The sequence below is a fragment of the Mya arenaria genome, chromosome 7 (genome assembly GCF_026914265.1).
Source record: "Mya arenaria isolate MELC-2E11 chromosome 7, ASM2691426v1".
Classification (NCBI taxonomy): domain Eukaryota; kingdom Metazoa; phylum Mollusca; class Bivalvia; order Myida; family Myidae; genus Mya; species Mya arenaria.
In genome coordinates this window covers 3264109-3408287 of record NC_069128.1, presented here as the reverse complement: position 1 = coordinate 3408287, position 144179 = coordinate 3264109, and the positions used below count along the sequence as shown (strand labels likewise).

Here is a 144179-nt window from a genome sequence, read left to right as displayed (position 1 = left end):
AGGTGCCCGAATGAAAAATTCCGCCTCTAGCAACAAACCACCAGACCAGAAATCACGAGGGCACGGGCGTGGACGAGGTCATGGGGAGGGAAGAGGTATGTATCCCAAACAACAACACCAACAACAGTACTTTCCCCAACAGCTGCAAAACGAACAACAACAACAACAACAACAACAACAGCAACAAAAACAATAATAATAATATAATCCCCAATTACAGCAAAATCAACAACAGCAACAGTTTAATCCCCAACAGCAACAACAGTACAATCAACAGAATCAGCAACAAACTTACGGTCCAATGAACTACAGCGCTTACCCACTCTATTAGCCGCACCCGCGTTTGGCCAATCGGCGGTTACACAGAGTGAAGGCCAGCCTGATGTTTACCGGAAACCGTCTACGTTTTCTGCTACTGAGCCGATTTCTAACAAATCTACATTACATGAACGCATGGTAGGTCGTTCAGACATGAGTGAAATAGTTTTTCATGGACACAACACATTAACATAAGTGGATTCAGGTGACGCTTTGTTTTTTGTCATTTTATGATGCTATGCCTGATAAACCACCACTACTTGATGGGAATAATTTAAATTGGAATGTGAATATTGCGGATGGTTCTTCCATGCAGGTCCTCGGGTACATTGCAACTTGTATTACTGTTCCATTTTTATCTGATTTTAGCATTGATGTACCTGTATAACCTGTACCTGATGACAACTTGAGGCTTGTGGTGATAGGCACCAACTTCATACGGCAGTGCAAGTCATTTGTAAATTCGGAGAGCAGAAATGCTGCCCCTGATGCTTGAAGGTTAGCGTTCGACTCCTTGGTGTGTGAGCCGTATAAAGTGCGTTCTAAAAACAAGCGCGCCATTGAAGTTGGCCCTTATGAAAGTTTTTCTGTGAATGGCATAATTAGGGAAGTTCCATCTAATGCTTTTTCATTTGTTACTGATAATTAAGATCCTGATAGACAGTATATCGTAAGACCAGATGTTGTAAATGTACATGAAGTAGGCACTTCGGTTAAAGTATCGGTCAGGGTTTCACTATTTCTGCTAATCCTTTGTACATTAAGCCAACTTCAAGCTCAATAGACTGGTTTGGGTATTTGTGTTGATAAGGATAGTCTTACGTTGAATCAATAGGTCTTATGATTTAAAAGGAGAATTAATCTCCAGAACAACTCTTACGAGTTAGACAAGTTCTAGGCAATTGGAGGAATATATTCAGTATTGTTTTCACCGACATTGGTAAAGCAACCTCTGTTTAACGTGGAATTATTATTACGGACAGTACGCCTTTTAAATATCGCAAGATACCTCCTTCAATGTATTTGGAAGTTAAAAAAAACACTTTAAAGATTTAATATATTGAAGCATGTGATGTCATAAGGCCTTCTGACAGCCCCGTCTCCTCAAATGTTGTGTTAGTAAGGAAGAAAGATGGCAGTCTCCAATGTGAAGGAGTTACGGTCCTTTCGAGGCTTTCAGGCTATTACCGTCGCTTTGTGCCTGGCTTCTCTAAGATAGTCAAGCCTCTTAACAAATTGCTGGAGGGCCACTGCACGGGAAAAAGTCAGGCAAGTCTAGAAAGAGGGCGAAGTCTACTGCATCATGGGATTGGGGACAGGACCAGCAGTCTGCATTTGACTCGGTTAAGAGGCACCATACCGAGCCCCCCATATAAGGTATTACTGAGTATTCACTGTCATTTATAGTTAACACAGACGCCGCAGGTTCAGACATAGGTGCAGTTTTATTGCAGAAGCAGAACGGTGTTGAGCGAATTATCGCCCACGCCAGTCGAGGACTTCGAGCGAGTGAGCAGATGTATACTGCTCATAAACTTGAATTTCTCGCACGGAAATGGGCAATCATCGACAAATTCCATGACTATCTTTATGGTAATTATTTTTTGGTGTTTAATGACAATAACCCGTTGACATATGTACTTACCAGTTCCACGACACAGAATATATATATATATATATATATATATATATATATATATATATATATATATATATATACATATATATATATATATATATATATATATATATATGCAAAACGTTTGAGTTTGATTCACAGTTAATTTCTACAAGCAAAATAAGTTCGAATATTACACACATTCCGAATAAATAAGAAGCCCTGGGAATAAAACACTGAAAAACGTCTTTGTGTAACATTAAAGTAAGACTAAGAAATAAGATTCAAACACTAATTATATCAAAGACAATTATTAAAGCTTAGATGACTTAAATTCAAGAAGAGTTCTTCCAAAAATCTATGTAAGTCAAAGTATCATAGAAACTGTCTTGAGTTTCAGTGACAAAATTAAAAAGTGTTGTTTTCATAGCAAACAACTGCTTTTTTTAAAAATTTAGCATCTCAACATTAAATTTAGTTAAGATACTTCAATTTCATTGTCACATGTGAGTTTTCATATAAATGTTGATTTTCTGTAGCGGGTTCTCAATGCAATGTCTTTATTCTGCCAAAGAAATTAAAATTTGATTGTTTTTAAAGATTGGACAAAAATCTCTTTACATGTACTACATTAAACAGCAAAGTTCGAGGTATGATAAGACATAGTTTGTTCTGACAATCCATAACCTACATGTGCTAATTGATTAAAAATAATTTCCACGTTAATGTCAAATATGGCAGACACAAAAAACATCTTTAACACTGATTTTCATCCGTTTTGGACAGTGTTAAAATGTTTTGTTTTTTTTGCAAAATGACTCAAATACATCCTCTATTATCATATAAACAATGTACAATGTAACAAATTTGTGAGCAATCATGGTCTGAAACTGCTTACATGATTTTCATCGACATTTTCAAAGCAATTATAGGAAATATAGAGAATAATAACTTGTAAAAACATAATTCAATAACACCATATACATGGGATTCCTGCTAGACAACATAAGTGAACGAACATTGACCTGTAGTGCCGTCAAATATACAAGATGTGCCAAAGTCGGCCATCTTAAAGCTTAAAACGTTGAGGTTGACAACAACAACTTTCATCATTGAGTTCTCACTAAGAACCAGCTACCGTTGTTTGTTTTCAAAAAAGCAATAATTGTAAAGATCAGATCAATAAACATTTGAGCTACTAAGCTTTCAATAGACATTTTAGCTATAATAGGTGTGAACGTTATCCATTTACATATTTAAACAAGTGCATAATTGCTTGAAAAGAAGTATGTTTCTGTATTAAGAACAAAACGGCATTGTCAGGAAAAGACATTGTTATCAAATAAACACACATAGTCATAAAAAAGGGGGCAAATGCAAAGGCAATAATTCCTTTGCAATACCTTAATTAAACACAATCAAAGATAATTTTAAGATAAATTGAGTCAATCCTAGATAATTTTAATATAAATTGAGTCAATCCTAGATTATTTTAATATAAATTGAGTCAATCCTTGATTATTTGTAAGAATAAAATTATAATGAACAAGTGCACGAAATAGTCAATTTTATTGATAGAATATGATCGTACATTTTACAAACAATCAGAATAAAACAAAGCAAAAACAATCAAAAACCGCTCTCGGACGCCGCTTAACTATATTCTTCTGGGTCCTGTTTCATTCAAGATTTTTGACATAAGGTGAAATTACCTTAGGCTTAGTGTCATAATTGTGTTATTCTAATTGTGAATTGGACATTAGCCTGTATTGAAAATGAGCACAAAGAAAAATGTATTACCATTTGTTGCGTTTATGTTTGTGAATTTTGAAGATTTTTTTAACTTACGATCAAGATCCTGAAATGGACCAATATATGAAATAATAGATATACATCGATACAAACAATTTAAATGTTGGTATTTTCAATATATTTGATTAATTGATTCATTGATAGTTTGTTTATAATGTTTTTTTGTAGAATAATGGATAAAATTGGAATCAATATTGCATATTGGATATTCATAACCGTTTACATGTAAGAACTTGATCATTTGCGGTGATGATACTTTTGTTTGAAATGGTAGCACTATTTTCTAGATGACAGTAAAGTATGCATCCAGACTTTTTAGCGCTTCCGCATCTGATATTTGAAACCAAGAGTCTGGTATTTCTGATATTTTGTATTCGTGATGTTTTTTCAAGTCCTCAGCGAATTTTCCAACAAACCATAACCAGAATTTACAACAACCATGAGGGTCGGATGATGGCATTATATCCCAATTTTTAAAAAACTCTTTGTAATTTCTATATGGATGGTATACGTTGCATTCTGTCATTGTTTTTTTACAGCCACATTTATTTGAAACAAGAGAACAACGATATCGTCTTGTCATTGTATTGACAAGGAAATTGCATGTATTCAGAACTATTTCATTGGATTTAATCCATCTTGAACCTTTCCCACCTAACGGACGATGTTGTAAGCACTGGTGTTTTCCTCCATGGTCCTTTGATTTCATACATGGCTCATGACAAAAAGGACACACCTCTGGACATCCCCAACATTTGTCGAATAAGCTTTCATACAAAACTGTGAACGTACCTTGTTTGTCCTTAATGCTCCTAAAATTGTTTTCAATACGCTGAAAAGTTTCATAAAGTAGACCTTTGTCCACTAGGAAAGAAAGAAAGCAGTTGAAGTCTCCTAATTTATCGATTTCCAAAAATGTTCTAAAATGAATTTTGCTGCACGTAAATAAAGTCAGATGTTTAGCAAAATTGCAAAACCAAGTTGAAACGTCGACTGATGAATCTACATGTTTTGGAATTGCTCTCTCAGTCCCTCTTCGATAATTCTCCACTTCATGTTGTAAAAGCTCAATGTATTTACCATTTGAATGCAGAACTTTATAACACTCCTGTTTATACCAGGAACAACAGAAATCTCGAGGTAGTTTAATGTACTGAAGAAAATCTGAAAAACGTTTTGCTTTTAAAAGAGAATAGGACACTGCTTTGATTAAATTGAATTTGATATTTGGTAGCTCTTGCAAAAGTAATTGTGAAGCCCGGATAGTAAGATTATCCTTGATAATGTCCGTTACTGCATTTTCGATGCCAAGACAGAATTGTCTGGCAGCCTTTTCCTCTAATCTCCTTTGTGTAATTTCGCTTTCGAACAAATCGTACATTTCCATTTGAAAACGTTTAAGTGATGCAGAAAACCCGTAGTCCTTGTCATATGTTTCATTGTGGGAATCTATCATGCAACTAGCATATTGTAACGTCTGCACAACAAGTCCTGTTACAAATGACGTTTTCAACGTTACTCCCTGCTTTTTCATTTTTGTATTGACATCCGTACATTTTGAAACAATGTCTTCAAAAACCCTTTGTAAATCGTTTTCATAAAGAGGTCCCTTTGTTTGGTTCAAATTCTCTAAAATCCGTTCAACATTTTTGGAATATTCTTGCAATTCATGCGTGATAATCATTTCTGTTTGACTGCCAAATAGAGTAGTAAGTGACAGATTATAGTCGTCCTTTGATATTTTGCGCACAAAAAATTGTGTAGAGCTATGAATTGCAGTCTTTCTATCAAAAACACTTAAAGCTTTCGACAAATTTGCATCATAGCTATATTTCTTCATAGTTAAGTTTCGAAAGTGATTACACACATTCAACGGGGGGAAAATTTCATCTCTTTTTTTGCGAACGTCATTTTCGTAGGTATTCCAATGTTTATAAAATTCTTTATCATATTCATTTCGGTTCTTTCCTTGCATAGTCTGTGCTATTCGCATAGATGTACTTTTCAATTCATCGCGATATTTCTTACCAATCGAAGCTGTTTCTGTCGTTAACTGTATATCAAAAAAATATCTGTCAACATCTTGATGGATTGACTCTTTCATTTCTTTATAACAAAATTCAACTTTCTTTACGTATTGTGATTCCCACTGTTTAACAATATGTGGATACTTGCATGTATGCAATAGCTTGGAAACGAATGCTTTAGCCTCGGAACAATATAAATCTGTCAATAATTCCAGCGATTCCTTTAATTCGGCCTTTGTTTCCAACATTTTCACATTAGTGTCGTTTTCACCTTTTCGTTTTCTAGAGTTAAACTCGTCTTGCAATTTTATTTGCGATTTCAATATTGTTTCGTTTATTTCTGTCTCTGTGCTACAATACAACTGCATTTCGAGACTGTTTCTAAACGAAAAAACAAAGTTTTCTGTTATAACACCATCCCAAATGTCCGTTGCAAATGTAGCAATATCACGAAATGATTCATACTTGTCATTTTCTAAAAGAAGCGATATATCTGATTTGATATCTGCAACACCTTTACTGTATTTGGAATTAAATACACGTATTTTTGAATCACCATTCCAAATGTTCGGCAACGCTTTGAAAGGTCTGCGTTCATCAAATTGCATAATATCATTAAAAGATGAAATATTTCCCAAACCTTCCGACCGGGCAGCTTCAATTGCAACGCTATCCATTAATTTTCTAAATTCTATATAACCTTTCTGCATCTGTTCTTCAGACTGTTCTTCAACGTTGTTGTGTACAAAGAAGCATTTATGACCTAAGACAATACTTGAATTGGCTGTCTTTAGTCTGAGAGATGCATGGACTACAATTTGTATGATATCTGTTAATTCAGTGGCATTTTCTCCGTTAACTGTCATGATAGAAATGTTTCCAAGTCCTGAAACAAATGTTGCTAATTGATTATCACGATCGTATGTATTCATCACAGTCTTTAATTCAGGCGCACGAAACCCTTCAGAATCAAATACCATTATATACTTAGACGGAAGTACGTCAAAACCATCGGAGACAGAAACAAGTCTTGCTTGTACCCCTTTGGTGCATCTCCCTCCGCGTACTTTGAATTGCTGTCCAAACATGGTGTTTAAAAGGGTTGACTTTCCTGTGCTTTGTAGTCCTAAAACTGACACAATCGTTATTGAGTCTTTGTTGGGTATTGCTGTATCCAAAGCTTTGAATAATTCATTTGTCCAATATTTTGGCATAAAAAAATATTCTGTTACGATATCAATTGCCTCTGTGCGTAACATCAAGTTAGTAAAAGACCGGATGATGTCTTGTGTTTCCGGAATACAATACTTCTCACACCTTCTGTTCAGATATAATATTGAATCATATATGTGACTGACCTCTCTTAGCAGGTGATCCACAGTTAAGCTCGAAGCGCTTATGTCGCCTTCTAGATCAACAAATTCTTTATTCAATTGTTCCTTCTCTTTGGTGTCTGGCCCGTTTTTGAGACGCATAATTCTCTTATAAACTTCATTTTGTCCCCTTATCATTTCGGGTAAGAATTGAGACATTTCTATGTCTATTAGTATTTTCAACCATTGTATAAATATGTGCTGTAGTAAAGGCTGCTTGTTCGTGTAAACAAGATACTTCGCGAACATAATCGTTGTTTTTGTCATTGAATTCAGTTGTTCATACCGAGTACTAATCATTTCTTTAAGTGTTTCTTCTGAGTCATTTTGGTATTCACGTACAGCTCGGAGATCTTTATAGTTCTTATACAATTTGTTTGAATGTATATGTGAGACGGGTGTTAACGCAGTTAGGCAATTCCTAAATCGGTCTTCATTTTTTGCGGAATGTGATTTTCCCCCTGTATTTTGTATATCAGTCAACATTGATTTGAAAATATCTTGCGCCATCATTCTTCCTTGTTCAAGTTGTAAGCAATATTCTTCACAATCAGGGTAGCTAACATCTTTACAAACACTGCATAGTCTTTTTTCAATTGATGTCGATTTTTTAAAATCTTGCAACAAACTCAAAATGCCTGTGTTTATGTTTTTAATCAATGTTGGTACATCTATTGCCGATTGTTTTTTATGAGTCGAAATAACCATGTTTAATTTTTCGTCTAAGCTTCTTAAAATAGTTCTTACGTCCTTTCTATTATTGAATTTCAGGTTATCATATAACAATAGTATACTGCATGGAAAAGACGTTATTAATTTTAAAAGTGTTTCAGATTTTAAATAAAAATATTCAATATCTACAATAGCAACACAGACATCCGTTAGTTTCAGTATTAAGTCTTTAAGGGGATATTCTCTATCTGATTTTAAATATATTGTTTCAAAATCTCCGCGCACATTCAAAAATGTTTTTGCAGCGCTGTCAGAGCCTTCCGATGGAGACCAACTTATTTCAACAGTCTCTTCGTGAAGATGGCGCTTTAAAAAGCCACTCCTACAGTCTTTGTTGAAGAATGTATGAAACGCGTTGCTTCGTTCATGTAAACATCTGTTCAAAAGCAATGATTTAGAAAAATCAGGTCGTCCAAACCGCACAAATGTGATTACGTTCGTTTTCATGTTCATCACGTGTGTATTTGATGCATGTGTGTCATCGTTATACACTGAAAGCAATTGCAATGGCCAACGCGTGATTTGAAGTGACCCTTTTAAATAGTGTTTATAAACAAACGGTATTGCTAATTTACATAAATGCATCTTTTGAAACAAAAGAGGTCTAAGAATAATGTCCGTACAGTTAAAAACGGCCATGAAAATATCTATGACACTTATTTCTGCTATTTCGTCATCTTCTCTGTCATCTATTTCGTCCAAAAACGAGTTTCTTTCCGCTGCTACTTGGAGTGCGTTTGGTATTTCTTCCCCTTCATTCCAGTTAACAAACATTAGCTTTTGTAAGATAATCCAAGGGGATTCTTTTAAACTGTCTGTTGCACTATTAGAATTATAAATAGTAATCGCTTCCTCAATTGATATTTTTTGGTCCAGCCGATTAGTTAGATGCAAAAGTTCAAATATTTGTCGAGCAGGTTCTTTTCCTGAAATGTCTTTAAAAAAACAAACTTCAATGGCTTAATTCATTGTTTAATTGTAAATGCATTGACATAGTTCAATCGTTATATAGGACAGTTTCTACATTATACTTATAATCATATTCTGGCAATCATCCATTCCTCCCACACCTGAACGTGCTCATCTTCGTTTTGGCAGGACACCATTCAGGTACTAAGTTTTAAGATTTTTTTTATAAAAATCATTTTTGGTAAAATCTTTACGCACACGTTTTGTTGACGGATTTTGAAGTTTGTACGCAGTAAAGCATGACTGATGGAAACTGACCGAGAATATTGTCTAGAAATTTCGGATAATAATGTTGCATTTAAATAGTTTTGTACTCACTTTTATCAGGTTTGTCCCTCCCAGTCGGTTTTACTGATGTCTTATTCTGTCGTGTTTCGTTGTCTGTGAATAATTCATAGTTAAACCACCCCGGTGGTAAACCGCTTTCTAGCATTGATTCTAAACACAGCTGTAGGTCAAATGCAAGCTTTGGATCCTGGGACACAACGTATATGCATTCAAGAGTTCCTGTCCCAACACGTTTAAGCTCTAACAATGCAGATGTAAATTCAACCATTGCCAGGTGCGCTGGGCAGTTTCCTGAAGTGTCGATAGCAGAGTATTAATAATTATTCACATCAGACAGGCATAACCTGTAAGGCTATCATGGATTGGTAAAGAGAGGAAAGTGACACGGAAATGACTGTACTTGTTTTCCTTACATATACGACAAAAAGTTCAGATAATATTGGCTGGGGTGGGAATTTTGAACTGACACGCTAGTACTTGACAAACTATTCGCCATTATGTTACATTATCAGTGTGTGTTGGATTCTTCTTAACATTTCAGGGTTTTCTGGACGAATTATGATATATTCTTCATTAAAGGGACTGTACACCAGAATGTCACCAGAAAAGTTTTTTTCTGTAACGATTCTCAAGACAATTATTAAATAAAATGTTTTACTCGTTGATATCATAATTGTAATAAACAATACCAAAAAAAAAAATCGAACCGGTGTCGCCAAAATTGCATTTCAGCGTTGTAGCCACTGAGCTACAAAGGCTTAACGTAAACGGGTGATATAATTTAGCTATACACCTAACTCGGTAATATCACGTGATAACATCGACTAGCCAATCACTCATAAGGAATGAATTCTACTAGGTAGACATACCCAGCAATCTTTTTTCGCTATATCATCATACGGAGTACAGTCCCTTTAAGAAGTGTTACTAAAAAGTAATTTATTAAAAAAGAAAAAAAAGCTTTCGGCCTGGTTGCATAGGAACAAAATAATGAAGCTATGTTGATTTACCTCTTGTGTCATGTTTTCATTTCATTCATTCATTCAACATTGGTATAGTTATTTGCAGCCTGTTTCTATTATGAACCTTTTAAATAATACCAATTAGCTGATATTTTAAGTTCCACAGAAAATTAAAGAGCCTTAAGTATGTGTAACTTATTGCAACAAAAATTCGTCGAAAGTTTTAATCTCACCATATTGTCACACCTTTGTCAACTTTATTTACTTGTAAATCATAAAAAGTACTTAGGCAGTCAATTGGTAATAGAACATAGTAAGCAACCAAACGTTCTATGTTATGTAAACATTTGTAATTTTTAATAAATCTTAATTCTCATTGCCCCTCTAAAAAGTGGAAACATCAAACAAAGTCGTATGTCTGTTAAATGCCGATAGTTTATATATTCTTTTCAATGCCTTGTGCATTGCCTAAAATGCAGAATTCTATCTGAAAGTTATACTTAGCGAAAAGCGATCAAATAGAAATATACTTTAAATATTTGATACTGAAAAAAATATTTCATACCATATGAGAAAGGACAAAACGTCACAGACTTTGTGCTGTGTTTTTTGCAATTGACCATGGTGAATATGCTCTGTCGAAGCTGGCAACTGAACTCTTCAACGTTTTCCTGTTTGAAAGAAAAAAAGTAAATGTCTAGACACAGACTGGAAATAGAACATAAATAATAACCTTGTTAAATAAATATAGAATCGTATAGAGACAACCATCTGTCAAAGCATCTTATTTCGTTCTGAACTATGACGCATATCATTCAATAATTTGATAATCTTATAAATGAGCTGTTGTTTTGCCTACCTGTTTATTCAAGTCTAGTAATTATTTAATACATTGATCGACAGAGTCTCAACATCTTGAAAATTTGAGAATACGTGTACCTTTGTTTCGCACTTTTCTTTAACCCACTGTGGACTTTTAAAAGTCCAAACGTGTCGGTCATAGGTATGCGGTTTTGTAAAACCTTCTTCACAGATAGCGTCCGCATCGATGATATACATGTCTTCAAAGTGAATCTGCACACTTACTTTGTCATTCAACCTTAGTGTATGGAAAAGGTTTACATGGTTCGTTCCTGATCTCAATGTCATTATTTCTGAAAAAAATGCAAGCAGTAAGGGTGCAAAAGTCGTTTGAAGGACGAAAACATAAAAAAAATGTTATAAATAGGGAAATGTACAAGATGAATATATGAATATATATTTTGTGTCAAAATAGTTAACACCAACATATCAACAATGCGTTGTGGTTTTGTGGTGATTGCAGCTATTTTAAGAAATATATTTTGCATTTTTGCAACCAGCAAATGAAATGAATCGACTTTTTTCAATATTTCTTTAGTCAGACCTAGTCCATAATTTACCTGTCTGGACAGTTATCGTACATGTGGTAAGAAATATTTTTGCAAACGAATTTTAAGGCAGAAACATTTACAAGTACAAGAAAACACATAATACACGTAAGTTAGTCACTACTCAGATGTAAACGCTTAATCCGTTTTCAATTCGTTTCTTTTTCCTCATTTCTTAATCCATTATATTTACTTTCCAAACACAAAACGCCCAAAACCTACTTGATAGATAAATGCCAATTTCACCTCCACATATTTGCTTGGACTGATTGTGTAGAATTAAAGAAATGCACGTTCCTGGTGAAATTTACATGTCATTTTCTTTGTGAATAAATTATTGTTGCCATATTGAAATCACCTGTTCATCACTTACAAATAGGCTGAAATATGATACAACCACATTCTGATATATGTATGCTACTGAAATCAATGTATAGATGAATTCGCATCGGTTTTTAGCCTAGAGACAATAAATAAGCATAATCCTTTGATGTGACTCTTAAACTATCATGAGGAAAAATATAAAGAAATATACTCTATTCCCTTACCAACTAGGTACATGTCAAGTCAAATAAGACTTAATTGGAATGAAGCATTGGTCTGACACAGTTTGGGAAAAAGGTGAGTTAACACCTTCACATGATTAGAACATTTATTAATTGTATGTATATTTCTTTTTGCAAGTGTTGAAGTGTTCTAAAATTGAAACTCAATGAATGTGCTCTATCTAAATTCACTTTATGATAAGGCATTTGTTTATTAATATTTTATTTGCTTTTTTACCTTGTCACTAACTAAAATATCATCTTCGCAGCATTATTACTTCGTAACAACGTGTTCACAAGTTTCACTACCTTCAACACTTTTCGTACTTTGCCCTCCGTCTTACATGTCATAATTAAATGAAATAAAGTGAAAATATTGATTACTAAGAATAGGCAGAGTGGGGCCTGTAACAAGAGTAAGTAGACCTTTATTCTCGCGAATGTTGAAATAAGCATAGACCTAAATGATTGCTAAAATGTAGGTTGTACTCTTAAAAAAATGCTTTTGATAAAAGACTTTATAACTGCCATTACATATCAGGGTCGACATTGTTGCTGTGATTACACTATTTGGTATATTTTTTTATGTTACAAATTTAAAGGTTATGACTTGTAATGAATGTATGATAATACAACTTATTTTACAATATTTTGAAAAAGTGACATTTTGGCATGATTTTCTATGAATTAACATCTTACCGTTTACTTTTTCTCTTAGCAATTCCCAATCGATTTTCGAACCTCCATCCAAGTTTTGCAATTTTCTAATCAGAGCTAACAAAGTCCTATTGTATGAAGACATCTCATTCCACTTCATAAGTATCATGGTATTATGATTTCCTTTTATTGGTGTGGATCTCTTTATATCAGTTGTCGCGTCATATTCTACACACAAAGCTGACGCCAGTTTTGTCCAGTGCACATTGATAGCTTTGGCAATGTGTTTTAGGTTTTCATCAGTAAGTGTGATATTCGGCCATGGCTCTGAAATATGCAGTAGGTTAATTCACCAGTAAAGTTATTTAATTGTTGTATAAAAAAACGTATATCGTTAGTGGTTGAAATGTTACTGAATAACACATAGACTTACATGCAACTGTCGTCTACCCAAAAGCACTGACACCTAACACTGTATATCTTAAACTAAAGCTGCCATGTTCAGTGGCGAATACCCAACACCCAACACGCTACCAAGACTTATGAACGGTAAACTATTTCTTTGAAAAGGGTTGTCAAATATATGCATTGAAGTGTAACAAATGAAGGTACGGTTGTTGCTTTTTTGTTGTTTTTTGTAGTTGTTGTTTTTTGGTGTGTGTGTTGTTTTTTTTTGTTTTTTTTGTTTTTTTTTGTTTGTTTTTTTTTTTTTTTTTTTTGCAGGGGGGTGGGTATACAATCATACTTTTTAATCAGTATCCTTTATAATTAGTCAAGTTTCGTAACAATGTTGTTTAGGGCGGGTTTTGACTGAGCTATGGAAATATTTACCCTTTGGGCCTGGGTTTGATTCGATTCCCGCCATAAGAAGCAGCAAACCTATGAATCTGACAGCGCCTTTCATTGATTCGAAGTGGAGAGCAAGAATGGTCGCACAAACCGCGCCTATCACGTGCAAGTGGGACACAGTATTCTCGTACACGTCCGATTTAGCAAATACATCGTTTCCGGTTTCTTCTGCAAGAAGTGATTAGAGATTATGTAAATTATACTTTTTAATATAACAAAACATCGATTGTACAATGTACGTTGGTTCGCTCTAGATTAGGGGTTAAACACTGTGAAAAAGAAGGTGCAAATAAGCTATTTGCAAAATGAAAAATAATAAGTTATAAAATATACATGTATGATAACTCATATAAAAGATGTGTTTTCGAATAATATGTTAAAAGTGTGTAAAACAATTACCTGTAATTACACTTTCAACGTTTGTACGAAGTTCCTGGATGTCTACGAATGCCACTATGATCAGAACAAGCAAATATACTAGCAGTGCTGTCAGGTGAAACATATGGCGAAGGTTTATCTGTACTACGCTAGTCACCACGTCTACACCAAACGCAGCTTTGTTAGTTCCTATCCGAGCTCGGTAAGTCTGTATGTCGACACCCATCTTTCTTCCCAAATGAAATACTAAAGTGACACTCTTATTCAAAATCAATACATATACATGTAAAACAATCCTAAATTTTGAGTGATACACCCTCAACTACCTACTCAATAATGCATTTTTGGAAAATATGAACTACTATGAACATTATTAAAGCCGTGTATTTAATAGCTAAAAACGCATTTTTTTTAAATGATTGGTTGATGCTAAGAAGATTCACTGCGATTTACTCTGGTCTCATACGGGAGCAATAACGTTTTTTTCTGCATATTTCTTTTAAATTAAACTCAGTTCCCTTCATAAACAGCATTGTTTTCGACATGTGTTCATCCTTCTTTGGTATATTAAAACAATCGTATTAAATGTGTTAAATCTTATTTGAGATTCATAGTGAATCTTTAAACAGTTATTGTATAATATTTGGCAGCCAAACGTATACACTTGAGATTATTTGTACAAATGTAATCTTTGGCTAGCATAAGCATATACATTATTTGGTTAACTGTAATGTTCTGATAAATGGTGGTCAATCAATAAACATTATAACCAGATAAATAACAGTATCATGTATCATGATATCGGTTAACATGCCGGTCTATGATTATCACTTAAGTTTGAAAACAAGCACCCAAAAATGTAAATCTTGATTTCCTTGTAAAACAAATATCGGTAAAGCATCGAGGATGAAAATTGGCAATTTCTTTTGCTACCAGGTCCTTTAAGTGCAATATTACCCAGCGCCGTTATATATTTAATGTTATGAAGAAACAAATATAAAAATCATTTTGCTACTGTACGATCATCATAAAACATTTAAGTATGATGTACGCGCTCAAATACACTAATTTCCGATTTTCGTTTCCCGTCTTTTGTGTTGATATTAACTTTTAAAATAAGTCGTGTGATTTGTTTTCACTCTTATGTAAAATGCTGAGGTTGTATATAAGACTCAATTGGTACTGATACAATTCTTAGTTGAATTTAAATGCTTATATGCTGAAAAGCATTTTGATATAGGAACTTATGTTCTTAATAATTAAATATAACCTATAGGCTACGCGTCCAAGTGGCGGAAACAGACAAGTTCCCTACAATAAGCACTATTTTCATTGTTATATCTTCTTCTTCTATCCGCGCGTTTAGCTGTTTTAGAGTATTCAATTTCTATGAGAATGTTCTAATAGTTTCAACGATTTTATCTATTTGGGAGATTAAATGAATTTGACAAATGTTGATTTGTTCCCATGTCTTGTCAGCACTATAACTAGACAACTATTTGACCTGCATTGGTAGATTGCCCTTTACCAGTAAAATAACTCCCTTTTTATCGCACACACACACACACACACACGCGCGCGCCCACGCACACACACACATGCCGAGACCGCGGTCATGTTCATGATATAATTTGTTATAATCTTTAATCTAGTGCAACCGGATGGGATTTAAATTAAGTTACAATTGTATATTACTCACTTTTACATAAACAACACCAATAAATATACAGAAATTTGGAATTCCAATCCTGATGTCATTTCATTTTTAATTAGTATCATTTGGACGTAGGTACAAACCAATACATTGAAAACAACATAGACAAATGCGGTAGTCAATTACAAAAAGGCAAGGCACCACAAGGTAATTGCATATAGATAATTAACATTTAGACGAATGCACATGCAAACAAATATATGAAATGACATAAAGCAGCGTGCATTAACTGGCGGATAATCCCTTTCATATAAAAAAGCTATTTGTGTCAAACGCACAAGTTTTACCTTATATTGTTATGACTACTGGGCTTGTTTCTGTAATTTTCATCGGATTATTGGATGACGAGTTAAGTCAGTCTCTCATTGCCATTGCGGTGCCAATGAATCGGTTATGGTGCCAATAAATCGATAATGGAGCCAATGAATCTGCTGTTGTGCCAATGAATCGGTGATGGTGCCAATAAATCGGTTATGGTGCCAATGGCCAATGAATCGGTTATGGTGCCAATGAATCTGTTGCGGTGCCAATGAATCGGTTATGGTGCCAGTTAGTCGGTTATGGTGCCAATTAATTGATAATGGAACCGATGAATATGTTGCGGTGCCAATGAATCGGTTATGGTGCCAATGAATCGGTTATGGTGCCAATGAATCGATAATGGATCAAATGAATCTGTTGCGGTGCCAATGAATCGGTTATTGTACCAATGAATCGGTTATGGTTCCAATGAATCGGTTATGGTCCCAATGAATCTGTTATGGTGCCAATATATCGATAATGGATCAAATGAATCTGTTGCGGTGCCAATGAATCGGTTATGGTGCCAATTATGGTTCCAATGAATCGGTTATGGTGCCAATGAATCTGTTGCGGTGCAAATGAATCGGTTATGGTGCCAATGAATCGGTTATGGTGCCAATGAATCGATGATGGAGCCAATGAATCTGTTGCGGTGCCAATGAATCGGTTACGGTGCCAATGAATCGGTTATGGTTCCAATGAATCGTTTATGGTGCCAATGAATCTGTTGCGGTGCAAATGAATCGGTTATGGTGCCAATGAATCGGTTATGGTGCCAATGAATCGGTTATGGTGCCAATGAATCGATGATGTAGCCAATGAATCTGTTGTGGTGCCAATGAATCGTTTTGGTGCTTATTCAATGTTATTTTATTTTATTTTTAAACTAAGTAATTTAATGTAACAAACAAATATCTTAATTACTATCGTTGTCAATGTATAAATTTTAAGGCGAATTTTGAGGCTCATTTAGTGCTCAATATATAAATAGTTTAATACAAGTGGTCGTTCTAATTCTGTATTTGGAGGTATTTCATAGCACACATTGTGCACATTTCAAGTACGATACAACATGTGTTCCCTCATTATAAAAGTTTGATGCATTATTTGCTTGTTGTTAGAGATATTTGGTGTTGTTTTAAGACATTTTGGGTTGTTTTTAGAGTTTACTGGTTGTTTGATTATTTGACCCGTGTGTCATAAACATGCACTGCATATAATTGTCATAAGTGGTAATGGTGACCGCAATTTCTATTCACAACTAGATAACAGCTGGTGAAGAAACAGAAAACAAGCTGCTCCGAGAGCGATAGCCTTGCTCTTTTCGAATTCAGTCCTGGCTCTGTGGCCTGGCCGGTGTAAGGCATATATACACGGAAAACAGATGTCCTGTGCGTTTAACAAGCAATGAAAAATCCAATCAAAGTACTGCCCTCTTATTTCAAACGTTCTTCAGTATCACGTGGTCGGGGATTAAGCTCAGGACCGACCAATCCAAACGGCTGTTTCTGTTGTTGTTTTGTTTGTTGTGGTTGTTCTTTTTTGGGGGGGCGGGGGGGGGGGGGGTGCGGCGGCGATCGGGCTGATGTTAGAGGTAACCTTTCGTCAATAAAAGCTTCAATATCTGAGGGGATTGCGAAAACCTGGCACGATCATACTTTTCATGAAAATCTAGATGTCAAACTTGTCAGCATTAGTAAGTTACCCTAGAAGACCAGATCTTAGTTTTAGTTCAGAACTACACTTCATATAGGCAATCATTTGTAAAACTACATTCTTTGATATTTTAATATTATTTATAAACCTATAAAAAAATAAACACAAAACACAACTCTCGCACCTTTTTGACTGCACCTCCTATAAGATACCATATTCAGCGTAAACGTCCATTTTCAACTCATTGGCACTACAACGGAAGACGCGTCTAAGAATGTTTAAGCATAAAACAGTATGTGGCTCCAATGATTGCCCAGTGTGATTTGCACACGGTTGCAGTTGATTTGCGCTCGTCTCGATAACCTATCATTGAATGTCCTAGAGTATAATCAATTATCAAGCCTCGTGGTTGTGTGTAAACAAAGTATGTACAATTGACACTGATGAAGGAGTATTATACATTCTCTTCCATGTGTACATGAAGACACGTCTGATAATTTTTGCACAAACTAATTTTTACCCGATACAAAGTTCTGACATGATAAGTTCATAACTTGCCATTTGGTTTGGTAGTTCGTCCTTTGGTTGAGGGATATTGGCGGAAGAGCAGGATATATTATATATATATAGTTGAAATTTAAGGCACGGATTACCGTTTTAGGTATTAAGCGAAAAAAACATTACGCCCTGCCCTGTCAAGGAGCAAAATTCTACACTTATGACGCAGGGTACAATATTTTAAATTATTATTTTCCGAGTGCAATTCTCTACACTCATGATGCAGTGCGCAATATTCTACATTAATGCGTGAGAGTGCAAAATTCTAAACTCATGATGCAGTGCGCAATATTCTACATTAATGCGTGAGAGTGCAAAATTCTAAACCAATGATGCAGTGCGCAATATTCTACATTAATGCGTGAGAATGTGTGAGAGCGTAAAATTCTACACTCATGATGCAGTGCGCAATATTCTACATTAATGTGTGAGAGTGCAAAATTCTACACGCATGAGCCAGTGCGCAATATTCTACATTAAGTTGTGAGAGTGTAAAATTCTACACTCATGATGCAGTGCGCAATATTCTACATTAATGTGTGAGCGTGCAAAATTCTACACTCATGATGCAGTGCGCAATATTCTACAATAATGTGTGAGAGCGTGAAATTCTACACTCATGATGCAGTGCGCAATATTCTACATTAATGTGTGAGAGCGTAACTTTCTATGCTAATGTTGCGGGGCGTAAGAATTTACATTAAATTGTTAGGTTTCATAATTCTTTATAATTTGTCAGAGTGCAAATCTATAATAATAATGCAGGGCGTATTATTTTTTACATTAATACATCAGGGTGCAAACTTTTTATGGACATTAATGTTTTAGATTGGAAATATCTGCATGAATGATAAAAGTGCAACATCCTACATGAATGCTTCAGAGCTCAAAATTCCACATTTATGTTTAGGTATGCAACATTATACAGTAATGTTCAATGGTGCAGAGGTCTACATTTAAATTTAAGATGCAAAAATGTTTAAGGGTTGAGAATTCTACATTTGAGGGAGCATTACAACAACGTTTCCCGCCAGATTGAAAAAAACAAAACAAGCTGCAACAGGTACCTACACATTTAACACAAATGCACTACTTCCCTGATACCTTACTGATTTGACAACACTTGCAGGCAAACTCAAACAAGTGAACATGGCTTTAGATAATGGATACTTGTCTGATTTTAAAAGATGAAATTTCGTTTTGGCAAAGCAATGGAATTATTTTCGGCCTGTTCAACTATACCTTGACCATAACTCAAAAACATTTCGAAAATATGAAACCAGATGTAATATATAAGATTTACCCCCCCCCCCCCCCCCCCTCAAACCGATCAGACTATCCGATGTAAATGAGCTATAGAAAAGGGATGGCTTATCAGTTAGGGTCAGTACCTGTGAAGAATTTATAGCTCAAGAATGTTAACAAACATAGCTCATATCTGAGTGAGTAGCTAGTTTGTTGGAATGCTTTCAGATGTTGTAAGATAACTGATATATAGGGGCTCAATTAACAGATTATAAAACAACTCTGACCTAGAAATGTTCCAAAATGTGTAGTCTTTAGCCCTTATCAACTGACCCATGCAAATAGGGAAATGGGTGGTATTTTTTATGTAAAATTGTATTTTTATATTAAATGTTGTTCTTATTGCTTTAAAACGTAACAGTCATGCCTACAACCTATGTTCTTGAACATTTCCAAAGAATGGTCAATTTATATTGACACAAGTTTTCATAATTGTTCTAAAATCTAACATGTGTATAAGCGCCCTACCCTATTAAATTTCAATACGAAAGTTTATTCCTGGCGTCAAAATTATGGCTCTATTCTATTATTTTGGATAACATCGTATTGAAAATGAATGAAAATAAGCAGTTTGATCTGTCAATTGTATTAAACCAGGAGCCAAAAATAACCATTAACATATTATTCAATCACAATAATTGGGATTCTGTTAAAATTGACAAATAAATAGATGCGAATGAACAACAGGATGTGTTACATAATAATTTAGACTATATAATGCATTCCCTTCGGCATCAGTAGGAACATTGTGGAAAATTATATTACAAATATAAGCTTGAAATTATTAAACACATGTTAAAAAGCACATTGGGTTTGATTTTGCAATTACATTTATAATACAATGAAGCAACAGCATTTCGCTCTATATATTCTTAAATATGTTTCTAAAATATATTGATGAACCATTTTAAAATAGATTTTTTTTTAAATATTTCGGTCTCCCCGTACAACAATGTATGCAACTATATACCAGCGTGTTTTAACGTTTACGACTTATACCCGAGAACCTACCGATAACTTATGCCAACGTTCACCAACATGTTACGTAAAACTAAAAAAGATCGGCATAAATTACTTCCAAACCTGAACATAAGAAACAGTTGTAGTATATTCATAATCACCATTTTGGTGACAGGACGCACACATACGTGCTCCTTTCAGACCGACGGATCAGACTAGTGAACCAAAAATCTCAACAACGTCGTTTATAGGTCTATGTTATAAGTGTTATTTTGAAATATTATCAACATGCTATAACATCCAGTTATTATGTTAATATTAAGATCATCATATAAGCACTGGTGACTACGATTGTGTTATTTTTATTTCTATATATCAACGAGAAACAAAGTAAGTATAAGTTTATCAATTCTTAGAAAGTGGCGTGTGTGACACTTGTAATATTCATTCGTCTGACTTTGTTAAAACAGCATTATCATCAGTTTATAAATAAAAAAGTAGAGCAACGGGTCGTCTAACCCACCCTTTTACACACTTCTTGGATGAGTATTGCTTAAATAGCTTAAACCGTGTGTCTTTTGTCCGGTATGTATTACATGAACGCAGTGAAACGTTAGTCTCGTGCTCGGATTGTAATCACGCATAGTTTGCTTTGCGAAAGTGTCACGGACTTGCATTCTTATTCTACAACTTGGGCCTATTTGGATTGTAGATGCTCTTTTCGAAATGCAACCTATGCATACCATGTTGACGATTGTATGACAAAATGCAAAATAACTTTTGATAAAGGTATGTTATCAAGAGGAACAATTTAAAAAGATAAATACAAACAGAGCCACGAAACGATTACTGTTCTATTCTTATTTATCACCATGGCGGTTTGCTTGGCGAAATTGAAATGAACTGTATTACTTGAGGTGCGAAAATTAACTCGAAACCAATTTGAATAGTCTTATAAATTTGATAATGTTTTTTTTCCAAGAGAAGTCTCATTCCTCTATAATCTAAAAAAAAGGCATAATAGTATTTGTAATGAAACCAACGAAAACGTTATCACTAATATACATTTTTCATTATACATTTTACATAATCATAGCGTTCTTTTTACACCGAGACGTAGGAGCACAGTGACTTGAGGCGTTGTGGTTGTTTAAGAGTAATTAAAATTTGCCGCAACCCACCCAAGTGTTAAACATAAAAAGCGATAGCTTTAAAATAAACTTATTGTAAACGACAGCATGAGTATCAAATGCAATTTTAGATTGGTAATAATTAAATTTGTCGTTTAAAATTGTTCATGATTTGGTATAAACAAAGTTGGTTTCAAAATAATAAACTCCTTACGCCAAATCATGAACCTGCCCCTGCACTAGGCTGCAGTTTTATTTCAAATACGAGTTCCAACATCCAGACCAATGAATGTTTAAAATAATACTTTGAAAACCCGACAAATTCTTACCTCAACACTTCTGCAATCCTATCCTGACCACTAGTTGCTGTGTTGACTTCAACAAAACATTTGGTTTCCGCCTCCTTTTTGCACACGGTTAAGGTGAGTTACGCTCGTCCCGATTACGTATCATTAAATGTCATCTAGGACAGATAATTTCAGGTTTTGTGTTAAATGTCTGTACCACTGACACTGATAAACATTTATAATTCACACTTAACATTTTAGTAAATATGATAACCGGCATTTAAAAGTTGATAATTTGTCATCATGTCGAGTGGTTTGTCCTTTAAAGGAGGGAATGGCACAATATATTCTTGTTGATATTAATGGCATGGATTTCCTTTGGCCGAATAAAGCCACTTCTTTCAGTCTGGCTTTCCACATGTAATACAAACTGGTGTTCATGTGTTGCGAATGCAACACAAATACTTTCATGTTGTTAATTCATATTTAAACTCGTATAAAAGGCAGTTTTAGTCTAGCATTTGCACATGTATTAATCTTTTCAAATTTAACGACAATCCTCCTGTCGCATTTCTAATATGTCTGTCTAATCTCTCAGTAACATCACACGAGCTGTATTTATTGGTTTGTTGATGAACTACCAGCAATGGTAGTAGATAACAGGTAGAGGGTTATGCTTCGGAGTAGGACTTTTGTCTTAGTCAATTTTGGGATTATTTATATATCTCTTCTTATGCTAATATTGTACTAGTTGAAATTCGACTTTTCTGCTAACATATGTTCCTATATCACCATGGCTGCATTATTTTGCTGGTACTTTACGAAATGGACCGTCATAAAAAAATTGAAATAAAAAAATATGCAAACATTATTTCTCACAACAACTCATACAAATATACCGATAACTTTTATCAACGTTAGCCAGCGTGTATAGGCAGGGCCAATTTCTCAGAAAAAAAGTGTCCGGCCTGCTATACAAAATCTGTGTTACTGATAATGTAGGAGGATGTCTACCATTTATGAAAAGTGCTGTTGGCAAAAAAATATCTCTTGCGAAAAGCCAATATCCAAGATGGCCGCCAAGATGGCCGCCAAATGAAAAAAAAATACAATCTTGTATAGAAAATCCATCTCATTAGAAAGTTTTTGATGTTTTTAGTAGTGTTAATTTATCTAATTTATTATAATACGTTTGATAATACTTTAAAATTGTCTTTTTTGAATTATTATCTATATTTTTGCAAAAAGGTAGTCTTTTTTACGTCGAAATGATGAATTCTGTTTTATTGAATAATAATCACCAAATTAGGCTTAAAATAAGCCATTTTCATAATACAAGCCACAATGATGTTATTTTGAAAATAGCTTGTTATTATTTATGTTTTTTTCTAATAGCAGCAATTCGTTTTGAGTGGGTGGGGTAGTTGAAACCACTGTAAATTATTTGCCAAAGTGTATGTCTACACATATGTTACAGATTTATGTATGAAGTAAATGCTAAATATAAACATGGATAATACTTATATTATACTATGCGTATAATTTACCTATTTCTTTAGCATCATGAAGGTTAAGGTTAAGGTCATTTGAAGGTCAAAATACAATAAATATCCAAATAATTTATAGTTTGTCCACATAATCTATTTTTAATTGATGAATATCACTTACTTTGATAACAGAAGTGATAGTGCCATTATCATTTTTATATGATTTCTTAAAAGCCACATTCAATAAAGATTATTCATGTAATGTTACAATTCATTTTATTCATTGTAAACTTAATAAAAATCTGTATATAGGTCAAAACTTGCATAGACAATGTCAACTGCGATAAATGCCATATTGTAAAGCTCTTTTAACCATTCAGTAAATTGCAAAATGATGAAACTGATGTCATTTGGCAATCTTCAATTTTCAAGTGACAAAAGAGCAGAAAAGAATACACTGTAACAGAAACAAATAAGTTGTATCTGCTATTCCAATGTTTGGCTCATAAGTAATCATCATACTCAATTTTGGCAGAAAATACACTTGTGTTGTTTTTTCTTTCCACGATGCTAGTGGTTAAAATTCAAATAGGTTGCATAAGTTAGTTGTACACTTTTACATTCGAAATTTCCAAATCGTTTTTACCAACGCAACTCATCAAAATACAACGTTCTGAGTATCCACGAGAGCAGACAGTATCTTCGACTGCTAGACCGACACCAAAACGGTGCATCGACAACAGCTGATCGATCGATAAATTTGCGATCGAAATAATAAAAAAGATTCGTCTACACGAAGTGCACATAAACGGTCGTCAACGAGTCTTTTGACGATTTTTACTATAGCTGACTCGAGATACATCAGAAATGTCAAAATGATAAAGAAGTATTCCTCATCGCTCACTATTGTAGCTACGTCTTGATCGTTCTAAATATAGAAACGTCGAGTGGAACATAATGGTGGCTAAGAAACTATTCCGATAGTTACATTTTCATAGATTTTCTCAGCAATCGAACAACCTTTTGACACACTGAAGACACCTACAAATTGCAAAACAATACCTTGTTCTTCGAGAGTTCAACAAAAGAAGTCACAAGGAAAATATCCATGAAAATGATGACTTACTGGTGACAAAACAATGTCGAGAACACAAGTAAAAAGTCTTTTGAGATAAGTCATTTTCAGTGTATTACTCGGAACCGTCTAAAACAAACGCCATCTAGGCTTTACAAGGTTTGTGACCTGAACAGGAAAAAAAACTATAATCAGAAATTTAAAACTGACACAACGATGCAAATGAACATGTTAACACGTTATTCATGATTAAAATCCATGATGAATAAGTCACAAGTAAGCTTTTTTAATAATATGATAACTGATTAACTGCTTACATGCATTCAGGCTTATCCGACGGGCTGATGATTTCGACGGTTCCGAGTAATACACTGAAAATGACATATCTAAAAAGATTTTTCCAGAATCCGTGTGTCAACATGAGCTTAACGATGACCTAGTTAAGGTTAAACAAAAGATTTAAACGTTAGCTTAAGGATGGCTTTGATAATCTTGGACATAAGAAAATGGTAGAACAGTTGATTTTAATAAACTTTATGTTAAAATCACTAGTGTTGTTTATATGTTTTGCCCATAAATCTGGCAATCCCTTTAAAAAATATTTACAAAAAAGAAATATACATTAACATCCGTGTGTGTACAATTTAATTTTCTGTTGAATATTAGCAGGAGGCAAAAACACTAAAGAAAGTTAAAGGATGACACCACTGATTGAATAGGGACAATCCGCACCAATATGACCTTCTAAAAGTATCTAACTTCTTTAATAATAATCAATTGTGTGGTTAGGATTGAATCAATAAGAAATCTCACATCTTGAGATGAAAGTAAAGTCAAGCACCATTTATTTACCCATACCATGATATAAGTCAAATGACGTTTTAAACATAATACATATTTTACATGGCTGCAGTAATGCAAAAAAATATAATGATAAATGTTATTGGTTAAACATGACAAAGAAAGTCATTCATTATGAACTGGGCTATCATTGCTTATAATACAAGATATTCACACTAGTATTCGAATCAATTCATACTCAAAGTAAAAAAAAAAAATTAATTTATGCAGAACATTGTTGTAGATATATGTATAGTTTACTAAGATTTAAGCATTTAGACGTTAAATATAATTGAACGTGTCAAGTAACTGTTGCATATGAACATTTTCTTTAATCGAAAATGTGTATTTGAACAATTATATGTATACATACCCATACATATCACACGCATATCACACAAAAACTGATAACAGAAATAGACAAATAGATAATAAAAGTTTGATCTACAGTAACTTTTCAGAAGTTCCAATATCTGGTAAAGTCCGAAATAATTACAAGCCCTTGAAATAAAATGCAGACACTAAATCAAAGTCCAAAATAAATTTAAGTCCAAGGAATATTATTTAAAGACTGAGTAAATACCACAGTCAGAAATAAATTCTGAACTTATTTGTATTCACAGGAATAGCTTTTTTCTAAAAATGCAAGTCCTAATAATCATAGGAACTAAGTTTCAGTGACAAGCTGTGCTTATCAGCCTAACTTGCTCAATTTATATCCTCAGCATCCCAGCCTTAAACTTCGTTATAATGTTTTCACTTGGCAAATGGAAGTTTCCACATAATTTTTCTGTAGCACCCTTAACAGGATTTTCAACAAAATCACAAAATGATTACTGTCGTCAAAAACCATTTAATTCAACTAATACCAATAGCATGTACTTTGATACACTGAATGTGTCGTTATCCGGTGTTCATTAAATAAAAAATAGATTCGAGGTCAATTTAAAAGCAAAAATGGCCTACACAAAGAAAGACCCAAAGTCTTTAACATTGAATAACTTCGATATGAGAAAATGGATTTATTTGCCAAATGACTAAATATAACATATATAAATATGCAATCTTATATCTTATAATACATATCTTATATAACAAATTTTTAATCAACCGTGGATACTTTTTGCCTATTACAAATCAACATTTTCAAAACATCATCACAATAAGTACAAAGGTTACATGAAATAAAACAAATATCGTTTAGGGAACATAAACAATAACGTGAAATGCAATACATGCCAAAGTGGGCCATCTTGTCAACTAACATAAATCTGTCGGGATAACAATATGTTGTTAAATGGCAGTAAAATAGTTAACCAAACTTTCTAGAGCTTCTTCAGCTGATATTTGAAACCAAGAATATGGTATTTTAGATGATTTGTATTCGAATTGCTGTTTCAAATCGTCAGCGTATTTTCCAACAAACCATAACTTAATTTACAACAATCATGAGGGTCCGATGGTGGCATTTTATCCCAAACATTAAAAAAATCTGTATTCCCTAAATATATGGCCTGTGCCGTATTCTGTCATTGGTGTTTTTTCAGCCACACCTATTTGCAATAACAAAACAAAGGTATCGTGTTGCCATTGAATTTCCATATAGACAAAACCATTTCGTTTGATGTTACCCATCTTATACCTCTCCCATCTGATGGACGATGTTGTAAGTACTGGTGTTTTTCTTCATGGTTCTTTATTTTCATACATGGTTCATGACAAAAAGGACAAACCTCTGTACAACCCCAACATATGTCGAAACACTTTCATACAAAAGTGAAAAGTCATTCTGTCTTGCATCAATATTTTCTAAACTATTTTCAATTGGCGTAAAAGTTTTAGAAAGTAGACTGGTTGCCCCATTGTCCATCAGAAAAGAAAAATAGTCTCGTAGTCTTCTAATCTATCGATTTCCAAAAATGACTCAAAATGAATTTCTCTGCACGTAGTTAATATCAATTGTTTAATACAATTCTGAAACCAAGTTTGAACGGCGACTGACGAATCTACATCATTATTAGCAATTGCTCTCTGAATCTCTCTTGAATATTCGCTATATCCTGTTTTAAAAGCTCCATGTATTTACCATTCCAATGCAGAACTTTAGTGCACTCCTGTTTATACCACGAACAACAGAAATCTCGAGGGTGAATTATGTATTTGATAAAATCCGAGAAACAATTTGTTTTCAAAAGAGAACAACACACTCTTTTAATTAAATTAAACTTAACATTTGGTAACATTTGCCTAAGTACTTCTTTAGTTCGGATAGTAAGATTTTCTGTGATAATATCTTTGACTGCATTTTCAATGCCATGACAAGATTGTCTTGCAGACTTTTCCTCTATTTTCCTTTGTTTTATTTCGCTGACGAATGAATCGTACAATTCATTTCGAAACCGTTTAAGGGATGCAGAAATCCCGCATTCGTCGTCGAATGTTATGTTATGGGGATCGATCACGCTGCTTGTATAATTGTAACTCTGCACAACAAGTCCTGTTACAGATGACGTTTTCAATGTTACTTCCTGTTTTTTTAAACTTTTATCGATATCATTACATTTTGAGACAATTTCTACGAAAACCAATTGTAAATCGTTCCCATATATAGGTCCTTTTGTTTGATCCAATTTATTTAACAGCAATACAACCTTTTCTGAATAATTTTGCAATTCAGGCATGATAATCGTTCTTTTAACATTGCGAAATATCACACGGCGGGGAATCCACGTGACCAAATGGTAGGTTTCAGTGCAAGATGGCGTCACCAAAACGCTCTACTCGAGCCGAAAATCAAGGCAATACATATAATTATAATAGTTTCTTTAATTTTTAACATAGCCTATCATATGCCAACCTACCTAGTTTGTATTAGCATATCCATCTTTTCCTTGAAACTTTAACCGTTCTCGAGAACACTTCGGCAATGTTTCCAAAATGTACGAAATCCGACTGGTAGGTTACAGTTCCATTTATCATTTTGGCTCGGATTTAGCGGAAAATGAGGTTATAATTAGGGAAAATCGCTTAAACACTTAAGTTTTGTTTAAACATAATAGGCACATGCATTTGGGAACGAATATTTTAATGATTTTAAAAGATATGAGAACGAAAAGAAAATGATAGGTTGCAGCTCCGATTTTTGAAGAGATAGGTTGCAGTTCCATATTTAGGTTGCCGTCTGGACTGCAGATTCTTTGACTTAGTTTTAGTGTTGAAGCCAAACATATAGGTTCTCATAAAACTCAACTGATATTTTTTCTTTACCATTGTTCTTTTTACATAGTTATAACATCATCTAAAATTAAGAAATCATTGAAAATCACATCGAGACTGCTGTTTTTATACTTTTGATTTTTCTGCTTACAAATTTATAAGGTTATCATCATTAATGATTTGTTTTCTGTGACAAATTGATGTATTACACGTTTAGAGTTGAACTGTTAAACCATTATCTGTGATAAAATCTGCACACCAGTATACTTTTATTGCATGACGTGTCAATCGATGTTTTGCAATTTTCGATATATCATATGGAATGTATTTTTATCTTTTAGACCAATGACACGAATAAGAGAGTCTTTCCCTTCATCAACCTAAACGAAATGAATGCAGGATATCTAAATAGCCAACCAAAAAAATGGCAGCGATACAACAAAACAAAAGAAGTGTTCAGTGAGCATTCGTTTGATCACAAGGTGAGGTCAAGACTGGCCTCACGCAGAAAGAAAGCGACAGCACCCACAGACAGAAATGCAATACAAAGGGAAACTTTAGGTGTACCTTGGGAAAAGGCTAGATGAAATTTGTCGAAACAGCTTCCAACAAAGATCATCGGAAAAGACTCATGTGCCATTCTCATAACAAAAAAAACCACGACAAATATATCCATTTTCACTGTAAATATCATAATAAAAAGTTCATGTTATGCTGATGCCGTTCTTTCATTTGATATTTTAGCTTTAATATATATATGTGTGTGTGTTATAATATTATATATTGAACCTAGTCAAAGTGTCATTCCAAAACAAGTACATCTGGAAACGTGTCTGCAAAACAGCTGTCTACAACCACGAAGTGAATGCATGGAAAGCGAGAATGGACACAAGCTCTGACTTTGATCTGTTTAAACAGATCCATCCGCATCTGTGCCTATCAAGTGTGTGGTCCGTCGCGAGAGCTCGTCCCGAGAGCCTCTCCCTCATGAAGCTGCTAGCATGTCTTTGCTGCCAGCGTCCCCCAGACCACGATTGATTGCCGTTTATGCCATCGACATTGCAGCCATGAGCTCGAGCACTTGATGTTCGAGTGTTGCTCAAATAACAATAGCTATTTGCGACTTTTATTCCTGGTGGCGATTAAAAGTTTGAGTGGACCGATGTATGACTTACTTAGTACGATATCGAGACAGTCCTTCATTATATACACCTTTGCAAAATCGACGAACATTTGATAAAGGTACTCGATGTACAATTATACCCGGACTTCCTTATCAACTGTGCTAAATTATACAATGATGTGTTAAACTAAGACGCATTTAGATGCGTGCACTTCACCAATGACAATGCCACTCGACAAAATGAGCTAATCCTTAAACAGCTATTTCTATTTCGCTTTCGAAGAAATATTGCTTAAATTAATAGGAAACAGTCTATTGATTTTAGCCGATGCATTATCATTGTTCTTAATCGTTTGTAAGATCAGACTTGTATGCAGCGGCTAAATTATAAATTATAAACGAGACCAACTTAATGCGTATAAAACAAACTTGTCGCAATTTATGTTACTGTGACTTTCTTTCATTACTCAGTATTAGAAAAAAATATGTTGTAAGATATTGAAGAGTACGCTTTCGATTAATGCGCCATGTTGAACAACTTCGGACAATTGAGACCACCTTTGTTTAAATGAACATATACCAAACAAGTGATTGGTATTTTTTATTTATTAAAACTTGTGTTAACCTAAAGGTAACTTCAACTAAAGAAATCTTTAACACTTGATCAGGATAAATGTTATAAGTTTCTTCCATGGCCGAGAGTGTAAGATAGGTTCATTCCGACCCGAGCGTAGGGTGTTTTGCGGAAACGAGGTTTACCCTTTCATACGCGAGCGGCTATGGTAGATGCTTTTTCTCCCACCTCAGTTAAAAATAATTAAGTAAAAATGAGTTTTTTGCTGGAACTCTTTTGTGCATAGTGAAAATAATTGTGTATGGATATGAGATAATTCGTGGTTGTCATGGATATGCGCGCAGTGATTCCGATTAAATCAATAGTAAAATCGGTCTTTAAATAGTCCTAAGGAGAGTGAACCATTATTTCTTGAATGGTGCGTGAAAACTGTTTTATGGTGACATTCAAAGCGAGAAATAATTAACTAGCATTCTAAATATTGCCACAAGACAAGGTTTCCATGATGCTACAGACGACAGTCTTCAACAAGGGAGGTAATTACAATGTGGTGACCATTAAAAAGGAGTTCCATACGGGCATTTTATCTTTGCCCGTGGGCAAGATAAGAATATCTAGCATGGTTAAATTATTGGATGTACTTATCTGAGGTGGTAGAAAAGTTGTATCCATAATACTTCACATAATAATATATCGGCAGTAAATGAATAAAAATGTTAAACATCCTGATATTATATACACGACGTGTATATAATATCAGGATGTTTAACATTTATTTATATATTAAACGTGATATTATTCAATAATCCTATATATATATATATATATCTTTAATTCATAAAAAAAAACAGTTTGTCACATTTCAATTCCTCCATGCTTGTATACAATATCAGTGATACAATCACATTACATAATTTGCAGTCCAGACGACAACCTTTATATGGAACTGCAACCTATCTCTTCAAAAATCGGAGCTGCAACCTATCATTTTCTTTTCGTCCTCATATCTTTTAAAATCATTAAAATATTCGTTGCCAAATGCATATGCCTGTTATGTTTAAACAAAACTTAAGTGTTTTTGCGATTTTCCCAAATTACATTTTCTGCTAAATCCGAGCCAAAATGATAAATGGAACTGTAACCTACCAGTCGGATTTCGTACATTTTGGAATCATTGCAGAAGTGTTCCCGAGAACGGTTAAAGTTTCAAGGAAAACATGGATATGCTATTACACACTAGGTAGGTGGGCATATGATAGGCTATGTTAAAAAATAAAGAAACTTTTATAATTATATGTATTGCCTTGATTTTCGGCTCGAGTCGAGCGTTTTGGTGACGCCATCTTGCACTGAAACCTACCATTTGGTCACGTGGATTCCCCGCCGTGATATCAATGCAGATAAATATTTAAACTTTCGACTCAGACTATAGTCTTTCTTCGATAATTTGCCATCGACAGGTAGAGAAAAATGTGATGAACTATGATTTGGTATAATTCTATCAAAGCCACTTAAAGCGTTCGACAAATTTGCATCAGCGCTGTATTTTTATAGTTAAAGATCGAAAATGCTGACGCACATTTAACGGTGGGAGAGTTTTATCTCTAACTTTACGAAATTCTGTTTCGTAGGTATTCCAAAGTTTATCAAATTCTTGATCATATTCATTTCGCTCCTTTCCTTGCAGTGTCTGTGCTTTTCGAATAGATGTTCCTTTCAAAACAGTTCGATGTTTCTTCCCAATAGAAGCTGTTTCTGCCTCTAACTCTATATGATAGAAATATCCGTCGACGTCTTGACATATTGACGTTTTCAGTTCGTCACAACGAAATTCAATTTTCTTGATGTATTTTGATTTCCACTGGATAACAATACTTTGATACTTGCATTTTTACAAAACTTTACAAATCTGTCAAATGAATGTTTTAGCCTCAGAGCAAAGGGAGTTTATAAATCAAGCTAACGATTGCTTTAATTCTGCCTTTGTCTCATGCAATGTTTTATGACTGCCTACGGCGATTTTTCGTTTTGTAGAGTTAAACAATTTGATTTCCGATATCCATAACATTCCGTTTATTTCTTTCTCTGTGCGTCTAACTGCATTTCAAGACTATTTCTAAACGAAAATACAACGTTTTCTGATATAACACCATCCCAAATGGCAAATTTGGCAATATCACGGTATGATTCATACTTGTCCTTCCTTAAAACAAGCGATATATCTGATTTGATTTCTGCCACGCTTTTACTGTACTTGGAATTAAATATACCTATTTCTGAATCTGCATGCCAAATGATTGGCAAGGTTTTGAAAGGTCTAAATTCATCAAAATGCATGATGTCATTAAACGATGAAATATTCCCCAAACCCTCCGAATGGGCTGCTTCAGTTGCAACGGTATCCATTATAGTTCTAAATCCTAGATACCCATTCCGCATTTGTTCTTCAATCTGGTCCTCAACGTTGTTATGTACAAACATGCATTTATGGCCTTAGTTGAAGAATGTATGAAACGCGTTGCTTCTATTATGGAAAAATCTGTTTAAGAGCAGTGACTTGGAAAAGGGAGGTCGCCCAAATCGAATGAATGTGATATGCGTGCCATCGTTATACTCTCGAAGCAACTGAAACGGCCAACGAGCGATTTGAAGGGACTCATTTAAGTAATGTTTATAAACGAACGGCCTTGCTATTTTACAGAGCATCTTTTGAAATAAAAGAGGTCGAAGAATTTTATCTGTATATTGAAAACAGCCATGAAAATATCTATAACACTTATCTCGGTCATTTCGTCATCCCCTTTGTCATCTGATTCGTCTCAAAACATGCTTCGTTCCGATTTAACTTGAGAGTTTGGTTTTCCTTTCCCTTCATTCCAGTTAACAAACATAAGCTTTTGAAAAAGAATCCAAGGAGACTCTTTCAAACCAGCTGGCACAGTATTCGAATCATAAAAAGTAATTGCTTTCTCTATTGAAATTTTGTGATCTAGCCGATTGGTTAGATGCAAAAGTTCAAATATATGCTGCGCCGCTTCTTTTTCTGAATGAAACATCAAGTTAAAAACTTCAAACACTTGAATCAGTGTTTATTTGTAACAATTGTATGATCATTTCAATTATCGTATGAACACGTCTATATCATATGTTCTGTTATATTCTTGAAATCATCAATTATTTGATGTTTTTCCCCAGATATGTTAAAACCTTTTCACATGTTCGATTTGTACATATTTCATGCAATTAAGGTTTAATGAGTAAACATTTTAAGACTTTTTTCGGACTATGTTACTAATAAAGTTTGTTACATTTCTATGGAAATGTTACTTTCTGATGATATGGTTGCAAACAAAATATTATTTTTGTTCAAACTCACTTTGTTCATGTTTGTACCTCCCAGTTGGTTTAACATGCCGTTGCTCGTTCTGCCGTGATTCATCGTCTGCAAACAGTTCATAGTCGAACAATTTGCCATCAAGGAAAATCTCACCTGATGCGCTCATAATGGACAAATCATTCGCATTAAAGTGTATGCTTTGCGTTCTTCAGAAAATACAAGAGCCCGAAGTAAGTGCGCAGCACGTTGAAACTATATTCTATCCTTTTAATGAGATACTTTTATGCGGACTAATGAGAATCTAGTTTTATTCAGACTTCTGTGTAACATAACGCTCCCGGTTCAATCACGCCACTTAATTGGCTAACCTTAGACATTGTTTAATAAAAATGAAATTCTAATTCATCAGCAAAAACGTTTATGCGCTAAACCAATTTAGAAGTCTGTTCAATTCTGATTGAACAAGTATTCGAAATAATGTTTGTGATGAGCATTCCTATTATTGTCTTAAGTTCGGAAATAAAAACTAAAACTAAGCGAAGATCGATTAAACAGAATGCTTATCTAAATGACGGTTTCTGACGTCTACAGTTCATACCATATGAGAAAGGACTAAGCGTCACAGACTCTGCACTTCCTTTTAGGATATTGACCTCGGAAAATATGTTCTGTCGGAGCTGGCGACTGAAATCCTCAACGTATTCCTATTTGAAATTAAACGAATAGTGTCTAGATACAAACTGGGATAAAATACATGTACTTAAAATATTAATATAGTTTTGGCGCAAACACACTATTACATACATCAGTAACTTATGTGAATGTTTACCAAAACGCTGATGAAGGTTGACATAACATCAGGCCGAAACATTTTTGAGTGCATGCCGACGTCTCTCTGATAGGTTAGGCATACGTCAGACATATTCCAGACATTTCCTATTCATACGATAAATACGTAAGAGATAGGTTACTCATATGACGAGTTACGCTATTGATAAGCTTAATCTTCCTTTATTTGTCGTGCCTGCAACGCATATTGACGTATACACATATATTTAACGTATATCTGACTACGCAGTAACAGCTAGGGTTTTATTGCGTGTTCTGCCAGCAAGGTGCCTGTGAGTAGCTCACCGACACTTCACCACCCGTTATCAGAGAAGGAGGCTTCGACAACTTCACTTCGACAATATGTTTATAGTTTTGGCTACTGAGCTTGTTCCTGTATTTTTTCACATAAGTTTCAAGACGAATAGTGCCAATACGATAAGGTGGGAAAGTGGTCGGACATCGATATTGAGTATCTGGTCAGACCATGAATGACGACGGCAGTTCGGTCTGTAGAACAGCTTCTTATTGATTCCCGAAACGAAACCCAATCATCTTTTAGGAATCCGAAATTTGCTATGATTCCTCTTCTTCTTGGTCTTGTCATCAGACTGGCAAAACGATTTGAAAAATGGGCGCGGGAGGCAGGCAAACCATGACCGGAGGAGGATATGGATAGCGTTGTTGCTGCGTGCGGCCGGTTTTGGGTACAGCTCGGAGATCATGAGCATGGGAATCAGCAGCTTTAGTCGATGATGGTGTGGATGATTGTGAAGAAGGTGGTGTATATTTGTTCATTTGGCCTATATTCGGCTCCTGTAAGACTTCTTAGCAGCTTTATTCTAAGTTTTCTTCGGTGTCATGTTGATGTTGATAGCTTAAGGACAAGTGGACGAATGCGGTGCTGGAGAGATCGGTGTCGTAAAAATCCTGTACTACGTTACGTGATCGTCGTCAATACGCGAAACGCACTGAGCATAAGTAAACTAATACATTTGGCAAACGCTAGACATACGCTGCCCATACACAAACATCAGTTATATATAACGTAATGCATGTATACTTAAAGCTTAGAAATACGATTGGTTTACGTTTCGATACGTGCACACGCCCAATTAGTTCATGTTTTATAAATCTCGACGCACCATTCATAAATCTATAATCGAATAGAAACAATTATAAATACAGATTTATATAAAAAAAATGTTGTTTTTGCGGACATATTTTTATTCATTGAGATCAAATAATGTTTTCATACATTGATCGACAAAATCACAACATCTTGAATATTTAAGGATACCTTTGTTCTGCATTTTACATCCGTCCACTTTCGGTTATTAATACTTCTAACACTTCGGTCACCAGGATACGTGTTTGTCTGGACATCTACACAAATAACGTCCGCGTCGATGCTATGCACGTCTTCAATGCGAATTTGCACACTAACGTGATCATTCAACATCAATGCTTGAAGAAGGTTGGAATGGTTCGGTCCTGATCCCAATAATAGTACTTCTAAAAGGTAAGAAAGCATTGATTTATAATTGTTGTAAAACATTTGCATGTATCTTTGAATACCTTTTGAGTGTTACATTATCAGGGTATACGTATGTGTATATTGAACAAGTTTAAAGCAGTAAGTCGGTATCAAGAATGTGAAACGTTTTTATCAATGTCACAGGTATGAGTAGTCTCGGGCAAAGTGAAAGGTTATGACATATACACTTTAACGATAAAAGCTTTGTACATGTTGGGCAGCCTACTCATATATAAGAAGAAAAAAAATAATTTTGGCAAGCGAATTATTAGGCAGCAACACGTACAAATACAAGGAAGCAAATATAACTGACTTATTAGCATTTTTCAGATAAAAAAGTCAATGATATCGATTCGTTCTCTTTTCGTCTCTTCTTTTCCATCCCAACGTAAGACCTACTTATCAGATAAACCGTGTCGAAATTCACGCATAAATGTTTGCTAAAATCGACTTTGTTGAACATTTGAATTGCACATGTTACACATTCCTGGTGAAAATGACATATTATATTTAGAAAAATATATGTTCAAATGGTTCAGTTACAATGCAATGCCATATTGAAAACATCAGGTCATGCCTTACAAACAGGGTTACATATGAAGCAATGTTTGCTAAAATCGACTTTGTTGAACATTTGAATTGCACATGTTACACATTCCTGGTGAAAATGACATGTTATATTTAGAAAAATATATGTTCAAATGGTTCAGTTACAATGCAATGCCATATTGAAAACATCAGGTCATGCCTTACAAACAGGGTTACATATGAAGCAATAAGATTTTGTCATGCCACTAGAATCGATTTTAATATGACTTGTCTGTAGTTTGGTTTGCATCATTTAATTGACATAATATTTTGATTTTGCTCCTAAATAGTTTAGATTAAGGTATTAGCAATGTAATATAACTCGGGTAACATCGTCGTATATCGCCACTCGCGAGAGATCGCGAACGTATTATGCCTGTACCGGATGTTGATATTTTTAGAAACAGAAGGTATTTTCCCGCTATTTATACTTCAATAATGGAATCTTTGATAGACCAAAAGTGATTATTTCCGGCCCAGAAATCTCATAAACTTTGCTACAGTATTTTTAAGCAGGGTGAAACTTGTTTAGTAGAACAAAAAAATTGAATTAACAATAAATCGTTATTTATACGGTTTTTTATGAATTTAAGGTAAGCAGTGTAATGTAGGAAATGTTCATGATCCTCATTCAACAGAACTTAGAATTTAGCATTAGAATCAATATGATTTTAAAAACACTTTCTTCATCGAGTTGGCTAGGAATGTAAGTTCTAGAAGATTGTAACTCAATTCAATAATAGTATTAACATAATATAATCGTCAAAATATGATTACATTGTAAGCTGCCTTGTCAGCTGGTACAAATACTGTTTTTTTCATGTACAGATTTGGTATCCATGATCAGCTTCGGAGGTATTGAAATATACTTTGGGGTGAGGGCGATTCTAATAGTGAAGTAACGTTTTTATATTTTATTTTCCAGTCACCAAATAATCATCATGTCGTTTTCTTGTGTCAATGATTGTTATCATTAGTGTCTCGAATTTAAAGAATTAGTTTTTTATTTGTTTGCTTACGTTTCAAATTGCAAGTTTATAACCTGTATAAAACAAATGCATGATGGTACACCAAGAATTTAAAATACTCGTTAAGAGCGACTCCTCATTCTAGCATGATTTTATGAATACAGATCTTACCGTTTACTTTTTCTTTGAGCAATTTTAAATTGATGTTCGAACCGTCATCTATATTCCACTTGGTAAGTACCATGGTTCTATGGTTCCTTTCTGCTCTTGTAGATCTCTTAATATAGGTTCTCGCGTCATATTCTACACACAACGCTAAAGCCAACTTGAACCAATGCTCATTGATAGCTTTTGAAATTCCCTTTAGGTTTTCATCAGTTATTCTTAAATTTGGCATTGTTCTGAAAGATGCATTCGTGAAATAGACCAGCTTAGTATACCAGTTTAACTTATTTCATAAAAAAGTTGTGGTTTACAAATCATTTGATACTACATTTTAATCGAACAATGACATATAACACTTGATGGTTTTGTTAATATGAACGAAATTACAAGTGAAATCACACTTAAAATAGAGCTTTTGTTTGTGTGATTAAGTTGAAAAAATATTTGTCTGAAAATAGAGCTGTCAGTGGAGTAACAAATATCTTAGCACACTGCCTTGATACAAGAGTTGTTAACAACATCTTTGAAACGGGCTACAACTCATTTCAACGATTGTAATCAAAGTCGAATTTTACCTTTATTTTATAGTGTTCTACTCGTGTTCCGAAACTGATTTCAATCACTCAACCTTTTCATGAGTTATTGTCCGGACATCGAATTTTGACAAACTCGTCGTTAAAAATGGGCAATCACTTTTATAAAATGAGGAGTTTGTAGCCAAAGTCGAATAAGACACTCAGGTGTCATGGTGTCATATGTGACAAAACGATTTAATTCCGCTAACCTTTTCATGAGAATTAGTACGGACTTCGAAAAATGAAAACGTGCCAAAGCTCAGTCAAAAAAATAGTAAAAGAATGTAACAAACCTTTCGTAACGTATTGGGTGTGTGAGCAGCGAGTTTGAACTGATGGCGAAACAGTTACATTGGGGCTGATATAAAACCTGCACAGACACACAGCCAAATGATTGATAATTTTAACTGTGAAAATATATTACAACAGTCGAACTTTTTGTAGTATACATATAGTGTGAGCGGGGTTTGACTGATGGCGAAACAGTGAAATTCACCCATATTTACAACCTTCACAGAAAGGCAAATGTGTGTTTATTTTTTAATTATGAAAATATTTACCCTCTTCAGGAACAGGTACCGGCTCATTTGGGCCTGGGTTAGATTCAATTCCGGCCATAAGAAGCAGCAAAACTATGAATCTGGTTAGACATTTTAATATGAAAAGCGAAAAAGGAGTAATGATATCTGTCCTGTGTTTCCGGTCAAGATTGAAAAATCCGATCCGAGGACACCTGCGTTGCCAGTAACGATTTCACGTCTTTTAAGAGTTATTTTGTGTTGTTTTTAAGGTATGTTTTTGTAAAGTTAATGTTAATGGAAATACTTATGTGAAAAACTATGGAACTCATCTTTTGAAATCTTATAATTAAGGTTACATAAAGTGTATTATAAAAGAAATATTTCGTCACAGCGCGTGACTCATCAGGCATAGCGGTGCCAGATTAATAATATCTGTCATGTGTTCCCGTTCCGGATAGAAAAATCCGACCCGAGGGCACCTGCGTTGCGTGGTAACGAGGCTTGCCTCGTTACCGGCTACGCAGTGGGCCCGAGGGTCGGATTTTTCTATCCGGAACGGATACACATGATAGATATTTTTCTAGCATACCTTAATTATTTTTTTTTGTGAAGAGCTCATTTTTGTGCATTTCACCAAAGAGCGCGTGCGATAATGTTTACTTACGTCATGACGCGCAGTATTTCTTTTTCACTGTCAACGTCAATAAGTTCCTTCGATATCAAGTCTTTGAAGGGTTATTTCGATTTGTTGTGAAGATTTATTTTTGCAAAGTTAATGTTTATGAAACTCATCTATTGAAATCTCGTAATTATGGTTACTTAAAGTATATAATAAAAGAAGTAAAAAGTATTACGTCACAGCGCGTGACTCATATGGCATGGAGGAATGCCAGATGGGATTTTCCAGCACGGCTGACGTTTATTTTATAATGTTCGGCCGCCAAATGTATACACTTAAAGATGCACTCTTACTCCCAAATAAGATTTATCACAATTGATAATTATGTTTGAATATTCCAAAAGTGATGAATAAATGTCGAAAACAGTGGTTCTTATAAAGGATATCGAGTTTAATCTGAAAGAAATGAGCATAAAACATGGTATTTCTACCTTATGAGACTATAGTAGACCACAGTAATTTTTTTAGCATTCACCAATCATTTAATGTTTTTGCGTTTTCTGCTATTAAATTCATGGTTACAATCTTGTTATCAGAAGTTAATATTTTCCATATATGCATTATTTACTAAGTAGTTTAAGGTATATCCGTCAAAATTGATGTTTGTTATAGATGGGTATGTATTGATTTTGAATAAGAGTGTCACTTTAAGATAAGTTGTTCATATGTTATATGTTGGCTTATTTACACATCTAAATGATTTGATAGGTATTTGGGTTTTTTTAGAAAAATATTTACCAAACATTTTAAGGTAATCTAGGTATAAAGTGGTTTCTAATTGTTAAAAAAACAAATCACTAGAGAGGTATTTTTGACCTTCAGTGGTAGGTTGCCATAATGTCTTATCAATAATGTGTCTGTAGAATAACATGAGAACGGTTTGACCTACGAACATTAAACCTACCAACACCATGTCCACCGTTCACTTTACTGAAACGTATTGCAACCATTATTGAACAAATTAATGACAATGCATTTTTAAAATCATCTTTATTTAATATTTTACATTTTCCTGACAAAGACATGATGCTCAACAAATATTTACCGTTCTATCTTTTACAACAAGCATATGAGTAAAATGTTGCTCTTCAGTTGCGCAGGAAGTTCGAGGATTAAAGACCAATTCTGACTTCATGATGGGGATATCGCCGTTTGACATGGATGTTGATTTACCTATTGCAAAATAATGCAACAAAAATATTTGAATATGATTCGGTCACAATACATGTAGTTCTGAAATTTAAGCGTCGTAGAGTGAATGACAAAGTTTTTCTTTTAAAGACACAAACTTTAGAAATGATTTAAGTATGTGACTTTTAGCGCGGGCAACATGTGTACTGAGTTAAATTGAAATCTGATCCGAAACTCCGGTCGTCTGTTGCAGGTCAACGCGATACGCCTGTAGGTTTAATCCATCTTGATTTAATTATTCGTCGTCATCTTACAATGAATTTTCGTAAATATTTGAATTGTCGGTGCCCTTGTGGTCCGTCCCTGGAAGCCATTTAGACGGATATGTGTTCTCTGCGCATGCGCCCCTAAATATCGCGAAATCCTGTGCAACCACATGTAAAACTACATGTTTACCAAACCATTAGCTATCAAGTTAAGTTTAAAAATCAGTTTAAAAATCAGGTGCTTGGATGATTCAAATGAAAAATGACTCCACATCAAACAGCCGAACTCCTGTTTTCAATGTTTGAGAAATTATTCGATATATTGCACGAAAGAAAATTATAAAAAAACTGAACAGGAGTCTATAGAAAGAAATGTTATCATCCACATGTAAAATCACGAGACCATTAAACTTAATAAAGAAAGCCTTTATCATGTAGGAGGGATTAAATTTATATGGCAACTATTTGATTTTCGATCAAAAACATGGTATGACTTTGATTTTTTTAATCAATATATCAAGTAAATCAACACGACTATCTAAAGTATTTGTCCCTAATACATAGCACTCCAAATGAAATAATGATACACTTATCTACTGGCAATTATCAAATTCCAGTCAGCGACTCGAACTCAATCTTAAACAAATTAAAGTGTTGCAGAATACCTAATAAGTTTATATATGCAAAGACTATCCCCTCAACTGACAAATGTATATTTATTAAACAGAAGTAGGTAGAAAAATTATGTTTAAATGAAATAGCAGATAAAGAGTGGGAATATATAAATACGTACAGATGTTCTAATGACACAAACATAGGAAATTTCAATGTAAATATTTACATCGTTGCATGTAATTTCTTTTTAAATGTAAAATGTATGAAACAAGTGTGTGTGACTTTTTTCAAACTCATTGAAACACTGGAACATCTTTTCTGATAGTGCGTAAAAATACAACCACTACGGAATAGACTAAAACAAATATCTTAAAGATAATCATATTAATTTAAACTTAACATTAAAAAATATCACCTTCGGAATAGTCAGCAATGACAAACACACAGCGATTACTAATTTCTTAACTGTGCGGATCAAACTCTACATCTTTGGTTCAAAGTATAGAAAAACAAAGCCTAAATTTACTCAGTACAGAAAATACATGATAATTGGACATAATATAGAGAAAGAAATTGCCTTGATAAATGATAAAAATGAAGCAGCATGAAAATTAATGGATTTACATCCGTTTTAATCATAATCAATCTTTATCATCACCTGCCCAAATCTTTTTGTGTTCATAAATATTGTTTCATCAAAAAGAAAAGAAAAAAATATGATTAACTATTTTCTACATTTTTCATATTTATCTTATGTTATCTTATGATCATGAAAATGGATTGTGAAATGAAAAACACCCTTTGTATAACTAAAAACTAGTTTCGAAATTTCCATCTAATCAGCCTTTATTTTATTCAAGGAAATTACTAACGTTCTTCTGCAAAACATATTTTGTATTATAAACTGGAATAAAAAACGTCATTTAAAGCATTACTGATTCTATATTATAAAAATAAACCAATAAACAATGCGTAGCATTTCATAGATAACATCTTCTACAATTAAAACCGTTTCATATGAGCGCCGTCAATAGTTTTCAATGGTAACTGCAGACAAGAGCCGCACTTTGATGTTTAGATAACATATTGTCATGAAATAAGGTTGCAATTGAAAAGCGAACAGGTATTACTGCATATAAACAACTCCTTACTTTGAATTGTCTCAATTTCCAGCAAAACATTGCATGCAACACTCAAACAAAATCTCCTAATATGCAACTTACACCTGCATATTAATATGAGACCCTGGAGGAAAATGAAATAATTTGATCGTTATCACAGTTATACTGAATGAGTCATTTGAATCACTGATTATGGCTTGCACGATCACTGTCTAGCCAATCTACATCGCTATTTTATTATTTTTGAGTAGTCCTTCAAACAAAAGCTAAACTTTTTACGATAAGAAAAACTATCCCAAATACCAAAATCCGTGCCAACATAAAACTCATAAAACGGGTGTCATGCACATGTTAGAACTTGTTTAATATTTATTCTAATCAAATAAAGAAATGCTAAAATAATGTGTTATTATTTGTATATCATTCATAGCAAAATTTAAACTCAATTCTTACAGTTTATGCAATAAAATGAAAAGAGAGAAGCATTTCACGAATCCACATTTTACCCCATATCTTTCCTCTTAATGTATGAACATATCAACTATTTTCATTAAAAATCGAACGTTCAGTGTTTTAAATTGTTAGTTTTACCAATTAATTTAATAAAAATGCATTTACTAATTTAATATACCGTCAACTTCATTTATTGACAGACATTCAGTAAAATGACACACTGATCGATGAACGTTTACTATACAATGATTTATTAAAAAGTCAACCAGTCAATTGTAACCACGCCCCCCCCCCCAAGGTCCGGGGTATACCGGGGCAAGTGAGGGAAATGAGCCGTGTTTTTACCTTCCAGGTGGCCCCACAGGGCCAAGTTAATGCGTTGGTTTTGTTTTCGAGCTGCAAATAGCGGGAAATGGGCCTTACCTAGGATGTCCCGGGGTTGCGGGGGCATTTAGCGGGGATGTTACAGGCAGTTTGTCCCCTAAGTGCGGGTATTTTACCCCGGGATTGGCTTGACCGAAAGTCAAAGTACCCGCTTTTCTCCGGACATGGGGACCGGGGTCGTGAAAACAATTGATTGGTGCATTACTGCTTTTATACTTGTGAAATAGTTTAGATTTGCTTGTTTTTTAAAGTTGGAATCCTTGACAAAATTTCAACTTGATGGAAGTTTGTAAATGAACATCGGGTTAATTTGAGAACCCAGTTAAAGTCACGTAATTCCTCACGCTGGCATTGCACGTTACGAGTAGTTAAGAACGTATTGTCTAATACTGTTTAACAAATTAAGGTATAAGAAAGGCGTTCCATTGGGAGAAAATCAGGCAGAGATTGGTTGCCGTCACGAACGGAATTTTACTGAAGACTATGACATTCTTGTAGCATAAAACATGATAAATGAGTTTAGTCAAATGTCAAACTGGTGTGTACTTCTGAAACGCTTTTTTTGGCCGGAAATTCAACTTCATATGATGAAATTACGGGTGGAACACACTATGATACACACTATACTGGATTGCTTTAAATTTAAATAAATCTTTAATTTAGTAATTTGATTGTCAATTAAGCGGAATTGGAAGTTGATGTGTGCATTGATTCATGCGAAAAAAAGTTGGACGTTCCTTTCTGTCTTTTGTCTCAAATTATATTTAGCAAAATGTTAGTTTGAACTTTATAAAATTTCAGGTATAATGGTCGATGTTCATCCTGTGTTCGTAGTCAAAACAACATTTTAGATATAATTGCATCGAACATTCATCTGACGTCAGGCCGTACAGTGTTATAACATATCTCACATCCGAATGCTTTAACATGACTGTTGTTTTCAATCGCGTTCAAGTTAAGGAAAACAAAATATCCCATGAGTACGTAAGGTAATAATCGTTTTCTTACTTGTTTGTTAACATTTAAGTACTAGCAGTTTGAGTCGCGAACGAAATACCAACAACATCAATTGAGTCTATTGCAAATCATTTTAGCAAGTGTGAGTGTGTTAATACACGTAAGTTTACATGCAGTACATACAGTATTCCGTGTACGCCCAATGGACTAATTTGTTTTTCGACCAAAAATATCACTAAAAACAACAATATACATTCAGAAAGAAAACTTTATTACATTAATTATCTTTGATAATTTATCAATGCGTATGATATTCTGTGTTAAAGTTTGTTGGTATGCCATACAAACTCGTTTCAAATGTTATACAAAACACTGAAATTTCGTTACTGAAACGCCCATTTCAGTTGGCATTCATCCTCATGAACGTTTCTTATTAAAGCTACATTATCCGACTTAACCCGAATCTTTGTTGATATTTACGAATAAAGAAATGTATAACGGGTTCAAGAATCTCTTGAAAGTTTCACAATATTGTACTACCTAATACGTTCACATGTTGGCATATTTCAAAGCTGTTTTATCTTCGTTTTTTTTAAATGTTAAGAAACGCTATAAATTTGTGCTCTTTAAAGCGGCAGATAATAGGCATTTTATTTTCTACCTGGCGACACAAATGATTGCTTTTCTTATAGAAAATTTTTAATTCACATTATTATAAATTGATTTAATAACACCGGTCACAACAACGTATATCCGCAGCTCAGCTGGTAACGGGCTGGTCTAGGGATAGGGGATCCTACTGCCGACGATAATCTTTGTATAATGTGTAAACAAAATGCAATCTCCTTTTTGAGAATTTATTCAAACACCAAAATTGTGTTAATATATATATATATATATATATATATATATATATATATATATATATATATATATATATATATATATATATATACAAACATACATATAAAGTCAAAAAGTCCGAACAACTCACAAACGCATGATATGTTGAGGTTTACAATTTTGACAAGTTTATGTTGTCAATCAGCAGTATATAACAATATTTAAACTGCACAATTGACTTACTTGCACTGTTCACTTGTTTGCTTTAATGTTGGTGTAACAGTGTTTTAAGATGTTCGCAAATCATGAAAGTCACAACGATACACTCAACAGTGTTTCTATTTAAGCGAACGGTATAATTGTGAACGATGGATCGGACCAATTATGAATACACATAAATTGCAAGGTGAGCATAAAAGAGAACGAGTCAAGATTATATGTATCTTCCATGGCCGAGAGTGTAAGATAGGTTCATTTCGACCCGAGCGTAGGGTTTACCGAGTTTCCACAAACACCCTGCGCGATGGTTGGGCAATGAACCTATCTTACACGAGCGGCTATGGTAGATGCTTTTTCTCCCAACTCAGTTAAACAAAATTAAGTAAAAGTGTATTTTTTGCTGAAATTCCATTGTGCGAAGTGAAAATAAATATGTATGGACATGCGATAATTCGTGGTTGTCATGGATATGGCGCAGTTATTTAGACTATTTTAATAGTCAAATTAGTCTTAAAATAGTTCTGAGGAAAGTTAAGCATTATTTCCTGAATTGTGCGTGAAAACGTTTTTTATGGCGACATTTGAAGCGAGAAATAATAAATTGGCATTTTAAATATTGCAACAAGACAAGGTTTATATGATGTTACAGACTAGTGTACAAGTTTACAAGTTTATTGGTACACTTAGCACATACATACATGTGATAAAAAGTTATACAACAGTATACAAATAACTACAATAACCAGACTGTGGGTTGTTACTATCAGAAGGAAGAAATAATGCGGAAAAGTGGCTACACATTTATCAAAAGGATAATACATGCTTCTATGATTATCTAACGGTTTTGTGTGTTTGGAATGCCTGGTGGGATTTAAAAATGATTTAATATAATAGCCAAAAATTAGACGACATTCTTCAATAAGGGAGGTAATTACACTGTGAAGACCATTAAAAGGAGTTCCAAACGGGTACTTGTTTTATCTTTGCCAGTCGGCAAGATAACAATTTCTAGCATGATTAAATTTTTCGATCTACTTATCTGAGGTGGGCGAAAAAACGGTCCTATTTAAGCAAATTATTATTGAGTAACGAATTAAAACAAATACGTGTTTCAATCTAAATGGCAAAATATGGGGCAGTTCCAGAAATAGATATTGACGCATCCTTTGACTTTGGAATTGGTCGGGAGTTAAATATGATATTATAATACTAAAGCGATGTATTTGCACATAATCTGCACCATATGGCATACAGAACCACTTTTTCTACTTTTTTGTTCTGAAATTTTAGAGAAAATTCATGTGCTCATTTGTTCATCATATTTGTTGTCTAAAGCGTAAACTACAATAACTTTATCAAATTGAAAACTAAACGAAAACAACAATGAAATTCATAAAAATCGATAAATACAAATTTGAAACAATAAGAAGTCTCTATCAATTATATCAAACTAAGCACACGAAGTTTTTCAGGCCTAATTGTTAAAAGTTAATCGTTATCCCCAAATCCATGCATAACTTTTCCAAAAAATCCCAGATTTTTCCTTTCGTTTTTTTTTTCTTTCTTTATCTTCCTTTAAACGCCTCAACTCTTCATCTTTTTCATCGCTTTTTAATTGTATGCTCTGCATCATATCCCGCGTATCCTTTTGCGTTCTCTCAAATCGCTGCTTTTCATCTTTGCGCCATTCTCGCATATCTTCGTCCCGTTTCCTTTCGTTCTCATCTCGTCTTCGCTGCTCTTCTTCTCGCAATTGCTCTTCTCTTCTTCTCTCTTTGTCTTCATCTTCCAGAAGTAGAATTCTTTGTTTTAAAAACAGACTTTCGTTTACGTCTGTCTCAAGCTCCGCTAACTTTTGTAACAGTTGGGTCATTTTCTCTTGGTGTTCCCGGTCTTGCTCGTCTCGTTTGTTCTCAATCTCTTTTTGCTGGGCTTCGTAAGACTCGCGCTGTTCTTCGAGCAACTGTTTATTTTGCTCTTCAATTGTGTGTACCATTCTCTGCATTTCCTGTTTGTTTTCCTCTTTTTCCCCTGATTAAAAAGGAAAAACAACAATAAACAGCAACAACAACAAAACATACTTTAACATTAGGAAATACAAATGTTGGCTAAGCTACTTTAATTTATCTTAAAAATCAAAATCATCGAAGTGTTGTATATATATGCCACCTCGGTTTCACTCGAGGGCTACAGATGCATACTAGCAATCTAAAATCCCAATTACAAAACACATTTGTAAAATCAGAACATTGGAAATAATAGATGAATATAAAAGGTCGTTCAATTTGAATACTCATGGTATGTATTTACACTGTGATTTCTGCCAACTCATGTATATACAATGCTCAAAATAACTTTACATTGTTATCAAACACAAGACACAATTGAACTTCAAGGATAAGCTGATCTATGAATTCAACCAGAATCCTGTTTACTGGCACCCGGGTCAAGTCCAAACGAAAGCTAAACTAAAGAGACAGCACTACAATACAACATCGACGAAAAATCGTTATTGGTATATGTTGGGGTAACCGTCTTGGTACGGTCAGTAAAATTTCTAATAATAAAAGTTCACATACCTAAACAAAATATAAGAAAGTCTTTTTGTAAAAGTAAAACTTGTATAACCTTTATTGACTTTATGTTTCAATCTCCATAACATTGACCAAAAGCCTTGAATTACCCTACCTAATCTTTAATGAGTAACATGAACTGCCTTTTGTCTATGATAAAGAATGTAACTACAGGGACAAGCCAAGAATGTCAACTTTTTGCCTCTTTAATGCCTGTTTTAACCGACGACGTACGTACTTTTCTTCTCTTCTTCTGTTAACGATTCATCCAACTGAATGATTTTCATCTCAGCTTCTCCCAGAGTCTGCATGAATGTACTCCAAATTATCGCCGCCTGCAATTGAATGAATGATTACAAATATTGATCTGTTATTTCAAATGTACTTTCTTTAATATTTTTTGGAATGTTTGTTAAGATTAATATAATGTATCCCTACTCCTTGAGTGACTTCCGATCTCCGTCGTTGAATAGTGTTATTGGTATTGTATAAGTTGTGTTTAAATTCGGGCAGAGAACAAGCAAGCGGAAGGTTTATGTGGGAAGGCATTGCATAACGGTGTTGTTGATAGAAAAATTGAGTAATATGTGTTTACAGCTTCTATTCTTTAGAAACTAAAGTGTATTTCGACAAAAAGGTGGTTAATTGACACAGCCCGTGTTGCATCACAAATAATTCTGGCATCTACTGAATATATAGCATATTCATGTTGAATATTTTCAAGTTCATTTTCTTGAGACATGTTGTCTAAAGATCTTTGGTCAAAGACATATTTGAACAGACCGCGTTATATTAATACGCTTCCAGGCAGATATGCTCGTGCCATGAACAGTATCTTGAAAGGGAGACAACCAAATGTTCGTGCTGTAACCGTTTTGATTTGTATGCTTTTGATCACTTTTTGATGTACTAGTCTGTTGGTCACTCAAGAGAAAAGATGCCCTTGATTGGCTGTATTAAAGCATTTACCGTTATTCTACTGGACTGTTTATTTGTTTTGAATTGTCACATTTTCATCGACAAAAATTAACAAAATCATTACAGTAGAAATGCATCGTTGGATTAACGACGAAAAAGTTCGCTGAAAAAATGACATGGTAACAGAATGAACAACTCATGAGAACAGTATTTCGAAAATGAAAAACATCATAAATACAAATTGTATCATGTATCAAATCGTCAATCATAACATTAGCTAAACTAACTAAATATACCTCTCTGTCCGCATATCCTTTATCCTTCAATTCTAAAGTGTACTGCTGTCCGACTCGTTCCAAATCATGCTTGAATTTCTTGTGGCCTCCGACAACTTCATACGATTGTGCCTGAATACCATCAATCAGAGTAATCTTTAATTGCAACGCGTCCAAACTGGCCTCACAGTATTTGATAATATGTTGCTCATTTTCAGATTTCCTCTTTACCCATAGCATTTCCATGAAAGACTGTGATAAAAAAAAATCAATAAAATTTCAAGTACCTCCAGCAGGCAAGGTATGAAGCTTAACGTTTAAGATGTAATAAATGAATACAGCAGTACATTTGATTGAAATAATAAATTAACAGCAACTGGCCTAAACATGATTTAGACACATTCAGTGATCCTGAAGGACTACAAGTTACACGAAATCAAGCCTCAGTCATAAGAATAACATTATGTCATATGCATTGATTATATGTGTAGGTATACGGCTAAATTATCATTTATCGAAAAAATTATGAATCGTTTGTGTTTATGTACATGTATATTAGTATTTCATTTTAATATATAATTAATACAAAAATAATTTAACAGAGATCAATGTGAATATTTACAAGCCTATACTAACAGTGATAGATAACCTTTATACCTGGACATCTTTTTCAACAGAATGTTTTGTGTCCAACACGGCATTGTTTTGTATGTATTGAAGTGCAACCAAATGTACCCTTTGAAAAAGGTCCTCAAGTTGCTTGTAAGGAACCGGCATTTTCTGGTCAACTAATTGCTCCTGAAACATCGCTAATGCCGACTTTTTTACTTTCGCATTTTCCAATTCTGCAACCACTTCAAATGCATTTGTTACATCTGGCACAGCGCCATGTCGCAAAGCCTCGACATACCGTTGTGTCAAAACAGCCAACACTGTTTGAAAATAAATATTAAATAAAATAAGCTTTATAACTTGTTTTCTGATACAAATGTATGTGTAAACACTTGTGATTACATCGTAACATTTTGAAACCAATTTTACATCGTTGACAAAAATGTCCCATGTAAAACAGACAAAATATTTCGATTATTATACTAGCTCTGAGTGACATGATACTCGTGCAGTCGCCTCTGAACGGTAATATATCGCTCTTGTTTTGCTTATTTTCTAACCTCCCTGCCATCAAATTTTAACATCCAATACTTAGCACACCATAATAATATGTTCTACGTCGATATAAATCAAGCACAGTTTTAACGTTCATTCGTTTATTAATCAATTAATTAATGCTCTTTTTGTCATGTATTTATGACATACGTGATGTTCGTTGTGTTTGTATATTGTATGTCAGCATTGTTATAATATGTCTTATAGGCTGTCGCAATTGCCCGAGGTAACTTGCAAGAACACTTATTGTGTATGCATATTTACTAAATATCGGTATGATTATGATAAAGTAGACAAAATTGTACCACTTCTTTCCTATTGAATGGTTAACTTTAATTAACAATACCTTTTATAACGTGTTGTAAGATAAATGTTTATTTGAAAATTGTTCAAAGTTTGAGAGTTTGTTAGTGTAAGCTTTTGTGTAAATAAATCATAACATCGAAAAAAGGAGTTTTTTCCTTCATGAATATGATCACAAAACAAGCACACCAGAAATTCGAGCAGTATTACCTTCATTCTAAAACCATGATTGTGTTTGATGTAGTAGGAATTTCATACATGGGCCCTGTTTGGTATTACATCTGATGTTCACATTAGGTTTCCCCTTTATCCTTACAGTGAATACATTAAATAAACTCGCTTTGGCGAACACCTTAAGCAGTTTATCCCCAGATTGGTAAAATTCTTTCCCGGTGACATATTTTTACCCCAAAGTGTAGTTGTTATCCCTATTTTGGTATATTAGTCTTTTTTTTCAATATAAATAATACCAGACTTGGACGTTCAAGCACATTGGTGTATATTTTGAAAAAACGATTTTAAAACTCTTAAGGAACTTCCACAGTGTAAAAGTGCGTCAGAAGGACCAAAATACAAAATGATGTTTTGTCTTGTTATGGTCCTCAAAGGGAGAGAATATAGTCGACACTTCGTCCATCCTTTCGTACAGAGAATAACTTGAGAACTCCTATTGGAATTTCAATAAATCTTAAAACAAAGACAGAGGGCATTATGCACAAATGCAGTGCGCAAGAAATTATAAATTCCCTTCACTTAAGTAGTGTATGTATAACTAAGAAAAGTGCGTGCGGGGACCTTAACTCAAAAAGTAATTCAATAAAAGGAATTGCAGCGCACAAGAGCTTAATGTTGCCTTCCGTATTAACTGAATAACCTCTCCTTTACCATGTGTTTGTATTATTATGTATTATTATTATAGGTGCTAACACACACATAATACTGGCTTCAGTTATTACTGAATTATTTGTATTCTTAATTTTCGTTCGGACCATAGCTCCAGAAGCCTTTGATGTAAGGACTCCAAGCCTCGTAGAAAGAAAGACCTTATTGAAAAAGGTACATCTTCACTTGATATTGTTATATACAGCAAATTGCACCACTGCTTTACACCACTTGTCACCCTAAAAAATCTTTTCTATCATAAGTTATTGAGAGGAATAGTTTTTGTTCTAGTTTTAGTATCAGCAACGTCGACATTGACCAAAACAATCCCAAATTATACACACCAAATTTCATACAAAATTACCTTATTTTACTGAATGAACAGGAAACATTATTCCTCTTTTTTAATAAAAATGATCTCGACAATCACCCCCAACGATCCCAAATGCAACTCCTTGTTAGGGCTCCAAATGGACATGCTTAACACCACTTGTCTGCAATATAAACATTTCAAACAGGATTAAATAGGCGGAAACAGTTTTTTTTACCCCCAGTGACCTTGACCATGACATAACCAGCCTAAATGCAATTCAAAAGTATGTCTCTACATAAGCTTGATATACACCAAGTTTTAACCCCTTATAAATAAACATCATTTGTTAATAAAGTTATTGATAAAAAACAGTTTTTCTTTTTCTTAGTAACAGTGACCTTGACCCCAAAACTATAAATGCATTCCAAAGGTAGTCTCATGTGAACTGCTTTACGCCATTTGTTTTCACTAAACACCATTCCAAGTCAGGTTATTGAGCAGTATTTTTTCCATTTAGAATTAGCTAACTTGACCCCAATGACTCCAAATACAATCATAAGGTATGTCCTCATATGAGCTTCCTTTAAACCAGATTTCAATCTCAATTGCTAACAGTGAATTTCAAAGAATACTAACTTTCTAAATGGCATGTGTTTTTTTCCATGCGCCGTTTGACCAAACTGGTAGAATTTAGTACTTTTAAAAATACAATGTCAATGCTGGTAATTAAGTCATTTATTTTCCCAAAACCATTAAGCACATACATATATATATAATTAATTACATATGTATAGCACCAATAACAAAACTATAATGTATGTAAGAACAGAAATAGATAGCTTGTAAATACTGCTTTGACAATACAAATCAAAATTTAATTATAATATACTAAAAACAAACAAAATATTATTTTGTGGATAAAAGGTTCAAATATAATAGTATTAATCAAAATTTGTCAAGAAATCTATGCCCCAATAACATTCCTTTTAAAAAAAGTTTGCAAGAAATAAACAATTAAAAATAAATTAAAAATGGGGGGGGGGCGTTTTTTAAATATGATTATTTCATTTGTAATATTTATATCTGAAGGCCCGAAATCTCACGACCAGGCAATATAGTGTTATATGATTATAATAACATTCGTTGTCAATGAAATAATACCTTTTACAAATGAACATTTATACAATCATTTATAATATAACAGTCTTTCAATCAATAACGAATGTCAAAAACATACCTAGTATTAAAAAAGTAAAATCAAGGCAAACAATTCATCCATATATCTTTATACATTATGAATGTAAAACACAGAAAATGCTTATTCAGTTCATATCACGACTGAAAAATGATACACAATAAAGAAAATAAAGTCTTGTTCTGAATTTGACATATTCATTCTTTTAAGGAACTTGCACATCTTCAATATGTTCCTTATGAATGTAAATTACTTGGGACCTTAAAACATGTTATTTTAACAGAAAACCTTCCTATGGACACATTTCAACAACAAGACCAATGATCTTTGTCATATAACTGTAAACATATATATATAACCTAGCATAAAAAATATCACAGCATTCATGAATTACCAAGAATCTAACAAAACTAGCACTACCAATCTACAATCTTCTACATCATACAACAGACTGGGTCACAAACACACATGACTTGGGACGCTGATATTCCTGTGGATCAACCGCAAAGTGTTTCTTTATAGCTCTCTTTGGTAGAAGCGGAGTGTGGCTCCGGAGTTTATCGAGCTGCCGTCGTTGTTTGTCCTGTAAACACTCGGCTAGATCGTGAAAACCAAGATGCGCAGCCCTCTCGGCGGGTGTATAGTATTTACTTTCCGTCTTTCCTTCTGCATCTTCCTTGTCATACTGCAGGTAAAAAAAAATTTCAAATTTAAGGACAATGATAGAATTACCTAAGTCTTCTCAGGAAACTCCTTGTTTGCATGCAGCTGGCCTTACAAAACCTTTCAGTGCATCAAAAGGTTTTTAGAGGATCATTTATGACAAGAGAAAACGGAAAAGCTATGTTTGGGAGCAAATAGGATCATTTTATAGATATGACTTGTTTGTTTCTTTCCTTCCCAAGTCAATGCTTCAAACTTTAGAACCAAAAATTTCTAAATTCCATATTGCAAAAATCAGCAATGTTTGAATAGAGACAGCACACTTAAACTATCCAAGTCTATATACGGTAAATAAGTACCAATTATATGAATTATTCAAATTATAAACAAAGGTGAAGCAGAAATTGTATTATTTCAATCAAAAGGGGGAGTTCAGACAAAAGGCCCAGTATCAGAAAGGCCCGGTCAAAAGAAGGCCTGGTCCAGATAGGCCCACTTTGATATAGAAAACAACACCTATATTGTGTTGGAGTGGGCTGGACTTTGATAGGATTAGCAGTGTGTGATTTTAATGAGTCGATAGTGGTAATAATTATAATGTACCATAACTGGTGATGTGTTGTCTTTGATGTTGCACTGTTAGTGACGTCACGGACCTTTAAACCATATATGTCTGTGGTTTTGTGAGTGAGAAGAAGTGTGATAAAAACATATTAATAGTAATTATTATTATTATTATTATTATTATTATTATTATTATTATACCAGATTTGTTGAGTAAAAAACACACACACATAAAATGTCTTAAAATGCTACATGCGAATAAAATAAGCATAAAAAATAAAATAAGAAATCAACAACATAAAAAACAAATCTATATATATATATATATATATATCTGTAGTTCTTATCGTAAAAGTTGGTAGGGATAAAAAACAGTCACAGTTCATATCTATACGTCGTAGGAAGTTTTGAAAAGGTGTGTTTTGAGAGCTCTTTTGAATGAATTAAGGGATGAATCTTTTCTGAGATTCTCCGGGAGAAAATTCCATAGTTTTGTGGCAGCAACTTTGAAACTCCTTTAACTTTAATTAGGTGTTAAATCTTTTATTTTTTTATTACTTAACACATAACACATAACTGTAAAAAGTATGATCAGTAGCCTGCTTCTATAGGTTTATGAAAAGGAACATGTGTCAAAGACAATTATTAAAATTGGGCCTTTCTAGACTGAGCATTTATGGAACTGGGCCTTTCTAAAAGCAGGCCTTTTTGGAAGTGGGTCTTTTGGACCCGCATTACCAAGGGGTATTGCATGTTGTAACTTATTTGTAACAACACATGTAGGACAACAATTGAAAAACTAACTAGCTGTATAAGTAAATATTGCTATTTATTCCCATGCAATTTATTGCAGGGTAAGAGCACTGCTCCTGCTGGTTCTCATTCAGATATGAGAATTAATGAATGAACTAAACAAAGAAAATTTGTTCCAGTCTGGTATTAATACCTTTTCATGCCTACACAGGTCAGCTCCAATGTTCGCTAAGAAGTAAGCAATGTCCAGTTTCCCGTAATCTGTAGCCAAAAATATCAGGTCTCGATAAGTTGGCATCAACGGAGAAAGCTGGAAACCAAGGTAAAGCATAATTCACATATCTGCAAGTTTTATAATCAAAGATAAAAAAATCTAGTGTAATAACTAACCAAAAATTATGTCTTTACAGCATTGAAATAGTGTTGAAAATGGCTGCATTATATAGCAACATTTTATGAATTCTGCGCTGTGAATTGGCACATAAGTATTTATGATATGAATAAAATCTCACATATGTTATCATTTAATATGAAATTTATTAAACTCATCTACTTAAACTGCAAACAACTAGCCAAGGCTTGTTTTAAAATCAATTAAAGAAAACTGGTTTAAAAAATTCTGTATTAATGACCACTCATGTGAGATAACATTCACATACATTTGCAGTTTGTCGTGTATTTGTCATTGTTATAATGTAATCTGTAGTAAGTACATTACTGGCAACCAATAGAGTTTATAAACTCGTAAGATTTTAAAGAAAGCTCAAAAATGTCTCACATCACAACATTTTTGGATAATGGTTGATTTTTGGCAAAATTCAGTTGGCCTGTTATTACAGTTTAATTTTTTAGTGTAAAAATGAACACTCAGCATTCTTGTACACCAGAGTGATGATGCTATTGGTACCACAGATAGATTTATCATTATCAAACCTCTGATGAATGAGAATGGAATTCTGACTTTGTGCCAAAACATCAAGTGATTCTTTCCAAAATTAGAGTGCAGAAGAGCGAAAGCCAAAGTTTGTCTGTATGTTTTTTCAGATGAACATAGGGCATAACTCTACAATGTGATTTCTGTTCGTTTGTTACAGTTTATGACAATCTGCCTGCCCCATTGGCTGCACTACAGCTAGTCCCTGCCATGACACCATAATGACTTAAATTGTGTTTAAATGGCATGAGATGAGATAGTGACAGGAATTCACAGTCAAATCCAGGTATTAGAAAAGTTGAAGAGCCAGAGTGAGGTGCAATGAAGTCCAGGAGTGATTACATTGCTCTTTGTAAATAGGCCCCTTATTTTTAACGGGCTAAATGTAAAGCATTGATACATGGGTCACAACTTTCCTGGGTTTAAACCAGTACAGAGTACACCATTTTCCCGGCACAAACCTTAAAATGCCAAATGCCAAGCGCTAGGCAAGAGAGCTACTGGTACCATATTTTAAAGTCTTTAGGTATATTACAGGCAGAGGTTGGAACGTGTGACCTTCCCAATACCTCAACCACTAAGAGAGCTACTGGTGCCTTATTTTAAAGTCTTTAGGTATATTGCAGGCAGAGGTTGGAACGTGTGACCTTCCCAATACCTCAACCACTAAGAGAGCTACTGGTACCATATTTTAAAGTCTTTAGGTATATTGCAGGCAGAGGTTGGAACGTGTGACCTTCCCAATACCTCAACCACTAAGAGAGCTACTGGTGCCTTATTTTCAAGTCTTTTAGTATAACGCAGATGGGGATTTGGACCTTCCCCACACTTCAACCACTAAGCTACTATGTTCAAGTTTTTTACAATGACATTGCCCTCCCTACCTCTTCCACTGCCGCTGACATCACCGCTATGAAAATGCATCGCTTTTTTTCTTCCAAAAACGAAAGTAAAAATCATTGATCTCCTAAGTTCAGCTTACCACTTTGTGCAGGGCAACGACTGGGAACCTGTATGTTCTCAGAAAGTCCTTAAACTCGGGCAGACCTTTTCTCTTGGCTCGAATAAGCGTCCTCAATTCTTCATACTAAAAGTGAGAATGAAGCATAATCAAACAAATTTGTCAAGGTCAAAGTGGCTAACGGGAAGTAAAGATATGCTGGGTACGTCAAAAAAACATTTATGCACTCCAATAAAGCTTATTCTAAAAGTTTAATCAAGAGAAAATTTATTAACGAGCATGCAACCAATGTCAATAATTTTAGTTTAACATTGCCTTAAGATCACATATATTAGATTACCATTAAAAGCGTTATTTGAAAATTCAAACTAGTTTTGTTCTACAAGACCATTATCTAAACATCTTGAATAATTTTGTGCCAAGTTTATCTTTGTGCAGATGTTCAAAAACTGTCGTATACTAAATGTGAAAATGTAAAAGAAAAACCAATAAATAGAAAAGTTAATTTAAAAAGAAAAACACATTTTCTAAACAAATAACATAAAAATATGATTAAATTCTCATCATTAACTTTTACCAATTTCCTTCTCAAATGTATTATATATTATATAAAATTTATACACCTTTTCAAATTCTCCTTTCGAATAAACACCTGTTCGAAGGACTGCAGTTTTACTTTCCTTGAAAAAAATCTTAAAAACATTGTAAGGTACCTTATCTACGCAGACTAGTTCCTTGGCCAGTCCATATATGGCCTGTCTTTCTCGTTCAATCACATGCTCCCCACTTTCTCTCTGTGCAAACTCTTCACCTGTCTGACCTCTCTGTTCAAATAAAGAGAATTAATGTGATTCAAAATTACATAAAACTCATACAACTGAATGAAGCATAGCATTAGCTTGATGTCATCTGTTTTGTAAAGAGTATTGACCTAAAATTCCCTAACCATGAACTTCATTTATCAGTCTTTTTATCATATAAAATTTTATCATATAAATGATGACAAATTTTTTTGCCAGCATGTGAATTCTTGTACCCATATTAAATATAGTTAAATGGTTTCATAATACAAATATTTACAACAATAATTATAAGGATGTCTTCTCATGAACTTAGTTTATTGATATTGTTGTCAATGGAAGAGAGTGGTCTAGTGGTTAAGGTGTCAGCATTTCACCCAAGAGGGCATCATGGGTTCCATTCCCACCAGTGGTACTTTCTCATGGCCTCTCAAAAAGGACAGCAGTTCTGGTTTCTACCTAGGAAATGAACTCAAGAGTGACTCATATCAGCTGGGTTCACAATCAAGCTAAAATAAATGAGTATAAACCAATGAAATATAACAATATTTTACCACATCCTTAATGCTCGTATCTGCTCCGGCCTCTATCAAGTCATCGCGGATCCTCTGACCTAGTTCTCCTGTCAAACAGCAGGCAAAGTGGTATGCCGTTCTGTTACACTGGAAAATATCAGCAAAAGATGTACGTTTTTTTTTATTATACAGTCGAAACTGGGTATGCTGAACTCTGCTATCTTGATTTTCTGGTCTTGTCAAACATTTTTTTAACGTGTTTGCTTTGTTAATACACTTTTTATCTCGAAGTATTTCCCATGGTCCAAAAGACCTCAACATAGCTAGTTTTGACTGTATTTAATGATGGCTCCCATTAGTCAACATTTACATTTGGTTGACAATGTCCAGTTTGCACAGTGGTTCTGTTACACTGGAAAATATCAGCAAAAGATGTACGTTTTTTTTTATTATACAGTCGAAACTGGGTATGCTGAACTCTGCTATCTTGATTTTCTGGTCTTGTCAAACATTTTTTTAACGTGTTTGCTTTGTTAATACACTTTTTATCTCGAAGTATTTCCCATGGTCCAAAAGACCTCAACATAGCTAGTTTTGACTGTATTTAATGATGGCTCCCATTAGTCAACATTTACATTTGGTTGACAATGTCCAGTTTGCACAGTGGTTAGTACACGCCTTCTCACCAAAGTGGTAGTGGTTTGACAACAGGTAAGCAATTTAGGGCCATTAACTTTCTCTTAGAAAAGCCTGATCTTTGTGTCAAGGTGTATAAAATACAATAATAGGTTTCTCCAAGAGTAAGACAAGGGGTGAACGCCAAAAGGTTCAAAGTGACATTAAATAAAGAAAGAAGATATAACGTTTTTGCTTTCACCCCTCGATTAGTTCTCCATTAAGGCCCTATTTTGATCAGCTATCCTCGAACCACTGTCGTTTTATACATAACTCTCTACTTAAGTACCTTCAGTACCGATATTGTATCATATACCAATTCCTCATCATTGACCTTTTAATTCAAAGTAACAAAGTTGTTTGAAAGCACTGGTAATCCAAAGACTTATTTAGCAAAATATTTAAAGTATAAAACCAAAACATTTGTATTAGACCACAAAAGTAGAATTTCTCAATTTTATTGTTTTCACAGATAAATATTTGAAGACTCATTCTTACACAGTCTTGGGCATCAATGTTGACCTCGTAAGGCAGATAAATCAACAAGTCCACCACATCTTGTCTTCCATATATCACTGCTTGGATTAGAGGGGTTCTCCTTGCCTGGAAGACCCAAAAAATATGAATGATAGGGGCTTAACTCTACAAATATTCAAGCAAGACTGATAGGCCTTGATATACATATCTGGCAACATTTGTAAATTACATACACAATTTTTCAAGTCATGGCAAAGGTTAAATTTTTGTATGCCGCAAATGAGAGCTAAAAATGGAACTAGCTTTGCTTTTGAGATGAAAAGCACTGTAATATGTATATATGTTATTATGTATATATGTTGTAAGAAAATATTTTGTACGAAGCAAATGAGACTGCATTTTTCCAATCACACATTTTTATTTTCAGAGGATATTCATTCCTCACCAGGAGGCAATGGGATGGGTTTAAATTCTGGAGCATTTTCACCCCCGTCACCCCGGGAAAATTGCATGTCAGACAATCTGTCTCTTATTTAAGGAATGAATTATTTACAGACAAATCATGCAATTCATTACTTATATTTACACCAATAGTTTATTATTTCTTTCAATAATTGTTAAAAAAATAGTTAATTTCATTAAGGAAAACCTTACAGTATTCTTTCACACCCATTCTGTAAATAGAATGATGCTTCCATAACAGGAAACAGTTTATCATATAACACCACAATAGCGCAAGAAAAAAATAATTCACTTCAAATCGCTTTGAAATGTAAATTTGAAATGCAAATGCCCAAAACACATTTAACATATCATAAATTAATACTTTCTAACATGCTGAAGTTTTTGTGGCCTGCTGGCACATTACAAACAATAACAAGATAAACACTTTTCAATTTACATGTATATTAAAATGCAATGATTCGCGATCTCAACATATCCGAAGATGTTGCGTTCATCATAAAGTATTCGCAATTGGTGAAAGGCTGTTCATTTAAGAAATGGAAGAGGTGTAAATATTGACAGACTATTGAAAGTGTATTATCTCTCTACATAACTAAACCTTTGCATACCTTATTTCTGTAGCATACAATAAGATCTGGGGAGGGGGAATAATCCAAGATTCTTTGAACTTCCTCGACAGAGCAGGTCTGGATGGCTTTATGGAGCTGTGCCACTTCATCCTGATAGAAAAGCAACAAAAACTCTGTTAAAAATTGAATGCTGTATTGCTTGGGTAGATCAGTGAATAAATTCTTTTGATCAGTGCCATTTTTTTTCAAAGCTTCAGATATAGTATAAAAATGAACACAATCAAGTCATTTGAACAGTATGACTTGGTATTAATGATGTCACACGATTCATCAACATCACATTTATATTACCTGAAACATGTTTGTTTCTCAGAGAATAAACAGAAAATAAATTACCTGAAACCTCGGCAGCCATTGGATAAACTGGAGGACATCATCTGTTTTGTTTCCAGAGGCATAAATGAATGTGTCTCGATACTGAAAAAAAACCATCACTAGAAATAATCTATGCTTTCTGAGAGGGAATCATTTAGATTATTTTTTTCTAAACTAACAGATACAAAATTATGCAAGAAAGAAGATGGTATTGGTCTTTCATCAAAAGAGGAAATATAAATCAGACAAAAAATGGCCTTTGACCCCTAAATATGACCTAGACCTAGAAGGAAGTCAGGTAGAACATCGAGGGGTGAAAGCGAAAAGGTTCTATCTTCTTCTTAATTTAATGTCACTTAGAACCTTTTTGCATTCACCCATCCACATGTACTTTGTTTGTCAGCTTTAAGTTGTAAACCATTCAGTCAAGTTATCTTGAAACCTTCTTTCAGTTGAAGATTTTTAAATGAACAAGATGACCTTTGACACATAAGTGTGACCTTGACCTTGAAGACAGGAAGCTTGACAGTTTTACTCTTTCACACAGCTTGATGTTGTGAACAATTTTTACTATTTAAGTTATTTAGAAATCCATGGATTTAGGAGTTATGACGCAGACAAGAAAATGACTACAAATGGCCATCTCGCCTTTAGCACCTAAAGTAACCCTTACATAAACAGTAAATAACTGGAACCTTTGCTCAGCACGCTGACTTAATATGGTAACACATTTTCAAAAGTGTTTTGATATCTTTCTATCGGTTGAGGGGTTATGCAGTGGACACAAAAATAGTCAGTTCACACAGGGCTGGGACACAATCTTAATGACAACATTTCCGAAATGATGTTCATTCGCATTTGGCTCACTGTATGAACATTTACAATTACCTGTCATTTCATATTCTTTTTACCTTTATAATAAAAGAAAATAATGATTGTTTTAGTGAAACACTGCAATAAAATTCACCTTGTGACTACACCAACTTTAAAATATAGCCTTTGCTCATGTAGTGAAAATATATTGCAATCTAACACTGAAACAAACAATAATCCTCTTTATCCTAGATCTGCACACGGTTAGTTCTTACATTGTGAGTAATCATGAGGCTGTCGTATCCATCTACGGCCATCTGGGTAAGAGAATCACAATCCGAGTCTCGAATTATCTTCACATAGAACTGAAATATAATAAGATATGCTGGTAATATAGGAATATAAGGAAACACAACCAGTGTGTTCAAATATTATCCCTTCTGAATATGTTTTCTCTAGGGATGCAAACGAATATTCGAATATTTGAATATTCGATAAAACGTTTGGTATTCGAATGTCAAAATCGGTATTCGAATATTTGAAAAAAAATTCAATAAAGAGAATAAAACACATTTTGCCTACAACACTGATGTTGTTTATAAAGTATGTTTGTCTTGTTTTTACAACAATTGGCCCCTAATACCAGAGGTGTGAATGTGATGACTAGACACCCGTCATGTGTCATTTAGGGACATATCGCCGGCTACTATAAAAAGTCCCCCTACCTTTACAATAACTAGCTAGGGATCTGCTTTACCACCAATGTGTTGTCTTGGCTGCAAATACTGTGCAACATAGCGCAAAATCGAGGTCATGATATGAATGCCATGTGCAACAATAATATTGTTGCATATATGTGATTTAAACTGTTTTCATGTTTCGATACAATTTTCGTGCTTTGAAATGGATTTTAGGATATATTTCCTCTATTGATGTACAATAGCTGAGTCCAATCCACTTATGTTTTTGTTTTACTATTTTACTAGAACCGAATTGGTTTGGGGTTTCCATAGTTATATTCAGTCAGTTTAGAGGTCAATCTCTGAACGAGGCTGATCATCCTACGGAAAGACCCTCTATTGGTGCAAAACACTGTTTGACTAGGAATCCATCTAATTTCACATTGTTTACAAAAGGCAGCGAAATTGAATTATTCGATTCGTTGTTTGTCTGCTTATAATGTATTGCCTATTTCTTCCTGAAAATGGAGAATTTCATTTGGGGAAAATCAGGGTCCGCTGCGCGTACTGGCCACGACAAAATAGGGTTAAAATGCCCCGCCTATTACTTTAGCGAATAATAATAGTAGTTTACTACATCTTCTAAAATACATATTTTGGTAATCGAATATTCGATCGAAAGAATTACCGAATATTCGAATATCAATTTTGCCATTCGTTTGCATCCCTAGTTTTCGCATATAATTATTTAATTCATAAGGGTTTCATTTTGTTTGGGAGTAGCAAGAAACTGCTGAAAGGCAGGGATTAAGCTGATGTTTCAAAGGGGTAGCATTAAGGTTGCCAGGTGTGTCAACAACAATTGCTAAGTTTTTTACCCAGCTTCTGGGTAATTTTTAAACCCCAACACATACAGATATGTCAGTTAAAACAAATTTAATATGTACAACAGAATATGCATCCTGCCATTCTGCAGAAATACACGATAAATGCTCAGGTGGATTTAACAGTCTAAAACAAGCTGGCAAAATTAAGTTACAGCTTTTTTTGCTCAAATTCAGAAGACTAAACAAAAAGGAGTTATAATCTTTATAATGTTAAATAAAGATTGATACAAAGAAAGGATTTACAGCACTATTTTCAGAAATCTCTTGAAATGTTTTATATTTAGGAAAGCTTCATTTAAAAAACAAATGAGTTATTATTTAATATGGAATTCTTAATGAATACATTTAAACCTTTCAAACCAATCACAAATCTCTGAATGAGATTATTTAAATTAAAAAGAACACATTCTACCTTGTCAATGAGTTCCACAACATCTCTCCTCCTGGCAAACCTGGCTATATCCCGGGGATTGCAACCAGTCTGAAGGTATAATACTCATTTAATTATGGATAACAACCAGTCTGAAGGTATAATACTCATTAAACATGGATTGCAACCAGTCTGAAGGTATAATACTCATTAATTATGGATAACAACCAGTCTGAAGGTATAATACTCATTTAATTGGATTGCAACCAGTCTGAAGGTATAATACTCATTTAATTGGATTGCAACCAGTCTGAAGGTATAATACTCATTTAATTGGATTGCAACCAGTCTGAAGGTATAATACTCATTTAATTGGATTGCAACCAGTCTGAAGGTATAATACTCATTAAAAATGGATTGCAACCAGTCTGAAGGTATAATACTCATTAAATATGGATTGCAACCAGTCTGAAGGTATAATACTCATTAAATATGGATTGCAACCAGTCTGAAGGTAAAATACTCATTTAATTGGATTGCAACCAGTCTGAAGGTATAATACTCATTTAATTGGATTGCAACCATTCTGAAGGTATAATACTCATTTAATTGGATTGCAACCATTCTGAAGGTATAATACTCATTTAATTGGATTGCAACCAGTCTGAAGGTATAATACTCATTAAAATGGATTGCAACCAGTCTGAAGGTATAATACTCATTAAATATGGATTGCAACCAGTCTGAAGAGCAAATTACACCAATTTGAAAGTGCCTACTCATTGTTACATGCCATATTTTATTTAAATAACCACATGCCACATGGCAGTGAATCAATGCATGGTTATACCATCTCAGATCAATGGCTATCTTCCATAGTTATAGGTTTTGAAGCTGAATGGTTTATGATTTCAAATAGATGCTGGATCTACTTGATCTACATTTTATTGTAAACATTTTAACCACACTGTTTGTCCTCATACACTGGATATGGTCATTTGACCAAATACACAGTGGTTACATTCAACCATTTTCTTTTTTAAAGAGAAATGTTACTTTTTTCTACTGTGGTTTAATGTTTAGTGGTGTCTGACCTCGAGGTATAATACTCCTTAGATATGGAAAGCAACCAGATGAATGTGAATATTGTGCATTGCAAGACAAAAGTGTTAAGAACATTTGCTATCAGAAACATCTGCACCTTTGATTGACATGTACTGGAAAGCTTCTAGGTTTTGTTTCCATGTTTGTCTTTATCCAGAGCATAAATAACTCCTGCAACCTTGAATCTCTAAAACAGAGTATTTCTCTTAATGTAAATGACACTTACATAGTCCCTCTTCGTTTTATTGGCCCCCTTGTTAAGCATGTACTGGAAAACTCCACATTTGTCTATATCCAGGAATTAACTAATCCCTTTGTAACCTTGCTACTTCATAATAATTTGTTTCTGCATTTCTTGTTATGTTAAGATACTTACACAGTCCCTCTCAGTTATATCCGCTCCCTTGCTGAGCATGTACTGGAAAACTTCTAGAGGCATATCACCATTCACTTTGTCAAGGGCGTACATAAATCCTGTTCTTCCACGCTATGAAAAGTAAAGAAATTGATTTACACACATCATTATACATGCACCATATCATTTTGTCATTATCAGCTGTAGCGGCATGTTTCAATATTAGCATAAAATTGTCAATAATTTAGAAAAAAATAGAATGTCACAAATCAAATACGTCATCTCCTGGGATCACCTGAAAATGTTCTAGAAATGGTCACCATGACCTTGACCCCAAAGTCAAAATGGGCCTAATGCCTATGACCTGTGCATACCAAGTTTGAAGACTACACTAAATTATTCAAAGTTATCGACCGAAACTAAAGGTGACGCCAGTGACAACAACGCTAGACAAAGTAATACCTCATGTATCAGCCATGCTTCGCTGGTGACATTAAAGGCAAAGAACTATTACTACAGAAACCAAATCAAAAGTAAGCGCATTGTTAAGGTTGTTCTGCGAAATTAAACGCTTCCAAATTGGTAAGTAAATAAACACATACTTTTTACCATTTTTCCTTAACCTTTTTATGAATAAAAAAAAGAATAAAAATCTATATAAGGATATAAAAAAAAATATTTTTTTTTTCTCGTCCCTGTAGTTTTTATTGTATAATTAAGATTTAATAAAGAAACAATGACCAAGCGCTTACATATTGGTGTTGCCAATGACACTTAGCATATGGCTAACCTTAACAATATGAAGCATTTAAAAGATGGAAATTAATCTCAACACACCTCATCTTTGAGTGTAAAGTCAGCTCCTGATTTCAGCACATGCCACATGATGTCGTGTGGGATGTCCTTGTGCAGCACTTCAAAGTACAGTGGGCCCTGTGAATGGATGTTACAGATTTTATGTAACTATAAATCAATATTGAATTTTATTTTATTAAGGGTCAAGTCTGCTGCTGATTTCAAGCCACATAATGTCATGGAGTGAAGGAGTTGAAATTACATAGGGCCCTGAAAAAAGACAGTAGAGTTTCTGATTATACAAATCAATATCAGAAAAAAATACGTAAGGATGGAGTTTGCAAATGTATATTCTTGTGTAGGATTTCGAAAAACAATTGGCAGCCTGTTTAAAGAGTCAAGATTTTTTTTAGAATTATAAAATAACTTGGAGCATCCTCTTTGCATACTGCCACCCACTCCTCACCGCAACAGGTTTTATTCAGGTGATTTTCCTTACCGCAACGCATGTGAGTTTGATAGTAGTCATCAAGGCAGACAGGTAGTTTCCTCTGGGTTCTCCGTTTACCCCCCACAACATAACATTACAACCATGCTAAACATTGTGCCAACAAGTGTGATAAATATTATATTGTAATAACTTGTTCCTCAATAGATGTCAATTAAGTAAATTTTAACTAAAACTATCAAATATAATGAAAAATCCAATACATTCATGACGATAGTTCCATTCAAATATTGATAGATACTAACCCAGAAGTAGTTATTGACTCTCACGCTAGTGTTGACATCTGCACCGCTAGCGTTGATGTCAGCTCCTGCGTCACACAACATCTTCACGAACTTGTAGTCCTTAAACTTGATAGCATATTGCAGAATGTGCTTTTTTACTGAGATCTGAAATACAATGTACAATAGTTTGCATTTTAAATATAAGGGAATCCCATTGTTATGGTTTCACAATTGCTATCATTGCTTAAATGATCAAAAACGCAATATTAAAAAAATGTCCTCATAAAAAAGCTTTCCACAATTCTAGAGTGTATATACCACGTGGTAATAAAACAACGCAAGTAAACAGAATTTTGATGTGTATATCAGACTTATTTAGCTGGACAATATCAATTTGCACAAATTTCTTTTTCTTAAAGCTCTATTATGCAACAAAAACGAATGGAGGATAACTGCACTGAAATTAGGTGTACGTAGGCACATTCTAACTAAAAACTATCCAGTATTTAAAGCGTGAGTATGCGGCAATAACTACATTTTTGCTTGCTCCTTGTTCTTGTTTGGGGCTAGCAAAAAGTTTTTATGTGGGCATTCTGTGCTTTGTTCTGTAGCATTAGTTATACATTTGGTAAGTGAAAAATACTTAAAAAATGTCAGCAATATCCGTCCTAAAATCACGTCAAATGTTAATCGTAAATCGTAAATACCTCATTTAGGAAGTTGACCCTGCATCTTGTTTTCTTCAGAGCCTGCCTCACTTTCTCGTGGTTTCCCTCAAACACCCCATATATCATGTCCTACAATATAACAAGTCAGTTTTTATCTAAACCAAACCTTTAACAGATTCATTGTTAGGGCCAAAATGGCTGAGTGGTATAGGTGTTCGATTAAAGGGGAGCGTTCTTCCGGCCTCTCAAATAGGACACCAGCCGATGAACCAGACTCGAGTGTGATTCAAATATCACCTTACATCTATGTTCACCATTTCAAGATTCATAACTATTAAAATTCTCATTTTCCTTACACAAGGTTTTATATGCAATTTTAAAAGAATGCATGACCATCAAAGCAGGTGACTTATAACTAATATTTTATTTATAATTTCAGAGTAGTTTTACAATTTATTTCAAAACTAACAGCTTCAATACTTAATTGATTTTGCAAGTATAACTTAGATTGTCATACAAATTCTGAAATTACATGACACCAAATATTCATCGCTGAAAATAAATTTTATTCATTTTTCACTTTGACGCTGAGTTAAAAGAGCAAAAAGATGTCAATTCAAGATATTTTACACTAGTGCAATATAAGAAAATACATAACTGTTGTATTACACTCGCAACAAGCAACATCATTTAATAAAACTTAGTTCTTTGGCTTAGTCAAAGTAGCCAAAAAGTTATTGATCAGTCAATACTTATGTATAATAACTATCTACCAATCAAAGCATTTAAATGTGCCAACTAACCTAAAGACCTGTAGGCAGCTTATCCAAGTTATAAACAACTGGATGCTGAATTCAAAAGCAATTTTAAAACTATGTCCAAAATTGTCTGTGTTCTTACTGTGGTAGCTCTGTGTTCATCAATAATCACCACAATGTCATGATGCTTCTGACAGGCCGCAAACTGTCGCAGGGTCTGCTTTTGCTAAGAAGAACAATGGCACATACATTAAAGGCATGTTTAGATTAAAATGTTTGTCTATGCAAATAAACTTTTTAAAAAGCATTGAATATGTTTAACATAATCTATCTTGATTTCTTGATATTTTCAACTGTAAAGGATGACTTATGACAGTACCGGTAATCAACTTTTATAATACATTTTTATATTTTCTCCTTTCATTTTTTTTGTAACATCATGGAAAAAGATTGTTAAAAATTAAATCAGAACTTAAAATAATCAGCGGTCTGTTTCATTAAATGATCTTTAAACTTCAAAAAGTCTTAAATCACGAATGACAACAAGTTCATTTTTTTCATTTTCCAAAACTTATATTATTTTTAAAACTGGCTAATGTTCAAATGACACTCAAATATACAGCGAATAATGAAAATATGGCAATGAGCTCATTTCAATTTATGACTAAGATCAACTGAGATCTTTATTTAAAAGGGGCCAAGAGTCTTATTACTTACGTATCGACAATCGACTCTTATCCAGGATCGGAGAAGCTGCTTGATCTTTGGAATGTCATGGTCTATAACTGCTTGCCAAATACCAGGCTACAAAACAAGTTTGATGGAAATAAGTCAATTACACAAGGAACTTAAGCATTAAGATGGGTTCAAATTCAGCCAAAATGCTTATCATGCAGAGTATGGAATAGGACTGATAAGCCATTCTTGAGTTAAAGCTGATTTATAATATCTAATAAGTATAGACTTATTTCAGTCAAAATTAAGAAACAGAATGGTCACAACTGAAATATCTTTAATTTAATTTTACATCAGAATGATAGTCATTGTTCACATATATGATGTATGGTATAAAGAAAATTAAAGCATTCAAATTTATGCCACAAGAGCAACATAAAATAACAGTATCACTTAAGGGTCTAAAAATAAAACCAATGCCAGCTGGCCACATAAATGTATTTTGTGAGTTTACTATGGTTAAAAACATTCAAAAATCATTTTTTCACACAATGATATTTTCTACAAGTTTTGAAGTATTTTTGCATAGGTTATCTAAATTTTAGCATTGAAACATTGAGGTTTATCAAACAAATCTTCACTTATAATTAAAACATTACTTTAAGTAAAAAAAAATTCTTTAAGCAACACAAAAGTTCAATTTTATTTTATTACTAAATAAGTTGTTAACAGCATAAATACAATTAAAAGAGCTGAAATATGTTAGATAAATAAATACAGACACCTTGTATTATCAAAGTCATTTCCGCAACAAAACTAAACGTAAATAGTTCATGCTTTCAAAGTCAAGCACACAATACAACAGAAACAGGTACTTACGCCACTAGTGAAATTAGGGCCAAATAATTTCTAATAAATCAAAACAAAAAATAATAACTAATTTGCAAGTTTTATAACATAAACAGTATTTATTGGTGGCAATGGCTTAGTGAAACGGGGAACAGGACTCTGGATCCTAAGATCCTAGGTCACCCATACCCCCCCCCCAAAGCACAAAGTATGTCCGATCAAATTTATAAAACATACCGAAAGACCAAAATTGCCATGTTATGTCTAAAATGAAACCAGAAATTTGTTTTGCCTTGAAAGCTCATGTAACTATCAGTATGTAACCAGAATTTCATTTTTCTATATAGATTAAAAACAAATAACCAGAGTTTCTTTGCCATGCTAGATAAAAATTGTAATCATAATTTATTTTTGCCATGACATAAAAGTAAAAAATGTAGCCAGAATTTCGTATTGCCCAGTAAAGTAAGTTAAAAATATAAATTTCTATGTTAATAAATTGATTAAGATCTTTACGCCAATACCTCATATTATAGGTAAAACTTATTTATTTTTTTAAGAAGTTAAACAAATCCTCTAACATCTATCACATACAATGTTCACCTGTGCACAAACTTTATTAAACTAAAAAACAAAAACTTTCTGCGTTTCATGCATGGATATTTATCATTTACATATTGATTGAAAGAAAAAAAAAACTTACCACTTATCAATAATGATTAATAAAGAATGATATTTTAGTAACATATTAATAATAATATATAATATAACGCAAATAGAAAAGATGTGTTAACCCTTTCGGCACCTTATGTAATTAAAAGAACACACATATATTGTTTAATGTCACAATACTGTGACATTGACAGTCTCCCAGGTCCCAGTTTCTCGAAACATCTTATGTACCTTATGTAATATTTAAATACACGGAAGTAAAATATTAATGATTAAGAATGGGATAAGTGAGTGAAGCAAACAAGCCCTTCTTAATCCTTAAGATATTACTTCAGGTCATCTCACTACAACCTCATTGGCTGACACATTGTAAACCCCAAAAGTTGAAATTCTTTATGATAAAGCCTAGTACTTAAGATTACCTATCCACAATTTCATTGACTGAACATCTAGGTTGTATTCTAAAACAGGATTAAGATATGCTAATTTTTTTGTTTTGGTATAATTTTTGTTAAATTTACATTCTTAAGAGTTAGTGGACTTTAAAAAGAAATTATCTTTATGACAACCAATTTTCTAAACAGTTAAACCACGATTAAGTAAAATAGGGTGTAATGAAATAAGATACTTAAGCTTGTTTCAAGAAATTTCGGCCAGGCTGTTGTTTTTGTGTGACAATGGTAGCAAAAGGGTTAAATAATTAGTTTTTTTAATAATAAGTCATTTTAAAAAATTGGGAATTTATTCTTTTTAGAATTCATGGGGTTGAGGCGATGCCCCCCAGCTGTCACATTTTTATGACATCAGCCCCGAAAGGGTTAAATACATAAATGATATACTGTAGAGTGTAGACCAATCCTAACCATACAATCTAACTAGGAACTAGTCTATTGCTACTATTTATAGTTTTACAATTTACCATAATGTGCTGGTGAATATGCAGGGGTAAAACAGTTCGAAAATTGAATAGTTACACATGTATCAGTGGCTGTAAGGCCGAAAAATATAAATGTTTAGTTTCTCAGGCAATGCCACATACATTTTTTTACTCAACACCATTTCATTACCTTAGTCTTAGAATCACCTTAGTTTTTATATTAAAAAAAAGAAAAGAAAGAATATCATGATCCTACCCATTTTCAAAAAATGTGCCTGTGAAACTAGAGACTAACTTTTCATGGCCCATAGAGATAAATTTGATTGTTTTTAGAAAAATGTGTAGGTCTTATATAAAATTGACACAAAAATTATGATATTATAACATCATATAATTATGAAATAACATCATATGATCGATAAAAATGCGGGAATACTGTAATAATGTATGATAAATTTCTTCTAACGTGTTGCTTAGGTAACCCAATACATTGCTGTCATAGAAACTGCTAAATACGCAAAATAAAGCATTATTTTTCTACCTTGTATTTTTGAAAGATCATGTGCCAGTAGCGGTTTTGTGTTCCAAGCATGTCGGCAGTCTTCCCATCCTGGAAAACAAGATACACAACTCTAGTTCAATATCATAAGCTGAAAGTTTTTTCTGTATTTATATTTTTTATGCCCAGAGGAGATGGTGGGGGGAAGGGGGAGTGTTTGAGCGGTGATCTAATGGTGGCAGGTTTGAGTCTGTTGGAAGATACAATAAACTCACACTTATTTGAAGGGACACTTAGTATCCTTTTAAGCTCATTTGTGAGCGCAGCTTTGAATAAATACTTATTAACATCATTCCATCACATCACATCCAAATACTGACTGTTTCAACATGTGACTGATACCCCTCACCTTGAAATAGTGGAGGTAAGCAAGTACCACTATTCTACAACGCCATTGGCATCCACTCTTGAAAGTCATGTTAGATTGTAGAGCATAGTGCACATAAACAATGCCATCCAGATTGCAATTTCTCAAAAGTTCTTAGGCGTGACAAGTTTATTTCATTAATCTTAATTTCTGACTTAGTCTTGTTTTTACTTAATAAAAATAAGTTTATCATGATATGCATAAGACAATTTCCTTTAAAAGCCCAAAATACCAATAATGTAAGTATTACACAAATTATACCAAAAGAAAAAAAGTGAACTCAGCTTTTAATAATTAAGATGTTTTGAAAAAAAAGGAAATATCTTTCATGCTTTTTGATGAAATATGGGGTTTTATCAGTGAAATAACAACAGTGAAAATATCAATTTGATATTTTCACTGCAAAATAAGGAGTGAAAATATCAACTCTCATAACTACTTTTAAAATCCTTTGTAGTTACTTCCCCTTGATCAAAACAGAACACTTTACTTTGAAACAGAAAATGTTGGCAAATTTAAAGAAATGTTTTATGAATTTAAATACATGTAATCATGATAAACTTGATTAAATTTAGTAAAATAAAAATTACGGTAAGTAAGAAATTTGGCTAAATGAAATAAGCTACTTAAGATTGTTAAGCTTAAGAACTTTCAAGAAAATGGGGCCTATGGATTGGTCAGAGGTATCCTTTAATGTGCAATACCCAAAGTTAAATGTCCCTCACAGAGAACAGTTTATATTCTTCAGTATTGAGGCGGGGATTAAACCTGTGACCTCAGGGTCAAACTTGTTAATCAAGCCTCTTACCACAAGATCACTGTACTAGGATTCAGCGACATTCCTCACCTTGTTTTTGATGGCTGGATCAATACCACATGTCATCAAGTCAGACACATGACAACTGCCATCACGCTGTAGGGCAGTCACATGGAGAGCTGTGTTACCATGCTGAAAACAGAATGCGATATAATGCCTTCAATATTTTGATAAATAACTGCTTAAGTAGATATCATAAGTTATTTTTTGTTTTAGAAAATAAATTTCGGAACTTTCCTTCAGGTCGCTCATCTTATTTATTACATATTGATATTTTTTTTTGTTGTTGTGATATAGAATTTCCATTATAACCTTTATACCAAATAAGGTCATTGGTGTTGTTGTTGTTAACTTTTAAAAATTTCCACGTACAGTCCTTACTTACATTTTATAGATGCTTTTAGATATATTTTAATTGTTTCATGGTTAAACTGATAAATGTATATTTTAATACGTAATTAAATGCAACAATGTAAACAAGAGCACAGTGAAGGGAACACCAACTCTTGTCTGTTTTTCTTCACTCAAACAAGAGAAAAAAAACAACAAATACATATGTATGTGTATATTTAATGCAGGGAGTCAAAGAAAGAAGCTATTAGAAATTAACATGGACTGTGCTTATGTTAACCAATCATCTTGGAAAAAATCTGAATTTTAGAAAAAAAATACAAAGAAATTGTTTTATTGTGTTCCAAACTACATAAAGAAATTAACTTAATGCATGGCTTACAAATAAAAAAAGTAAGTAGCCTAGTTTTCAGGTATCAGACAGGAGTTGTTTTTTTAAGCACCAACAAAACACTTTTAAACTAAACAACAAGAGCGCCATTCAGTGCTTGTCTGTTGTTCTTGACTCAAAAAAGAGGCATCACTCAACAATTATTGAAACCCAACGTTTGGGCCGAGTGCAACCTGTCTTTAGCAAAATGCATATGAAGTTCAGGGATATAACTTAACTTTTCCTGACCACCAGCCAGCTGGGCTCATAGCTTTTTAAATCAACAAGCCCAGCATCAAACCCACAAGACCAACATTTTGCATTTAACTTACATATATAAATATGCTTCAATAAACAATGTTTTAAGATTTTGAAATCATCCCAATCACACATCCATTTGAAATCACTCACCAGCATTTTGTTTATTACAAGTGCTGTACATGTTCTAAATATTACACATAATTTATCATATGCAAATTTGTTAAGGTTCTTCAAAATGTTTTCTGCCACACAATTTTCAAAATGCTTTTCTTTGCCTTTTTAAATAGCGAGAGCCCTTTTGTGTGCATCACTAGTTTTAAGTTTTTGTATTCTGTCAAGTTTATACAATTCGCAGCTAGTGACAAAATTATTTGCATTTAAGCAAACATGCAAAATAAACAAACCATATGATGACCAGTATTTACGAACTGGCTGTTTATATTTTCATATTCTTCAAATATTTTCTTTTCCGGCCATGCGGGCTTCGTAACGCCATCAAGGAATTATTCGGTATGGCTTGAAAATTCGGACTTGCCTGGGTGAACTTCTTTTAAATTTCCCTTGCCCAGATCAGAAAAGGTCATCATTGACAAGTGGGTGAGTGCCAAGTTATATCCCTGAAGTTTTATTTGAATATCTTGAACTGTTTTTGAGTTACGGCTGAAGTTTAAGCTTTTAAATGAAGCTGCTGCTGACAAAAACACAAAGGCTATTACAATATCTCCACTTTTTTCTTCTACAAAGTACACACAGCAATCTCTTACCCTGTTCTGTGCATTTACATCAATGTCGTGAGCAACCAGTGCATAAAATACACGAGGCTGGTACATCGTGCACACATAGTGGAGATATGTGTTCCCTTTCTGAAACAAAAATACACTATTAAACTATTTATACACTACTTATAGTTTATATCAATGCTTCATAGCTTATTTGTAACAAAACAAGGATGTTTAAGTCTATTTCCCCTTAGGAGAAGCCAGTCAAAATCTTCCAATAACTTCATGGACCATAAGCAGACCAGTCTATTTCGAAAAGCCAAAGAGTCTGAACTTAAACCTACATCCACATAGAGAACAGTCCATTGTGAAAGGGATTGAGCGTCTGAAATTAAATGAAAACCTCTGGCAACCAGCAAATAATACTACACCACTGTCAATGTCAATTAACATCCTTAATTACTGCCTAGGCTCACAATATTTAGCTATGAAAATAACTAATATAAGATAAGATAAGGCAAGATTTGTTTGAAGTTGGCAAGGCAAGATACAAAAAAATAAAAGCTTGCAGAGCTTTCTTCAACAGACTTTGATTTATTCCTTACTTAAAATAAAAAAAATAGTTGTGTTGTTATCACAAATGAAATAATTTTATTACAAGATAATAATAATACTTAATTTTCTATACCCTGTCTTTAAAGAGAATGTTTTCTCCATCCTTTACTAAGCTGTTCACTTTATCCACATCACCAGCAGAAATGGCTTGTCCAATTGGCGTCTGAAAAATAAAATTTAAGAAAACTATGAAATTTTCAGGATTTCGAGTATGGCTTTACTCTCTGGCTAGTATACACTCCCTTGACGGTAGACCAGGTTGGGAGTCTTATGAGGTTAACCACTATTTTCTGTTAATCACAAGTTCGCCAAACTCATTATATTGTTTGATTCATCCAGTTGTTTCGGTGAAAGGATTATTATATACATTGAACAATGACATCGGCATAATTATAGGATTTTATGGCAGAGTGTGAACAAATAAGGTTATTACATTTATTCAACATAATATCCTAATATTATGCCTATGTCATTGTTCTAGATTTTGACAAAATGACCTAGTTATTATAAAATGCTGATATCAGCGTTCAATGTATACCATTAAACATTCATATTCCTATTAATTTACCAACAAAAAGAATTGCTTAATGCTAAAATCAAATTCGTTGCACCATAGTTCTTGATTACCAATATTTAATTGTTTACTTGTTTATTTAAATTTAATTCAGATATTTAAAAGAAAATTTATACAATATGAAAATAAGTTATTTGTCCAAAGCATACATTATTACAATTAATACTAAATATATTATTTTATCTTATAAAAGTAAATATATATTCTTATTTCTACCATCAATTATAACTATTCCCTCTTTACAAACTGTCAAACAACCTTTTGTAATTTTACCGAAACCTCCGAGCCTTTCAGTTTATCAGTTTACCGAACTGGGGATTTACTGAAACTTCCGTAAAACCTTGTGAGACTACCCAAGCTTTTGAATTTTAATTAAAAAAAAAAGTTGAATTCATTTAACCAAAACATTTTTTTCAATTTAAAATGCTGTAAGTGTAATTTACAAATGAAAATTCCAAGGTGAACTTACAGCCGCCAAGTCCCACATCTGACCAGCCATGATCAGGCACTTTTTTCATCACTCTGAAATGGAATTATGTATGATTTTTTGTTGTTGTGGAAATCAGACAGTCAGGAAAATTCACTTGTGAGCCTTGGTGACCCATTTTACGAGCATAGCTAGTCCACCTAAATGGCCTACAAGAAGTCTGTTGACAGTTTTTTTAACTAAGGCAGACTTGTTGCAGGAATACATAAGAAATGTCAAAATGATATAATAAAAAAGTAGCCCTGATCGCTCATTATTGTAGCTACAACTTACAAGCATAGCTAAAAGAGGTGATTCTTTTTTTAATTATTAATCTGGTTAAAGTCACACATAACATAAAATATATGACAGTTCCTTACAGACGCTTCATTTCGTTTTAACGCATAAAACAAATAGTAAAAGAACGTATCCGAAAAATAACATCCGGAAAATATATCTCTTCATCGACTTCCAAATTTGACAACAGTCATTCATCAATGCTACTGTCAGCGATTACATGATCAATTTTTTTTTTATAAAACATCAGAATGGTTCGAAAAAAATAACGTTTTAGTACAACTTACAGCTCAAAACAATGAAATCATCTCCGAATTATCCCGTATCTATTGAAAACAGGTGATCTAGAAAAATATTATGTTGTGAGAATTACCAAAAAGGTTAAAAGGCACTAGACTAATTAATGCATCAAATTTGCATCATTCTACAGTTTGATAGTTGAGAACAAAAACTCTCTATACGAAAATGCTTTTTCACAATTCAAAATGTCCAGTCCGTCCATATCATTATCACTCTAAAAAGCATCAATGCTAGCGGTATAAAATGTAACCAGTGCTTACAGTAAAAAAAAGCAAAAGAAGGCTAGTTACCGCCCAATGACTTTTTATTATAATACATTTACATGTAGCACAATTCTAACATAATCATAGATTTTGATATTTACACTTGCTATTCCCAAGCGTATTGTCTATTGATGGCTGCTTAGGTTTTGGACCACAGACATGTTTCCGTTAAGACCATGTATTAATGAAAAGTCCCTGAAATGGACATAATATAACAGACCTATAGGTAAATAGGTCTGTGATATCTAAATGAGTCTGCATTTTTGCTGAATAGATGACAAAGCAAAACAATGTGATATTCAATATCTTAGGTGAAACCTACCTCTTTTTTATGAAATACAACCTTGTTTCTTTAATAATAAGCTAAGTTTAAAGCACCCAATGAAGCCAACATACTTGCAACTGACATCATCCTGACATTGATTAGGTAAATTATTTTCTTTATTTACCTTCTGATATTTACATATCAGTCAGCATGATAAAAAAGTGGTAAACTGTTCAAGACAGGGTCAAGTTTTAAAAGTTAAAACTCATTTCACAATTAATATGAAATAAGTTATTACAACATTATACTACTTACTCTCGTTGGTACGATGCTACGCAAGATATTGTTATTGTGTTGTGAGGGAAACTGGAGTACCCAGAGGAAAAAAACTTACAAGCCTTGGTGACCACAAACTAAACTCACATGTACCCAGGCCAGGAATAGAATGCGAGTCACAAAGGCCAGTGTACTAACTGGACAACCAAATTGTTCTTTTTAGCTAGTTAATCGTTTATGTGAAACATATTTACTATGATGCCAAAACTGATACTCAAATATCTACTATGATGACCACATCTGCTTGTTGTAGTTCAGGTATTAAATACACCCAATGGGAAATTAAACCCAGCTTCGGCGGCATGAAAAAGGCCATTATTTCTCAAGGGCTGGTATTCATAATCCATTCCAAGTCATGTCTTGTAAAATAGAGAGAAGTATACATGTTTTTAACATAAAAGTATGTTTTCTAATAAAGTCAATGAAACCTAAGTGTTTCAGAAATTATTAAGTTATTTAAATATATGACCAGTGAGATACTTTTATTAGAAAATAGTTTAGAAAATGACTTGATGTTTTATGAATAATGAAACACCCACCCAGACATATAATCTTATTATCTCTTTAGGGCATACGCTTATACGACAGTTAAGAATCATAACAAAAAGACAGAGTTAAGCCATTTCAATGTTTATTTATGAATAGGTCAATTTATATTACACCAATATAAAGAAAACAGCATAAAATAAATAATTCTTCCATTCAGTGATTCATAAAAACACAATACATGTACACCAACAGTTTGTAAGAAATAACCACAATCAAACATCTATCAACTAACAACAGTATGTTCAATAGATTACAATAATATCGTAATACTACAATTCTGTGTTATAAAATTTGGATTCTCAAATTAAAAGTTTTATTTTTCATATTTGCATTGCTAATAAAACAGTCTGCGTTCATTCATGATTTTTATGCTTAACATTCGAAACAAAACAACAAGTACATTTTTTAAATGAACAAATTGGTTATACATCTATATTTCAGATCTTTATAAGAGACTGTTTGTCATACGATGTGTTATTGTCTGTGAAAATGGTTCCTACAGAGGTAGAAGTAGTATGTTCATTTTGCCTAACAGTGTGCCACATGAGCAGGCAAACAATTTGTTATCTCGTCAAGATTTATACATTACTAAATGTTTTATTTCATTATCCAATCAATAATCTAAATTTGTGTTTTCTTTATAATATGAATACCTCCACAAAACTCATTTTTGCACACAAATGAGTCAACTACAGCATTTTTATGCAAAATACATTTTTTTCTCTCTGCATTTTTAAAACTATTATTAAAATGTGTCTTTGTTATCAATTATTGGAATTTTTATTGAAAGTACAAGCCAAAGTGTGTTTTGAAATCAATGAACGAAGAAGCATAACTCATCAACTATAATAGCTAGAGTTGTGGGCCTTGCGGCACATGTTTCCATTTTCTCATGCAAAATGAGAACTTTTCTCTGAAAAAGCGATAACTAATAAAATTGTAATATCTTAGAAAAAAATTCTACCATTGATGATAGCATGTACAAACTTTTATCAACAAGTTTGAAAGTATATATTTTGCAAACAACAGCCGATATACATATCTCCAAGAAGGTAAATAGTTCCACTCTGCTATATATCTTATATATATTTGAAGTAAATAGAGTTCATATTATATCTTACTATTTCACACATATAAGAATAAAGACTAGAAACATGCGACATTATTATGCAATTGTTAATTAAAATCTTTGAATACATTGCTCTTTGTAATAAACACATTTCTTTTTGTATCAAACACATGTTTAATACTTGACAAGTCATGTTTATGTGACAAGAAATATTTAATGCCTTTAAAAGAATCATACATGTATGTAGTCGAGGGCCTCATTACACTGAAAATCGGAAGACGAGAAAATATACATTTCCGCGCTTGAACATAGATAATCCAATTAGACAGTATTAATAATGTTAACCCAATGAGATGACCAAAAAGCCTTTGCTTTTTCTGTTTTATGATGTCAACGGCTTTGTGATAATGGGCCCTTTTTCATTTCAATGCAAACTGTTCAAAAATAAACATATGTACATGTACGCTTACACAGGGATGGAAAATTTACTAACAAAAACATGCATTTCAGATCTAATATCATGATATTATTACATAAAACAAGTGGTGATGAAAGTGATGAGTGATTATCAAACTGACCTACATGCAAATATGTTACAATGCAATCCGGTTAATAAGAATGCCTGAAGGATTTTTTTCATGATATTTTTGTTTAGACCTTTTTTCCGAGGTTTGTTACATTTTTTGCAAGACTAAGTATTTGTGAAGCCATAAATCGCTAAAGCATACATCATATGTTTCTTATATATCATTTGGCATTGTTTTAAATTAATAGCATAATGAACTCAAAAATGAAAAAAAATACAGTTAAAACGTGCTATGTCAAGGTCTTTAGGACCTCGGGGAAAAGTTTGCGATAACGAACATTGGCTATAACCGAAATACAAAAACCCAACACATTCGGAGAAAGTTTGACATAACCAGAAGATAAAGATAACAATGTTAGACAATGCGAGTTTCGACTGTATCCAAAAAATTGATACAATCTCCAGTATTGATTGATGTCAGGCAATACATGTACATTGTGGATAAATTTTGTTATATAAATCATTTCAATCAAAATATCATCATGTGCTTTTATCAACGAACCATAACAAAAACGTGCTCTAAGGGGATGCTCATGTATATCTTTACACGAAATGAATCAGACATAACAGAAAAATAGGGAAAAAAATGAACAAAAACAAAGATATTGCACAAAAAGCCAGTCCTAGGCAAAACTGTACCAAATAACTGAAGAAACATTGCAGTTTATTACACTAACGTTTAAATGGATCGTCGATTAGCTATAAATATTTACACACGTTTCTTTTGCATTCTTAGAACAAAATTATAAAAAAAAACAATATGAACGTGGAACACACAAACAGAAACTAGTTAATAGAGAACTTCGAAAAACAAAGTTGGAAGTTTGAAAGTGACAAGTCGGGGCAAAAAGGTTCCATCTGCCTCCTTATCAAATGTCATTTAGAACACTGTCCCTTTCACCCACTAATTATACACAAGAGTTATCTGAAGTAAGGGTACACTAGTACTTAACCAAACGTAACAGAACAAAAATATCTGAATTACAAAATAGGGGACCTACATGACAATACTTAATGACTTGGAGCCGGTTAACGATACCTAGGTCGAAATGAGACATGAACCAATAGCACACCATGCGAAAATAATAATAACAAATACTGGATATGTCATTCTAAAATTGAATGTTGTACCATATTTACATTTCAACAATGACCCTATTTTCTGACCAATTTCAATATCGGAGATCACCCAGGTTTGCAAATGACGGTGGATTGATTAATTAACTGGCAAATTACACTGGCCTTATACATGGTTTGTCTTATAATCTGTCAAATGGTTTTACATGACACAGAATAAGCAAGAAATTGAAGCAGACAAATAGTACTTTATATGCATTAGTACTACTTTTCATCAACAGTTACTATTTTTCATAGGCTGGTACTATTTTTTATCAAGAATTACTTACTTCATCGGCATGTACTATTTTTTCACAAGTTAGTACTATTTTTTCACAAGTTAGTATTATTTTCTTCATGGGCAAATACTTGACTCTGCTGTTATAACTCTTACTTCGATGAAGTTTGCCCGTTCTTTTCAATTTTAATATCTAAAAGACCTTGCGAAAAACATGGTCATTGTTGAAATGGCTATGCTATGAAATGTCAAGTGTTCATAAAATATGTTTACAAATTTACATAAAATTGTATATACATGATTGCAAACTACTCGTACAATATCTTATACAGCATTTTTGACCCAAGATACGTGGATCTAAAAACACACTGACAGAGCACTGTACAATAAATAAATACGTAAAAATCATGTAACATTACTGATGTACGAAAAATATCCTTATAAATACCTTAAGGTTTAAAATGTGAACCACATTTCAGAAACAAACGGGATGATTTGTTGGGCAGCAATGTTGCTTCTATTTATCTTCAGGACAAAATGAGGAGCAGACGGCATTCCCTCAGACTTTATATTTTCTCTGATCCTTACATTATAAAAAGTCTTATAGTTTTCAATTATAACTGAAATTTACTTAAAACGTTTAGCTTCAAAACTCGAAAAACTACTGATGGATGAGTTTGGCACAAGCTAAATAATGTCATGGTTTTCTATTTACTGGTTTTTCTTGGTAATACAGAAGTCTAACTTGTTTGCCGTATCGGATGTACAATTATATCAAATTGAGATGCCTGGTGACCACTTATTATTTAGGTACTATTTGGAAGGGTGTAATGTGTAGAGAAAATATATAAAATTGTTTAAAAATGATACTAAAACGAAGCCTTTATGGGGTTGAAAGACTGCAAAATTGGCCAGCTTCCATCCGATTTCAATGATGCCAAAAATGAATGGGATCACGAAGCTTCATTATCAACATATTGCCAAACGAATGACAAAATGGATAGCCTTATATACCACGAATTGACTTACTACCTAACTACTTACTAAAAGGAAGCTCTTTATTGGCAAATAGGTCAAAACGATTTCACTGCTAGTATTACATGTAAATCTCGCACTATAATGTTAAAATGAACAGCACTTGAATAAATGAACATTATATATTTTGTATACATGTATCTTTAAGAAAGAACATAAATGAGATTTCAAAACATGGTATAATGTGAATGGGAATTGCATGTAGAAATAAGCGGATGGATTTCGCCTCCTCGATGTAATATTTCGGTAAGGCTAGCTTAAAAATAATGTTTCTTAGTGACTTGCATAATTAAGCATTGATGTAGCTTACACTATCCCAATTCTATATTTGCTTAGCTGTGGACATAGCAATATTAATGCTTGCAATGCAGAAGATCAACATCTGAGGCCAATGAATGCTGAATGTTCACCAAACCCACACTTACATTATGAAAAATAGTGGTATTGTTTAACATTAACAAATAATTAAACAGATTCTTAACAAAGCAAGACAGATTGGGCCCTAAATCAGCTCATATATGTACTTAATGCTAAAAACTATGATGTGTACATGTACTTTATGTAAATTCAACAATGTATACATGTATTTCATAGCTAATAATGGGGTTCAAATATTAGCGCTTATTACTTATATAACACAGTAATGCAGATCTTATCACACATTGCATGCACTATTGAACCCAATTTCTGATATTTGTCTCCGTAATTCTGCAGATCTGTTAGAAATCCTATACAGGGTCAGTCTCTTATCAATTCAACCCTTACTAACAAAATCACATATTATATGTGACATATATCAGATTTGGCATTCTTAAGCCTCTGTATTTTCAGAATTCTCTTCAAATATTGAATGCCAGATATATCATATCCAGCATATCAACCAATTACTAATATTTCTGATTTGATTGTCACATATAATATGCAATATATATCATATCCAACTGAACAGCAAAATCACTTATATTTCTGAATTATCTTCACATATTATATGTGATATATTTAATATAAGATCCAATAGATAAGCCAACACTATTCTATTTTCTGGTAATCCGTTCACATATTATACGCGACATATATGGGATCCAGTTGATCCGCCAAGAATCCATCCCGCAAGTGCATCCGTTGTTTCTCACCGCGGGAATTTATCGGGATAATTCCGGGATCTACAACGACCACCACGCCAACGATGAGGTAGTGCTCCTCTAGAACACAGTTTGTAACCAAGGGAACGAGGTCTAGAGCCTCATTTTCATTCCCGTCCAGTTCCACAACAACTACTAGCAAGTTTGTCCATGTAAACACAGCACTGAAATAGGAAATAGAAACACTTGATAATTCTAAGCTAATTATAGACAAACATGTACATGTCCTTGAATTGGTATCTACAGTCAAACCCCGTTGGCTTGAACTTCCTTAGCTCAATGTCCTCGTTGGCTCGGACTGGATGTAAAGAACTGATTTCTTTATACTGAAGGTAAGCATTCTCACTTAGCTCCAATTCCTCAGTGCTTTGAGGTATTTTTGCCAGTCCCTAAGAGTTCGAGCCAAGGTTTGTAAGGAGATCTGGTTGATTTTTAAACTCAGTTTAGAAATTATCCTTGTAAAGATTGAATCCTAGTTTGGAAAATATATGACAAGATTGTTTTAAGTAAGGGAACATGGACATGAAAGCGTGATGACGCTGACGTCAACACCAGACCACCATATCTCTATACAGGCAACAAAACCAACTTACCATTCACATATCTTCCTGTGAGATCTAAGCACACTCGTCTCGATGTCTATGGGATGATATCTCATTCCCCGTAGCATTATCGTCTCATCTAGTGAACCCACGACAAAAAGGGCGTCATGCCGACCTGAATACACAAAAATACATATTATTACATGATCTATAAAAAACTGTCCATGATTAAAACAAGGGCAATTTTTGAAGTCTGAATAAAACACCATATTGACCTGTCAATTTATAGACCGGAAACAATTTATCATATGATGTAAGAATAACACTGCAAATATCAATTAAAAAACCCAAAATTGATCCGTCTATTTATAGATCGGAAAAAGTTTACCATATGATGTCACAATGTATCATGCTATTATATATCATGTAATAAAACTTCTTAGCTGTGAAATATGCAGTTCATATTGACCACACAATCAAAATAATGGTCAGTAATGGTAATTTGGTCTATATGACAGCATATTTCACACCATCATAAGTAAATAATTGTAAAATATTTAGTCTTATTCTTGGAAAACTATCAAAGCTACAATCAAAAGAAACAATAATTGTGTTTGTTAAACAGATTCAATCACAAAGTCAATTATATATATTTTTTACAACTGCATGCACAAGGAGATTATCATTAACTTCCTATACGTAAACATTGTGAAATTTCCGGTTGCTTCAGTCATTATCTAATTTTCTTAACTTACCTCCATCACTTTGTGTAAGCTCTGTTCTCCTTACAAAGCCGAGGTAGCCTGTTCTAGCGTACGAGGATTGGAGATCGCCAGTCGCCAGTCTTGCGTCGAAATGATCCGGATGGAGGGACTCATCGCCGTATATCGTGAAGTAGCCATCTGCATTGTGCGGACTGCTTACCCAGATCTGGAACAAGTAATTGGAACCATTCATTTCAAAGAGATTTATCATGCAATAAAATCTTACCTTTAAATAACGCTCAATGAATGGAGGGGTGACAAATGAAACTCTTTAAAGTGCCAAAATTGACCCTTCAATGCCAGTTTTTGTGTGATAGAAATTAACTGTTTGATGCCAAATGGTATTGCGATCATTCTATTTTTACTTTAGTGACGAGAATGTTTTGCAAACAGTATTTCTTCAATTTATAATAAATGGGGAGTCATTATATAAGGGCTTGACTAGGTAGTAGGATTATGCATTTAAAGAGATCTTCCCTTAGTTTGTATCGAATGTGATACATGTACAACAAATGACCTGAGACAAGTGGAAAAGGTCTTGTCATAGTATATGACATGAGCCAGAAATATTGTTTCATGACATAGCTTACTGCCACTGCAAACAGAATGGCTGCAACCATTGTTATAGTTCCATTTTGTTACCCATTGTTATTTAGCACTACTTCAAACATTTTAGAACATAAAGCTTATAACTGACACTTAAAATATTACTGATAAGACCCATTCATGCTTGTATTGTTGATCAATATTTTGTTACGTACCTCTCCGAGATGGGAGTCAGCACACTGTCCCCTGGTTTCTGGATTTGCTATGGCAACCTTCACTCCTGGCAGCAGCTGTAAATTCAATGACACCAAATTGACATCATGACCTTGTTTCTCATGAGATATTCCAATTTACATCACCATAATAATTTTTTTCTAACATTTTACCATAATGAAACAAAAACCTGAAAGATATGTGCTGTACTTGATGTAAGATCTGATTTATTTCACTCCTGATCACAGAAAATTATGTATAACTCATGATTGTGCCATTAAAGAAAATATTGCTTTCTGTGAGGACTGGGAGAATAAATTTATACATTGCACTGGAATTCAATAAAAACATTCTGTTTATCCACCTACCTTGCCCGACTCCATGAGACAGAGGCTATGGGGGCTGCCTTTCTCCACCAGCGTCACTCGGTCATTTCTCAAAGCTCTCAAGTCCACAAACACTGTGCTCGGCTCTGGGCATGCTGCACCCTAAGAACACATTGATACATATGTGGTCAATGATGAAAAATATTTTCCCAGTATACAACATCCTATGCTAAAAACAATACTTTTCTCAGACTTTCACACACAGCAAGAATATTGCGGAGTGAACACCATTACTTGTCTTTTGGTGTTTTTTCAGTTAACTCTAAAAATTAAAGCCAAACAAATGGACATTGCTACACATATACGCACTGTCCCTTGCTTAATGTGTACCAAGTTTCAAATGATGTATATATCTGGCTTCATGTCTAAATGTATATCTTGGAACAGTTTTTAAGTTATAGCCACATACAAAATTTGTGCATGCTGCCCCCAACATGGAGATGATGACACCAAGATGATGACTATACCTTTTTTCTTCTTCATAAAAAGTCAAATCTAGTTTAAAATGTCATTAAGTTTGAAGAACAGTTACATACACTTACCGGGAATGATATGCCAATGTTGACTCTACATCCAAAACTTGTGCTCACAGCCCGGTATGAAAGACCTAGATCGGCAAACAGTTTTGTGAACGACGTTGTCAGATGGATCCTTGGTCGCTCCTCCGCTATTACGCAACAAATACGAACACAGGAGAGGTTCAGTCCCTTCGCCTAGAAATTGCACAAGGAAATAGGTCTTTCTATGTTATTACTATACTTCAAACTATAAGAAATATAATCACATCAACAACACTGCATCAAGTATCAACCATTTTAAAAACAGATTTTGTGGGATGCCCCAACAAGTCTTGGATCCCTTCACATAAAAAAGAACACACTCAGGAAGTCTTGCTGGCTGCCTTGAACTTTCGATACTTTTGTTTCAAACTCCTTAGAAACTTTGAACTAGTTTTCATTTTGAAGCAATTAAAAATCAATGCATTACCTGTAAGGAATGAACATCATTCTTCTAATAAAGATCTACTGATCCTAACTAATGTCCATACCCAGTTTGAAGTCTCTACAACCAGTCATTTCAAAGCTATTGATCAGAAATAAAAAGTATTATGTTTCAGAGGACGTCGCCAGACAAAGTACTTCCTATGTGTCTGCCATGCTTCCGAGGTGGCACAATAAAATTAACTTAATGATCTGAATGTAAGTTTCTACTCTGGACTGATATGATTTCTCACCTTCAGAGTCCCCGTCGAGGTACCCAGTCCCCGTGTACAAAGGTCCATAACCCCATACGAGCAGAATGTGTCCCGAACTGGAACAAAAGAAGAGGAAATATGTTAATACAATATCACCCTCACAATCATGGATCAATGTTTTGTCACTTTTTCGCAAATCCTTAAATATTCAAATATTACCAATCGTGAAATCATCTATGTAAATCAGTTCTATGGAGGTATTAAAGTGATCAACTAAATTGAAATTTAATGAAGTGATAGGAGTACAAATCATTTGAAGTTGAAAAAGAGAAAAGATTAAAAAATATTTAAATACAAATTATGATTGCATGCTTATAAGGCGTGATACATAACACAAAATTAAACATTATTTTCACCTCTACAAGACTCATTTCTGCTACAAATATTAAACAATTTTGTTAAGCTTTTGTTGAGGAAAGCATTTTTTTAGAAACATTAATTTTGCTAGAAAAACATTCCCACACATTCAAATACATACTTTTGGACAGGTCAAACAATAAATTTTCTTCTATTGTAATGCAACATGCAAATGGACTTATGTACGGGAGTGGCTGTAGTAGAATATTTTTACTTAATCTACGCAACAATAATGTTCTTATACCTTTGTACATGCTGACAGCGGACAGCCAGACGGCAGGGTTCGCCTCCACCTCTGACGGTGGTACTAGTAGTGAATGGTGACCAGAGTATATGCTGTGGACAATATAGGTCATAGTTATTGTGAAGGAAGCCATTGATACAGGTAGTGTTATAAATAAATTTCAAAGTTTACGAACAAGTTATCATCATGCCTTCAATAATATTATGACAGTATGCATTGCATAGGACAACAATGGTGAATGTGAAATATACAAACATCCAGAATAACAATTGATTATATGCTTGCTAGTGGCTCATACAGATTTATCAGTGATATATATATAAGATTTTCACTGTTTTGAAATTTTGGCCAGTTTTAACACTGAAATTAAGTGCTAGTGAACAGGGTTGGGACACAAATACAGGGAGGTCATTTCTGAAACTTGACATTTAAGGAATGTAATAAAAAGAAATATTGTATATTTCAGTGTTACTTTGCGATAAATTTCACCTTGTGAAAACCAAAATTTATTATTCACTTGTGGCTATGCCACTGATGAAATATAGCTTTCTTTGTCAAATGAATTGTAATACTACAAACAAACAATTATCATCCATACATGTCTTCGAAGTCTAATGCATTTATGATTAACTAAATCACTTAAAATGACAAAACTCTCAATGGGGTTTTCCATTTTGTCTCTTAAATAATATGGGATCATAATTTTTTATACAAGCATTATTAAAACAAACCTTACAAACATCATAAAACTGCAAATGTTTAATATCGATGTAAAACATTCATTGAACCTCGTACATTCAGTGTACCCATATTATTATGAGTGAATTTCCATACCTTGCTAAACACCAGAGGGCAAATCCTAGACCGCTGTAAGGATCTAGACACAGGCAAGCTTCTCTTGAGGGGTAGAACTCACACTGCAGCTTTATACACCTGCACAATGCTGTGGCTGATGCATGGGACATCTGAAATGTATAAGGGGCTTGTAGATGGTCTTTTTGACACTTTACATTTAAATACACTAATTTTCATCATTATTTCAGTAAATAACAGAACACAATTGACCTCATTAAGCGTTCCAATAGTTTGAGGCAATGAATCTTTTCTGGGTTAAGTGCTCAATGAACAATCAACTGAGCAGTAGATTTCAAATTAATCATGAAAAAATTCCCGTAGTTTTGCACTCACACATGACCTTAACCTGACCGCAGTCAGCATTTATGTGGTCGAGACACTAGAGTCAATGTAAGATATCATCTCTGGGGTGGATGCTTTTAAACATTCACCAAGTGAACAGAAGTTTTCCATTATACATGTTCTTGTTTTGCCTAATAGACAATTTCCCTTTGGTAATTTTCCATTGATGCTTGGTAATTTTCCATTAAACTTGGTATTTTTCCATTCATAAACATGACCTTACCTTGACCCCAGCCAGCATTCCTGTGGTTGAGACACTAAAGTCGAGGTAACAAATCATCTCTGGAGTGGGCGCCTTGTAGACATTAGTCAGTTTCTTCTTTGGTAAGTCATCAGAGTCCAATATGGTGGGCCAGGCCCGGACATCTACTACTGATAATGCCTCCTGGAAGGTAAAGTTTAAGGTATTTGAATGAAGTAATGATAGGACCAAAAGAAGATTAAAAAACTTTACAAATAAAGAATTTGAAGCCTGCAGCAACATTTACGGAAATCAGTATTATTTTTTGTATGTGACCTAGCACACATGAACCTTTGTCATACATAAATATGAGCCCTTTCAAGGTTATGATATTTTCTGTGATCCCATACATCTGCTCCATATAGGAGTTGTGAGTATATTTTTGCATCAAATAGTTTGAAAAATACCCCATTTGACAATTGACTACATTTATATGAGGAACATAACAATGAGCATTTACAGCATACATTAGTGATAAATATGTTTTTTTCTTTAGTGCAATGTACATTTAATTCACACAGTTAAAAGTACTACGTTTCATAGTTATATTTTAATGAGATCTCTACAACAGAAACAAAGTTTAAGTTCCATATATAATTGTTTACCGTAATTATTATGGAAATACTGCTGCAACATTATGAATACATAACTCATCTTACCTTTGACCTGAGTAGTTTGACAATGTTGGCGCTCGTGAGTATAGCTGAGGACTTTGAGACCTCTACTATCATCTTGACGGTGGGAAGTGTTGTGGTTACGTTTTGGGGGTGGGGTGGTCGGATAGTCACTGGAACACAGCCTGTGAATATAGAAAAAATAAAGAATATAATACGAGTTTGGTAATTGGTCAATAGGTACTATACTGCCCTATAGTATTTCAACTATACAGTGTAGATGTATGTTTAGCAATTCATGTATCTTGATAAGATAACGGAAATTAATAGATTTTGTTAGACTTTAGCTTTAACAACTCAATCTGAGAGTTTTTATTGGACTTCAAAAACAATTGACCAATCAGAGGCCTGTCCTAGGTCAAGGATTATATTGAATATTGCACTAGATTTAATGATTTAAATAGATCATACCTTAGTTCAAACCCAACGTCATTTTGTTTCAAATAAAAAACAAAACAGAAAAAACACCAATCTAATCTTTAACCCTCTCAAAGAAAACATACCACAATACAGACAAATGATACAGTTATATTCTCAAAGGGTAAAGAAATGAAATATGGTTGGCCGGTTTTTCTATTCCATTCTCAGTAAGTAAAATATAATTTACATAATAGTTACACATTTATGTAAAAGGAACTCACCAGCATACAGGCAGCCATAAAATGCTGCTATCAGTTCTATTCCAGGTGGGTAAAGCAACGTCACATGGTCGCCCGGTTTCAATTTTCCCTTCTCTGCGAGCAGATTGCCGATTCTCTCTGCCCGCTTGTGGAGTTGTGAACATGACATGGATAACTGAACTTGAACCTGCAACCGTTTAGAGTTTCATTAAGAAAAACTGCCAACAATATCACTAGTGCTTCACTACATTAACAGGGCCAATATTCACTAACTTCCGGAGTCTGAGTTTCAGGCTCAGAAAACTGAATTCTTAAATGTTTTAAAATATCTAGTATAATATCATATATTTTGACAAAAATGTGTGCCTGATTTTAAAACAGATTATAAGTAACAGATAAAGCATTTCCTACCATTTAAATTTTGAAGTAAAAATGCTAATATTTGAGCGTATCCAATTATAGCATTTTTACAACAAAATTAAAATTTTGTGTTTCTGATTGTGGTTCTCAAACTGAGATTGAAGATCTTAGTGAATATGGACCCTCACATTGCCTAAAATTTGCGAGGTATTTGTTATGTTGATTGTGTTTTAATAATTCCAAATGGTTTGACATGTGAAAGTAATTCTGAATTGCAAGCATCTATAAAGCTAATTAAATGCAACTTTGAGTTAAATCAAAGTAAAAATTTAAAATGTGGATTTTGAAAAGTGCATGCTGGTGTACCTGTAAAAAAAGCACATGCTTTTAACCTACCAATTAACATTCAAGTACATATAAACATGATGAATCATGTCTTATTGAAGGTTACAATGCATTTATATTCCATATATCATGCTACTTTCTATCTAAACTAAAATTTACTTTAAACCGGAGTATTTTTAAATGGTGTTTCATGGAAGAAAATATGGTGAATTTTAAAAAGAAAGGTCAAAAGTGACATTATTTTACGACTGAATATTTATTTTAATAGGCATAAATTTAATTGGGATTATAACTTCATATTTCCTGCTAAACTTTGTATTTTCTTCCTTATATTTAAGTATATATCTATTAAACTGCCATGCACAGTATTGACAATTAATGATGATCATTATAAAAGCATTGCATATATAAATAAATAAGCAATATGTTTTATTACGACATGTACATTAAATACAACAACAACAAACCAATGGAAACTCTCAAAACAATTAATAACGCCAAACCAATCAAGTTACTTGTAACATATTAGGAGCTAGGCTGCCAACCAATGAGTGTTAGGGGTGGAATGAGGTGTTAACCAAACAAATGGCTGGTAACATTCAAGGAAATAGGAATGTACCAATGAGGAGTGAGGTAACAAAATGGTGTTAGGGAAATACCTGTGGAGGCCAGGACTTGCCAGATTGTCCATGCTGAGGAAGTGGCAAACAATTATTTACAACATAAAACACAACAATTCCGTGGGAAAATAAAGTTCACTCTTAGCAAATAAATTTCATTAAAGCCTGAAGTAATACAGAAACACATTTGGATATGTATATTAGTTTGATAATTTATTCTGGAAAAGAAACTGTCTAAGTGGTATAAATTTTACAAACTTACAATTCATTGAATATAATAAATATTCAATTAAGATATCTGGTATTAAAACTTTTGCTTTGTTTTGCTACAAATTTAAATTTGACTTATTATCATAGGGCTAATGCCAGGTAGTACCAGCATATAGTATATCTTAATGTTGCTTCGTACCTTCTTGCATTAGACTAATGATATAATAAGCCTTGTATTAAAGTTTGTTCAGTTATCAAGCATTCTCTGTTACATCATCTTCATAGCGTCATAGTCTATATTTAGCTCATAGGGCACGGCTTATCATTAAACCAGTATTCTTTGAAATTATGACATAAAGGAATATAGGCAATGTGTCTTAATTGTTCATTAAAGCTTTGTTTGGAAAAGAAATAGACTGTTCATTATCCTAATTTCAAAACAAATGTGCCAATAGTATAATAAAAAGCCTAAACATAAACGTTTATGCTTATTATTCAATAGAAAACGTAAAACAAACTGACACTATGCACAAACTGATTAACACGGCTTGGTGTTCGTGGTTTAACATGCACCAAATAAGATAACATTAGAAAGGAAAGAAAAGAAAAAAACACAGCACAGAACATTCTAACAAAGAAAATATACAAATCACATTGAAAGCTAGCAATAATTAATTATTTCTTACAAAGTAAAACAAAATAAATACTACATAAGTTGCAAAATAAAAAGGTATCACTAAATGTAATGTTAAACAGAATTACAATGTATGGTATGTATATGATACTTTTGTCATGTTGACTAAAAAAGTAAGTCACAGAGCAAACGCCAATGCTTGTCTTATGGTCTATTTTTTTAAATTGAACAAGGGGCATAACTTGACAATTACTAAAGCCAGAGTTATGGGCCTTGCTACACATGTGCATATTGTCCATGATCACATGTATACCAAGTTTCATTTAAATATCTTAAACAGTGTTTGAGTTATGGCCTAGGTTTAAGATTTGCACATTGACAGGCTATTGCAATACCTCAACTTTTTTCTTCAAAAAACAGACAAGCGAACTAAAACAGACTTTTAGCCAGGAAAAGGTCAAGTTGCAAAATTGTGTTGTGGCCTTCTATATGGCAGTTATTTCATAAATTATTCTTCATAAGATAATTCTACAATCTCAATGCAATTTAAATACAGCTAAAGATATATAGTTCTAAATACATATTAGGTAATAAACATGTACGTAAAATCGCCATAGAGACAAAAATTTACTATCAAGCTCTGTATACTTAGTTCTGTATACTTCAAAGCCTAGGATATACTGTCTACAAAAGCAAAACAAAAATGAAGGATGAAATGAAGAGAGAAGTAAACAGTTACCTTGGAATTGAGCAATGTAAACAGGATGTGATCAGGAGTATTTTGAGCTCGGAATCTGAGAATCTCCGTCAAAAACTGGTGCTGTAAGGAAAAAAAACAACACATTATTCAAAGTTAAGTAAATCTTGATTCTTTGATTTTGATTTTTTTTCTGGATATTTATCAAAATAAAAAAAGTCTCTTTTTTGTTATCAATATTCATTCACATCGAAGCATCCACAGTGTACAAGCTACCCCCAGTATAATGGGTAAATAATTACACAAGAGTTACCTTTCTTGAGCCATCTCCGTCCTCTTCTGATGTGTTGAGTTCCCTCCCCTGGGCCCAAGCCATTCTGGCTCCCTGCACAATGTTGCCCACATGTACGGCTGAGGGGGTCACATCTCGGTCAGGCCTGTATTAGAGTTTAGAATAGTCATACACCAAAACAAGAATTCCACGATTCAGATGTGTTGCATGCCTTGTGTTCAAAGGTAAAAGATCAATAGAATCTCAAGATTGTTTTAGATTGGATAAGACATGCATGCATTAACAATATTTTCCTTGTGTTCACATGGTTTCGCAAGTTGGTCAGCCATGTATTGGGAGATATTAACATGTTGACAGGGTGTAACGATCCCTCTAGAAATTTCATGCTCATTTCTTCTTACACAAATACATATAAATTATAAACTACGACAACTGGACGACTAACCTGTGTTCTCGTGGCTTTGGTAAGTTTGTAACACATGTGTGTGGACACATTAACACATTGGCTGGATGTAACGAGCCCTCTAGGAATTTTTTGCGGGTTTCGTGCAGGTGGATTCCCCCTAATGGGGTCTGTGAATAGGAAAGAACATCACATAAGAACATATCACAAATTCTTACATTTTTTAGTATGCCTTATAATATGTACATTTAACATGTGTAGCAAGTTTCATAAAAACATCTTAATAGCCAACTCTTGTAAGAAAAAAGTGGATTCGCAATTGGTCCAGTGACACTTAACAACTGTGTAACCATGAGGGGAGAGCCATGCTACACACATGCATAGAAATGTTTTTGACTTATGACCACATAGACACCTGGCCTCAAGCATTTTCAAGAACCAACATTCTTGACTGAGGTAAATTCTCAATTGATTACAACAGTCATATTTCCACAGTAATAATTATGTCAACAGTCTCACCTTGGGTAGGTAGTTGGGTGGGACTAGAGCCAGACAGAACACCCCCACTTGGTGTATACTGTCCACGGCCTGGAGAACACGTGACATCCATTGAAAACTCTCCTCCTCCGGACAGTCTGGTCGCTGTTCCGCAATTATCACGATACGCTCATCTTTGAGGACTTCTATTGAAAACACTGCTATCCTGTAATACACAGAAATAAGAAACTTAAAACACATCAAATACTTAATTGATGTATGTATCTTTTAATAGCAAAAGATATTTGTCCGTTTTAGTTAAACTCATTTATTTTACAATGATTGTGATATGAGTTCTTACAATATTATATAATTTATGACTCTCATTGCAACCATGTTATAAAGGTGTGATCTTGTTGGTTGAAAACAGAGTACCCAGAGGAAACCTGATTGAGTCTAGATTGGTGACCACAAACGGAACTCATATGGCCTGGCCTGGAATCAAACCCAGAATTCAGGCCTTTAGGTGGAAATCTTCAATGGAACCATACATATCATTTCCCTGTTTACAACACAGACAAGTCACTTTTTCACTTACCTTCCCCTGTAGATGAATTTCATAGGTTCAACAGCAAGTACTGTAGCTATGATGTCATCAGTGTTATGTCGTCTGTTAGATATCTGCATCAGCCCTTCCTTGCTTCCACAAACAAATACCAAACCACCCTGGTGAATTAAGAAACAGTATTATAATATAACCTCAAAATGAAGTGCATACATTAGGCTCTACATATAACATGTGTCCTTCATTGAATAATATATTTTACACTTTCTGGAAAAGATATGAGGTGAAGATTGTATTGTCAGAAAGTTTGACAATATGTATAATATAACCAATTTGGACAAAAGGTGTGTGCCTGATTGTAGAACAGATTGGTTGTAACAGATACAGCATTTATTACGATAAATTTGCTCCTGTAATAGCTTTTTTACTACAAAAATAAAATAATAAAATTTTGCTTTTCTAAGACTGTGTCTCAAACTCGGAGTTAACATGTAAGTGTATATATGCCCAGAATACTTGATTATGAACAGTCTGAACCGAAGTTCAGACTCAGAAAAGCATTTTATGAAGGAACAAAAAATCATCCATATTCCATTACTTTTACAATGTAATATAGAAAAATAGAAAAAAATAATAATAGAATTATAACTTAGAAAAGATCACTATCAATGCTTGGCTAGAAGGAAAGTTACAAAGAAATGGATATTTGCAATTTTGAGCTTTGAGTCTGAACTCAGACTTGAGACTGGTGATAATCTGAAATCACTCCCCCTGAACTCACCGGCCCTAAGAAACCAAGCAGCCCTGTTCTGACATAGATCTTATCCCCTGTTTGTCTCCCATCTCCGTTCAGTGGCTGAACCTGCAATACATAAAGATACAGTTGGTTTAAACATATTTTATTCATAAACATATGCCCGTCTGGGTTTTTTTACAATCAAACATGGAATATAACTCTGATATCAATAATCAAAGTCAGTTATGGGCATTATGCAATCTGGGTGTGTAAAGTTTTATTTGAAAATCATTATTTGAGTTATTGCCTAGGTTAAAGTTTTTACAATAAGGCAATGCAGCAGGCAAAGTAGGAAGTATAAGACAATAGCTTGACCGTTTTTATTTATTTATAAAAAATCTTACTGACATGCATATTAAACACTTTCCATGTTATATTCTATATTCCATCACAATTATATCCTTTTTGATACATTTCAAGTAATGTTACACTAGTCTAATCCCATCAGTGTGATGCAGATCACGTATAAAAAACAGGTATTCTATCAATCCTTATAATTTGAATGTAAAGGAGCAAAATATCCAGGCTAAACAAAGACATTTTAACACTCACATCACGCTCATGATTTTAACAACAAAGTACCAACCTGGAATGTATTAACTGTGATACCCTGGAGCCCCCAGTACTTGATGCCCGTATAGCTGGCACACACACATAACTCCCCGACCTCGTCTGTCTTACACAGGTAGGGCGATCCTTCCACCTTCACCACCACCATAGTAGCTGGAAAAGGAACATGATAATGTTTGTTGAAATGCATGTAAGTAGGTTAACAGAATTGTGACATGCATCAATTAAAAAACAACTAATAATAATTAATGACTGCAATCTATGAATGGCAATTTCATAATAACTGCTCCTCCAATGAACAGAAACAAAAGCTCATTCAATACTGGCCCCGCACTTCAGTGCAGTGTCAATATTGTAATTCAAGAACAGTCGAACCCCCTTGGCTCAAACTTGCTTGGCTCAATTTCCTTTTTGGCTCCAATTAATTGTAAGGACTGATTTCTTTATACTGAAGGTAAACAAGGTAAACAATCCCGCTTGGCTTCTAATTTCCGAGGCTGGAGGTATTTTTGCCGGGATTTAGAGCCAACAGGGTTAGACTGTATGTGTATGTTACATTCTGCTTTGGTATACCGTTACCAAAGATGGCGTTGGGGATACTGCACCAGGTATTCCCAACATCAATGTTAGCATGAACCCCCAACTCTATCAATAAGTCTCATGACATACCTCCAGGCATCACCTGACCACAGTCTTGTAGTGTTAATGATGTGAGACTGTTTTCTGTGTCAACACGCACTACGCCATGACTGAGCCCTTGCATTGACAGGATGCCACGCCCAGTCGCACTGGAACTGGTTCTACCAGGTCTGTAACAAAAGAAAGGGAGGTTTTTTTTGTTTATACACTATAACTTGGCACTTGGAATTGATATCACCCTTTTTCAGATTGAACACAATACCTTTTGTATGTATTTCTTCCTTGTTTAGTTTAAACTTTTAAGTTAAGCCTCTTTTAAAAATAGTTATAGGCTGATAAAGCCTCCTTAAAGATAGTAACCAGTATTGGTGTCCTTTCTAGGATTCCATAAGAAAAAGCCTTTGGGGAGACTGGAACCCTCAACTTCACTACCTCACCCTCAACCACTATACTACCTCAACTTCTACCACTATACCACCTCAACCACTATATTACCTCACCCTCAACCACTATACTACCTCACCCTCAACCACTATACTACCTCAACCTCTACCACTATACCACCTCAACCACTATATTACCTCAACCTCAACTTGACTACCTCATCCTTGACCACTATACTACCTCACACTTGACCTTTACACTACCTCACCCTTGACCACTACACTATCTCAATTGACTACTATACTACCTCACCCTCGACCTCTACACTACCTCACCCATGACCACTCTACTACCTAAACCTTGCCCAATTTAATACCTCATCCTCTTCATTCATTCAATTTTGTTAACGTAAAAGTTTATCTATTGGGAACTTTAATGTATAAATTAACAATTTTTTCAAAAACAGTAATTAAATGAACAGCACATGATTTCCTAGCAAAGCAGACAATAAAGCATTGAAGCACTCAGTATGTTGAAAATTTACATACATTTTTTTGCAAAGTTGTACTTATGGTAAAAAATTTATAATTGGGATTCATTATACCTAATAGATATCATACTGTGACCCAGGGTGATTAATTGAAGCTGCAGTGTAAACATCAAACAACTCCTATCTTCTCCCACCTTCAAGATTTCAAATTCCCATCAAATTACCTTCTAACGGAGACAGTAAGAGCCTCAGATGAGCTTGCACAAGGACATATGGCCTCTGGTTTAAGACCCTTGGGTTGAAACGCGTTCAGGAATGCATCACATGATGTCAATGACCCTGGATAATGTAAATGAAGAGTCATGTGAAACTGATAGGTTGCTTAATACAGAATTCAATTTGGCATGCTGTTGTGAAAATAGTAAGTTTATTGAAAGCTGATTATTATACACTGATAAATTTATAAGTAGGAATGTCTTCAAAACATACGAATATTTCAGAATGTTTTAAATATTTGGCTTGTTCAATGTCATATTAAAAGATTATCTAAGGTCTTAGCTGGATTGTGAAATCAGCTGAATATTGATATCAATCGCTTTCAAAACCAATCCTGGGTAGAACCCAGTACAAGTGGCAAGTGGCATTATTGAGGGGCTATACGAAAGTACCCCTGGTGGGGATCAAACTCACTACCTCTTCGGTGAGAGGCTGACACCTATACCACTAGAACTCTCAACATGGTCAATTATTGGTTGTCCGGTTAACACAGTGGTTAGGGCACTTGTTTCTCACCTAGGCAACGCGGATTCGATTCCCGACCTGGGCATATGTGAGTTTGGCTTGTGGTCACCAAGTCGGTTTTCTCCAGGTACTCGGTTTTCCCCAAAACACAAGACCACACTCTCACGTAACATCATGCTAACGATGTTTGAACTAACATGGTGAAAAGACATCTAACATTTACTTACAAGGGTTTGCACCATCTGCCACCAGCAGAAGTCTTAGTGAGCTAAAATTGACATCTTTGTGGTCTTTCTGTGCCAGGAGACCCCAGTGCATGTCCCTGGACTTCACAATCCCCACAGAGGCTGGAATGAGAATATTGGAGATAAGTATAAAGAGAGTGAGCCAAAATTGAAAACAATAGGTCTTTCTGTGCCAATAGACCCCAGTGCATGTCTCCCCACAGAGGCTGGGATGAGATTGTTGGAGATAAATATAAAGAGAGTGAGCCAAAATTGAAAACAATAGGTCTTTCTGTGCCAGTAGACCCCAGTGCATGTCTCCCCACAGAGGCTGGAATGAGATTGTTGGAGATAAATATAAAGAGACTGTGCTAAAATTGACATAAATAGGTCTTTCTGTGCCAGTAGACCCCAGTGCATGTCTCCCCACAGAGGCTAGAATGACAATGTTGGAGATAAATATAAAGACTGTGTCAGTGAGCCAAAGTTGACATCCTTGAGGGGTTTTTTTTTGTGCTAGAAGATCATGTCTCTGAACTAGACAATTCCAACAGAGGCTAAAAAAGAAGAAGTCGATAAAAGCTTTTTGATATGCATATTGCAAAATATGTGTTTTTCAATAGCCATTCCATGTTTAATTACAGACATCCCAACTGACTTTGACATATTCAATAACAAGGAACAACTAGACCCTACAACTAGAATTCCCTAATTTAAACATGCCACCTGCTTCAAGCACCATTTTTATTTTAATGGAATATGCCAAAACTATTGCTTAAAGTTAGAGAGCATACAATGTGAATATGGTAATATTTTGACAATTCAAGGGCCATATATTTGAATTGAATTTGCCATATATTTGAATTGAATTTGAATAATGCAATCAGACTGGTTATTGATCTAAGACTTGTTAAAATTGTCTGGTTACAGAGTATACAGGGTGAAATTTGAATGGCCATGAAGTAATCTGACTGTCCAGAGTAAGAGTCGGGAAATAAGTGAATTTTGTCAAATTCGGACAGTTACAGGGACATAACTCTGGAGTGAGTAGAAGGACCTTTATCAAACTTGGTCTAGAAATAATTCCAATAAACATTGTATTTCAGAAAAATCCTATTATTTGACTTTTTACACGCCTGAAGAAAACATACCTTTGTATTTAGTGATCATTTTCATCCAGGATGCAGGGTCGACTTTCATCAACGAGTAGGGAACAAATATCACATGCATTCCATTAAATACGCTCTGAAAATGGAGAGAGGATTTGTAAGTCTTTAACCTTCTCAGGCACAAAAAATACAAACAAAACATTTGAACATTTGAATATTTAAACCAGCAGTGCTTACTGATGATGCATTTCGCTACCTTAAAAAAATGATCTCTGTGTATTGGTAAATGTGTTGGGTTCTGAGACTTGATTCTTTTTCAACAAATAGACATAAATAGACACACACATGTTTTGACTGTACATATTAAATTGCAAATGGGATTAGTTATTCAAGATTTTGAGAAATTGAATAGTGGTAGAGTTAATCTACCCTAATCCATGATCGCCTTCTGAACAGTTTCAGTTTTAGGATAATTAAGACTGCCAGAGATGTTTTATTTCAACAAAGATGTTGCCAATGTTATTTGGCAAATTTGTTAAATTTGAACTACATGTACAAGACTGCATTAAAACTGAATATCAAAGTATTTTGGGTGTGCCACTTATATGACTGACAGCACACAATAGTTGACTTTCAAATTTGAATTGTTGAGTGTGACTATTCTTGTTACGGTGGTTTTACATGACTGTTTCATCAGTGCAGTGCACTGTGAACGTTATTTGTTCAACTGCTTGAAAAGCATGTTTTGCTAAGTTTATTTGTTAACAGCTGTATTAAACTTACACAGAGTATACCGTGCCAGAGACCCACATCACGTTTGAAATCGAGAACACACACCATCACCTCCCCTGCAATCAAAGAAAAAAAATTGTATAGAAATATTTACTACAATAACACAGACATTTCAAAAGATGTTGGGAATTTACCTTGCATATTTTTGCATAACATGTGGCCAAAATGCATGGGCCGGTAATCATAAAACATCTTAAGTCATTTCCTACCTCATGCCAATTTGTACATTTTTTTCATTTTTAATTTATAAAGTTTTTTTAACATCAAACTGTGTAGTTTTAATGGATGTCAATGAAAAAAAATGAATTTCGGAAATTTCTATTCATTGCATCATATGACAATTCAAATACTTGAATTAGGAAAATGACTTCAGTTATGTGTTAGGATTTCATAGAATAGTGACCATGGGGTTTCAAATATTAAGTAATAAACTGGCCAGAGATGATGTTATAATTGCGTGATGGCTTGAAATGAAGTATCGATAAGAGAATTGGACAGTCTGCATATAAAATAATGAGTGATTTTAAAACACAAGTACCTTCTGTATAGTTACAAGCCAAAGTAATGCTTATATAATGACCGCGAACCAATGGAATTTTCTTGTTTTTGTAACTGTACTTCCCACCCTACTGCCATCTTTACTGGTCAAGTGTTGATACATTACTAAGTTCTAACTACATTGGACAAACCTTCAGTGTAATTGCACGCCACAGTGAGGGTTCTACAGTGACTAAGGACCCCATTTCTCGTCACTGTAACTCCGACCGTACTGCCATCTTTACTGGTCGAGTGTTGATACATTACTAAGTTCTAACAACATTGGTCATACCTTCAGTGTAATTGCACGCCACAGTGAGGGTTCTACAGTGACCAAGGACCCCATTTCTCGTCACTGTAACTCCGACCGTACTGCCATCTTTACTGGTCGAGTACTGTAATGGGAGAAGATTATGGTTAAATTGAAGGTCTAGTTTTATCAGTTCTAATAATACTTTGAAGTTAATTTTTTTTTTAAACCAAATGTTGAAATGGACTGAAAGTTTTGCAAGATTTAGAAGCAATTTATTTACAATGAAGAATTGTTTCAAAGCTGAAAGTAAACTGGTTATGCTGAATTGTGAATAGAGATAAACCAAGCTTTATACTAGATAAAGCTTTTTATACAAAGACTGATGCTTTTAATCATTAACATGATTCAAGGTATGTCAAGGAGATCAATCAATTTTTAAGAAAGTTACGACCATAGTCTAGCATGCAAGAAATCTACACAATGGCCCGATTGTTCAGAACTTTATTAAAGTTAACAATGGTGTTAACGTCATCATTGTTAACTTTCAAATTACTCTGAAAGTTTCACGGATATACTTATACTATGCTGTGTTCCTAACAAAATTTGGGACAATACTCAAGATGAACTTCTTTTATTAAATATGGGAGCAAATAATATAATACTTGACGTTTAAAAGTTAACAAAGATGTTGTTAATCATGTTGTTAACTTAAACAAAGTTCTGAACAATCATTCCAATATGTACATACTACAGTGTATGTTTTAGCTAAATGAAAGATATAACTAAAATGTCCTTCTTTATTAATCATTTAATGTTTATAGATAGGGGATATAGTGCATGTTTTGCAATAAAATAGGAATATATCAGACAAATCTATGGGGTAACACTTTTCATTAGTGAGGCCGTTTTTTTCACAAATTCACATCAATAATCACATCATCATAAAAGGAAAGCAATGAAATAAAGCTATCATATTGTATCAGCAATTATTAAATGAATGTCAGAGCCTGAATTTATTTCGTACACATTCATAAAATATGGCACTCTGAACAAACAATTTAGGCAAGGCCAGAGAAAAAACCCATGTCATACTGAAAATGTAGAACTGGGCTGAAATAAAACATCTCAAATCATTTCCGAACTTATGTCATTTCCTTAGGTTAATTATCTCACTGATATGATGTCACAACTTAATACCATCTAAAATACTTCCTTTTCATTCATTTTATGTAAAACAAATATTTTACATCAAAAAAGGCTTATATTATTTTTCTTAATATGACCTTTTATATTTAAGGAAATCTACTTTTTAAGAATTGACTTAAAAAATTTGTGAATACCAGCTTAGATTCTAATCTCCCCTTATATAACACAGAATGAGGAAAAACTGCTGGAATAGTGAAATAATAGTTATGATAGTTAATAGCTCACTTTACCAAATTGTGTTAGTTGAAAATTCGCTTAGCCACAATATGTTAGTTCATATCATCATTAAAACATGCAGTGAAAATCATGCATTCAAGAGCATCATTCATCCCAACAGTATTGTCTTTAAGTTCAGACTTATTTATCATTTTAAGGATTTTGATATTGTTATTGCTCTAACAGCTAATGTAATGCAAAGGAATGCTCTTTCGCACTGGAAGGAGTGGGAGGGACAAGGGCACCTGGAGCAGACCCACTTGTCAAGTTTCTAAACCACTAACCCAAATTACATGGATCCAGGTCCTGAATTGAACCAGGGACCCCTTGAGAGGCGATTTTGCTAACAGGACAACCTAAGTCTTATATTTTTAAAATCCTTTTCTATGGAACTAACTTAACAATTTTTTAATCACTGTAAAATTATCTTCAATGAAACAGACTATATGATTTTTTAATCAATGTAAACTCATCTTTTATGAAAATGACTATATGATTGTTTAATCATTGCAAAATTGTCTTCTATGAAATTGACTGTAAGATTGTTAAATATTTGAAAAAATGATTTTTATGAAACTGGCTATATGAAAGTTTAATCAAAGTAAAATATATGTTATGAAACTGACTATATTGTTGATTATTCATTGTAAAACAAGCAACAATTCATTATTTTTTTAACTCAAACCCAAAATTAAACAAACTCAGCCCAATACAATATTCTCCATATAAAGAAGCAAGGAATGGAACTAGATTACATAATAAATCTTGTCTTGATTAAATATGCTAAAACGGTAACCATTTTTTTTTTTAAATTTACCTTACATCAATGAAATATATTTTTTGGAAAGTTAGATTTTTTGAAATTTGTAAAGTTTATCTTTAAGAATCATTACTGAATGAAGCTCTTTTTGTTTCTGACACAATGACACCAAAAATTAGTGTAATTAAGAAAGGAAAATATGTGTTACAGAAACAATTAAATAGTGTTACTAAAAGTAGACTTCTGATGCTTAATATAGATGTTTATGGTTACCGTATCGGATCGGTTCTGGATCTCCTTTACCTCGACGTACGCGGGTACGTCTTCCGAGGCCTTTGGCGGGGGCTGCCAGTCTTTCGGCAGTTTTGACATACTGTCCGTGGATAGCCAAGATAACCGAGGCCAGCCTGAAAAACAAATGTCAGTAAAACTTAAATTGATAGGGGAATGGCCAGCCAGAAAAAATCAAAGACATAATATTAAAACCAGTGAAATCTTTTAACTACCAGAGGAATGTTAAGCCTTTTACTTATACATGATTATATCTTATTAGGTCTAAGCAGTGCACCATGTGTCACATTAATATGACGTCACATTGTACATGTGTATCAAAAACTGCGTCAATTAAAGGAAACAAACCTGCTACAACTTCTTAGTGCTTACTCTGTCTACACAAATTCATTGTCATGAAAAAGCAACAATGCAACTCAACAAACTTAATTTACATTGATGATGTGATCTTGACGTATTTAAGCAACTGTAAGTCATACCTCTAAATTGCACAACTTCCCCATTAGCAGTTTTAGCGAGGCCCTTCAGGCAGGCTTCTGATGTGAGAGCGTAGTTGCAACTTAAACTACCCAGCATGAACCCCACACCCTGGCCTCCAGCATCCTGCCAAACATAGAAATTTTAATTAAATAAATTGCTGTTATGGCATCATTTTTTTGTCTAAGTAAGTGTTTGTCAAGCATTAAATCCAGAAACATCACAAATATTAAACCTTTGGGAAATTTAAACAATCAATAGGTCTACATTTTCTATAGTTTACACATTCTTACATTTCTAGACGTTGTAAATTTAACAGAAACTGGCACCACTACGTCCATAATACAGCCATAAATGAACAATATTTTGGTCATTGTTGGGAGATAGACTATCACCGTAAGTGGTAAACATCCCTAAAGTTTACCTTCCCATCTAGGTATAAGGACCACTCCAGCCATAATACAGCCATAAAATGAAGTGATAAAGGCTATCGGGTCATAATAGGGATAAACGTTCACAGTAACTGATTAATACCCCCAACAAACAAACATTCTTACTTTTCTAGATGTTTGAGCTTCAACCTAAAGGCACCACTTTGGCCATAATACAATCATAGAATCCACTGATGAACGATATTGGGCTACTGTGTCAATAAATTATCACTGTTACTGGTGAATACCCCCACAGTGTTTACCTATCCTTCTAGATGTGGGAACCTCTACTGGAACTGGCACCACTCCGGCCATAATACAGCCATAGAACCCAATGATGAACGATATTGGGCTACTGTGTCAATAAATTATCACTGTTACTGGTGAATACCCCCACAGTGTTTACCTACCCTTCTAGATGTGGGAACCTCTACTGGAACTGGCACCACTCCGGCCATAATACAGCCATAGAACCCAATGATGAACGATATTGGGCTACTGTGTCAATAAATTATCACTGTTACTGGTGAATACCCCCACAGTGTTTACCTATCCTTCTAGATGTGGGAACCTCTACTGGAACTGGCACCACTCAGGCCATAATACAGCCATAGAACCCAATGATGAATGATATTGGGCTACTGTGTCAATAAATTATCACTGTTACTGGTGAATACCCCCACAGTGTTTACCTACCCTTCTAGATGTGGGAACCTCTACTGGAACTGGCACCACTCCGGCCATAATACAGCCATAGAACCCAATGATGAACGATATTGGGCTACTGTGTCAATAAATTATCACTGTTACTGGTGAATACCCCCACAGTGTTTACCTACCCTTCTAGATGTGGGAACCTCTACTGGAACTGGCACCACTCCGGCCATAATACAGCCATAGAACCCAATGATGAACGATATTGGGCTACTGTGTCAATAAATTATCACTGTTACTGGTGAATACCCCCACAGTGTTTACCTATCCTTCTAGATGTGGGAACCTCTACTGGAACTGGCACCACTCCGGCCATAATACAGCCATAGAACCCAATGATGAATGATATTGGGCTACTGTGTCAATAAATTATCACTGTTACTGGTGAATACCCCCACAGTGTTTACCTACCCTTCTAGATGTGGGAACCTCTACTGGAACTGGCACCACTCCGGCCATAATACAGCCATAGAACCCAATGATGAACGATATTGGGTCGTTGTTGGGATAAACTAAAGCTACCTGAAAATGAAAGCAGAGAAATACTTGTAAGTTCATTAATTAATTCTGAATGTTACTGCATATATGTCTAAACAATTTAAAAGTTAAAACCTCTGTAATTTTAGTGATTTCTTTGTAAGATCAATTATTTTGGTAATTTTATCTTCACTGAACATTAAAGTGACTGTCATTGGTGAACTATTTTGGTGACTGTCATTCATAGATTTATTTAGGGACTTTACTCTTAAGACTATATTAGTGACTTAATCTTTATATTCATCGGAAATGCTTTTAACTGTGATGTTTTTAAGGTAAGGTAACACAATTAACCAATAACATTCAAACTCACCCTGTCTCCTGGTTTTATTGGCACTTCCCCTTTCTGGCCCACCTTGTTTAACAAGTTGTATGCAACCTTCTGTGTCTTACTGAGTAATTTCCCTGTAATAAAGATATTTAGGTTACACTACACTATACATCAAATTCCTGTCTTTTAGTTTCCAAAAAAAAAAGGAAATCAGCAAGAAATTCAGATTGCATGAAAGATCATACCAGAAGACACAGTATTTTTCCATCTTTAAACATAAAATGTAACATAAAAATATTAAGGTTTCATTATTGTGCATGTACATTTACGTAAAATGCGATGAACATGCTAGGGTTGCCATAGAAGCATTATTTTGGATTAAGAATTGTGATCTAAGAGTAAACAGATATGCTTTACTCACCATATGTAAGGTTGACGGAGGGTTTCCCATTCTGATCCAACACAGTGACGGCCAATGCTTTATAAGTGGATGACCCATATCTGTGTAACGCTGCCTCCAAGTTGCGAGGTAAGCCAGAGGGAACCTGTTGGAAAGAGTTATTTATACATAAGATGACGCATTTGTGGATACAGAGAATACTGGAAAAGCTTTCAGACTTTGTTTTAACACTGTGAGCATAAACCACTTATAACAAATGTTTTGTACTAATTCAAGTTATCAACATTGTAAAAAGAGCTATACGCTGTCCTGATTCATTCTCTAATGTAAGATAGCTTCATTACAAAGAGAGCTATACGCTGTCCTGATTCATTCTCTAATGTAAGGTAGCTTCATTACAAAGAGAGCTATAAGCTGTCCTGAATCATTCTCTAATGTAAGATAGCTTCATTACAAAGAGAGCTATAAGCTGTCCTGAATCATTCTCTAATGTAAGATAGCTTCATTACAAAGATAGCTATAAGCTGTCCTGAATCATTCTCTAATGTAAGATAGCTTCATTACAAAGATAGCTATAAGCTGTCCTGAATCATTCTCTAATGTAAGATAGCTTCATTACAAAGATAGCTATATGCTGTCCTGAATCATTCTCTAATGTAAGATAGCTTCATTACAAAGATAGCTATAAGCTGTCCTGAATCATTCTCTAATGTAAGATAGCTTCATTACAAAGAGAGCTATAAGCTGTCCTGAATCAATCTCTAATGTAAGATAGCTTCATTACAAAGATAGCTATAAGCTGTCCTGAATCATTCTCTAATGTAAGATAGCTTCATTACAAAGAGAGCTATATGCTGTCCTGAATCATTCTCTAATGTAAGATAGCTACATTACAAAGAGAGCTATAAGCTGTCCTGAATCATTCTCTAATGTAAGATAGCTTCATTACAAAGAGAGCTATAAGCTGTCCTGAATCATTCTTTAATGTAAGATAGCTTCATTACAAAAAGAGCTATAAGCTGTCCTGAATCATTCTCTAATGTAAGATAGCTTCATTACAAAGATAGCTATAAGCTGTCCTGAATCATTCTCTAATGTAAGATAGCTTCATTACAAAGATAGCTATAAGCTGTCCTGAATCATTCTCTAATGTAAGATAGCTTCATTACAAAGATAGCTATAAGCTGTCCTGAATCATTATTGAGTTTGTTTTTAGCAATATGTGTACCAAGTTTCATTTTAATATCTTGAGTATTTATTGTATGGTATTTGAGTAATGACAAATATGTAAGATTTTGTTGTTGTTCTTTCAGTCAAACAATAACCACAACTGAATTGTTATTGAAGCGAGAGTTATGGATCTTCCTATGCATGTTCATAATATCTTTAGCAACATGTGTACCAAGTCTCATTTGATTATCTTGATGTTTCTAAATGGTATCTAAAGTAAGGTTTTTACATGCCTACTCTAAGAAAAGGACCATAACTTTTATTTGGGAAACCAGATGAGCGAACAATATTACATGTTTATCCACAGTCAAATGAATATCCAGTTAAAAATTAGAGGTAAACATTCCTGTTTTAAGTTAGTGAAATAACTCAATAGTGTTGAATTATCGGACATAAATCACATAATCGAATCATAAGTTAAACAGACAAACATAAACATTCATCAGATCAGAAAGTGTTATTCTATACTAAATCTTGGCTTGAAATTATCATGTCCAACATTTTCGATGACAAAAGAATAAATAATATGTATATATATTTTTTTTAGTTTTTGTACTTTTATAGTACCAATTTGGATATATGAGATATTATACATGAGTATTTAATAGTTTTTTAAGTGACTATACCAAAACCTACCACAAGTTGGTCTCCAGCCACAGGGGTTAATGTACTACCCTCAGGTTTTGGGGCGTTGGGGTCTGCTGGTGGCGCTGAAATGAAGCATACAAAATATGCATTAGATAACACAACGGTTATTTATATGTGATGCCATTATCAAAAAATTGTTTCTATCCTGACCAATAAAACTATTTATTATTTTTACCCATGAAGTAGGCAAGTATGTTGATAGTTTAACATTATTCTCTTCTTCCATATTTTGATATCATTAGCCACTACCAACAAACACTTTTTTAAGGAAGGCCTTGGTAAGCAATTTCTAAGTTATTGTGCTTCAGTGTGCATGGTAATTTTCAAGAATCTCAAAAACAAAGCTAACTGCATCTTTTGTTAAACCTATATACAAATACTGTGAAATCATTAATGTTCGTGGTGCATTAATGTTCGTGGTTTTCGTGGGTTGGGTGATCCACGAATTCAAGATCCCACGAAATATTGACACTTCATTCCCTTTTTCAATTGCCATGTTTATATGTTACGGAGGCCGCAGCACACATCGTAAATATCCGTCTAACTGTATATCTTACTATCATTGTTTTGTTAATATATTATATCAGCCTTTAACAAATAATAAACCAAATCATTTTAATGTGTTTTTATAAACCGAGTGACGTAGACAGCAGAAATCACGGGCCAGTGCGTGGAATGCAGTCGATCTAGGACGATCACAATTTCGATTATATATTTTTTTCAAAAACGAAAAACCACGAATTCAAGTACCCACAAAATTGTAATTTTTCGGCAAACCACGAAATTTCATGCCAACGAATATAAATGATTTCACAGTATTCAACTTGACTTTCGAAAATCAGATGCGTTGCCTGTCGGAAGCACCCATCACTTTTCAAGAAAAGTCAACATGACCTTGACCCATGACATACCGGTACTGACCCCAAAAGATGTCATCCACTGATAATGACCAACGTGCGTACCACATTTGGAGGCTATACAACAAGTATTGATCAAAACAGATTGATAGGAAGTGAGTGTGGTGCAGACTCCGCCCGAACAAAGTAACCCCTATCCGTCTACCATGCTGTGCAGGTGACACAAAAACAATTCCCATGGTACCTACACTATGGATAGATGTACAAACTTGCAGGAATAACCTAGTAATGACAATTTGGGGTTGGGAAAAAAAGCCTTTTAAACAAGCCTGTTTTATATGCCTTTTAATAATATTGGGTCTCATTATCCTAAGTCATGTAACAATGGTCTTTTATGTTTGCTATTGAACATACATGATTGTACATGTTACGCACCATTTTGGCTACTTGAGCAAAGTTATAACTAAAAGCATTAAAAAAAAGGTCATACTAGAGATTGCTTTTTTGAAAAAGCGCATGTCTCCCCCATTGTGTGGTCGTAGGTAAGAAATAATCAATGATGGACATGAAATTTGTACTTCCTCCCTACCAAGTTTGGTGAACCTAGGTCAAACCATTCTCAAGATATTGAGTGGAAATGTTTTTTACATTGGGGGTCGCCACGACCTTGACCTTTGACCTAGTGACCCCAAAAACAATAGGGATCTTCTACACCTCATGACCAACCTCCCTACCAAGTTTGGTGAACCTAGGTCAAACCGTTCTCAAGATTTTGAGCAGAAATGTTTTTTATATTGGGGGTCGCCGCGACCTTGACCTTTGACCTAGTGACCCCAAAAACAATAGGGATCCTCTACACCTCACGACCAACCTCCCTACCAAGTTTGGTGAACCTAGGTCAAACCGTTCTCAAGATTTTGAGCAGAAATGTTTTTTATATTGGGGATCGCCGCGACCTTGACCTTTGACTTAGTGACCCCAAAAACAATAGGGATCCTCTACACCTCACGACCAACCTCCCTACCAAGTTTGGTGATCCTAGGTCATGCGGTTTTCCAGTTATCGATCGGAAACGAACAAAGCATTCTCCTGATATTGCACGGAAATATTTTTTTACATTAGAGGTCACAGCGACGTTGACCTTTGACCTTGTGACCTCCCAAAATATAGGAGTTTTCTAAACCTCATGATCAACCTCCCTACCAAGTTTGGTGAACCTAGGTCAAACCATTCTCAAGATATTGAGCGGAAATGTTTTTTACATTGGGGGTCGCCGCGACCTTGACCTTTGACCTAGTGACCCCAAAAACATTAGGGATCTTCTACACCTCATGACCAACCTCCCTACCAAGTTTGGTGAACCTAGGTCAAACCGTTCTCAAGATTTTGAGCAGAAATGTTTTTTATATTGGGGGTCTCCGCGACCTTGACCTTTGACCTAGTGACCCCAAAAACAATAGGGATCCTCTACACCTCACGACCAACCTCCCTACCAAGTTTGGTGAACCTAGGTCAAACCGTTCTCAAGATTTTGAGCAGAAATGTTTTTTATATTGGGGGTCGCCGCGACCTTGACCTTTGACCTAGTGACCCCAAAAACAATAGGGATCCTCTACACCTCACGACCAACCTCCCTACCAAGTTTGGTGATCCTAGGTCATGCGGTTTTCCAGTTATCGATCGGAAACGAAGTGTGACGTACGGACTGACGGACTGACGGACTACCGGACTGACGGACAGGGCAAAAACAATATGTCTCCCCCAGAGAGGGGGAGACATAATTATATTGCATGTAAATGTGAGCCAACAAGAAAATCTCATGTCTACATCCGGTGAGACTAAATAAGGATTTATCCCTATAAAGAGATTGGCAAGCTCAAAGCATAAAGGCAGTATTTTTTCAGAATCATGCAACACGGAAACTAAAAGCTACATTTTTGGGGTGAAATGCAAACAGCCATTTTCTGACTAATAGTACAAAGAGACTTAGGTGAAATGTACAGCCTAAAATTAAAATCGAGCAATTTTTCCAAATATAATTCTAAATTAAAATCAGAAGCTGAATATAAATAAATTTGAGCAAAATCAGCAGAAAAAATATGGTTATTTTGACATGAAAATATACCGATAAGAATATAAGGACTGTTTTAGGATACACAATGATAAAAAAAATCATCAAATTACAAATAAAATTAAAGTATAAAACTACGTAATTTCATTGAAAAAGTTGGGTATTTTTTATAAGTTTATGATCTTTTTCCACATTTTAAGGAAATTTGAACAAAGATTAAACCAAAAGGAATATTTAAGACATTTATGGCTAGGAGAAAGCCTGAATTACATGAAGAGAATATGGAATAGCAGACAAGCCGAGTCAGAAACACTATGGATGTTCAGTTTGGGGTTATAATTTTAGTCCTGAACCTACATTCATTATATTATGGAGATTTTTTCTTACCTAGCGCTTGGCCTACAATTAGTTCTATGCTAAGTTAATAAGTTATGATTTGTAACTATGCAATATGATATTATACTTGTACATTTGAATGAGTTAAGACTTTACTTACCAAATGTTACAATATATAGTACACATTCATTTTCAACAGACTATGATTAGAACTATTGCATGAGTAATTAAGATGATATTAAAGCTGCACTCTCACAGATTTACCGTTTTTACACTTTTTTTATTTTTTGTCTTGAAAAGAGCAATTTTTTGCTGACAAAAGATCAGAACGCAGATGTGCATAATTCTGTTCGAAAATCCATGTTTTATGTTTTAAACCGTTACTAACGGTTTAAGAAAAGTGCATTAAACATTATTTTATGAACTTAAATATAAAAATCTGCGATCTTAATTTTTGTCAGCAGTCTTATATCACTGGTTTACATGGATTTTCGCAAAAATTGGCTCGTTCCAAGACAAAAAATAAAAAAAATCGTCAAAACCTTCGATCTGTGAGAGTGCAGCTTTAAAGCTGCACGCTCACAGATTGACAGTTTCAACAACTTTTTTTTTGTCTTTGAAAGAACAAATCTTTGTGTTAATATCTGGAAAAAATTATCAAAGACTGGTGACAAACTATCAGATCGCAGTTTTCAATATTAATGTTTGAAAATTGAAGTTTTGTGGCCAAAAGGGTTACTAACACTTTAAGAAAATTGAGTTTTTTTCGGCATAATACATCAATTTTCAAACGTAAGTATGAAAGACTGCAATCTGATTCTTTGTCAGCAGCCTTATAGGCAATATTGCCTCCTTCTAAGACAAATCAAAAATAAAAATATGTCTATCTATGAGAGAGCAGTTTTAATGGACCTAGAATAAATTGTTTCCTTTTTTCCTCTTCGTACTCAATATAGAATCCCAATTTTTTTTCAGTATTTTTTTCTCTGCGTATTTTCTATCCCAGCATATCTCCAGGTTTTTTTTAATGAAACTACCCTTTCACTTCACAAATGTCCTGTTAAAATTTATGTGTAGTTTGTATTTTTATGGTTGTCCATACCTTCTAAAGCATCATCGTCCTCTTGGAAATATTCTGTCAGGGGCTTTCTCTTTGGCCTCTGAAATTGAACACAACAATTTACCAATATATGTATAAATCAATTTATATGTAAATCACCATGTTTTAAATATTGTTTAAACTAGCATTCCACAAATTGTCCGCCCGGATAGCTCAGTCGGTAGAGCGTTGGACTGTTAATCGGACAACCTGGGTTTGATTCCCGGGCGGACCAGGTCACTTCTGTTGTGATTGGTTATGAAATCCTTTCTACGACCATTCGCACTGTACCACTGTCCCTGGCATGTACAGAAGTTGTCAGTTCCTTGCAGAAGTGAAGGCACCTAGTACTGGTTCACTGCCCAGGATAGATGTGCGGTGGTTGAACTGTCACTCTGGGACCCTTCAATGTGCTCACGCCGGGACCCAGAGTATAAACTACTAACACCACCACACCATTCCACAAATCAGATATGTCACCTCTCAGGAGTGCCTATCATTATTTCTACTTTTTATACCTTGACCATGAACCTATTGACCCGAAAATCAATAGAGGTCATCTCCTGACCATGGCCAATGTCCATAACAAGTTTTAAGACTTTACAACAAGTCATGTAAAAGTTATTGATCAGAAATGTGAAGCAGACAACACAGACAACCCTATATAATAAATCCTAATGTGTCCTGCTGTACCATTCGGAACTCCTCTGCCATTTTTTTCTAAAACAACCTCGGATGTATGCCGGTACATCAGTTGAAGTAGTTCGTATTTTTTTGAATTTTATCATTAATTAAATTTAATGTTTTAGAGTTGTATTTATTGATCTAAGTTTAAATTGATTACCAGTGAAGTGTATTATTGCAAACATAATTAAGATTCCCACGAGTAAAGTCATAAAGTTTAACCGCTTAATAAAATTACTACACGATCTACTTGCAGCGGACTTAAACGTACCTCTTTTTCAGTATGTAAACCGTCCAAATACATCCGAGGTTGTTTTAGAAAAAAATTGCCGAGGAGTTCCGAATGCTGCTGTACTTGGCTTAATAATTTTCAGACAATGTAATCGATTATCTCTGACTTCTGAGACAAATAATCTTCGAAAATACTTGATCATCGTTTAATCCCTACCTTCAATGTGTTCATGAGCTGTTGTATTTTGGCCGCCACTTTGCCTTGGTGTCTTGGAGCTGAAAAATTGTACAATTAAATAACAAAAAATCCAAGAAATAAAATATGTCCAAAATATATAAATTGAAGAATTATATATAATTATTATCTAATATCATTATTTTAAAAATATCTAAATCATAAATTGTATGGCAGCCATTGAAATTAGACTTTTGGATGAACAAGCCCGAATGCTTATACTCATGCTTGGCATCAAATTTTGTAACAAGCCCTGCTATATAAAATTCAGAATTTGAGCAAGCCTGAAAGACATTTTACCAGTGCAGGGTTTGCAGGCTTGTGCTAATTTCGACCACTGGTATGGTGTAATTAGTGACCCAAAACAAAAAAAAATCGCCAACCCTTTCATTGCTAACACTTATTAGTCAGAGCCAATTTGCATGCTGACATTTCCTTCAACACAGACAGATGGAACGCCTCAACAGACTCTGCCAACCTGAACCTCTTATCGCCAACTTATTACCAAGCCCTTATAAACACTTACAATTCAAATCAATTTCCATGCCAATGTTTGCTGCCACAAAGACAGGGACAAAGACAGATGGAACACCTCACCCTTATAAAACAAACACCACCCATCTACACCCCAACCTAAACTCTCAAAGTAAGAGTCCAAGTCAATGCCAATAATTCTCGCTTCAATGATTATATTAAAAAGAACACTCGTCAGACTCACTTAGTCTGTAAACGTACAGGACAATGCTAACAAGTCATTCTCTGCCACACTTATCGACAGAACATTTGACAAACCAAACCTTTAATCCCAAACCCCTTTTATCCAATTTAACCAACATCCATACACAGCATTTACAGTCTGAGTCCAGATCGGAGCCAACACACCTTTTCCTACTCCTTCAATCCCTCATTCTCCCGTCCCATTAACCAACTGAACCCATTATTACCACTTACAATCAGAGTCAATGTCCATGCCAACATTCCCCGCCACACGGACTGATGGAACACCCCGCCCAACACGGTCAGCCTGTCTACTGCTCTTTGCATTGTTCGTTACATCAGGGGGCTGGGAAATGTGTTGTGCTGAAAGAGATACAAGATCAGAGTCTTGTACAAATTTATGTATCATATATTTACAATTCTGAGGCTCAAAACGCGCAAAACGGATATGATTACATATAGGAAATAGTTCAACCCCAGTATTCACTATTGATCTTATCCTTATCCTTAGACATGCCTCAGTGATTCCATTCAGCCTATTGGTCAGCTAAATATACAGGCCAATCAAAATACTTAGTTTTTAATCTTAAATTTAAGTTCAATCTAAGTTACTTAACCAAACTTAATTCACATGACAAGTCTTGTTTGGACTGGTACTCTTAAAGTATTTGTCTTGTAAAGACTATTCAGCAGTTGAATTCAGTGGGCCTTAAAAAATAAAACTGACTAGTCACTATCTTTTTATTAAGCCCACTAAACCATAGTTATGTAAGGTACAATATATAGAAGTAGGAGTTAACTTGTTCATGATGTTATCTATTTAGCTTTTGACAAGCAACTTAACCAGAAAACAAAAAAAATAAATCAGAGAAAACGTTTTCTCAGCTATTAATAGAACTTCAAACATCTATTTTTAGACAACTATTTTCACTCACAATGTCGAGCACTCTGCATAACGTCAGCAAGCGCCTGTCTTGATGTGTTCCCGGGAATCTGGTACTTCACATAGGCTGCGCTACGGGGACGTTCTCTGTCTGAGTGACGTGGGGACGCATTCACGTCAGAAAATGATGATGAGCTGCTAGCACCGCTATCTCGTGTGCGCGCACCGCGGTGGAAGTTGCGGTTTGCCTCTTCATCGTATACACTGTCATCATCAGAGGATGATTCTGCAATATCAGTTATGGAGTTAAGACCTCATATATCAATTCTGTCAAGGAATATGTTACTAAGTTTAACTGAGGTTTAAAGGGACTAGACACCAGATGATACATCTGCAAGAAAAAAAAAAATTCAAAAATATAAAATTGATACTTTTGTGTATCAATGTGCTTACGACACATGTATCTTTCGGAGTTTTTGTGTATTTTCCCATTTCGATATTTACTGGGTTTGTCGACCACGTAAAAACCAGTTATTATAAAAATAGCATCTGTATATTTATCTGTAATAATCCAGAACATTCACATGCTTAATAAACACACTATAAACTGGGAAACAATTAAGCCCTATTTTTAAACTGGTAAACTCCGATGAGACAGTGACAAAATATTATTATAATCACATAAAATTATGTTTTAACAGCCTTATACTAGCTTGTCTTGACAATTTTAGTGTTCTATAGAAGAAATACTGTATTTGCCGATTTAGGGACCATCCGGTGTCTGGTACCTTTAACTGTCAAAAGAGGAAGAGAAAAATGACAAGTGAAAAACCAATGACTGAACTTGTCTGAGATGCAGACAATCAAATTTACAATTACACTGTTGCATTATTGATTTACAAATTCTGTAACTGTAACTTTCAAAGACCCTCAGTATTGTATCATGTTCAAAACATGGGCACAACTCAACAATTATTGAAGCCAAGTACTTGGCCCTGAGTGTATTGTGAGCTGCAACATTTGAACAAAGTTTCAATTGAATATCTTGATTTTTTGAGTAATGGCCAACATTAAAGGCTTGTCACTACAACAACAACGACAACAACAAAATAAATGCTACAACATTAACTCAAAACAGAAATTCTTCAAAACACAGACTAGCCAAAAAAAGAATAAATGTATTATTGTCCTAGTAAGTAAAATATAAGGCAGCATAGAATTAACATAAAGCCAGATAACTGTGGGAATACGTACGATATGTAGGCTGAAGCCGCAGTGTGCCATTACAAGCCTTTTTTAATTAAAGCAGGTATTGCAAAAGAAAAACAAACTTCATCACGCAAACATCAAACAAGCCCCTCACCATGCCGGCTATCCCGATGTCGCTGGTTTCCCTGGTACGCGGACGTGCGCTTGGTTGAGTGTGGTATCACAGGGATTTTCTTGTTGTGTGAGGCCAGGGCTTGCATAACTGCCTCCGTGCGAATCTCTGTAAAAACCACAGCAATCGGTGTGTTTGTGATCGTGCAAGTGCCAGATTATGTTCAGACCTTTTTTCTTGGCTTGGTGAGAATGTTGTACTTGAATTGGACGTGAAATAATCAGGAGATATTTTATAAAAATCTGCATTATTTTCCAGAATGTTTGCATTGGACATGAGACATAACATCTGAACAATGGTATGCCAGGGTTTTTAATGCATTACCAACTTGATCAAGTTAAAGAATACCAGTAGATAGGTCAAAATATATGTATTTATTAGTATCAAGTACCAAATTGCACCTGAATTTTAACCTTCAAGCTCATTTTTATATCTGAAAAACGTTAAATCTATGTTTCCCTGTCCAGGTAATACGCATTTTTTAATACTTAACAAAATAGATCTTTAGATGGTCATCTACTGTTAAGCACTATCTGATGACTTTTAAAACAAATGCTGATCTTAATTTAAAATTAACTTTTATCTATGCATAAATCACAACACCAACTTTCAAAAGCTAAAGGTTGAACCTGTTAATACCACATGAACATTTGCGTCATAAAGCATAACTATTCTCAATGAAATATTAACATCATTCATTTCCAGGCAACGAAACATTTTATTGAAGACGTAGATCCAAAGCACACACACTGGCAAAACATTACGCTCATTAATCCTCATAAAACCTAACAAATTGTACCAGAATTTTTTTTTTTCGAAAGGGGCATGTGCGTCTAGACATTAAAAATCTGTTTCATTCTTTGAACTGGTTACCAGTCAACGAAAGTGAAAGCCTGAGGGCCAGTGTTTCATCTAGAATCTTAGGAGTGAACTCACACCCAGGATAGACCTCCTATAGAAGAACTGGGGGTCGTTTCAAAAATAGATTTTAATAGTAACTAAATTATAATATCAAATCTGTATAAACATCTTAAATGACACTACATTGATTTGATCTTCAGAATAAGTACTGGGGGTCATTTCAATAAAAGATTTGAGTAATACCTAAATTAAAATATCAAATCTGTATAAACATCTTAAATGACACTACATTGATTTGATCTTCAGAATAAGTACTGGGGGTCATTTCAATAAAAGATTTGAGTAATAACTAAATTAAAATATCAAATCTGTATAAACATCTTAAATGGCAATAAATCAATATTTTTTATTTCCTCAACTTTATGTTCATTTTTGATGCTGGCTAAAATTCAATTAACTGAAAATATCTAGCAAAAATATGAAATTATGACAGTATTTTATGATTAAAATCAATTAAGACCTTTATTGATACAGCCCCCTGCACCGTAGACCATCTCAACACGGTAAATAATTGCTCTCATGAAGTATTTCTTAACTCTCTGAATCCATATGTTGGCTTTGACCTTGAAAAACATAACTAGCCCAGTTTATATGAAAACATATAAGCACAAAACAGGCAGGCGTTAAGGGCTTGAGCTTTTTTTCACCCTGTTATTTTGCGAGCAAACTTTGGTATTACTTTACTTGGCCTATTTCAACCAAACCACAAAAATCTGCCTTTCTCAAAATTCTTCAAACAAAGACGAGTGTTAACCACAGACTCTTGAGCAGATGTTTACTTCAATACTGCACACTTTTATCTCTGCAAGTTTGTTTTTGTTTCAATACATGTATTTCATTATTTCTGTACATTCGTACCCATGCCAACTCCTATTTAAAGCGAACCAAAAATTAAAGAAATTAGAACTAAAGCTATAATTATTGAAGTGATACAAAGCAACAAAATGGGATAGGTTACGTACATAGCACACAACTTGAATATGGCACCCTTTACCTCTAATAATAAGTGAAAATGCTGATTATGTATAAATGATTAAATGTTCATTTAATCCGGCTGACAGCAAGAAAATCAAGTGCACTACAACACTAGTGTTATATCTGATTTCTACTCCCATACGAACACTGCAAATAACACATCTAGGACTGCAAACACTAAAAACCTTGCCCCTCCTCCAACCTTGGCCCCTTTCAACCTTGCCCCACTCAATCCTTGCCCCACTTCACCCTTGCCCCACTCCACCCTTGCCCAACTCCATCCTTGCCCCACTCCACTCTTGACCCACTCTATCCTTGCCCAACTCCATCCTTGCCCCCACTCCATCCCTGCCCCACTCCATCCTTGCCTCACTCCACCATTGCCCCACTCCATCCTTGCCCAACTCTACCCTTGACCAACTCCACCCTTGACCAACTCCACCCTTGCCCCACTCCACCCTTGCCCCACTCCATCCTTGCCTCACTCCACCCTTGCCCCACTCCATCCTTGCCTCACTCCACCCTTGCCCCACTCCATCCTTGCCCCACTCTACCCTTGCCCCACTTCAACCTTGCCCCACTCCATCCCTGCCCCACTCCATCCTTGCCTCACTCCACCCTTGCCCAACTCCATCATTGCCTCACTACATCCTTGCCCCACTCTACCCTTGCCCCGCTCCATCTTAGCCCCACTCCATCTTAGCCCCACTCTTTTCTAGCTAGTTTCAAGCCCCTACTTCGACAGCATAACACACTCCCCCTCCCCCTAAGATGCATCTAATACAACCACTAAACCCCCCCCCACCCACCCATGACGAAACAAAACATACACCCAAACCCATCCTAGCAAATTTAAAGTGGTTTCTTATATAATCCTTGGGCAGTCTCATCTGACCCCGACTCTCGGCTAAAGTGAACTTCAACCCAAACTACTGAAATACCCTACCCGAAGCCCAAACCACACACAAACATGCACCCTAACCTCACCCAGAAATGGTGTTTTCATACCCGAGTGGTATCTGTTATCTTCCCGGGTCAGTCTCCTTTGAGCCCGACGTTGGGCTGATGACTGTGGGCTGGGTTCACTGGAGACCTGGACTTCTGAAACCATAAAAAATATCTCTCATTCAGCAAGAACAATCATGGATCTTTAAGCCCTGTTCTTAAGCCAAGTCTTCTCAATCAGACCAATAGAACGGAATGAAACCTACCGTTGACACATTAGGACGGAATATGACTATGTGGTTTTATATCTTATCATATCTTAACTTAAATTTGAGCTGAGCTGAGCATATTCTGTATTTCACGGGCTTAGTGCAAGACAGTTGTAACACAAAATAGAAATAGGAGTCATTACAACCTTCTTGCGCTAAGTCCTAGAATTGTCAATATATATTAGATGCGCAGGGTCTTTTCCTGGTCATTTCCATGGTTTCTAGGTCTTGCTCATACATAGCAATTTATAACATAAACAATTGGGCTTATTTTGCTGAAATATGACCTGTTTACTTGGTCAGTGATTTTGTTGACTATTAACTTCTACCCTGGTAAACTAATGTTGCCTTCATATACCATTTATTTGCCCCTGGGGTATCTTTTAACAAGATTAATATGGCAATTGAAAAAGATAATATTTTTAATAAATGCCACTAGTTTTGTGTTGAAAGGTTGTAATAATGCATGGTATCAATATCTGTATTTGATATCATTCTTATCGCTAAGCTCACTTAGGGAAATTATGCTGCAGTAATTTCAGGAAAATAATTAAGATATCAATGTCTTTCAAAACGATAAAAATGTTATACTGTCAGAAAACATTTAAAATGCAAGTAATCATGTTGGTTTCATTCTTAAAAAACAAACAATCAGGAATGTGTCCTTAAGTATCAGCTAAAATAACAGAGCAATACATCATAAGTCAACTTCTCCAAGGTAAACACATTTGTACACAAGAACTTGCAAATTCAGGGAGGACCAGGAGAGGTCTGAGGGAGGAGCTTATGTCAAAAAGTTGTGCCCCTTTGTTACGCCCCATCTCCTCTAACATCAATTCCTGGGTCAGCCCCTGCGGACTAAATGACATGCAGAAGACAAACACCGTTTGACTTTTGATCATAAACAGGCCAATTTTAGTATGACCAGCTATATACAAGACAAATTTAGCTTTATCATTATACAGGACAAATTTATCAAAAAATTGATCATGTAAAGGACAAATTTGTTATGATCATATTCAGGACAGATACAGTATGACCCTAATGGCATGGTCATTACTAAAAGTATTGGTATGATTAATTTCAGCTTTATGTGGTCATGTCCAAGCCCAGCTAGGTTGGCAAGCATTCATAACTATGAGAATATCAAACACTTCAAAACCGCATTATAAGCTCAATCATTCATTTCTGGTTAAGTCAACCAGTGGTCAAAATTAGCACAAGCCCGCAAGCCCTTCACTGGTAAAATGTCTTGCGGGCTTGCTCAAAGTCTGAATTTTATATAGCAGGGCTTGTTCGAAAATATAATTCCATGCAATAGTATAAGAATTCGGGCTTGTTCATTCGAAAGTCTAATTTCGATGACTGTGTAACAATCATAATTCTTGTTAAAACAACTTGAATATCAACAATAGTATAATTTAGTCTAGGGTGGAAGTCAAATTTAGTTTATACACACTTTCTTTCAAGCTCTAATGTGATGAATGTTGGTTACTTTAAGCATCACAAGATGGAAACTTGTACTGGTGTCCATCATGCGAAGCCATGAGAAGGTTTGAACCAAAAACATCAAGGGTGAGAAGTGGACATCTTTTTTAAACCAGTAAGCCAAGTGCTCTCAGTCTCCCAGAAAATAAAGTTAAACTCTATTGAATGATGGAGCTTCATTTGGCCAGTTTAAAATATATATAGTATCGACATTATATGGACCTGCTCAACTCCAGATAGGTTGACAACCATCAACTTATAATGAGAATATCAAACAATTTAAAAACTCATTAACCTCAATAATACAGTAATTCATTTCTGGTGTGGTCAACAAACAGTCATACTGTGGTCATGAATTCATCATTCTTCCAGACTGAGTCAGAATGGTAAATCCACTTTAATATCACTTATCGTCTTTGTGAGGAAAGCTGAATACACATTTAAAATCAACATCTTGTTATCATTTCAATGTCCTGTAGCGAATCACTTCATCACCTGTTTACTACTTCTAAAACAAAAATGCCACAGAGCGAACTGCAACTTTCAAATGTTGCTTTTTTACAAACAAGGGGGATAACTTGAAAGTTTTTGAAGCGAGAGTTATGGACCAATACTTTACAGGTACTAATTATCTCTGACAACAGGTGTACCAAGCTCTTTAGTAACGGCACAACGATGCTCAGATGACATCAAGGCTAGGAAAATATGCTTTCTTTTTTATAGAAAAATGGCTATTGCTAAAAACCGACTATTTTATGTTACGCTAATAATACAACATGTATAATTCTACCAATATTAAAGATTAAATTAATTACTCTAATTCATCTTTTTATCAATCTTTAACCTCAATTTTTTATGTTCTGCTTAATTAACAATCACAGTCATATGAATGTGAGAAAAATTGAAGACTTCTGACCTTTGTATCTCCCATACATGTCCTGCAGAATGAAACAACATTTATAAACATCCTAGCTCATGAAAATATTCTGAATCATTCTCGATGTACATCATAAAAACAGCTCTCCAAAGTGTGCTCTGTGTGCTAATGATTTTCATGATAGAATGATTCTCCTTTGTAACGAGTACAGATGTTTAAACAATTAGTTGAAAATTGAGAATTATTCGGAAATGGTGAACATTTTGACTTCCTTAGCTCTCCGTGAAACCTCAGATTGAAAAAGACCCTATCAGACACCATTGTTCTGATCTTCCATTGTCATATTATGAAGTTTATTAGAATCAAATGACTAAGCATCACTTCATTTGCATCAAATTGTAAACAAAAGGAATATTTAGAATGTACATGTATACGTCAAGACAATTGTGGTCACAGCATGCAAGGCGACTATAAATTAATTACTTGTTTTTCATTCCCAGCCGTCCTCTCTTTTTTTCCCCCTCCCCTTAAATTTTATTGACTCAAATAAAATGTTCATTCAGGGTCTGTATCTGCGTATCAGTCCGGTACTGTTCAGAAACAGGGTTCATTCATTACAATTGTGTCTATATGTGTATAACATTCACATGTAAAAAAGGAGAATTATTAAGATAATGTTCGTAGTTCGTCTAGAAATACATGATGTATATGGTCCCTTATGTAATAAGAAAGAGATATTCAACGTAGAAGAAACAGTCATCAACAAAAATCAAAAATATTATGTTTACCCCCCCCCCCCCCCCCCCCCCCCGCCCCCATTTAAAGAAATATTTCAATGAAAATCTAGCAATTAATTCAAATTGGCCTAACAGCTATAGACTGGTATGAAGATTTCAACCACAATTCAGTCAATTTCGGCCCTTGAGACTTCTAGACAGTTGTTCAGCATGGGGGTGTTAATGCCAAAATATACCAAAACGTTCTTTATTAAAGGTCACTTAGTACCTTCTGGCATGGACACCGAATAGACCATGTTAGAAGACACAATGCAACATAAACTGTGATGCCCCATGATTCCTTTAACCTTGACCATGCAAATAACAATTGTGGTTTTTCTATTGTTTAGTATCACATTTTGCTCTTATCAAGGTTTCTTGCATTCTTTTGTGACAAAAATCTGATGTAAAGCACTTGAAACTCTTCACTGACTCTTAGACTTAATTTTATTTTTAAGTTTTTTACTTTAACAAAATTTGTCAATAAAGCAACTGATAATATAGATCAATTTACCTTCAACCATGCTGCTAATAATAATATTTGTAACAGTTAACATGGAAATCGAGAGATTTGGAAGTCACAAGATGGCGCTGGACAAACATGCACATTGACAGGGATTCAATATATTCCCTTGTTGATCAAAGTAAGTGATTATTGAGAGTGGTCCTTATCCGATTTCAAGTGTCAAATCAATTGTGAGGACACCTAGAAGCCAAGAGAACATGCTGCCTGTCATGCTGTCTGGTGCTGTCAGTCTGACCAGAACCCACAATCTTGGGTGAGAGGCTGAGACACCCACTCACTAATCACCGCTGGACCACCTCAGCTCATTTTAACCATCAAGGATGCAAAATATGCAAAAGACAAATACCAGTGACACCAAAACACCAATTTACACTTCAATTTACAATTTATCAGTCCATGTCAGCGGATTTATCTTCTCAAAAATATTCCCACATGGATAACATGCTGATAAAGTTGGCTGCCTTCCTAACCCACAAAGTGTTATGGTATCACTTCGATCAATCAACATTGTGAATCTACAGGTTATCTGTCTTTAGATTTCTAAGTAAACATGCTGAGTCATGCTGGTACTTTAAGACACATTTGAACACTAAGGGGTTGTGCCACCATTATTATCATTATAAACGTCTGTGTTTTACATTGTTAGGTATGGGAAATATATACAACCACAACAAAAACACTGTTGAAGTATTTAGTAATTATTTGCTGAACAAACACTTCACATATCAAGGCAATTGATTTTTAATGAAACAAGGAAACCATTGAATCAAGATATTTAAGCATCAATGCACTTATTCATTATTGTGGTATCCTAAGGGAGCCAAAAAAGCATCATAAATAGGTGCAAAGAGTGCTCTATGGTACTCTCATTTAGTGCTATATGGTACTCTCATAAAGTGCAATGTGGTACCCTCATATGTCACTATGTGGTACTCTCATATAGTGCTATGTGGTACCCACATATATTGCTATGTGGTACTCCCATTCACGCTAAGTGGTACTCTCATATAGTATTATGTGGTACTCTTAAAAAGCATTATGTGTAACTCTCATCAAGTGTTATGTGGAACTCCTTTATAGCGCTATGTGGTATCTCATACATCACTATGTGGAACCCTCATATAGTGCTATGTAGTACTCCCATATAGTGCTATGTGGTCCCATATAGCACTATGTGGTACTCAAATATAGTGCTAAGTGGTATTCCCATATAGTGCTTAGTGGTACTCCTATATAGTGCTAAGTGGTACTCCCATATAGAGCTAAGTGGTACTCCCATATAGAGCTAAGTGGTACTCCCATAGAGTGTTATGTGGTACTCTTATATAGCCCTATGTGGTACTCCCATATAGCGCTAAGTGGTACTCCCATATATTGCTAAGTGGTACTCCCATATTGTGCTATGTGACACTCTCATATAGTTTTATGTGGTACTCTCATAAAGTACTATGTGGTACTCAGATTGTTATGTGGTACTGTCATATTATGTTATGTGGTACTCTCATATAATGTTATGTTGTACTCATGTTGTTATGTGGTACTCTCAGATAATGTTAGTTGGTACTCTCATATGGTGCTTAGTGGTACTCTTGTATAATGTTATGTGGTACTCTCATATAGTGTTAAGTGGTACTCCCATATAGCGCTAAGTGGTACTCCCATATATTGCTAAGTGGTACTCCCATATTGTGCTATGTGACACTCTCATATAGTTTTATGTGGTACTCTCATAAAGTACTATGTTGTACTCAGATTGTTATGTGGTACTGTCATATTATGTTATGTGGTACTCTCATATAATGTTATGTTGTACTCATGTTGTTATGTGGTACTCTCAGATAATGTTAGTTGGTACTCTCATATGGTGCTTAGTGGTACTCTTGTATAATGTTATGTGGTACTCTCATATAGTGTTAAGTGGTACTCTCATATAGTGCTATGTGGTACACTCAAATAGGACTATGTGGAACTCTTATTTAGTGCTACCTGGTAATCTTGTATAGCGTTACATATATGTGGTACTTTTACAAAGAGCTGTGCCTAAGCAACTTGCCCATGTTTCTCAGTTTAAAAGGGACAAAGTCAACATATATTTCACCAGAGTGCTTGGACCTGCTTTTTGAAATGTCATGTTAATGTGTGTACTACATCTCTTGTGAAGTGAAATGTTTCCCAGTTCTGGTTGTCATTAAGGTTTTTTGCAAGGGGAAGTCAGCCTCATCATTATTGGTACTAAAGCAATGACAATAAATATACTGAAAAATTTACAAGATGTTTCACACAAGGACAAGTATTCAATTATCTGCAAATTTGATCATAATAAATACATTAAAGTTAATGGCTATCAAAAACATGCTGGGTTGCAAGATTCGTGACATACTAACTAACCACCCTATACATGTATAAACCCATTGAAGTTTCCTATAAACAATCATCATGAAACATGTCTTAAAGCCATGTGATTTGTAAACATATACCCAAATATTCTGACATGGTTTATTGTTTAAAGCATTTCCTCATTTGTTATGAGTAAGCATCTTAAGTGTGATGAAATGATAAAATGGCCGCCTTTATTGCGATTGTTTAGGGCTATTACACCGATTGTTTCAAACATTCATGTTAAGTGTCAACAGCTTCAATAGACAAGACTTAAATAGTTGACTATATCTCATCGAAAATTAAGTGTATCGTTTGAAGTAAATAGTAGTTCATATGAATTCTGGTCATTTGAAAAGCAGAAATAAACAAAGACAAGTGTTCGATTGTTATGATGTATAGTACATGTACTTGCAGGGTTGTATTTCCTGATAAATTCAGGGCTGAAGTTTAGCTGAAACATTTTTTTCCCCTTAAATAAAAATAATATTTCCAATATCTGTTTTGAAAACCCCCAAGATGTTTTTGTTTTAAAAAATGGACCCCAAAAAAAAATTTTTAAATGAAAAAATGAGTGTGCTCTTAAAGAAACAAAAAAGTACATAATATATTATAACCTCCACCGAATATTAAGCCAAATAAAGCCACACATGTGCATAATGTTGCTTGCAACACGCGTCAGTGGTCGAAATAAGCACAAGCCCACAAGCCGTGCACTCAGGTTAAATGCTTTTCAGGCTTGCTCAAATTTTGGGTTTCATTCAGCAGGGCTTGTTCAAAAATGTAATGCAAAGCAGTATATATAGTAAATGAATTCGGGCTTGTTCATCCAAAAGACTAATTTCAATGACTGATGTGTACTAAGATTATCATGTTTTTTAAACATCTTGAACACTGTTATATGGCCAACAACAACACCAAGGCTATGACAATTGTAACTTGTTTTAAGTACTATTCATTGAAATATAGACAAGCTAATAAAACTGTCCTGAGTTTATTATAGTCTGGGTTCCAAGTGACCTCATTGGTGGGAAAAAAAGAGTCCGGAATTTATACAAATTATTTCCATGTTGTGTTTAGAGAATGACATTGATTATGAAAAGTGACTTTGGTCTCTCCTGTAAAGTTGCTCTTGCAAATTTTCTAAATTCAAGATGGTGTTCAAGACGGCCCAGTTTGTGATATGAGAAATTTTAAAATAATGGGCTGTAATGATATTTTGAGAAACCAAAAACACCTTTATTAGAGAAGACTTTTTCATTGTCTAATTGTCTTCACATTTAAGTGGTATCGCACAGTATTTCAACTAATAACACTTTCTTTGAAAGTGTAAGGGCATTTACAGATATTAATATGTCGGCAAATTCGGTAACAAAACATATATAGTACAGGGTTCTCAAAAAGTTTCGGTTGGACTGTCTCAAACAGTAAAGTAACTGAACAGCTACTACTTATTCTACTTAAAATTCATTTATTTTTCCAGATCTGAACCGGCCCAATTGCCCAATGAACCGTCCATTTTGGCAGGCAGCCTGTTCTTATTAAGAACACTATATATATTTATTTTTTAAACTAGGTTATATCATAAATTTATCTGAAAAAATTAATACGATAACAGCAATTCACTGTCAGATTATCATTTTACGTAAAAGTTAAATCAGGCTTAAAATTATTCAATTTCAATTATGTATTCAAAATTGCTGCTTCTATAAATATTTACGAAAAAACTAGTAAATAGCTATCGATGATAACTTTACTTCAATGAGGAACGTATAACACACAACTTAACAAAACACAACAAATTATTCAATGTTTGACTCTATAAAAAAAATATACAAAGTCCCTTTAATAAAAAATATAAATGATGCAAAAACATAATACAATGCATTCGTTTACTTTCTCCTCTTAACGACCTTTTCGTGAGCAAAAAATGAAACATTGCCACATAATGTTAGAACACATGATGTCCTGTAGCCAAAATGGAAAACTGGCTGGTAATATAGTTGATATATTTCTAGCCTTTTCCCCTTTAGCAATAGGGTAACGCCATTAATTTTACATTTCTTGCTTATATCTGTTCTTTTTTCAGGCTTATATCAGAACTTACTGTGTTGAAATGTTCACCTATGAATTATATTTAAAGCAGCCATTTCTTCGTAAGAACATTTTTTGTATGAATCCAGAGGCTGATCCAGGATTGAACGTTAGAGGGGGCGTACCTTAGGGGAGTAAAACCTTTTGAATTGTGCCCTCCCTCAGAACAGCAATTTATTTGGTTGGCAGGGAAATTTTAACAATTTCTAGTCCGAATGGTGCATTTTGGGTGTATTTTATTACTTTTTGCTCCTTTATTGAAACAAAAGTATACTTGGACAATTTTAGGGAGGCGTGCCGGGTGGGCACCTGCCCTCCTGGATCTGCTAGTGGAATCTTTCTTTACCCAAGCCTTTGGAGTTCAGGCTCATGCATCGTCCAATGGGATAATGACAGACAGATTACCATTTAATCATTTAGAAGAGCTCTAACAAACAAAAATCCATTATGCAGTTTACAACTGCCAAATTTCCATTAAGAAATGAAATTTACAGCCGCCCAGATTCCATTTAATCATTAATTTGTTCTATAAAGTGGTAATATCAAGAAGCTTGTGCATGCACACTGGCAAATGTAGAGGCATTTTAGAGGCATTTCGTGCTGAACACTAAAAAGGTAAGCATTTATTTTTAATCTTATAAACGATTAGTCAATGCTGGGCTATGCCCAGCCTGCAGACTTAATCGTTTAGAAAACCAATTCTTCTGGGCTTGCTCAAATTTTGAATTTTATTTAGCAGAGCTTGTTAAAAATTTTGTTGCCAAGCAAATGTATAAAAATTTGGGCTTGTTCATCCAAAAGCCTAATTTTGATGACTAAGTGAGGAAAGACTTTTAAGTTGAAGAATCAGACAATAGACCAGGTCTTTGCATGTCTTTAAGCGCATGCATGTCTATTAGGACATTTACAGTTATTAATAGGACATTCACGGTAATTAAATTACGGGTATTAAATATATCGCAATGACAATACATTAAAAAAAAATCTTTTAAAAATCTGACAGGTTAAAAATATGGATCGACCATGTGTGCTATATCTTGCATTTATGCATGGCAAGGACACCAGAGCAATGACATTACATTGTCACTTTTACCTTTTGACAACCTGACAAGTTAGGATTTTTAATGAAATTGCATTAATTCAACCTTCAAAAGATTGAACGTTCCAGTTATAATTTTATATGATGATGATGATGATGATGATGATGATGATGATGATGATGATAATAAAAATAATAATAATATAATAATAATAATGATGATGATGATGGTGATGGTGATAATAATAATGAAAATAATATTATAATAAATAAAATAATTATAATAATAATAAACATAATAATAATGATAATAATAATAATAATAATAATAATAATAATAATTAACTACTTACTAAAGTATTTAGACAGTATATATCCAAGCTAAGAATAATCTATTTTACACAACACATTTAATTCAATCCTTCATATTTTTCTCTAACATTACACACAAAATCACAGAAACAATCCATAATACATCCACCGATCAACTCAGCCTACACCAAACTCCTAAATATTATTTTTTTCCCTCCAGAAAAATCCCAATAAAATAAAAACAACAGAGAAATCTTTATAGTAAGCACATATGTACCCATATAAAACAGCATTAAAATCCGCAATAAATTACAAAATTCCCACTTTGTATCGGTAGTTTTTTTGTCTGTCTTCCCTTAGGTAAGAAATTAAGCTATGGCTTAAAACTGCACCTCATAAAGTTTCGGTGGTTAGAAAATGGCTGCTTTTATTGTATTATGCTAAATGAAAAATAATGCACACGAGTTGTTTTGTGCATTTTTGTGCAAACATTTATCAAGATAAAGCTATTGATATGCCTATCCCACTAAACCATTATATCAATTATATATAATCCGCATGTTCGTGCAGGGTGAATATTATAAATGTAAAGGTCTCAACTTTGAATTTTGCACTTTATAAAAAAATCCGTACCTAATTGTTTTCTATATCTATTGTAACACATAACCATATCATATCCGCTGATCAGCATTTGAGCAGTTTTTATATGTACGAATTCCGAAATACAAATTTTCTTTTTTTGTTTTTCCCGAGCATTATATCAAATGCAAAATGTTTGAAATGTATACCATGAGTAAGTTACTGAATTGAACGTAGACTTTAAGCATACCTTATTGTGTAATTTGACAGTGGTACATCAATAAATAGAAATAAAACTGTCACTCAAGGTAATTCGGCTCATTATGGCTTGTTATGGCTCATTATATTATATCAAAATAACTATCAATACATAAATCTGTATATTGAATAGTCTGATTTTGCAAATAATTGACTCATTTCTTCAATTTGTGAGCGTGGATTATTTGCTTAATCAGGACTTTTCAATAAATAGATTTATGTATTGATAATTATTTTGATTTAACAAATCAAGATTATAGTTCTTCATTTCAAACCAGCCAATCAGAAACAAGTATTTTGTGCACTATGTTTGGCCATTCACAAGGAAGACTGAGTTCATTCAAACTTGCTATATACGTATCAGAGTTTTAACAATGGTTGTTACAAGTTCCTTTACTCGAAAATTATCAAACTCATTCCTACAGTTGATAGTGCTCCATTATTCACTCAGATACACAGGGTACAGAATGCTGATAAGTCAACTCTCTATATGTTTACCAAATGGTGCCCTCCAAGAGCCGATATCTGACCACTGCATGCGGGCAAAGTGTATTTATGAATTGTTAGACATGAACTAAAACCTTTACTATGAACGAATGGGTGAAAGTGGGTTCTAAATGACATTCGATGTTTTAAGTGACAGGGATAGTAGGTGACCCAATATGGGATATACATAAAAAAGGAAATCATAATTGGTGAGAGTGAAGCTCGAACCTAAATATGTTTTCTTGTGCCCCTTATATCCCACACAGGTCATCTACTAACCCCATAACATATATATCACATCGACAACCTGTTTACAAGCATCAATTTTTGAGAAATGTTTAATTTATTCATCAGAATCGGAAAAGAGAAGCCAAGATATAATTAAGTGACCAAATATGAAAAAAACACTGGGTCAATGCCTGACCAGTCCTGGATCAATGGCATTGCAACATTAATGTCTGAGACATGATATACTGGAGCAGATAGTACTTTTATTACTTCACCCCTCCAAACTTGCCACTCCAGGCCTGCTATGTCAGTCAATACATCATAATAATAAATGCAAAAATATAGCCAAGTGCTAGCTTAGCAACATGAAACTTTACTTATAAATGCTGTATGTTCGTATATATCATATGTTAAGATCGTTTGTCCCAACAGAAATGGTGTAATGGTGATACTTGATTGAACAGGAAGAGTAAAACCTCTTTACATGACCGAGACATTATTTGTATCAAGCATAATTTAGCTACTGATTATATTCAGAGACGTTCTAAATGACAGTGTGGTCAGATGTTGGGGAGGTGGTCTTTCATGTAAAAGCTTGAAGCATTTTCTTAGCAAAGTGTGAACTACGTAGAGTGACTGATATCTTTGGCAGGGAGTGGGAGAGGACAGCAAAAAATACATCTTAACCTGAACAAATTGACACTATTTTTTTTACAAAGGACCTTGATTACATTTTATAGATAATTTCATAATACTTTAAAGATGCTGATGCAATTTCATGCCAAAAAGGCAGTAGAACGTATTTCCACAGGGCACAGATGCATGTGTACATACCCGGTAGAATATATAGGCTAGAAAAACATAAAGAAATAGTTTGCTCCTGTCCTTTATGTGCATATTTTTATGCACAATTTAGGATGATTTGATTTGTGAAGCTTATGATCGTAAGCGGCTCTTGATAAGTGTCAACAGGGTAAATGTTTAATTTGGGGCTACTAAGCTTGTCCCTGTAGTTCCCTTCATATTATTGACATGGCTACTTTCTTGATGTAGAACCTTATCATTACTTTTTTCAAACACATGATGCAAATTTTATGAACGCATATTCATTCATTCTCACCTTGAGCCTGCTGTGCCAGCAAGAATGGTTGTAACAATCGCTGTTTCTTCTTCTCATAGCCTTTCTGAGTTATGTCCCCTGAAACAGAGAATACATTAGGTAGAATTATTTCCCTTTAGAAATTACTAAAATTACTTACAATGAGATTGTGTTGCACTGATGCTTCTTGGCATGACCTTCATTAATAATGTTCCCTGAAATTCAGATATTTATCTTTACACAGTATTTAATAATGATTCATCCAATTTACTGCCACTCATATGCTTCCTGGCATAACATACATGAGTTATTTGTCTTTTGTCTTTTGTCGTCTAGGGAACTTCTTTAGCCCTAAAAGGCTAATAAATCCCTTTAAACTGCTTCTTCTGTAAGTTCTCCACCCCCGGTATGACTTAATATACTTCAGAAGTATCAAACCGTTTGTTTTTCCAAAGTTTATCAAGACCTGCCTTGAAGGCATTCACAGATGTGGTGTTCACTAATTCATGTGGCAAATTATTCCAAGTTGAAACTGTACGATTGCCGAAAGAATTTTGACGTAATGATTTCCTTGCTTTAGGTTTAAATAATTTCAAATTGTGTCCTCTGGTACCACTATTGTCAGCAAAGGTGAAAAATGTTGTCATACTAATGTCATCAATATTGTGTACTATTCTAAACACATGAATCATGTTATGTTTCCTGAAATGCAGATTTTCTCTTTACACAGTAATTAATATTGAATAATCAATGATGCATTCACATTTTGCTTCTGGTGCTTCTGGTCATAACATTTTCAAAATTATGTTCCCTAAAGATAAAGTTGCTTCCCTTTAATTAAAGGATATTTTAATGTTTAATGACAAGGGCAAAGAAGAAAAACAACTCGCTAGTTGAATCCAGATTATGACCGTATACCATTCATTTTCACCAATTTCAGGCCCAACCAACCAATTTTCGATTATAATCGATCATCGGAACATCACTTGCTCTGACCCTGGGAAAAGCAACATAAATACATGCAGAATCATTCATCAATTTCGAACTGATCATTTGTAAAAGAAAAAATAAGTTCTTCTTAATGAATAAACATCAATAATGTCTTTTCAAGTGCACCACTGGGTGGTATTTAGTGAGCTTTGAACAAGGAAGTAAACATTTCACATAATATCATTCTGTGTGTGTCACAGATCATTTCCCCTATAATAATGTACATACTAAGATAATTGACTTGTACGGTAATGGTATAATTGTGCAAACAGTTCTGTCTTTATAGCTAATAAGTTGACCTTGATGTATCATAATTTCTTAAATAATACAAAATGCATTCCTGAATTTAACACTGGGCGTTTTGCAAAAAAGTAATTTCTCTAAAATTGCTGAAAATGCTGATAACCATTGACTGCATTTTGGGAAGAACAATTACGGGTTGTACCAGTATTTTGTTTGTTTTTCTTTTCAATTGTAAAATGGGACCCAATTCTAGCCTAATATTAAATCCCAAAAAGTATATCTTTTTCACAAAAAAATGGCCTTAACATTCACAACCCTAGACCATATCTTTGAAAATAATCTCCAAACAATACACTGACATATTTAAAAGCAACCTCAGGCCCGTTAAATAGTTCAAAGCCAAGAGCTTTAAGTTGGCTTTGCCACCTGTGACCAGGCGCTCAAGTTTTTCTGATCAAACAACAGTCCTTGAAACACTGATTTTCTGCTATTAGCCCTATCATGGTATATCTCATTGAAGGTATAAAATAGGGGTTTAGAGAACAAGTTACAGTAAGGTCCTGCACCATGCCGGTTTTGGTAGCACCACTCCGCCCTTACCAGCATGTGCACCCTTCTGCTTTCAGAGAATTGAATGCTATACATAATCATGTTTTCCTTCATTTTGTTTAAAAAGTTAAATTATTATAAATACACACAATCTCAATTTATCTGGCAGTTGAAACACAAAACTACTTCCATAATGGCATTTAATGGCAATTATATTTATTTGCTTCTTGGGTCAATTTCTTTTTAGTTCTTCACAGCCTGATACAAATGATAGCAACCTGTCTCTTTTCTGCAATATCCTGCTCTTTTTAAAACATGGCTAAAAAACTATGATGATATATAAGCTTAGCAATGTTTTGAGCCTTTGGCTATATTAACTTTAAATATTGATGAGTGGTTTAGACATATTTTATTTCAAATGAAAAATGAACATTGCAATACAAATCTTAAAGAATTTAATTGGAAGCTTAAAGCTTATATTAAGATATCAGACAGAAACTCATCAACTATTCTTCTGCGGCATCGAACAGGTTTTCTTTCAAATTTGAAATTATGTGTTTGCTTGAAGAAAACTACTTACAATGTTAAAAGGTAGGACATAAAATGTCTCATATATATCTTCTTTTTTTCTCATATATCTATGATCGACAACCGAATATAATCGTATTATTTGCAAGGGCGTTGCTCGCTGATGACCTATATATAATGCGTTAAATAAATGACTGAAATAACTCAAAGAACATTCTAATTACAGTTTGAATACTATTTTTTTTTTTTTATGAGTTTCTAATTTGCAATCTTTTAAGGAAAATACAGCTTGTTACTGATAAAGAGTACGGTATAATATTTACATACAACTCTTTACATAAAACCCTTATAAATGATACAAAATAATATTGACCATTGCGGAATGCAAAATGCCCTGATAACTGTACGTCAAATACCTTAAACTACATGGCTGTATATCAAAAATTAATTCATGCTAACTTAATGTGTAATAAAACAATTTATTTTCATTATTAAAACATCTCAAACACAGAATATCTTAACAAACTGAATCAAATCTCAGCAAAGGGGAAACATTTGTATAATTGTGGGGAACAGATATAAGAGCTGTAGAATTTCCCGCCTTTCATAACATCAGCAGAAATATGACATACTCAACAAATTCCTGGGAAACAAATTGATTATTTTGTCTGGTATAGTTCTATGAAGGCAAAGGGCTTCCAAGATCAAAGAATTACATGTACATTAGCAACATTAAGCACTTCATGTCTAAATGTATACTTTTTATCAATTACTAATAATCACCCCTTTTAAGTGAGGAGTAATTTATAGGTAAAAAAAATAGATGATTCTATCAAATTATATGACAGTCTATATGTGATAACACATCTACTGTACATGTAGCATGTATAACTTTCTAGAACACTGTCAATTGTGCCATAATTCTTATTGGAAAATGTTATCCACACTGCTCTGAAACTGAACTGTATTCCTCAGAATGAAAACTATTCTATTTCAAAGGGAAATTGACCAAGGATACAGCCTATTAATTCATATTATTTTAACAGAAACAAAATCTGCAAACTTAATAATCCAGTAACTGAACATGTGAACATGTGAGATCCATCAGCTCTTCCAGAGCACATCAACACCACAGAGATGGTAGATAGCATCAGACAGACAGAAACATTATATAAATTAGCTAATAAATCATACAGTTCCTTTCCCAGATTGATCCACAGCACTGATACTGGATCAAACATTTAAAAATTAGTTTGTTACAGCAAGGGACCTAGAGACAATTTTATTTTCAAGTTTAGAAAAACCTTTGTACAAACAGAAATCAGTGTTTTCACAAAATTGTCTGAACCATGGGACCCCCCCCCCACACACACACACACTCTCTCTATTCCTCCCCACCCCCTCTTCCCCCACCCCTCAAAGGGGATACTTAAATCAATAATGATACAGACAATAAGCATGAATAACACAATTAAGCACAACCTAAGTTGCGCCCCAACATGGGGTCCCTCTTATGTCAAGTTCTGGACCCTCCCCTGTTACTAATAGCACAATACAAAGAATGCTGATTTTTTCCTGATAAATTTTGGGTAATGATCTTTGTGTAAGAGGTCAAGGCTGACAGCTACATGTACATGTCAAACTGATGAGGTCAGACAATTACCACATGCAAGCTTAGACAGCTCCATAGCAAAACGAGCTTATTACTAAAAATTTTAAATGATGTCTGCGAAATAACTAGTAGTCCAGGAGTCTGAGACTACCTGAAATGGTTCAGGCCGATCCTTTTAAAACTTTGTGAGGCTGACTGTTGTGTATAAAAGCATAATAATTGAGTGAGAATAAAACTGTGAACAATATTGACTTTCGTTAATAATTTTCAACTCTCTTGAGTCCAAAAAGACTCCTCAGTTGAAAATATTACTTCCCAGACTGGTTGTGCTACACCAAAACAGGCAGTCTTACATCTTTCTGGCAAAGATATAGAAGTCTCCTGCTTCTTACTAATCCACACAATAATACATATTATGTAAACCATATGGCACTATTATTTGTACAAAGTGATACAGTTCACTTGTAGTGTGGTACTTTCCAAGCAACATTTATGTCATAATGTCAAAAAAATAATTATATCAATACAACATTATACTTTGTTATTATAAAGCAATAAAATGAAAGTCTATTTTTTTTCCTATTTAACATGACTGCAGACTGCTTATTTATCAGCATGTAGCCAGAACCACAACATTATGTTCTTTTGGTCTAATTAACTTTTTCCCCAAGCTTAGTGGTAATTAAACCTTTACACCATTTAAATGAAATGCATTTTGTGATACATGTATTTTGATTGAAGCTGTCTGGTAATACCGTGAAATTAACATCGTCTGTTTAATTTGTACTCTTGAAATGTTTATGCTCTACACATTTCGTCTGGGTTTCAGAGCATGGTTTAGTATCATACCGGAAGTAGTATTCAAATGATATAGTCTTTCATTTATAAGGTCCTGATCAGCGGACCATACACCCTGGATATAAAGCCAATATTGCCAAGCTAAAAGATGATACAGACCATTGGAACTGATACAGCCCAGACTGAAATAAGATACAGCCAAGGTAAAAAAAAACAATTAGTCCAAGATTAAAGACAATACTACCAAGACTAGGGTACCTAGGGCCAAGGTCGGCATATAATAGTGAAATAAAAATAAATAAAATTAAGCGCCAATCTGGGCTGTATGAGCTCTTGATCTAGACCATATCATGGTTTGGTATTTGATCTGGGCTGTCTGGTCTTTCAATAAAAGCCATAATGTCAAGGCTGTTCAGGCAATTTATGCTGTATTATCTGCTATTTGTTTCAAAAAGTCTTAGTTTTGCACATTTAACTGTCCAAAAACCCTAACAAGTGATGCCTCTCCTGTAAACAGGTTCCTTACTAAATCATTACGGTACAAAAAATGGTAAAAATTGTTTCGAAAAAATTGTAATGGGCACTCAGTCAATAAAGAACAGTCATAATAGGGTTTGTAAATCAGCTGGTCACTGTCATTGTCTTCCTGAGTCAGTAAGTGTTTATCATATGACCACCATCATCTGGTCTAAACTAATAATTTGAAAGGTATTAACAAATGCTGGAATGATATCAGTATCACCAAAAAAACAAAGCACTTAATGTCAATCAATAGTAAACAAAAACAATACAACACAAAGTATGTTCAATCAACCGTGTCGACCGTGTAGTCTGACTCATTTTTGACAGCACGAAACAAAGTGAAGAAACATGGCTTACCCTCCGATAGTTCCAGGTGTAACTCTGCCAGCTTCAAGCGAACATCGTCCGGTACCTGAAAACCTAGCGAGTCAACTTCTGCCATGATTGATTATTCCAAAAACACAAAATCAAAAAATGCTAATTAAGCCTTTGAATATCGCCGATCGTCGCCATATTGGATTTTCAGCGAAACCCCACCTCAGTCTCGCGATAACTCATGAGAAGGACTAATTGGCCTGACTGATTGACGCGAGAACTCAGTACTGATAAACCGGTGTTAAACATTTGTTATGGTGCGTCTAAACTGCGCAAACATGTAGGATGAAAAACAAAATTTGCGTTAACATGTAGGACGAAAAACAAAATTATTAGAAGGCGTAGAGAATATGTGATTTTCAGATGGGTGTGGGTAGTTAAATGTTACCATTTGAACCTCTGCCAGTGTTTCAAATCACGTCGTGTGTCTTGTGAGCCTCTGAAGTCTTTCAGTCATTTTTCTTTCCTCTACTAATTAAACTTACTGACCTCTTGGAGGTTGTTCTTGAAGTTGGGATTCCAATGTACGTAGTAGTTACGGTATTTCTGTGTACGATATGCATGTTATACGTGTACAACAGTACGATGAAAGTGTTGTAAGCGTTTACAGTAGACGTACAAACTGAAGAAAATTCCGAGGAATTAAAAAAACAGTTTTAATGTACGGATTGCAAATGCTTTAATTAGAATGAACACATATAAGGGACATGCCAAGTAGTCGAAAATTCAAAGCATAAATGCCGTTTAGAGGCTCCAGGCAAATTTCGCATTTCGTGGCAGTGGTAGCTTCAATCGAAACAACTCGACCATGTCCAACAAGCTTCGGGATAGTCAAATAAAGTAAAGTGTTTGTTTATTATAGTGTCACCCCTCTTAGTTAAGGGCCAGCCCGTTGGGCTTATGAGACACCTACATTCGTGAACATCTTTACCCCGATTCCTTATTCCAAATGCCAGACGCCTGGCAGGAAGGCAATCGGTACCCCTCGATTTAACTAGCTGCTGGGTCGGCAACCGGCCATGTCAGAACAAGCCCTTTGTGAGACTCGAACCTTCGACCTCCCGCTCCGTAGGCGGACGCCTTAACCACCAGGCCACGGAGACGGTATATGTTGGATAATGGCCGATTGTTCCGATTGTGGCAGCCTTAAGAGATCCTTTTTGGCGAGTACATCAAATACATTCTAGAGTAGTCACGATAATTAAGATAATTTTTCGAAGAGAAAGTATGTTGCGCTTAAATGCCGTTTGAAAAGTAATTCATTGACGGTAGGTGTTTAATTGCTGTTGGTGTATTTGTTTACGGCTCAAAGTTCACCAACAAACATACAGTTATAGAGGAACACACAACACCGCAAGAAAAAAAAAACAATACAGACACAAAACTACAAAGACAAGCAGGCTATTCAGACAATTAACGATGTCCCTGTTTTAAGACTCGAGGTCAAAGCCTACCACATTCTACTCGAAATGGGTCAGTAAAACAAAAGAGCGCACCGTTTTTTTAACTAGTTAAAGATGCACGCTTACACCCAAATACGTTTTACCACTTTTAATACAATTATTTTGATATATCGAAAATGATGAATAAATGTCGAAAACAATGGTTCCTATGAAGATACGGAGTTTAATTTGAAGGAAAGGGGCAGAAAAAAAACGGTATTTCTACCTTATGAAACGATCATTTAATATTTTTTCGAGTCCAGGTTTTAAATACACAATCGTGTTATCATTAATTGATATTTTCCATAAATACCTTATTTATTAAGTAGTTAAAGGCTATGTTTGTTATACATGTATGTGTATGCATTGATTTTGAATAAGATCGTCACTCTAAACAAGACCATTTCAAATGACGTTATAGCCAATAGCTGAATGAAACCACAGAAAAGCTTATTTGTATATCTGTTATTTCAATGACCCTTGATAGACTTGATCTACATTGTAAGGTTCATCGATGCACATTGGTACAAATAATTATTGTTCACAAGTAGAGTGTAATGTTCAGCACTTAAATCAATTGGTTTATGGCACCTTCAAAACATGAAAGTGTTAAAAGTACATAATTTTCATTTTAATCATATTGTCTGAACATTGTTAAACAATATAAACGATGGCCAAAATAGAAGTTATGGTGAATTAAACATGCGTATAAATAGTAATCACAAGATCTTTATGTTTGCACCAAATACCTATTCTGATAGGTATGCATACAGCGTAATAGCACTACATTAAATCACATAAAAACCTATATTAGGCTTTTGAATTCAAATGTATTGGGTTTTAGAAAAAGTAATTAGATACAAGGTTACTTAATGTAGATGAAGCAATACATTGTACCTAACAATGCCAAAAGTATACCAAATTAAATTGTAGATTTGCGGTCTTTTTCTTCAAACAGCCTGTTTCAAAAAATGATACAAATTTGAAATTAGAAGTGTCGAAAATAACATCGAACACCTGGTATCCATACCATTGAATAAGTAATGTACCGTGTTTCTAGAACGTTATATTAAAGTTTGGCAACAACATTCTTGGAGAAAAATGACTGCAGGGGGTCCGTCAACCAACCGCTATGGAGGAAAATAACTGACATTTACGATTTAAAATTACCATGTACAGTCAATGCTCAGGCGATAATTGACTTTAACAAACTTTCTGAAATATGAAATAAGGGTAACATACGGCTTTTGAATTAACTGATCGTTTTACATTATGATGAAAGAGCGATTTTCTTTCTTATCCTAATTCCCAATAATTAAACTGTGAATTTAATTATGGTTCACAAAAGTGCATGGAATAAACTAAAACATGTGCGTATTGATACTCGAGTATATCACCACCAAATAATTCATATTTCTTTCAGTATGTACATAATGTAAACAACTTAACTTAATAAAATACTCAGTCGTTACGGAGGAAATTCAGTTTGCCTTTTATCAGTTCAAACTTGGAGTCACCATGCTAAACAGTCGCTAGTTTAACAAAGGCAAATATGGATTTAATTCATCGGATACTCTTAACACTATACCTTAACTTAGTATGTACATGTTTATTCAATTTGTAAAAGATCACACTATTCTTTCAATTAATTATATGGTCATTGAACAGTTCAATGCATATGCCATCGGCTAAAGATATAACAGTACAATGTTGATAGCACCATCTCTGTAACAGTAACCAGAAACTTTGCATCCCGTTTGAATATGCAATGTTACAACAGTTACGGAGGAGTGCATGTAGCAAAATAGAATGCTTATTGTTTTCTCATGTTTTATATCATATTCCTAAACCCTATCGTGATCCATAGTATTTGCCAATTCATTAATTGGATGTTAAGTTCAGTTTTTACTTAAATTCATCGTGTAGCTACTTTGGGATTGTCCATTAGGACTAACGTGTAAAAAAAAACCTACAGTGCATGTTAGCCGCGATTTGTTTCACATGAAGTCGAAAACTTCATACAAAACCAACACTACGGTATCATATATGCAAGCTACAATTAAAGAGGACATTATTTCCTTCAATTTATATGTTTTAAATTTGTGCATTATTTTATAATAGGCCTCTCTCTGCTCAGTCAGTGGCTGCTGTATGCATATAAATAGCCGTTTGGAATCTGTATGTTCAACTAGAAAATAGCGTTATGGAGGAATACCAAAAACAATGTTCTGTTACAAATTTAAGTGTAGTGCAAAGGAATGTTATGGGAGGAATAACCGTGTTCGGCGACAAAACATGCGATTGTATCTGTAAGCTCAAATAAGAGAGAACATTATTTTCACCAATGCTGTGTCGAGGATATGGATACCTTTATGGAGGAAAAACGTTATATGTGAAAACAATTCTTTAAATCTGTCTGATTAATTTTTAATTGGTTCAATATTTTACTCTTTATTTTGGGTGTCATTTTGCCCAGTCAGTCTGCTGCATGCATATACATGCATATGTCGGTACCTGTTTGTCAAAAAAAACCCACACGTTATGGACGAGTAACAGAACCATTTGTATTAAACAAGCATGTGTATTATGCTCTAACATTACAAAACGTACAAGTTTTGTTCTACGACATGTTAAAGTGTATTTCCGTTAATTTTTGGTTAAGTGCATGTGGTTTAAATCCTAAGAGAATATCCAAATGTGCTTTCCGATTATAACCACTATAAAAAGTGAACATGGCATTGTTTGACTGAATAATTTACAATTTGGATCCAATTGTAATATATTGAAAAGATTTGATTTGTAGTATGATATGGACATGTCATATTAATATCGTAATATATTCTAGAATTTTACATGGCGTCTTGCAAAATAGCTACACTAGCACGAAATAAAGTGACTTCAGATTCAGAAAGATGAGTTCAAAGTCGCTTTTAATATGCCAGTATTTTATTGAAGACCCCATTCATAAAAACACAAATATTTGTATGAAGGCAGTATTTTCACAGATTTATAAATATTGATATACTGCCGAATTTGGATCAGTTATTTGAATATGGCTGTCCATAACTGTACCCATGATTAATCGGAATTTCGAATGGAATTTTGCAGCTAATTTATTTCGGGTTTATACGCCAGGGATATCTTAAACACAGAATTTATGCTCTTAATTGTAAAGAACTTTAAGTGAGATGGAAAGTTTTACTAAAAGGATGTTACGTTTCGCCAGCGCCTTGGTTGTATGTGGAATGGCTTCGTTGTATTTTATAAATGTAACCTGCGACGCTTTTGATGACCTTGCACCGTGTTTTGATTATGGACTAGAATACGAAGTTGAAAACCTGACTACAGAGAGTGAAAGAAAAATCGTTGTGGCGCTTGCTTTTAAAGCAAATCTGTCCTCAACAGAAATTCGCTGTTACATTAATGTTAATAACACAAATGAACTTGTTCAATCTTACATCAAAGATGTGGAAGAAAATTTGAACGAGACAACAATCGATATGAAGGTAAAATACAGTGTCATGTGTAGCGATAATATGACCATCCTTTTTACCGGTAACTGTTGCGGGACAGTAGCCCGTATATCGTGGGATTTTGTTTTTCGCCAGTGTACAATGACACTCAGCGACTTATACGGTGCCTTTTTACAAGGATTTAACGAAATAACAATTCTGGATTTAGTGTTTACTGAGTTAATTGTTGATGGAAATTGCTTTAGATTTTCAAGTGCTAGTCGCATAACTATAGCAGGACTGTTGACGTACAGGGCGCTGTTTGATATTTGTGAAACTCGGTTCTACGCATCCACGTTGGTAATACATGGGTATCTTACCTTGATGACTATCAATGCTTCGCAACTGGCTGAACGTTTTCCTAATGTGGAAAATTTGCATTTAAGAAACGTACGTTTGGTTGGTGATTTGCAGTTTCCTTGGAAGAGCTTATCACTACCAAATGACACAACATCAATCGAATACGATAGTTTGTTTCTTGAGATCTTAAACAGTACTTGTGAAGAAATCAGTTTTACATCACCGATCGCAGTGGTGCTTATTGATAAAAGCACTTTTCAGTTTCATGAAAGCAGAAATATCTCGGCTTTTTTTGAGAAAACAAAGGCAATCAAATTGACTCTGAGTAACATTCACTTATTTCCCTTTACCGATTTGACGATATCGGGATTGAGGACATTGGAGGAACTATACCTTAACGGAAATGGAATTATTATAATTAACGGAAGCACGTTTGAACACCAAGTGAATTTAAAATGGCTAGACATATCTTATAATAAGATACAGCACATACCAAAGAATATGTTTAGGTACATGCTTCGACTTATTTATTTAAATCTTGAACACAATCTCATACGGACTTTAGAGTATGATGTTTTTGATTCAATACTTAGTACTATTAGGTACATATATCTTAACAGCAACCCTTTGAGAACCATACCACAGACACAATTGTATTCACCGACGCTGCAAATACTCGATGTTCATGATTGTTCACTAAATGACGAATCAATGGAAATCTTAGTTAAAGGTATAGACAAAGATAAGTTAAATATACGTAAGGATGTATATGGTAGTGGCCAGGACTACTGTCCCCGTACAGTTTTCGATATTTCACAAAATAACATTTCTGCTTCAAAACCGTTTGCTTCGACAAGATATGACCAGCAGAAATTTTATACATTGCTTTCAAGATTACTCGTCAAAATCAATCCAAGTCCGATAATTTGTAATTGTATTCCTGAGGTTA

At 34.3% G+C, this 144179-nt stretch overlaps 3 protein-coding genes across 11 annotated transcripts; all 3 read right to left on the bottom strand.

Annotated features, from left to right (window-relative positions):
* Positions 1 to 46847: 46847 nt before the first annotated feature.
* On the bottom strand, positions 46848 to 49925 carry LOC128240423 (golgin subfamily A member 6-like protein 22). The gene is made up of 4 exons (XM_052957062.1): positions 49776 to 49925; positions 49140 to 49370; positions 48164 to 48260; positions 46848 to 47383 (listed from the first exon to the last, which is right to left on the bottom strand). Exons 1-4 carry the CDS (start codon positions 49923 to 49925, stop codon positions 46848 to 46850), a joined length of 1014 nt encoding a protein of 337 aa, XP_052813022.1.
* Positions 49926 to 52513: 2588 nt separating this feature from the next.
* Positions 52514 to 76700, bottom strand: LOC128241602 (putative ankyrin repeat protein RF_0381). Of its 2 annotated transcripts, XM_052958609.1 has the most exons (23): positions 76648 to 76700; positions 76067 to 76119; positions 75097 to 75186; positions 74454 to 74552; positions 72738 to 72839; positions 71506 to 71574; positions 69446 to 69475; positions 68609 to 68695; positions 68034 to 68117; positions 67173 to 67262; positions 66487 to 66630; positions 65776 to 65871; positions 64960 to 65070; positions 63522 to 63590; positions 61818 to 61907; positions 60751 to 60831; positions 60394 to 60504; positions 59342 to 59446; positions 58208 to 58315; positions 57567 to 57677; positions 56875 to 56979; positions 55152 to 55268; positions 52514 to 53663 (listed from the first exon to the last, which is right to left on the bottom strand). In XM_052958609.1, exons 2-23 carry the CDS (start codon positions 76094 to 76096, stop codon positions 53418 to 53420), a joined length of 2175 nt encoding a protein of 724 aa, XP_052814569.1. In that variant the 5' UTR covers positions 76097 to 76119; positions 76648 to 76700; the 3' UTR covers positions 52514 to 53417. The 2 variants fall into 2 exon arrangements, with proteins under 2 accessions (XP_052814569.1, XP_052814570.1); XM_052958610.1 differs by lacking the exon at positions 69446 to 69475.
* Positions 76701 to 78138: 1438 nt separating this feature from the next.
* Positions 78139 to 138143, bottom strand: LOC128240281 (disco-interacting protein 2 homolog C-like). 8 transcript variants are annotated; one of them, XM_052956848.1, is made up of 41 exons: positions 137959 to 138143; positions 132381 to 132458; positions 120016 to 120108; positions 117094 to 117219; positions 115783 to 116016; positions 115082 to 115210; positions 114113 to 114171; positions 112984 to 113041; positions 111933 to 111944; positions 108606 to 108679; positions 106761 to 106884; positions 106382 to 106473; positions 105943 to 106053; positions 104389 to 104512; positions 103892 to 104025; positions 101476 to 101578; positions 100638 to 100702; positions 99897 to 99990; positions 98749 to 98868; positions 98005 to 98119; positions 96937 to 97076; positions 96284 to 96420; positions 95683 to 95763; positions 94935 to 95062; positions 94379 to 94562; positions 93902 to 94029; positions 93478 to 93601; positions 93207 to 93287; positions 91663 to 91695; positions 90320 to 90485; positions 89664 to 89803; positions 88987 to 89148; positions 88401 to 88531; positions 87567 to 87658; positions 86945 to 87021; positions 86253 to 86423; positions 85693 to 85812; positions 85327 to 85401; positions 84557 to 84731; positions 83853 to 83976; positions 78139 to 83423 (listed from the first exon to the last, which is right to left on the bottom strand). In XM_052956848.1, exons 1-41 carry the CDS (start codon positions 138041 to 138043, stop codon positions 83171 to 83173), a joined length of 4752 nt encoding a protein of 1583 aa, XP_052812808.1. In that variant the 5' UTR covers positions 138044 to 138143; the 3' UTR covers positions 78139 to 83170. The 8 variants fall into 8 exon arrangements, with proteins under 8 accessions (XP_052812808.1, XP_052812810.1, XP_052812811.1 ...); XM_052956850.1 differs by having other exon boundaries at positions 103922 to 104025; XM_052956851.1 differs by lacking the exon at positions 91663 to 91695.
* Positions 138144 to 144179: the final 6036 nt, after the last annotated feature.

Excerpts from the sequence above, each read along its gene's own strand:
- LOC128240423 (XM_052957062.1), bottom strand. The coding sequence starts at position 49,925 with ATGTTTCAGGAGCAATTAGTTGACCAGAAAATGCCGGTTCCTTACAAG. Across the intron at positions 48,261-49,139 it reads AAGGATATGCGGACAGAGAG|GCGGCGATAATTTGGAGTAC; the intron begins GTATATTTAGTT and ends ATTCAATTGCAG. Across the intron at positions 47,384-48,163 it reads AACAGAAGAAGAGAAGAAAA|GGGAAAAAGAGGAAAACAAA; the intron begins GTACGTACGTCG and ends CTTTTTAATCAG.
- LOC128241602 (XM_052958609.1), bottom strand. The coding sequence starts at position 76,096 with ATGGCTGGTCAGATGTGGGACTTGGCGGCT. Across the intron at positions 75,187-76,066 it reads AGATGTGGGACTTGGCGGCT|ACGCCAATTGGACAAGCCAT; the intron begins GTAAGTTCACCT and ends TTTATTTTTCAG. Across the intron at positions 71,575-72,737 it reads ATCCAGCCATCAAAAACAAG|GATGGGAAGACTGCCGACAT; the intron begins GTGAGGAATGTC and ends CTTGTTTTCCAG.
- LOC128240281 (XM_052956848.1), bottom strand. The coding sequence starts at position 138,043 with ATGGCAGAAGTTGACTCGCTAGGTTTTCAGGTACCGGACGATGTTCGC. Across the intron at positions 106,474-106,760 it reads CTCCGTCAACCTTACATATG|GGAAATTACTCAGTAAGACA; the intron begins GTGAGTAAAGCA and ends TCTTTATTACAG. Across the intron at positions 89,149-89,663 it reads TCAAACTACTCAGGTCAAAG|GAGGCATTATCAGTAGTAGA; the intron begins GTAAGATGAGTT and ends TTTACCTTCCAG.